Below are 144,179 nucleotides of genomic sequence, written 5' to 3'. Positions count from 1 at the left end.
ACAATCTCCCAGGAAGAGAAACGAATATTAATAAATACAACATATATGTTAGATATTGATGCGTTCCATGGTTTAATGCATTAAGGAGCAGAGCAGTGATGAGCTTGTACCTGCTTTGACAAAATGAATAGGGTAAATAGCCTAAAGAAATAAAAAGCAGGGGCTGGGAAGGTGGCTAGTGGTAGAGTGCTTGCCTCACATACGTGCATGAGGCCCTGGATTCAATTCCTCAGCACCACAGAAACAGAAAAACAGGAAGTGGCGCTGTGGCTCAAGTAGTAGAGCGCTAGCCTTGAGCTGAAGAGCTCAGGGACAGTGCCCAGGCCTAAAGTTCAAGCCCCCTGACCCACCAAAAGAAGAAAAAAGAAAAGAGAAAGCATTCATGATTCCAATGCCTTTCTTCCTGTCCTGCCATTGCTATAGGTAAAACACTCTGGGGTAGTCCAAGAGTAAGGAAAACTAATGTAGAGCAGAGCAGTTCCAACTAAGCTTCCTCAGTAGTGGTGACACTGGGAAATCTCAATATTTCAAATATTTAACTTTTAAAAAATATAAAATGACCCAGGCACTAGTAACTCACACCTGTAATTCTAGCTGTTCACGAGGCTGTGATCTGAGGATCACAGTTCAAAGCCAGCCTAGGCAGGAAAGTCATCAAGAGACTCTTATCTCCAACCAACCACTAGAAACCAGAAGTGGCACTGTGGCTCAAAGTTGTAGAGCACTAGCCTTGAGTGGAAAAGCTCAGGGACAATGCCCAGGCCCTGAGTTCAAGCCTCCATGACTCACTACACACACACACACACACACACACACATTGGGCAGGCAGGGAAGGGAAGAAAAAGGAAAACAAGGAAAGGGAAAGGAAAATTTCCCTCACATGTCTGCATACATCCTCCCTTTCTTATTTTTTATTTTTGTCAAGATCTCACTATGGAACCCAGTTTAGCCTTAAACTTGTGATTGCCCCTGCCTCAGCCTTCTGACTGCTGGAATTACAGGTATGTACCACGGAGCCCTGATCCTTTCCTTCCTCTTCGATAGTTCCAGACAACTATAATCATATTCCCCAGGACTGTGTGAGATCTTGGAAAAATCAACTTCTTGTGATTGAAATTCCTCAAGGATAATAAGAAAATGGAAGATGTTCCTGTGCCCTAACTTTCTACATTATAAGTATGCATGTTTAAGCTATAGATCGTGAACTGAATGAATGACAACGTTGAGCTCCTGGCAGGATACAACCCCTAGATACAGATCAGCTGAGTTAAAGTACCTTAAGGAACGAGATTACATCTTTCACCATTGGTTTCTGTAAGTCTGCGTGCTCCTGTATAAGCCTTTTAATAATGTTCAGTCTGACAACTTTTGCAAGCGATGACCAAATTGTAAGTAGTAAAGGATTTCAAAATCCTCTTCAGATGTACACAATTTGGTCTCTTAGATTTAGGAATAAACCCATAAGCTATAAGAGCATCAGAAATCCCGAAAGACTTCTCTATTCTAGAATTGTATTCTGTGGCCAGGCAGATAAAATTCCTCTGTGAACGTTTAATATTTCCAAATGAGCTCCCAGTCAACTGCCATTCACCCTCAAAACATCTGCACACATAAAGCTACTTGAGCCACCTCGCTGTGGGGTCCTGACATAATGGCAGGGCCACCAGCTGTCGGGGCACTGCACTGAATTGGGGACACAAACCCCATTTTCCTATGGAAATTGGCCAGGACGCTCTTTCGGGCCCCCAACAAAAGGGGACAGTCCTTTAAAAGGGGCCATCTGGCCGTCCCCCGGCCCGAGTCACCTCCAGGATGGAGCCAGTAAGAGTGATCTTCGGGGGGCCAGGAAGGTGGCTCGAAGGGGCGCAGCTGTCACCTCGGCCTCAGAGGTCCTGCCCACTGAGCTTGTGGGCCAGCTGATTCTCGGCGGTCCTAATCCTCTCGGCCTAGGGCGCCCCGAGATCTCCCGGTGCCCTCCGGGCCGCGCCGGGCGCGCTTTGTTCCCGGGTCCCCCGTGAGGGCAGGCCCGGGAGCCCTGGGCAGTTACTGCGGGTCCCCAGAGCCCCGGGGCAGCTCCCGCCCGCGGCGCCCGACCCAGGGCAGCTCCATAGCAACGGCGTGGGAGCGCCACACACCCCGGGCCCGGCGGAGCGGAGGGGAGAGGGGGGCTGGGAGAGCTGGCGGAGGAGGAGAGAGGAGGCGCGGGAGAGGAGACGGGGAGGAGGGAGAGGGGCAGGCGCCGGGATGGGCGCCGGAGGAAGGGGCGGCTGGGGAGGGGCGGGGGACAAGGGGCTGAGCTGGGAAGGGGAAGGGCGCTGGAGAGAGGACGAGAGCCGGGGGAAGAGGCGCAGGGGAGGGAGGACCGGAGGAGGGAAAGGGAGGGTCGGGAGAAGGAGGGCAGGACGAAGTGGAGAAGCTGGGAGTGACAGCTTGCAGGAACGAAGGGGGACTTGGGTGAGGCGGGCAGGCTGGAGCCGGGCTGGGAAGAGGGAGGGGCCAGGGGAGAGGGTGGGAGTTGGTAGAAGGGGTGCCGGGGAGGAAGGGGACGTGGAGGGAGGGCGCGCGCGGCGGGGAAGGGAGGGAGAGAGGAGGGGGAGGGGGGGAGGGAGAGATTGGCCGCCGTGGGGGGAGGAGGGACGGAGCGGTGGGTGTGGGGGGCTGCGAGGTTTGCGGGGAAGGGGAGCTGGTGGGTGCAGGAGGAAGAGGGGAGCCGGAGCGAGGATGGAGGCGGGACGGATCCGAGCCTGGGCGGCGGCACGCTGCCGACCTTCTCCAGCCTGGTGCCCCAACCGCGGGCTTCTGGAGCCGGATTCCCGCTCCCTAGCGGGGGGCGGAACGGCGGCGCCCGGGCGCCCGCGATCGCGGCGGCTGGCGGGGCTGACGGCGGACCGCGCCGGGCGATCGAGGGGCGGGCGCGCCCGGAGCGCAGGGCCCGCAGCTGAGGTCCCTCCCTCGTCGTGCTCCTCCCGGGGCGACGGGACCCCAGGCCCGGGATGCGCCCTGCAGCCCCGAGCCGCGGGCGCCAGGGACTCGAGCCGCCAGTCGTCCGGGAACGCACGGGCCCAGGTCCCCGGCGGCGGCGAGCCGGCCGGCGGCGGGAGGGGAGGCGCGGGCGCGAGGGACCGTTGGCCCGCAGGGTTTTCCCCAGAGTATTTTCCCATTACGAAACTATTAGAAAGCCGGGGTGCCGGTTAATTTTGAGTTCACCACCCCCCTGCCCCCCCGCGCGCACGCGCACACACACGCGCGCGCACGCACGCACACACACTTCCCCAAGTCTGGATCCGGCGGAGGGAACGCTGGATGAATGCGCCACCAGGGGGATTTGAAGCAATGTCTTCTGGCAACCCGCAGAAACGTGTTTAGGAAACGCTCGCTCGCGAAGTGCCCGTCGTCCCTCGAGCCGCTGGCCGAGCACCGGCTTGCACAAGAGCCTCGCCAAGTCGGAGGAGCCGGCGGACGTGAGCCGGGCGCTAGCAGGGTGACACGAGATGCACTGACGATTACACTCTGGAAAAGCGTTTTCGCTCTTACGACATGCTGTTACATGTGTGGGAAAAACAAAACCCTTACTTCAGACTTAACCAGTCTTATTTCAAAAGGAAACGCCTGGCTAAGTGCTGGGAGTTTTATTTTAAAAACCACGATAAAAAGGAAAGGGAAGAAAAACAAACTTTTGGACTTCTTGACTAACATGGCCTATGGGAAAAAATGAAAATAAACTTAATTGAAAAAACAGTGCTCACCATAAATAGGATTCGCTTTCAGGCAGAGAACATGGTTTAAAAAAAAAAAAAAGAAATTCACCAATCAAATGTAAGGTTGTCCAAGCAAGGGTCAGAGGACACTTGGACGATAGATAGATAGACAGACAGACAGATGGATAGATAGATAAAAGTTTCACAGGCCAGACACTGGTGGCTCACGCCTGTAATCCATCCTAGCTACAGGAGGTTGAGATCTGAGGATCATGGTTCATTCAAAGCCAGTCCTGGCAGAAAAGTCCATGAGACTCTTATCTCCAATAAACCACCAGAAAACTGGAAGTGGCGCTATGGCTCAAGTGGTAGAGCGCTAGCCTTGAGCTGATGAGCTGAGGAACAGCGCCCAGGCCCAAGCCCCATGGGGGGAGGGGGGAGATGATGTACAAAGGGGTTAGAGTTACATAAATCATTTGTTTTTGGACAACGTCACCCCTTCCCTCGTTCCTTTTCTTCTCTTTCTTCCCTGGACTCAGCTGTAGAAAGATGGAAGCAGTGAGGATGAGCAAGAAGAGAGTGTGGAAGACAATTCAGGGAAACATTTGGGGGCGAATTTGAGTCTTTTCCCAGAGCAGCACAGCTACAGTTGGGTCCTAACAATAGGTGGGAACCCGGATGCAAGGAAGATAGGTGGGGAAATGGGTGAGAACCAATACAGTTGGCACTGCCTATTTTCTAGGCTGAGACCAGTGGGAAGAGCTGTCCCTACCCCCCACCCCCCCGTCACCCCCCCCCCCACACACACACAAGGCTTGGCTTAGCGGTTGAGTTTGAATTTCTTTGACTTCCCTGGGAATGGAATGAGGCCCGGCAAAGTAAGCAGCTCCAAGGGGTCAACTCCTGGGGTCAGGCCCCCAGGAAGTTTTAGTGACTAGGGACCGATGGACTCTTTCTCCTTGCCAGTGGGAAAAAGGGGGAAGGGGTATTTGCCGACACAGCCATTTTCCCTGATGGCTCTGCACGTAGGTCCAAAAAGGGAGCCAGCTAAGGATGGGAACAGACAGATGGCTTCCTGGTTCCTTGGGCGGTGACTGATCACCATCTCAAAGCTTTCTGTTTCTTCTAATTTGCTAAAAAGGGTGTCCCCTTAGGAGAAAGCATGTCCTCATTAGCTTTAGTCCAAAGGTGAACTTTTTTCCCCTTTTACAAAATTTATTGGGGAAACATACCCCATGTCTATTTTTAACACGTGAGAGAGAAAAGTTTTGGGGTTGTTTTTTTTTTTTTGCTTAAATATCCTGATATTCCCATCACGACTAACATTTTCCGAAATGAAAAGTGAAATTTCCCATTAGAACCTCCAGTCTGAATAAGATTTATTAGAAAATAAGAATGAAGTGCTGGGGGAGGGAGAGAGACTATGAGAATTTTTCACAGGATTCCAGTTTTTGTCTCAACAAAAGTTCCTTTTAATTGAATTCATAAGCAGCATTTTGCAGTAATATTATGCATGCCTTATTCTTTTTTTTTTTTCTGTACCCACAGACTGGTTTTAGAGCTGAAGTTTAAAGGAACACAACTGAATGATTTTTCCCCCTTACTGAGGAGGTTAAACCAAAAAGTTAACAATTTAATAACTTGATTTATATCAATTCGAAAGGACTAGGTGAAAGTCTAGAATTAAAAACATTTTAACATTCATTGAACAGAATACTTAATATTGATCGCCAAATAATTCTCAGCAGATGTGCTGCTTACATAGAAAGCAATTCTCTCTCTCTCTCTCTCTCTCTCTCTCTCTCTCTCTCTCTCTCTCTTTCTCTCTTTCTCCCTCCCTCTCTCATTCTCTGTCTCTCAGATATCTGTGCCAGTCCTGGGGCATGAACTCAGGGGCAGTATGTCGTCCATAAGCTTTTTAGCCCAAGGCTAGTACTCTACCACTGAGCCACAGTACCACTTCTGGCTCTTTGTGTGTGTGTGTGTAAAATTGTATATTAGAGTCTCACTGACTTTCTTGCCTTGGCTGCCTTTAAGCCATGATCCTCAGATCTCAGCCTCCTGAGTAACCACCAGTGCCAGGTCTCTGTCATGTTTTTGAGACAGCATCTCACCGTGTTGCTAAGACTGGTCTTGAGCTTGTGATCCTCCTGCCTCAGAATTCCCAGTGTTGAGATTACAGGCATATACCACCACACTGGCTGCAATGTATTTTCCTAGAAAAAATAAAGTCAACGGGTATTACACTGAGACATCATTGGCATAAGATAACTTTTTTTTAAATGGGAGGGAGGGGGAGCAAGATTTATAAAACAAAAAACAAAAACCAACAACAACTGAGGTTGTTGCCCAGTGGTAGAGTACTTGCTTAGAATGCAAGCCCTGGGTTCAACCCCTAAAACAAGGAGAGATGAAGAGAGGGAGGAGAAGGGGGCTTGTGATGCTACCATATTAGAACATAGCTCCATTTGGTAGAACACATTATTTAGCAGAAGCTGTAATGGTATCCAGAGTTAAAAGACAGAACTTACACAGAACTTACGGTTGGGATTATGCCAGCAAAGAAGTCTGAAAGGGAGGCTACTCCACTGGGCTTTTCTAGCTGGAGAAAAAGCACTGACATTGTATTTTGAGCCCAGATATTAGGCAAAATTACCATGCACAAGATAATGAGCAGACAGTTACATATAGTGTCTGCACTCCTCAAATATTCCTCTGAAGCCCATCTATACAGGGTACTGTACCTCCAGATTCACAGGAGATGAGATTGGGATCTGAGAATACTAGTGACAGGCTCAACAGCACCCAGACTGCAGATGGCAATGATGGAAATTCCATCTCAATCTACTTCTCCATTCTCTAAGGATTACTGGAAGGGAGAGGAGAGTCTCCTTCCCTCAGACACTCAATGGAAAGAACACAGAGATGGATGGTCTTGCACATTCTGACTATTTGGAGCTCCAGTATCTTCTTTCAGTTATTTGTACAATAAGAAGACTCATTACTGGAACTATTGCTGGCTTTCCTCTTGGGCCAAAGTTTTAGATAATATCATCCCTTTTGTCCAAAGTTAAGTGGAAAGCAGAAGCTATCTCTCAAGTATCAAGACATGCTTAAAAATATCCAGAGGACTAATCATAGTTTTCTGTTTGGGCCTAAATTTTTCTGAGATGATTGGATTCATTGAAACGTATAATAAAAGTGGAACACAGGGCTAATACTGTTACAATTTACCTCTAATTAAAGAATTGCCTTTTATGAAATTTACTAATTGGGAAAACATTGGCCTAGTTCTTTATGGCCTGCGGGAAAAGTCAGGGATTGAGAGAGATCTGGGCTGGGGGAAGGAAGGTCTCCCTGAGGAAATGACTTCATCTGCTTGGCTGATTTCTTGGGAGCTAAATCCCTGCAGGGGGGGGGGGGGGGGGGGGAGGGGCTTCTGTGAGGGGCGGAGCAGCATGTTAAAGAAACTGGGTAGCCAACAGATTTGGTTTTGCCAGCATTTGCCCTTTCCTCTCTTTCCTAAGAACCCTATTTCCAGATCAAGGGCATGTTTTTTATCTTTACTGATCTTGCCTGCTAGCCTCCACTGGACAAGAACGTTCCTGCCCCTTTTTATATGATGCCTTAACAATGTTTACCAGAGTAGTTTATGGCTGGAATACAGAACAGGCATACTTGGTGGCGCCCAGGGGCAAGTACACCCTGGCCTGGCGAAGTGACTAGGTCCCAAACCCAAAGCCAAGTGAAGCATAATGCCCACACGACGTCTACTTTCTGTCTCTTTCTCTTCACAAAGTCTTTTAACTTTCCATCTGAGCAGATCAGCTTTGCCGTCCCACCGAAGCAATCATCCTTTCTTGATGTTATTGAAGAACTAGGTTCTATCATCTGAGCTCTGGAACTTCTGTCTGGGAATCTCATGTCTAACTATGGGGAAAGAACATGGTCACCAATGCAATTTAGCTAGCATTTGCCTCCAAGTCATCAGCTCATGTTTAAATAGTGGGGTCTTCCTTCTTCTTCTCCTTCTTTTTTGGGTGGTAGCATTGGAGGTTGAACTCAGTACTTCACACCTGCTAATGAGGCATTCTACCACTTGAGCTGCACACCCCCAGACCAATCGTAAATTTTTAAAAAGGAGAAAGGCACCTTTCAGAGAGAGGTGGATGTCAGGTAGGTAGGTAAGCATTCTCTGAGAATCTCTGTAACTTGGCACATCGTTCCTTACCACCTCATGCCTTAAGTCCTTCTTCCATGCTACTACCCATTCCCATGACTTTACAAAGAATGATATATTCTCTGCTTTCTCCAGACTTCTTTCACAACTTGTTTATTCTGCAATGGGTTGTAATATTGCTCATCCATGAGTCCCTTGCTCCTAGATGGAAAGATAGGAAGGAAGGTAGAATGATTCCAAAACAATCAAGTACAGTATATTCTTTTCAAAATAGATGGAGAAAAATTAATTTCCTTTTACTTTTCTATTAAATACCTCTTGTTTTCTCCTTTGCTTCAGAGATCATTAAATCTACTCCATTATGAACCAGAACTACTAAGTGACTTGCCTTGGGGACATACATTTGTAGAAGAACTCCCGGCACATGAGTTTTTCCATTGTAATGTACAGTGTCAGGACCAAGGCACAGAGACAGTAGGGCCTTCACTAAGCCAAGGTCTTACGTAGAGAGGGCACACTACAGACTGGTAGATGCTGCCATTGGGCCAGTGTCTCAAAGGGACAAGATTGTGGATGAGCAGGCCCAGGGGTGGTCTCAGTCTAAGCCCAGCATCCTGGAGAGGTCTTGCTCACTGCAAAGTTCAGAGTTGCCGTCCGGGTGCTACTTGCCCTTTAGGGTTTAATGAGTCCTGCTCTGGTGGGACAGCTGCCCAAGTTAAATTCGTACGAATAGAAGATGCACAGACCTGAATGAGTTGGAAACACGCCATAGCATCTGCCTCTGACCTCCATTACCACAGGACATGACTAGATGAAGCCTCCGTCAAGGCCACAACAGCTCTTATGACAGCTCTAAAATCTCATGTTTCCACAAGCAAATGGAAATAACAGGAGACATTCACCAGAAAGTAAGCGCAAACTACTAGGTAAATAGTTAGTCCTTGGAGTAAGCAAAAAATAAAACTCTAGACATTTTTTCAAGCTAGTCCAAATAATAAATTGTTGAAGAGATTTGAGAAAATCTTCTCTCTTTTTTTGGCAGCTAAAAAGCTTTTAATAAATGTTATCTATTATATTTACAATTACTTTTTTCCCTTTCTGAATTGGTGGTAACTTACTGTACTATAAAGTATGACATGAAATAGAATCCACAAGGGCTGGGAAGGTGGCTCAGTGGTAGAGCGCTTGCCTTGCATGCCTGAGGCCCTGGGTTCGATTCCCCAGCACCACATAAGCAAAAAGAAAAAAGCCGGAAGTGGCGCTGTGGCTCAAGTGGAAGAGCGCTAGTCTTGAGCTGAAGAGCTGAGGGACAATGCCCAGGCCCAGAGTTCAGGCCCCACGACCGGACCCAAAAAAAAAAAAAAAAAAAAATGAATCCACAAAATTTCTGTACCCAAATCCTTTTCAGAAAATCCAAATAGTCATTCACAATAAAGCTCAACATACCTTCCTAGACTCTGTGATTGTTACTTTTCTCATTTTTACTAGTGTATATAATTGTATAAAGGATTTTTGTTATAAAATTACATGCATTATTCCCATACAAACACATTATATACTTTGATCAAATTCCCCCCTCTAATGCTTTTATATCTTTCTCCCGCCACATATTTTGGGGGGCAATACTTGGATTTGAACTCAGGGCCTTACACTTGCTAGGGAATCATTATAACACTTGAGGCAGCCAAGACAGAAAAGTCCAAGAGATTCTATGTCCTCTTAATCAACAAAATGATAAAATTCTATATAGAATATATATAGTATAGAATATATATAAAATATATAGTATATATTCTATATATATTCTATATAGTCTATATATACTATATATAGACTATAGAGTATATATTCTATATATAGTATATATAGCCTATATAGAATAGATATAATGATTCTATATCCTCTTAATCAACAAAATGATAAGAGTGCCAGCTCTTTGCAAAAAAGTTGTGAAAAGTTGGGCACTGGTGGCTCATGCCTGTAATCCTAGCTACACAGGAGGCTGAGATCTGAGGACTGCGGTTCAAAGCAAGCCCAGGCAGGAAAGTCTGTGAGACTCTTATCTCCTATTAACTAACAGAAATCCAGAAGTGCTGTGGCTCAAGTGGTAGAGCACTAGCCTTAAGCTGAAGAGTGCAGGGACAGCGTCCAGGCCCAGAGTTCAAGCCCCACAACCAACCAAAAAAAAAAAAAAAAAAGCTGTGAAGTTGTATGTTCAAACATGGTACCAGGACCAAGGAGGGGGAAGAAAAGAAGAAAAAGAAAGAAAAGAAGGAAGGAAGAAAAAGAACAAAAAGAAGGAAAGAAAGAAAAATGAAAGAAAGGGAGAAAGAATAAAGGAAAAGGAAAGAAATAAAACATTAACATTTTAACAAACAGCAACTGATTGCCCTTTGCATTTCATGAAGCTCTTTAAATTTTTTTCTTTTAATTCATTTTTTTCTTTGCTTTTTTTGTTGTTGTTGGTTTTTTGTGGGGCAGGAGGGGGCTGCCAGTCCTGGGGCTTGAACTCAGGGCTTGGGCATTGTCCCTGAACCTCTTTGTGCTCAAGGATAGCACTCTACCACTTGAGCCACAGCACCACTTCCAGCTCTTTCTGGGTAGTTTATTGGAGATAAGACTGTCACAGACTTTCCTGCCTGGGCTGACTTCAATCTTCAGATCTCAGCCTTCTGAGTAGCTAGGATAATAGCAGCCACAGGCACCTGGCTTCCTTGTTCATTTTTTATTGTGAAAATACTGTACAGAGGGGTTACAATCACATGGGCAAGATAATGAGCACATTTCTTATCAAGCATTGTAGCCTCCTCCTTTGTTTCCCCTTCCCATCCTTTTCCATCCTCCCCCACCCCTGCCTTGTTCATTTTCAACTGACACATAAAATGTGTCCAGATTTGTGAGTTCCAGGTCATGTTTGAACATGTGTATACACTGCAATGTTCACATCAGCAAAAGCATATTTAGCTACTCAAACATTTATCATTTCTCGTGTGTGTGTGTGTGTGTGTGTGTGTGTGTGTGTGTGTGTGTGTGTGTCTACATTTTGGTACTGAGGCTTGAACTCAGAGTTTGGACACTATTTCTTAGCTTTTTTTGCTCAAGGTTATTGTTCTACCATTTGAGCCACAGGTCCACTTCCAGCTTTTTTAGGAGTGTTTAATTGGAGGCAAAAGTCTCATGGACTTTCCTCCCAGGGCTGGCTTCTAATTGTGATCCTCAGATCTCAGCCTCTTGAGTTGCTAGGATTACAGGTAGAGCCACTAGTGGCTGGCAAGCATTTGTCATTTCTTTTCTTGTAACATTAAAAAAATGTAGAGTATGTTCACCATACTGTGAAGTTCTTAAACAGGTTATCTCAAGCAATGTTCTTGTTCTGCAGTAGAAAAATACCTTTGTCTCAATGGAAGACACTAAAGCAATGGGTTTCAGGCCAAACAGTATGCTCATGAGACCACAGCCCGGGGTTTCAGGAAGTGGATAAAATTGGAAATTTTTGTAAGCAGGGGAAGCTTTATCCAATACTTTCATCTTTATTTTTAAAAAGCCCAGTGTTGAAGGAAACTGCAGATATAATAAATCCTAAGACAATTATATAAATTAAGCACAATACATATTTCTTTAAATGATGGCATTTTAAGCTTCCATGATTGAAAACTTAAGTAAATGTATTTCCCACAAAAATGAAAAGTCGATTTCACGTGGGATCCTCTCATTTTTAGGAATTTTGTGAGTATAAAACTTGAAAATTATCAGATGTGGTGGTATATGTGTGTAATCCTAGCATTTTGGGTAGCTGAGGTAGGAGGATCTCAAGTTTGAGGCCAACCTAGGCTATATAGGATTTTTGTCTCTGAAAAACCAAAGGTTGTGGATGTAGCTCAGTGCTAAGGCACTTGTAGAAGACTATGGGTTTAATTACTAGCACGCGCCCCCCCCCTCAAAAAAGGTGAAAATTTTGCAAAACAAAAGTTGAAAATTAGTCAAGTTAGCCAATCTGAAAAGTTGTGTGTATGTGTGTGTATGTGTGTGTGTGTGTGTGTGTGAGAGAGAGAGAGAGAGAGAAGAGAGAGAGAGAGAGAAAGAAAGAAACACACAGAGAGAAACAGAAAGACAGAGAGAGGTGCTTCTCTGTGAGGAATACTCCTGCTGTTAGGACTACATGTAACCTCCATAAGGAGCAATAAAGAGAGACCTGTGTTTCACTAAGGAAAAAAAAACACCTCATTTTCTCTTTAAAAGAGAAAATTCTATTTACTTACTTTCTCATGAAGGACTCCTTCAGATGAAGCCATGAGGTATGAAAAGGGTATTATTTCTAGGCAGCATTTCCAAAAGTGTAGTAGGGTAGATAATTTTATGTGGCATATGAATAAACATTTTTGTTTGAATAATTGTGCATTTATTTTTATCGTCTACCCTCCCTTCTCCCTTTACCACCACAGCTTTAGCCTGGGGATCACTAGTTTTATTCACAACCATCTATTTGGTTCTCCAAGTCTGCCACCAGCCCAGGCTCACAGGTCAGACTTGTCTCTGTCCCCCCTCTACTGGCCTTTTCTAACCTTGTCTCCCTACACTCCCTAACAGGAACTCTTTCTGCAACAAATGAACCACCTAACTCTCCGCCCCAACTCCTGGGATTCTTACTTGTGCTCTCTGTGACCCACAATAAATCAGGAGCCACAACTCAGAGAACCACATACAGTTGTGTTTCCAATAAAGCAAAGCCACTACCAATAAGCCAGAGTTATAGGTGGCAGTGAATAGCTTTGCTTCCTACATCAATTGTTTATTGCCATGGAACAAATTATGCCAAATTCAGTAGCTTCAAACAAGAGCTATTTTGTTGTTTCTGTAGATTTAGAGCTCAACAAACAGTTCAGTGGTCTTTCACTTGGTCTTTGAAAAGATGACTGGAGCTAGAGGTAGAAGAGGCCCCACCAGGAGTCTGGAGAATGAGCTCCTTCCTCTCCACACAGAGAAAATGCCCTCTCTCCCTCCCCCCTCTCTCTCTCTGTGCCTCTTTTTTCCCCTCTCCTTCTGTCTCTGAGTCTCTCTGCTCTCTGTCTCTCTGCTTCTGTCTTTGTCTCTGACTCTCTGTAGAGGTGTCAAAAGAAATGACAAATGGAAACTTTCAAGCCAGGCCTGTCACCTTCTTCTATTAACTCCTGAGTCCCAGAGCCAGCCCCTCTTAAAAGGAGAGAGGAAATAGGTCCCATCTCTAAGGGGTGGGGGTGTTGATTAAGGACTGGCAGGCAACTTTAATCCACCACAACTTCTCAAATAAGTGTTTCCTTTAGTTTTCTATGCAGAATAAACACTTGGAGTGTTTTGAAATTTGTTTACTACTCCTTGGCGTAAATTTAATTTCCTTGGGGAGGAAGAAAGGTAGCATTTCCTCAAAGCAGTACAAAGCTGAGGGTAAGAGCTAGTTCAGGGAAGGCGGGTAGGAAGATCAAGTGTGAAGCTAAGCCCTGTAACTTGGTGTCCCAGCTTGTCTAGCATGCCCAAGACCCTAGGCTCCATCCAAAGTAGTAGTTAAGACAGATTTCAATAGATATAAAATTATGTGTACATACACAAACCACCACCTGTCCTGCAACAATTACTCTAGTGTCCACCTTTCTATAAAAATGTGCTTCATTTTTTTGAGGGTGGGGGGTGGGGGGACTGAAGGCAGGACCTCTCACCAACAGGAATAACCCCTCAGCACCAATAAACCTCACACATTAATATTCTCACATTTTCTCTTTAGAAAAAAAAACCTTCTAATAGAATCTTTTCTGTTCTCAATTTTCAATGCTTAGAGGGGGGAAAAAAAAGCATTACAGCTGAGGCATAGCTCAAGTAATAAAATATTTGCCTAACAAGGGTGAATCCCTGGGCTCAATTTCTAGTACCTTAAAATACATTATGTCACAAAAGCTATTAATAGATCTATCACAAATAAGTGACAGAAAAGAATTTTGTCCATACCCAACTAAGAGATAAAATATAAGGCAAACTAGTAGAGAATCCTTTTTGCTTTCATTTAATCTCATCTCTCTGTGTAGTTTCCCACAGTATTAGGACTCTTTTTGGATAATTGGCTCTATTTCCATTACACACTTCCCCTTGGCTCCTCCTTTTCAATTAACAGTACAAACTTAAAGCAGTGAGAGCCAATCTAGTCTACAGGAGAGAGGCAGTAGTGTGGACAATTAAAAAATCACTCCCATTCAGTGTGTGTGTGTGTGTGTGTGTGTGTGTGTGTGTGTGTGTGTGTGTACATGCATGCGTTCAGGAGCATGTGCACCAGTACTGGGTCTTGAACTCAGGGCCTGGGCTGTGTCCCTGAGCTTTTTATATCAAGGCTGGAGCTCTACTACTTGAGCCACAGTTCCACTTCTAGCTTTTTGCTGGTAAATTGAAGATAAAGAATTTCATGGACTTTCCTGTCCTGGCTGGTTTGAACTGTGATCGATTTCAGCCTTTGGAGTAGCTAGAGTTACAGGTGTCAGCCCCCAGCACCAGGCTGATAAATATACTTACATTTCAATAGCTGTTTACACAGCCATTGAAGCATCTTTTTATACAGATGCTTTTTGAAATCAAATCTTTTAGCTGTGTGAGGAAAGTTGCCAATTTTGTCTGCATGCTCCTGAGCCACTGTTCTCTGCAATTCTATTGAATCTAGAAGTAGATGCTGAAGGATTTTCCTTCCCTCTGGCAAATTCTGTGACTTCTATGGCACTGGAGTAGAAGTGCTTGGGTTCAAAGGGCTTTTCTCTTGGCAAAGTAAACAGAAGAAATGGCAATGCAACTGTAAGTAGCTGGGCAGGCCCAGGTGGCTCATGCCTGCAGTCCTAACTACTCAGGAAGCTGAGATTTGAGGAATGTGGCTCAAAGTTTGCAGGGGCAGGAAACTCTTTGAGACTCTTACCTCCAATTAGCCACTGAAAAACAAGAAACGCAGATGGTGGAGTGCCAGCTTTGAAGGGAAAACAGCCTTATAAGGGGCAGCACCCAAGATCTGAGTTCAAGCCTCAGTACAGACACTAAAAAAAGTAAAGTCTGCTAAGTAATTAAATAAGGATATATTTCCTACAACCGATGTGGTAGTGATTCACCTTATAGTGCAGAATGAAAACTCCCCGCACTTTACAATACACCAGTTGATGTGGAACCTCCAGGTTGGTACCTGGGAGGTCGAGGCAGTGGGCTGACTTTTATATTCCTGGGAAAGATATGCGAATCATGCCTCAAGTTTCTGGCTCCCCGCCCAGCTTCCTGATTTCCCCAGGCTCTGTGCCACCTGCCTTGTGTTGGGGCGCTTGCCTGGAGGCTGCTCAGCTGTGAAGACGCGGGGTGGACGTTCGTAGGACTGGGGGTTGGGCTGACACCTGGGTGCCTGGTATTTGGGCCAAGTCTCAACTTTGCTCAGGTGTGGATTCCGCTACTCCATGCTCCACGCCCACCGCTCCCCCTGCGCACCTCTGAGCGGTGCGCAGACCCCCCACCCGGGGTGGGCTGTGACTGGTGGGCGCCGCCCTGGGAAGACCAGGTCGGGGAGGGCGCGGGCTGTCACTGCGGACCGTGGCCGGTCCTCCCTTAGCGCCTCGCCGGGCTGGGTCGCTGGCCAGCGCCCTGCCTAAACGAAAGCAAGCCCGCGAGGCGCACCGGAGCCCAGGGCACGCCCGGGCTCCCCGGCTGCTAAGCCAAACCCTGGGAGCTGCGCCTGAAGAGAACCTGCCCAAGTATCCCAGGAGCCTGTGGGGAGAATTTGAAGTAAGGTGCAAAGGTCAAGCTTCAGGTAATGGAAGAATATGGTACGAACACGAATGCAAAGAGGGAGATGAGCAAATGCAGACATATTCCATGTACGTTAAAGTAATTGGAGGGTGGGGATGGGGTGGGGAAAGATGGGAGAGAATGATGGAGGGGGACATTGATGAAGACTCCTAAGTTGACTTACGGAATTGAAACCTCTTTGTACAGCCACGTAATAGCATAGTAATAAAGTCGACTCCTGAAATATACCATGCAAGAGTTTTTTGGGTTTTGTTTTTCACTGGTGTTTCATATATTATGATTAGACAAGACGTGTTCCCTAAAATATCAAGAGCACAATTGCACATGTCTCTGTGTTTCCAAATGTTCTGCTGTACTGAATAAATATATAAAATATATAAAAGCTGTAGGTTTTACAGACATTGCTAGATAGTAAAATATCTTTTTTTTTTGGTTGGTCGTGGGGCCTGAACTCTGGGCCTGGGCGCTGTCCCTCAGCTCTTCAGCTCAAGGCTACCACTTGAGCTACAGCACCACTTCCAGCTTTTTCTGCTCATGTGGTACTGAGGAATCGAACCCACCACTGAGCCACCTTCCCAGCCCATAAAATATCTTAAAAAAGCAAAATAGTAGATATTATGTCATTGATTGGGGTGTTTCAAATACATCACTCAGCTTTACCCTCTCAAAATTGTAAATAATAGCTCTGAGTAATTTCGAAAAGCAGTCTCTAAAGTTTGATCTTGGGAACTGCGGGAGACCTTTGGTGTCTCTAAAAAGGGGAGGGAGAGGAGGGGGATTCCCTGTTTAAAAAAAAAAACAAACCACAACATTCTGGGCGTGAAACCTTCCCTCGGTTGGAGATTCACAACATATATTAACATATTAAAGACTCTTAAAGTTATGCTTCAAAGGTGCCTAAGCAATTCAACCAACAGGGAAAGGATGGCTAAGTCTTTTCAACAAGACAACTGCATATTGTCTTGCAAAAAGATAGTGTATTTAAACAACCCCCAACTCTAGGCTCAGATTTTAGTTCCACAAGTATTGCAGATCTAAATGTAGGAACTAAAATTGTAAAACTTAGGAAAAAACATAGTAATAAATCTTCACAACCTTTGTAAATAGAACAACAAAAAAAGCACAAGCAATGAAAAGCAAAATAGGCTCATGCCTATAATCTTTGCTACTCAACAGCTTGAAAGCTGAGGATCCTGGTTCAAAGCCAGCCAGGGCAGGAAAGTCCATGAGACTTTTATCCCTAATTAACCACCAAAAAGCTGGAAATGTAGATGTATCGCTAAAGTGATAGAGCAAAAAGGCTCAGGGACAGTGCCCAGGTTCGGAGTTCAAACCCCAGGACCAAGGCACAAGCGCTCTACCACTGAGCCAACTTCCCAGCCCAAACGAGAGGATCTTCAATCTAGGTACATAATAAAATTCAAGCCAGGGGCTGGGAAGTTGGCTCAGTGGTAGAGCGCTTGCCTTGCATGCCTGAGGCCCTGGGTTCCATTCCTCAGCACCACATAAGCAAAAACAAAAAAAAGCCGGAAGTGGCGATGTGGCTCAAGTGGTAGAGCGCTAGCCTTGAGCTGAAGAGCTGAGGGACAGCACCCACGCCCAGACTTCAGGCCCCACAACCGGAACCCCCCCCTCCAAAAAAAAAATTTCAGGCCAAAAAAACCCCACAAAACAAACAGAAAACTCCAGACCCTGTCTCAGAAAAATAAAATAATAACAACAATAAGACAAGTAGAATCAATGGAATTGCACCAGAATAAAATAGGAGGAAGGCACAGGTAGATCACCTGCATAGCAAGTGTGACGCTATAAATTCAAATCCCAGAACTGTCAAAACTTGTAGGCTTACTCCAGGAAAAAAAAAATGTTAAGAAAAACCAGAGGGCAAATTCTACTTAATTAAGATCTTATATTTTTTTTTCTTTCTCGCTCTTTCCTTTTTACTATCTTTCCTCCTCCTCCTCCTCCTCCTCCTTCTTTTTGCCAAGGTCTGTCCATCCATAGCTTCAATTGGCCTTGAACTCATGATCCTCCTGCCTCAGCCTCCTGAGTGCTGAGATTGCCAGTGTAGCCACCATGCTCAGCCAGCACAAATAAGGAGCTCTTGCAATGAAAAACAGACTAATGTAAAAATGGACCAAAAATAGAGATGGACATTGAGCAAAACACAAAGATATGCAAATGGGAAGAAAAATGTGAAAAGAATACAAACCCAGACCACAACAAGACAGCAATATCTAGCACATCCTAGGGTGGTTGGAATCAAAAGACAGACAAGGATAACTGCTGACAAAGACGTGCAGAGACTAGCACTCTCACGCATTGCTTTCCAGAAGGCAAATAGTACAACTACTTTTTTTTATTAATTTACTTTATTGTTATTATAGTGGCGGCGTACAGAGGAATTACAATTACAGGGGTCAGGTAATGGGTACATTTCCTCTCCTACAGTGTCTTCTGTTCCCTCATTCTCTCCCAGTCCCTCCCTCCTGTCCCACCCAAGAGTTGTATAATCCACTTTCATCAGTGTCTACTGAACTCCACTGTTGCACCTTTTCACTTTTTCCCTTGAGTTCTATACCCTCCCCCACTCCATGGCTTCCCAAAGATAGACACATGAATACATGATACATAAGGAAAAGAAGACAGAATCATTAAAAACTAAGAGGGGGAAAAAACTAAGAAAAAGAGGTCTCTTGTTTCTGTATCTTGGAGTTCATTTCAATACATAAATTATTTTACATAAATATGAAAAGGCACTTAGGCATTGTATCTTTGTGTCCTTACCCAAGAATATCCTCTTTTGGTCTCTCTGTGTGTGACTATCTAGAACTCCGTGTAATTTATCATATCTCAGTGTATTTTAGATTTAATTTCCTCATATCTGAGAGAACATGCGCCTTTTATCTCTCTGAGCTTGGTTTACCCCAGTTAACATGATTGGTTCTAGTTCCATCCATTTCCTTGGGAATGACATTATTTTATTCTTTCTAATGGCTGTGTAAAAGTCCATTGTGTATAGGTATCACATATTTTGGATCCACTCATCTATTCTGGGGCATTTGGGCTGGTTCCACATCTTCACTATTGTGAATAATACAGCAATGAACATGGATGTGGAGGTGTCTTTATCATATCCTAGTTCATAATGCTCAGAGTAGATAACCAGGAGTGGTAAGGCTGGGTGGTAGGGAAGGCTTATGTTTGTTTGTTTTTTTAAGGAACCTCCAGACTGCTGTCCAAAGTGGTTGTTGTACATCCACTTTTGAAAACAGCTTGGCCATTTCTTGAAGAGTGAAATATGTGTGCCGTATGACTCATACTTTTGTTAAGTATGCAATTTACCCAAAAGAAATGAAAGTAAATGTCCATGCAAAACTTGTTTGTGAATATTCAGGGTAGGGTTATTCACGGTATCAAAAAGTAGGAAGAGTCCAAATGCTCATAAGTTGATGAATGGATAAACAGATGTGGTTTATCTGTATGGCGTACTATTTGGCTGCAAAGGAAAGAAACATTGATACACAAAGCAAAATAGATGAACTTCAAAAACATTATGTCAGACACACAGACAGGCATGAGTCCATGTATGTAAATTTCCAAAAATGGTAAATCTATAAAGACAAAAAATAAAAAAGATTACTAGCTGCTTAAAGCTGGAAGTACTGAGCCAAACAGACAGAGGATCTATTTGAGGTTAAAACGCGCTAAACTTGGACTTGGGCGATGGTGGCACAGCCATGTAAAGTCACTAAAAATCACTTAATTGTACCCTTAAAAACTGAATTTCATGGCATGTAAATTACAGGTCAGTGAAACCATTTGTTTGTTTTTAGGGGTGTTTTCTTCTCAAAACAGCTTGGGACTTTTATGTCCATGTCTTTGAGATTCACAACACATATTAACATATGAAAGATCAAACAACTCTTTAGTAAAAAAAAGCACACCCTATTTAAATGCTAATTAGGCATAAACCAAATTTATATGACCACAGGAATGTTTTAAATTACACCAATTAAACTCTTTCCTAATGAATGTTACAGAAACCTAACCAGAAAACTCTAAGCATAGTTTCTTTCTTCTACTTTTACTTCCTCAAACTCTTTGAGGGGGATCTGAAACATGTATGTTAGCATAGATTGGGTTTTATTGTGACATTCCCAGGCTTGAGTACAATGTTCCCTGATCAATCATGTGCATACTTCCTTTTTCTTCCTCTCCCATCTCCTTTCTTAAAACAACTTTAACAGGCTGTGGTGTTTCGTCCTTCTTCCTCCTTCTCATCTTCCTCCTCCTCTTTCTTCTTCATCTAGTACTGTGGCTTGAACTTAGGAACTTGCACTCTTGCTTAGCTTTTTTTTGCTCAAGGCTGGCCTCTACCATTTGAGCCATACCTCCACTTCTGGTTTTTCATTGGTTAACTGGAGACAAAAGTTTCTTGGAGCCAGGCACCAGTGGCTCACACCTGTAATCCTAGCTACTCAGGAGGCTGAGATCTGAGGATCACAGTTCAAAGCCAGCCTGAGCAGCAAAAGCCATGAAACTCCAATAAACTACTCAGAAAACCAGAAGTGGTGCTGTGGCTCAAGCGGAAGAGCACTAGCTTTGAGCTGAAGAGCTGAGGGATAGCGCCGAGGCCCAGAGTTCAAGCCCTGTGACCGATGGAGAAAAAAAAAAGTTTCTTGGATTTATCTGCCTGGGCTGGCTTCCAACTTTGATCCTCAGACCTCAGCCTCCTGAGGTAGGTTTCAAGCACTGCAGCCCAGCACTCTTAGGTTTAGATTCTACAAATGAGTGGAAACATGATAATTAGCATTTTTGAGCTTGGCTTATCTTGCTTAACATAATGATCCCCAGTTCCACCCATTTTCCTACAAATGACACAGCTTTATTTTTCTTCATAACTGAGTAATACTCCATGGTACGTATTTTCTTTTTTTATACATTTTTATTGTAAAAATGCTGTACAAAGGGGTTACAGTTACATGAGCAAGGTAATGAGTATATTTCCTATTGAGCATTGTTGTTTCCTCCTTTGTTTTCCCCCTACCATCCCTTCCCTCCCACCTCCACAACTACCCCCCACCTCTGAAGTTGTAAAGTTCATTTTCAACATAGTGTTTTGTACATCTCACTGTTACAATGGGTCAACCTGTATCCTTATTTAAACATTTTGTTTTTTCCCTTCCCCTCCCTGAATTAGAGAAGTGTATATACATGATGCAGGCCATCGACATAAAATACAGTGAAAATAGGGGTTATACCGTGGGGAAGGAACATACAAAACAACAAAAAAATCACATGGTACATTATAAATATGTTAGAAACAATAGCAAGAAAGAAAAAAGATATTTGTGTCCCTATCTTGGGGTGCATTCTGCTTAACATCATCTTATATGGTCATATGTACATGGCTTTTGGCCTTTTCTGCTTGTCCTACACATGTCCTAGTTATTGCAGATAAGGGAAACCATGGAACCTATATTTCTTTGGGCCTGGCTTACTTCACTAAATATAATTTTTCCAAGTCTTTCCATTTCCTAACAAATGGAGCAATGTCATTCTTTCTGATGGAGGCATAGAATGCCATAATTTCTTGATCCATTCATCTAGTGAGGGGCATCTGGGTTGGTTCCATATCTTAGCTATGGTAAATAATGCTTCTTTGTCCATACACTGATTGTTTGGCATCTTGGTTGATTCCACTGTTTGACTAATGTGAACAATGCTACAATAAACATGGCTGTGCCTGATCTCTCTCTGTTCATTGATCTGTAGTCCTTCAGCTATGTGCCTAACAGTGGTATGGAAAGGTTATCAGGTAGATGAATTTTGAATTTTTTTTTTGTGGAACCTCCATACTGATTTCCATAGGGGCTGCACAAGTTTGCATTCCTACTGAACAGTGTATGAGAGTTCCCCTCTCCCCATTCTCCTCACCAGCATTTGTTGGCCTTTTGATTGCCAATTCTGATGGTTGCATTTTCTTTGTGGCTAAGGATGTTGAACATTTGCTCATGTAATTAGCCACTCTGTATTTCTTATTCTGAGAAGTACCTGTCGATTTGTCTATTTATTATTATCTGTTCTTTTGCTTTTTAGTATTTTTAGTTCATTATATATTCATAACACAAAGATTTGTTTCCCCCCATTCTGTGGCTTATCTCAGCTTTGGCAATGCACAAACTCTTGTTTGTTTGTGTTTGTACCCATGTATGTATGAACTCAGGGCTTGCTTGACAGGCTTTTTCTACCATTTGAGCCTCCAGATTGTTCTACCACACTTCCAGTCTGGTTTCTTTTCTTTCTCTCTCTCTCTTTCTTTCTCTCTCTCTCTCTCCTTTCTTTTTTTCTTTCTTTCTTTCTTTCTTTCTTTCTTTCTTTCTTTCTTTCTTTCTTTCTTTCTTTCTTTCTTTCTTTCTTTCTTTCTTTCTTTCTTTCTTTCCTTCTTTCTTTCTTTGTCCTGGGGCTTGAACTCTGGGCCTGGGCGCCGTATCTAAGCTTCAAGGCTACCCTTTTGCTCAAAGGTAGCCTTCTACCTTGAGCCACTGTGCCACTTCTGGCTTTTTTGAGGAGTTTATTGGAGATAAGAATCTCATGGACTTTTCTGCCTAGGCTGGCTTCAAACTGTGATCCTCAGATCTCAGCCTCCTGAGTAGCTAGGATTATAGGCATGAGCCACTGGTGCCCTGCTTTACAGTCTGGATATTTTAGAGATGGAGTGAGCCAAGTGTCCAGAAACTTTTTAATTTGATGCAGTTCAATTTTTCTTTTATTGTTTTTATTTTTTGAGCAACTGGAGATCTTATAAAGCAAAAAATGAGTGCAATTCAACATAGCAAGCTTATACAAACCAACTAGCCAGAGAGATCTCCTCAACCAACCATGACTGACATATCATGTACAGTACTGAATTCCTGCTGAGATGTCAGACTGAAAGGTTGATATCAGAAAGCAATTATCATAGGAGCTGAATGTAATTCATTACATAATTTGGAGTTGTTTGAGGTTAATTCCACTAAAATTGTATTATAAAATAAAAGTATTAAGGACTATTGTCAAAAGAAAAGTAGATGTAGGGCTGGGAAGGTGGCTCAGTGGTAGAGTGCTTGCATTGCATGCATGAGGCCCTAGGTTCCATTCCTCAGCACCACATAAGCAGAAAAAAGCTGGAAGTGGTGCTGTAGCTCAAGTGGTAGAGTGCTAGCCTTGAGCTGAAGAGCTGAAGGACAGTGCCCAGAGTTCAGGTCCCATGACCGACCAAAAAAAAATACAAAAAGTAGATGTAAATCAAGCACTTACCTACCTATGAATCATACCTAAAGGACTGGACACATATTTGCATCACATATATAAGATGAATGACAGGACCCGGGCATTGGTGGCTCATGCCTGTAATCCTAACTACTCTGGAGGCTAAGATCTGAGGATTATGGCTTAAAACCAGCCCAGGTAGGAAAGTCAATGTGATTCATATCTCCAATTAGCCACCAGAAAATCAGAAGTGACACTCAAAGTGGTAAAGTGCTAGCCTTGAGCACAAAAGCTCCCAGACAGAGTCCAGGTACTGAGTTCAAGCCCATGGCAGACAAGACAAAAAAAGGAAAAAAAAGGAATATGAAAGACAAACATGTACTCACTTGATTAACCATAGTCATTACATAATCCTTGGGGAAGTCATAATCTTGGGAACTATCATTGAAAAAGCCTGAAAGAAAACCAGGTGTGCTGGTGCATACTTAAAACACCAGCGATTTCAGAACTGAGGCAGGAAGATCACAAGCTTGAAGCCACCCTGGGATACATATTGAGTTCAAGGCCAACTTGGGCAATTTAGCAAGGCCTTGTTTTAAAATAAAATGAAAAAAGGTCTAGGTGCCAGTGACACATATTTATAATCCTAGCCATTCATGGGACTGAGATTTGGATGATCATAGTTCAAAACCAACCCAGGCAGAGAAGTCCACAAGTCTACCTCCAATTAACCATTATAAAGCTGGGCTGGAGATGTAGTTCCAGTGGTAGAGCATCAACCTAGCAAGCAAGACCCTGGGTTTAATTCCAGTATCAATAACAAAATATGTAAATAAAATAAGAGGTGGGGTTGTGTTCAATGGAAGTGTGATTGTCTAGCACTAGCACTAGAACTGGTACTTTCATACAACTTTTTCTCCCTCTCCCTCTCCCTCTTCCTTTCCTCCCTCCTCCCTCCTCCCTCCTCTCTCTCTCTCTCTCTGTTATTGGCAGTCAGGCCCTGGGCATTGTCCCTGAACTTTTGTGCTTGAGTACTCTATTAGTTTGAGCCTCAACTCCACTTCCAGTGGTTAAATGGAGATAAGAGTCGCATGGACTTTCTTGCCCCAGCTGGTTTTGAACCATGATCCTTAGGTCTCAGCCTCCTGAGTAGCTAGGATTAGATAGAGGTGTAAGCCTCCAGCATCCAGCTCCTTCTTTGTTCTGTTAATTCAAAGATCTTGCCTGTTCCAAAATTTCATCATAGTCATACTTTTAAGCTATGTAAAATACAATATGCTTCACTATCTTTAAATTTTGACAGTTTGAAACCACAAATAGCCTCTGCATAAACTTTATCAGCATTTTGGTTTAGTTATTATTGCCAATGAATCTTAGCTCCTTCCTGAGCATTCCTCCACCACTACACTCAAGCAATAACAGAGGAAAAATCTTGATTTTTTTTTTTTTTGCCAGTCCTTGGGCTTGAACTCGGTCAGGCACATGATCCCTTAGCTTTTTTGTGCTCAGGGCCAATGCTCTACCACTTGAGCCACAGTGCCACATTTAGCTTTTTCTGAGTAGTTTATTGGAGATCTCAGACTTTTCTGCTCACGCTGGCTTCCAACTGCGATGCTCAGATCTCAGCCTCCTGAGCAGCTAGAATTACAGGTGTGAGCCACCAGCACCCAGCTTAAAATCTTGATGAAGATCTCTAATACCAACTTCATCCAAGAGTTAAAGTTCTTCACAGTCTGAGAACAAAAAGAAATGCTAGCATTTGTTCAGTTGGATATCTAAAGGAAGCCAAAGACCACTGTAGATTTTATAGCCATTTTCAAAGTAAAACAATAGGTAGGCATGGTGATGCCTACCTGCAATCCTAGCAACTCAAGAGGCTGAAGTAGAAGGATCTTGAGTTTCAGGTCAGCCTAGGTTACTTAGGGAGACCATATCAAACCAACAAAAAGTTTTACTTTAGCCAGCTACCAGTAGCTTATGCCTAGTAATCCTAGCTACTCAGGAGGCTTGAGGACTGGAGTTCAAAGCCAGCCAAAGCAGCCAAGTCCTTGAGCCTCTTAACTCCAATTAACCAGCAAAAAGCTGGAATTGGAGCTGTGGCTCAAGTAATAGAGCACTAGCCTTGAGCAAAAAAAAAAAAAAAAAAAAAAAAAAAAACCTCAGGGACCCAGTCCCTGAGTTCAAGCCCCAGGACCAATGTATATACAAAAAACTCCAACTTTGATTTAAAAGGGAAGAAAGAGAAAACTAGAGTCTAACAGCCTTTTGTTCTTAATAAAATATAGTTTCCACATTATCATCATTAAAGAAGCACAACAGTGTTATTCAAGGCTATGTCCTGCAGGGTTTTATAGATTGAAATCCTTGATAAGCCTCAAGTTGGTTTCTTCAATCTTATTCTTCATTACTTCCTCCACAATAATGTATCTCATTGTTACTATAAAAGTGCCCTGTTGTGCTCACAAAAAAGAACTTGGCAGTTCATAAATAAAGAATTCGGGGAAAAATATGCAAATCTTTGCCAACCTTAGAGTCCCTTAAGGTTAATTTAACTGTCACAAGTAATTTCCCAGTAAAGAAAGCAGCCATGTTCACAGACCAGATAGTTAACTTATCTATACTTGCAGTGTACACCTAGAGTCCACAGAACTTCCTCATCGTGATTTGATTTATTATGTCCAAAGCATTAATGAGGTAAGCACATTCTGATTACTCTGGAAGTCATCTGGCAACAGGTAACAGTACTGTGACCTTCAGCAGGAATTCACAGCTCACCAGCAGAAATCATCCACTTCCCATCTGGGATTCCTAACGCCTCCATGCCAGAGGGGCTTGCCAGTTACTACATAATTACGTAAAACATTTTTCTACCTCCTTACACATACCCATTATTTAGTGTTCCTGTTTAAAACGGAATGAAATTTAATAGGTCCTGGTTAAATTTTCTAGCCTGATCATCATCCAGGATTGGAGTTATCTTTCTGAAGATTTGAGGCCTACTTCCATTTGGTCATGCTGCCAATTTACCAGATTAAGGAAGGGCTCCAACTCGTCCCTCCATTTGGACAAGCAGAGGACTCATGTTTTTTGGTTTTGTGGTGCCGGGCTTGAACTCAGGATTTGGGTGCTGTTCCTTCGTTTTTTTTGATTGAGGCTGATATTCTGCTAGAGGCACAGTTCCATTTACAGCTTTTTAGTGGTTAGTTAAAGATAGGAGTCTCATCAACCTTCCTGCCAACTTGACCCACAGAGCTCAGCCTCCTGAGTAGTTAAAATTGCACACAAGAGCCACTGGCAGTAAGCTTGTTCTGCTTATTTATTGCTGCCCAATATACTCTCTAAGCTACCTAAACTTAGTGGTTTCTAACAACCACCATCATTTATTTTGCTTCTGGATGTGCAGTGTGGGAGGGCTCAGCAAGGATAGGCTGTTTTTGTACCAGGAGGCGTCATCTGGTGACCCAACAGCAGGACTACAGCTGTGTGTAAATGTGCTGTGTATCTAGTAGTTGATGCTAGCTGATGGCTGGGACCACAGCTAGGGCTGTTGGCTGTATCCCAGCATGTGCCCCCTCCGTGAGGCTTCTTGGCTTCCTTATATACTTTGGGTTCCAAGCGGATAAGACAGCATTCATGGTACTTTTATGAAGCCAGAGCATAGCTCCCAAATGTCACAGAGGTCTGTTAGAATTGCACTACTTAGCAAGAGGAGTACCACCATATCATTATTTAAGTCTAATGCATATATTTAATGAAGGGATGAGACTATTTGTTTCAAAAAGAACTGAACCTATTCACCTTCACTGAAATATCTAGATACCACCACTGGAATTTACATAGATTATCTAAACATTGGCATCATCTCCAGGACACTTCTGGTAAAGGCTGAGCAACCATGCTGGGGTATAAGTTTCAAAGGCAACATAATCAATGTATGTATGTAATAATGGAACTAGGAAAATTGAGGGTGGGGTTGGGCGAGATGGGGGAGAATGCTGAAAGGGGAGACACTGACCAAGATGCACTGTAGTAATAAATCCCTTTGTAAAACTGCTTAATAAAAACCAATATTAAGCCATGCCCTAGTGGTGCATGCCTATAACCCTAGCTACTTAGGAGGCTGAGATCTGAAGATTGTGATTCAAAGCCTGGGCAGGAAAGTCCATGAAACCCTTATTTCCAATTAACCACTAAAAAACCAGAAGTGGTGCAATGGCTCAAAGTGGTAGAGTGCTAGACTTGAGCAAAAGAGCTCAAGGACAGTGCCCAGGCCCTGAGTTCAAGCCCCATGACTGACCACACACATACATACACACACACACACACACACACACATTAAAAAGGCAATATAATATTTGATGTCTTTTCCTTTAAAAGATGTGTGATCTGTTAGGCAAGGTACTTCATGCATGAAATCCAATGTGGTACCTAAACACATTGGTATTTTATAGAGCTATTAGAAAAATTAATATGTCGTTTGCACAAAAATGGATGGACCTAGAACAAATCATGTTAAGTGAGTAAGCTAAGGTCAGAGAGACAAATGACACATGTTTTTTTCTCATAAGGGGAAGCTAGATATAAAATGCACAAGGACATGAACACACAATGACACCAAGGGAGGATATTCTGAGGGGCGGAACATAAAGGCATAATGTCTGTGTGCCTTGGATCATACAAAATAGTATTTATCAAAATGAACTCTAGGAAATGGAAACAAGATAGTTTTTCTTTGCTGCTGTTTTTCTTTTCTTTTCTTTTTGTATTGTTTGCTCATTTATCTTTCTTTGGGAGGGTGGGGAGTCACAGAAATGGAGGGACAAAGGGTGAACAAATGCAGCACTGGTGCTCACTAGATACTGTTGAAAATGAACTATGCAACTTGTGGGTGGGGATGGGAGGGAAAAACTCGGAGTGAGGGAAGGAGTGACATTGTCCAAAAAGAAATGTACTCATGGGCTGAGAAGGTGGCTCAGTGGTAGAGCGCTTGCCTCGCACACATGAGGCCCTGGGTTCGATCTCTCAGCACCACATAAACAGAAAATGCTGAAAGTGGTGCTGTGGCTCAAGTGATAGAGCCCTAGTCTTGAGCTGAAGAGCTGAGGTACAATGCCCAGGTCCAGAGTTCAATACTCATGACTGACCACAAAAAAGAAAGAAAAAAAGAAATATGCTCATTACCGGACTTATGTAATTGCAACCCTCTATAAAGCACCTTTAAAATAACAAGTAAAAACATTAAAAAAGACAATATAATATTTTACATCATTGCCTTTAAGAAATGTATGATCAGTTAGGGAAGGTGCTTCACACCTGCAATCCCAAACACTAGGGAAGCTCACTCAGGAGGATTGTGAATTTGAGGCTATGTACCCAGTAAGACCCTGTCTCAAAAAGAACCAAACTAAACTAACCAAACAAATAAGAACAACAAAATAACAAGTATATGTGCTACTGGGAGCATGACAATGATTTGTCTGGAGGGCAGACTACCGCACGCTCAACTCTCCCATTCTGGAGTCAGCAGATGGAGGAAGGGATTTCCATCATGGACTTACTCCCTGCGGGGATTTGGGCTTGCTGAGAAGTGTCCTGGGTTAGTTGCCTTCATCTTGGTTAATGAATTTTACAGATTCTTATCTTCACAATCTCACTGCTTTGTGAGTTTTTAAAAGCTCTAATCTTTTTCTCTTTTTAAAGAAATTATTTTATTTGAGAGCTGGTGGCTCACTTCTATAATCCTAGCTACACAGGAGGCTGAGATCTGAGGACCAACAGGAAAGTCCCTGAGACTTACATTCAAATAACCATCAAAAAGTTGGAAGTGGAGGTGTGGCTCAAATGGTTGAGTGCCAGCCTTGAGTGAAAAAAAAAAAAAAACAACTTAAGGACAATGCCTGGCCCTAAGTTGAAGCCCTAGTACTGGCACCAAAAAAATAAAGATAATAGAGGCTACTCACAGCTACTCAAACATTGCCCACCTCAGCCTGAGAACACCAGGCCTTCACCCTGTCAGATAGAATGAGGACCACTTCTGCTCATCAGCTATCCTGGCACATTTGGTGTCAGGAACAGAAGCTTCTGATGAAAGAATGTGGTCATGGGATAATTTTTTCCCCCTGTCTGTCCTTTTAGTGATTATTTCAAGCAGCTTAAGTTACCAGATCTAAGTTGATTATTTCATATCTAAGTTACCAGGAGCAGAGCAGTTTTTTCCAACCTCCACCCTCCCTCCCCTACATACCCTGAGTCCCTCAGGGCTCCTCTCTCCCTTTCCTCCTCTCATGACATATCACTGCTCTCCTGACAAGGCATTAAAGAGCTCTTGCATGGGCCATGGGCTATGGGACTTTCCAAAGTGGGCTGCTACCATGCAGTCAAGGATCTGCCACTAGATAGAAAGAGAGAAGCCAGGACCAAATCACAAACAAATACAAAACAGAGAAAGACAAAGATTTAGAGGTCAGTCACCAGAAAGATGGCATCAAGTGAGAGGATGCCCAGATGGCAAGGCCCCTAAATGGATGGAACCAGGTGTTCAGGCACTCTCTCATGCTTGGGGAAAATGGTTGGTTGGATGGCATTCACATGGACATTGGGTTGCATGGATGTCTATGTATATGAGGTCAGAGGAGGTGTTTATGGATAAAAAACATTCCAATTCTTTTTCATGCCTGTAAACATAAATTAAGATTGTAGCATACATGTAGCTCTGAATCTTTTTTTTTTTTTTTTTTTTTGCCAGTCCTGGGGACTGAACTCAGGGTGTGGGCACTGCCCCTGAACTTCTTTGGCTCAAGGCTAGCACTCTACCACTTGAGCCACAGCACCACTTCTGACTTTTTCTGTGTATGTGGTACTGAGGAATTGAACTAGGGCTTCATGTATGCTAGGCAAACACTCTACCACTAAATCACATTCCCAGCCTGTAGCTCTGAATCTTTTAAATTTACTTACTGATGGTTCAAAAATGTACTTATTGATAATGGATAGCTTTCTGAATTGGATCACATAAGTTCCACTTCATTCTTTTTAGTGTCTTGGTATTATGACTGTATTGCAACATAACCATTCTCTACCTGTGGATGCTAAACTATTTCCATTTTTCACTATTATACCTAATGCCATAAGGCTCTAGCATATATATTCAATAAATGACTTAAGAAATAAAAAAAGGCAATGTACAGTAATGTTAACAATGATAATTCTGTGTTATGGAGTATGGTCTTGACTTTTTTGTATTTTTCCAAAATTTCATTTTGTAACTTGAGGTAAAATTTGGCTCACATATGGTTTTAGTCTGCTTCAAGTTTTATTTCAGAATGTTTGTTTCTAAGGGGAGGCTCCCAGACAAAAGCCTTCTGATTGGCCTTGACTCTAAGTAGGCAAACAGTATAAGAGTGAGAGAAATATTTGGGGTAAACAGTTGAGACCATGTTGAAAATAGCTTTCTTATTTGGACAACACACAAAAAGAGTGTCTTCTTGCATGTAAATTTATCTACTGGAGAGTTTAACTTAAAAACAACCCTGCACTGGGTGCTGGTGCCAGTGTCTCGTGCCTTTAATCTTAGCTACTCAGGAGGCTGAGATCTGAAGATCCTGGTTCAGAGCCCGCCAAGACAGGAAAGTGCATGTAATTCTTTTTTTTTTAATTTTATTTTATTTGAGAACATACTGTACAGAGGGGTTACAATTACATGGGCAGGATAATGCATACATTTCTTACCAAGCATTGCAGCCTCCTCCTTTGTTTACCCTTCACCTCCCTTCCCAGCCTCCCCCCTCCCCCCCCACCCAATCCTTCCCCCCTCCCCCCACACACCGACATTGTAAAGCTCGTTTTTGACATGACATTTTGTACTTCTCATTGTTGCAACAGGTCCACCTGAATCCTTAAACGACTTGTTTGTCCCCATCTCCTCCACAAGTTATACTGACATCAAATATAGTGAAAGCCGGGGTTGCATTGTGGGGGAGGGACATACAAAGCAACAAAGAAATAATCTTATAAATGCGTTAGAAACACGTGCATGAAAGAAAAAAAACATTAAAATACATATTTAAGGGTTCGTTTTCCTAACATCACATTATCTGACCTTTTCCGCTTGACTCATACATATACCAGATATTGCAAATAAGGGAAACCATGGGACCTATGTTTCTTTGGGCCTGGCTTACTTCACTTAATATAATTTTTTCCAAACCTTTCCATTTCCTAACAAATGGGGAAATGTCATTCTTTCTGATGGAGGCATAGAATTCCATTGTGTATATATACCACATTTTCTTGATCCATTTATCTACTGAGGGGCATCTGAGTTGGTTCCATATCTTAGCTATGGTAAATAAGGCTGCAATAAACATAGTTGTGCTGGTAGCTTTAGTGTGGTCTTGTTTGTAAACATTTGGGTAAATGCCCAAAAGTGGGATTGCTGGGTCATAGGGGAGTTCTATGTGAAGTCTTTTGAGGAACCTCCATACTGCTTTCCAAAGTGGTTGAACAAGTTTACATTCCCACCAACAATGAAGTAAGGTTCCTTTCTGTCCACATCCCCTCCAGCATCTGTTGTTGTTAGAGTTCTTGATTTTTGCCGTTCTAACTGGAGTGAGGTGATATCTCAATGTTGTTTTGATTTGCATTTCTTTTATGGCTAGGGATGTTGAACATTTCTTCATGTGTCTATTGGCCATCCTTCTTTCTTCTTCAGAGAAGTTTCTCTTTAAGTCTTTCGCCCACTTATTTATTGGGCAGTTGTTTCTTTGAGGATTTGTTGTTGGGGGGTTTAATTTTTTGAGTTTCAAGTATATTTTAGATATGAGACCCTTGTCCGTTGTATGGCTAGTAAAGATCTTCTCCCAATCCGTGGGCTTTCTATTGATCTTGCTAGCTATGTCTTTTAGTGCATGTAATTCTTATTTCCAAGAAACCAGCAGAAAACCAGAGTGGCATTGTGGCTCAAGTGGTAGAGTGCTTGCCTTGAGTTGAAGAGCTCAGGGCTAGTGTCCAGGTCCATAGTTCAAATCACAGGACCAACAAAAACCAACAAACAAAACCCAACAACAATCCTGTTGTTAAAAGTCAGAATAGTGATTATCCTTGGGTGTTGAGAGAGCCCCAGGGGGCTCCTGAAACAGTGACTTCTCGGTACCATTTCTTCAAGTGGATGCAGTACAGATTACACACAGATGTGCTTGAATTACAATACAACAAATGCTATACTTTTGTTTCCTGAACTTCCTAGTATATATGTTATTCTTCTGTTAAAATTAAAAACTAAGGTGCCATGGGATGGATGATGATGTAGTATTGGCAAGCCCAAAGAAATCAATGAAAGGAAGGGATAAAGCAAGAGGACTGTTAATTTAGGGAGTCATTTCGGGTCAGCATACCACCTATCAATCAAGAAAATGAAAGGGGTGGGGTGTAGCTCACTGGTAGAACAAGTTCAGGGCCCTGGCTGGGTTCAGTCTCCATTACCATAAAAAAAAAAAGGGAAAAGGTAGCTAATAATCAAATACTAGGCTGGGTGCTGGTGGCTTATACCTGCAATCCTGGCTAAGATATAAGAATCACCATTTAAAGCCAGTCCAAGCAGAAAACGCACATGACTCTTATCCCTAATTGACCAGCAAAAAGTAGAAATGGAGCCTTGGCTCAAAAGGTAGAGCATCAACCCTGAGCAAAAAAGTGAAGGAACAATGCCTGCTCCCTGAGTTCAAGCCTCAATACTAGCATGTGCATGTATGCACATATGCATGCACGCGCACATACATATACACACAATCCATGCCATATCACAATATTTTTTCTCTTAATAAAAATGTAACAGCCCATGTTGACCTATTGCTTTATTTCATTGAATGATAATTATTTTGGAGTTATCCCACATTCTCAGACTAGCAGCAGTGAGGGAGACATGTTTATTCATTAGGAAAACCAATTAAAATGCCTTCTGTAGGTGAAGGGGGTAGAGACTAGCATGAGAAGAGTGTGACTGGGAGAGGATAAGGATGCTTCAATACTGTTGAAATACATTATTTGCAACCATGAAAACATAAAGAAAACCTGTTCTATCTATTTCTTAGATGGAATGCTCAGGCAGTGTGACAAGAGAGGCAGAGATTGATTGGAATAGAATGCTAACATGTGTGGAGATGTAACAACCAACCCCCTCCCCATAGAACTGCCATATAAGCCAATTTGAAAAACATTAAGATATCTTCCTTTCTAAAAACTGTATTCATTGTGAGGATCAGGAAGCCTTTGAACAAATGACTTCCCAGGTGCCGAAATATAACAGCACATTCCAGCATCCAACCTCCCCCTACTACTGCCCCTTCCTCTGTACTGGGAGCATTTCTCACTCAGGATCCCTTAGAATTCATTGTTGTGCATCCAGCAGAAGAAGCAGCTTGATAATTTTTGTTTTCTGATAGTCTGGTAAACTTTGGACCAGCACAAACCACATCTATCCTGCCTACCAGTTATTCCTAATAACTGGCTGAATACCTGGCTGAAGATGGGAGTTTCCCATAGTAAATGAAATGAGGAAGAAACAGATGCATGATCAAGAGACATTGACATGGAATCTGAAGTATGTTGGCAGAGTTCTTGGGGTTGGTACAGAGAGAAAATATTTTAAATTTGCATCCTTCACTGTACCATTGACTAGAGCAACAGTTTTCGAACCATTTATTAAGACCAATTAGTTGTCCCAAAACCAATTTTGTGAGTCACAATTGATATTTTAAAATGAATATAGAAAAAAAAAAGGAATTGAGAAGGGTAAAATGAGGGGCCAGGTGATTCATGCTTATAATCACAGATATAAGGGAAGTGAAGAAGACTGTTGTTTAAAACAGACCACTCTTGAAAAGGGTTAATAAGATCTTATTTAAATAACAAACTGGTATGGTGGTTTAAGCCTACAATCTCTGCTATATGGGGGGCAGAGATAGAAGGATCAAGGTCTGAGACAGATCCCAGGCCAAAGAGAGAGGGCTGAGGTTGGGGGGTGAGAGGAAGAGAATATGCCTGAAAAATACACTAAATACACTAAAGCAAAAGGAGGGACAAGGCTCAAGTGGTAGAGCTCTTGCCTACCAGGTGCAAGGCCATGTGTTCAAACCCTATTACTACAAAAAAAAAAGGATGACATGGACTGGAAAGAGCAATGTATTTCAGGTTGTAAGGGAAAGCATTGTTCAACGTACCATTTTCTTAGTTCTATATCTACATATATGTAGAATATCTGTTCTAGATTTCCATATAAAATGTTTCTTATATGTGTCATTGTCAAAGAACTAGAAAACCACTGCCCTGGAAGCCTGAAGGATAGATTTAACAGAGCTTCAAAAGGTAGACAACCATAGAAGAAATTAACTTATCATAAAAATAAGCAAAGTTTGGGGCTGGGAAGGTGGCTCAATGGTAGAGCGCTTGCCTTGCATGCTTGAGGCCCTGGGTTTGGTTCCTCAGCACCACATAAGCAGAAAAAAAAAAAAAGCCAGAAGTGGCGCTGTGGCTCAAAGTGGTAGAGTGCTAGCTTTGAGCTGAAGAGCTGAGGGACAGTGCCTAGGCCCAGAGTTCAGGCCCCACGACCGGGCTTCCCCCCCCCCCCCAAAAAAAAAAATAAGCAAAGTTTGAGTTGTTCATTTATTATTTTTTTTGTTATCTTTTGGTATTTTGGGCAGAACAAAGTCTTCTAAACAAGTTAATCTTCAACTCAGAAGGCACAGTTCAGTTTGAAATGTCAAGAAAACTTCTTGAAATAAAACATACTAAAACTATCTGTAGAGAATATTTTAAAGTACCAATGTTGCAAAATGTAGGGTTCAGGGCAGAAATAGCACACATTATTTTTCTTCTCTTTCAAAAATCAAAGTCTTATCAGGCTTAGTAGTACATGCCTGTGGTTCTAGCTATTTGGGAGGTGGAAGTAAGACAATCATAGCCCAAACCTGGCCCAGGCAAAAAAAGTGTGAGACCCTATCTGAAAACAAACTAACAGCAAAAGAACTTAAGGTATGGCTCAAGTGGAACAGTGCTGCCTGGCAAGTACAAGGTCCTGAATTCAATCTTTAATACCACTAATTCCTCCCACCCAAACTCTATACATATACTCACATGCATATATGTAATATGTATACATTTATATGCTCACACACCTATATGTAATTTTATATGGAATTTTATGTGGTTTGGAAATTTAGAAATTTTATCTTGTTTCTCAGTTCTCTCAACAGATTCTCAGAATTAAAGATTTACATGTTCTTAATCCATTAGCGGTTTCTTAATGTACTACCACTTAGATTATCTTATTTCCTTAGTACCTGTTCACTGTGGTTCTTTTTGACCATGTCACTCTGCCGTTGCAAGTAGTTAGATGTTGCTCTGGGCACCTATGTCTGGCAAGACAGCAATGTGACATATCAGCACTGCAGTTGGGGCACAGTGTTCTTGGGACATTCCTAGACGACTTGCTTATTCATAAAGGCTAGGGTGTGTTAGCTCTCCCTAACCACATAAAATAAGAATGGGAGGAGAGATGACATCAAAGTGATCTTGAAGGAAAAAAAGGTCAAACAAATGAAGGCATCCACCCCCCAACAGGCCTACCTGCTTCCAGGCTCTGGCCCACAGAAAGCTGTTCTCTGTAGTCTTGGCTACAGAATGAACAAACAAATCCTACCAACACACATTGTCACAAATAAATATACTGATCTGTGGAATATTCTCTTTGGATATTTCCTAACTTCATGCTGAGTTTGTTTAGAACACTGAGCATAGCTGACAGCAAAACTCAAGGATATACAAGACCAGTTGGGTAGTTTCCTCAAAACCTACACTGATTGTAAAGTGAAAATGGTGAGGGAACATAGACTTCAGGGGCCATGTGAATTGATATATAGATCACGTACTTATTGTGTGAACTGGGAGGGACAGAGTGCCAGTATTGGGATGGGGGAGGGATCGTTTACAAATCTATGGCCTTTTTCTTTAATTTCCTAGGACCCATTCCTAGATGTCTACCCAACTCTCTGGGACCATGCAAGGTCAGAGCCACCTGTTAAAGAGGTCACAACACCCAGGGAACATTCAGACTCAGACACCTACCAATGTGACAGGAGCAAAGTATCTCATAAGGAAACACAATCAGCTCCCCCCATACCCATTAGAGTTTCCTAGTTTTTCCTGGAGTCTTCAGAGACCTCTTCAATGAAAAGAACTGAACTCTGTAAACCTTATTCATGAATACCCCATAAGGATGTTTCAGGAAGGGGAAAAGGAGAATTTGTTGTGACTGAGTACAGAGCTCTACATCTGTTTCATAGCAATGTGAATATATTTAATACCACCAATAAATCTACATTTATTTCCAAAAGTACTATTTAAGCAAGAAGGTTGTAGAGACTATCTTTAAATGATTATTTACATCTGTTCACAACAAGGTATTGCAAATCACACCAGGAATTCCAAAGTTCTGGGCTCTGTGGTTGTCATCCTAATAGCAGTAATAACCTCCCAGGCACACAGGAGTTTTGGTAGTCTTGTTCAAGTTGTGCCTGGGTACAAAGTATTATTAGTAACGTCACCTGATAAACACTCAAAGCTGATGTGTGCTTGCAACATGGATTAGCAGAACAGGGTAAATTTCCAGTGGAAGAGTGGGAGGTTTCCCAGGCTGAGTTCCCATGCCTTTGTCTGGAGCCTGACTACCTCCCTTCTGCTGCAACTAGATTCCCTCTGCTTCCTTTCTCTTCTTAAGAGCCTTACCTCTCTCCTATTCAGTCCACCTTGAGAAATTCAGATCCGAAAGACAGACTTCACAGATCAGAGAGTAGACAATACTATTGTCAGTTTTTGTAGTACACTATCAGGAGCAATACACTGTCAAGGCACCATTGCTCATGACTGAATCACAGTCTTGCAAGCACTTCCTCTGCAGACTAGACACACTCTATAGAAAGCCCACAGACAGTGCTAGTGACCTGCCTAATGCATGACAAGCTGGGGAAGAGGAGCATGCATTAACACCAAGTTCCCCAGCCAACTTTCTAGAACACAATCCAGCAAGCCTGAGGCCAAAGGCAATAGATTCTACAATCCTGTTTAACCACAAATGTTCTCCTCCTCCACATCATTCACTTGGTACTTAATCATGAATTAATTATAGTATTAAAATTATAATATAAGCATGATTCATTATTGTCTTGCCATGCTTTAACAACAAAGTAAATCTGGTATTGCAACTTTTACTACTAGCACCTAAGGGAGAAGGTGAACCCTACCTGTTTCTCGTATGCCCTTCTGCCTAGGACTGTGTGAAAGTCAGTTGTGCCTCAATATAAATATACCTTTAAAACAACCTTCTGAACAGGTCTGCTTATGGTAGAGATTTAGGGTGTAATACTGTAGTATGAGTTTATGTGCACAGCAAGCTGACCATTGCAGCTATCAGACTCAGTACTTCAGAATCCTTAGAGGGCCTATTACAGTAGTAATAGTGGGAGGGGGAGGCTCATAACAGTGGGTCCAATATTTGGAGAGTGAGATCCAAGAATTTGCATTTCTAACAAGTTTTAGCTTGTTAGGATGCTGGCATACTCTTTGGAAACTGGTGGCACAGAGTAAATAGAGCTGGCAATTTTTAAAAGATTTTTAATTGACATACAGTAATTGTATATGAGATACAACATGATAATTCAAGGCATGTATACAATATATAGTAACTGGTATTTAATACAGGAAAAAAAGAGACACGACTCATTTGGCTGCAGGAGCTGATGGAGGTCAAGGCCCTCAAAAACTCAATTTAAAAATCACACGTTACCCTATGCAAGCTCTTTACTGGTGGAGAAAACACTTCAACCCATTGTCTTCAGAGGAGTTGACAAAAGAATTCTAGTAGAGGCCCCTAGAAGTTCCATTTCTTTTTCTTTCCTCCTATTTCTTCTTGTTTTTCCTACTTTCTCCTCCTCTTCTTCCTCTTCCTCCTCCTCCTCCTCCTCCTTCTGTTCTAGAGTCTAATCTCAATGTCTTATATTTGTTATGTAGGTCCTCTTCCACTTAATACATACCTCTGGACCCTTTTCTCCATTTTTAAAAAATCTTATTGTTGTAGTTGTTGTTCTGATCCTAGGGCTAGAACTTGGGGTCTAGGCTCTGTCCCTGAGTTGTTTTTTTTTTTTTTTTTTGCTCAAGACTAGTGGTCTACCACTTGAGCCACAACTCTACTTTTGGCTTTTAGGTGATTAATTGGAAATAAGAGTCTCATGTCCTGTCTGGCTTCCAATTGTACTCAGCCATCTGAGTAGCTAGGATTACAGGCTTAAACCACACATGCCCGGCTCTTTGGGTCAACTTTTAGTTTCCCAAAAGCCACATCAACTGGTCAAACATATGAACTGAATACAGTCAAATTGTCTTTCTCTAGGCTTACAGTATCTACATTAACACTCACAGCTTACAGGATGCTCAGTTGCCTTCAAATGAAAATATGCATCTTATTTTTGTGGTATATGGTCAGTCCTTAATTACTAAGGAAGTTGGCCATTTTTCATTTACAAATTTCTTCACTTGAAAATAAAAAGTTTATTATCTGTACCCACTTTTTTTTGGGGTCCAGTCGTGGGGCCTGAACTCTGGGCCTAGGCACTGTCCCTCAGCTCTTCAGCTCAGGGCTGGCACTCTACCACTTGAGCCACAGTGCCACTTCCAGCTTTTTTTCTTTTTTCTTATGTGGTGCTGAGGAATCGAACCTAGGGCCTCAGGCATGCAAGGCAAGCGCTACCTTCCCAGCCCCTGTACCCACTTTTTTTGCAGTTGCCTTTTTTTTTTTTCCAGAGCTGAGGACTGAACTCAGGGCCTTGCACTCACCAGGTGGGCGCTCTTCCGCTGAGCTAAAACCCCAGCCCCATACCCATTTTTTTTATTAATCTGTATTTTCCTATTTTTTAAGAGTTAAGATTATTGACATGTAATTTACATACTATAAAATTCAACATTTTAAATTAAATTTCCAAATAAAATTCTTTTTTAAAAGATTATAACCCCCAATGGAAAAACTCAGATTTTCATGTGTTGTCAGTTTATAGGTTTTTTTGTCCTCTCATTTTATAAATTATATTTTTTCAGACTTAGCTTCAAGATAAATGATATATGCACAGAATTACTTTGGTGATGGTTAGCTATGCGAATGTTAGAAAGATATCCAGAATTCAGAAAAGAAATAAATAAGCCACTCACATATTTATAGAACTAGATGTTTAATGTTTAGTTTAGCATACACATATATGTATGGTTCAACACAATTTTCAATATTTTGTGTAATTAAAAAAACTTCTTTTAGTACTAGTTGGGCTTTGAACTTAGAATCTTGCAGTTGTTAGGCAAGTGCTCTACAACTTGAGCCGCACCTCCAGCTAATTCAAAATTTGAATGTGCTTTTACAAACTTTTGTCAGAGATGATAGCATTTCAATATTGAAATAAAACCTTTATTAATAGAAACACTACAATATACTGTCTTAATTTAAGCTGCTATAACAAAATTCCATAAACTAAGTAGCTAATAATCAACAGAAATTTATTCTTCTTAAAGTACAAGAGCAAGGTACTAGCAGACTCCATCTATCCAGGGCTGCTTTCTAGTCCAGAAAAGACATATTTTTTCTGTGTCCTCAACTGGGAAGGAGTAAGGCAGCAATCTGAGGCATTAAACCCCATTTGGCAGGGTGGAGCCTCATCAGGAGTTAGGGCCTAATCACCTCCCCTAGAGGCTCCAATTTGTTATTCCATCATCTTGGGATGAAGCATAAACATTCAAACCATAATGGGTACTTTCCCCTAGCAAAAATATAACTCGTTAATAAAATATTCCATGCTTGCTTGCTTTCAAACTACCATAAGGTAAATACAAATATCACCCAATACATTTAGTAATCATTTTTTCCAAGATCTGGTAGGATGCTTGTGTTTAGGAAAAAAAAAACCTTAAATACAATTAACTAGAGAGGAAATGTTCTGGGGAACCAAACACAGTTGTTTATCACAAGGTATTGCAGAAGGATAAAAGGCAATCTGGGGAGGGATGTCTTTAAATAAACTTTTTATTTTAATGAAGTATAACACACATGCAGAAATGTACCCAAATTTTAAGCAGAGTCTGATGAATGACTATGAAATGTAGTCATCCACATAACTGTCATCAAAATCATGAAAGAAAACATTGATTTTTTTTAAGTGTGTGTGTGTGTGTGGGTGTGTGTCCTGGTCCTAGAGCTTGAGCGCAGGACCTAGGCACTGTCCCTGAGCTTCTTAAGGTTAGCTCTCTACTTGAGCCACACCTCCATTTCTGGCTCTTTGGTGGTTTATTAGCGTCAAGCACCTCATGGACATTTCCTGCCTAGTTTGGCTTCAAACCTTGATCCTCAGCTCTCAACCTCCTGAGTAGCTAGGATTACAGGTGTGAGCCACAGGCACCTGGCTGTTTGATTTTTTTTTTCCTTTGCCGGTCCTGGGGTTTGAAATCAGGGCCTGGGATCTGACCCTGAGCCTCTCTGTGCTCAAGGCAAGTACTCTACCACTTGAGCCATAGCTCCACTTCCGCTTTTCCTGAGTTTATTGAACATAAGAGTCTCATGGACTTTCCTGCTCAGGCTGGCTTTGAACCATGATACTCAGATGTTAGCCTCCTGAGTAGCTAGGTTTACAGGCGTGAGCCACATGTGCTTTTTTAAGTACATTTCCATCTAGACTGGCTTCATGTGAGTCCATTAGTACAGTTTTCTACATGTGTCAATACATTTCCAACAAATGGGTAAAATTATAATCACCACTCACAGAGTTAGTACAATCTTCTAAATAATTAAAAGCAGGAACCTTTTGGTTTTCCTGACTCTTCTGAGATATATGTCTTAGTTTAAAAAAAAAAAAATGGAAAAAGTCCTCAGAACCTGTCAACTCATCATTTTTCAGTCACCTGTCAGCTTTTGGTCCCCTCCTTCTGAGGTCTTCTCCACCTCTTTATTTGTTCTACAGTGCTATAGAGGAAGCTAGTGGCATTAAAACTATTTGTAATATTAGCTTTTGTTTTATTATGTTTTTATTTAGAAATAAAGCTATGAGTATATATAAGTATATCAAATAATGTGGTAAGATGAGCCAAGTGCTGGTGGCTCACACCAGTAATTCCAATTACTGAAAATAATGAAACCAAAAGAAGCCAGCAGAAAAGTCCTTAAAACTCTATTTCTAATTAACCAGCAAAAATCCAGATTGGAGGCATGACTTAAAGTAGTAAAGCACCAGCCAAGCAAGCAGGCAAGCCAAGCAACAATTCAAGGTCCTGAAAAGTGGCACTTATACAAAAGAGGAGTATGTGATTTTTATTTTTTTGTTTGTTGGCCATGGGGCCTGAACTCAGGGCCTGGGTGCTGTCCCTGAGCTTTTTCATTCAAGGCCACTTTGAGCCACAGTGCTACTTTTGGTTTTCTGGTGGTTCAGGGGAGATAAGAGTGTCATGGACTTTCTTGCCTGGGCTGGCTTTGAACCATGATCCTCAGATATCAACCTCCTGAATAGCTAGGATGACAGGTATGAGTATGTGATTTTTTTTTCACCACAAACAATTATTTTCTAATGTGAAAGTAATATTTACTCATTGTTTAAAATCTGAAAACAATGGAAATATAAAGACTAAAAAATTATCCATCTTCCCACCACGCAGGAAGAGCCTATGCAAACAGTATGATTTTCCCAGGGTTTTCCCTTGAATGCTTGCTTGCTTCTCTCCTTCTGCACAAAATTTATAAGCTCCATCAGTTTTCTACACCACTTTTACCCCAGAGTTACCTTTAAAATCTTGTGGCTCTGCATTTCTAACCAGAACTGTAAGTGAAATTAAATTCACAAACTGTTCAGCAGAAATTTGCCTCAAGCAGAAAAGGAAGGCTATAGATCAAAGTGTCATTTTGGGATCTGACAGAAATTATTTTTTAAAAGAGATATCATGAAGTTCTAAGAGCCAACTTGCAGCTGCAAACCCATAGAGCTCCTTTGAGGTCTATAAATCTCAATTACATGAGCAGAGAAAGAAGTTAGTGGATCTTTTAAAGAAATGGAAAATTTAGTCCATTGCTCCATCCACTAAGCAACACGTGGACTGTCCATTTGAGGGTCACAATGCACAGACAAGACCATACAACAAGCAATCTGGGAATTGAATTAAATCTCTCATGGGGCGTTAATAAGAGACCATTTAAGAAATTATTTGTGATGTAGGAGAGTTACTTAGATAGTAATCTGAGATTAATGTCAAGGAAGAGAAGCTCTCTCTTCCACAGTGCATGGGCTTCTCAGCAATCAATAAAGATGAAATAGTTTCCTAGGTAACTGGATCTGTTGAAGAATGGAGTTAAATCTGAGCATAATAAATTCAGATATCAAGACTTACAATGGAGCAGAGAAGATTGTAGCAAAATTACTATATAATCTTTTGGTACTGAAATCAAAGCAAAAGCATTTTCTACTTGCATCCTCTGACATGGATCACTTCCAAATACACTGTTATCTTAAAAACAGCTTGAGAATTCCAGTAATAGTGCTCACATCTATAATCCTAGCTAATTAGGAGGCTGAGATCTGAGGATTGCTGTTCAAAGCCAGTCTAGGCAGGGAAGTCTGAGTCTCTCATGCCCAATAAATGCCCAAAAATCCAGAAGTAAAGCTATGACTTAAGTGGTAGAGCACTTGCCTTGAGCAAAAAAACTCAGGGTCAGCACCCAAGACATGAGCTCAAGCTCAGGATCAGCACAAATCAAAAACAAAAACAAACAGCTTGAAAATTGACTTACTTTCAGTAAGTATTGAAAGCAAAAGAAATGGTTATTCTAGGGGCTGGCAATGTGGCTTAATGGTAGAGTGCTTGCCTAGCATTCATGAAGTCCTGGACTCTATTCCTTAGTACCACATAAACAGAAAAATCTGGAAGTGGTGCTGTGGCTCAAGGGCAGAGTGCTAGAATTGAGCAAAAGAAGTTTAGGGACAGTGCCCAGGGTTTGAGTTCAAGCCCCAGGACTGGGGGAAAAAAGTCATTCTAATAATTTTGGAGTGTAGTAGTCTTTTCTGTGTAAGACATCAAAAGCAGAAACCAGGAGGTAAAGTTGTGGCTCAATGGTAGAGTATTAGCCTTAAGCAAAAAAGCTAAGGGGCAGTGCAGTACCCAGGTTTTTGTGTTCAAGTTTCAAGACTGGCACAAACACACACAATAATAATTTGATTATACAAAAATGACCCATACTACAAAAAAGAAAGAAGATAAATAAAACAATGCTAAAAAGTTTTAGTTTATATATTGCGTTGTGAGAAAACATGCTTTTGTCTGCTTCAAGGGTATTTTTGTTGTTGGTTTTTGTCAGTCATGGGGCTTGAACTCTGGCCCTGGGCACTGTCCCAGAGCTCTTCAGCTCAAGGCTAGCTAGTGCTCTACCACTTGAGCCACAGTGCCACTTCCGGTTTTCTGGTGGTTTACTGAAGATAAAAGTCTCATAGACTTTTCTGCCCAGGTTGGCTTTGAACCACAATCCTCAGATCTCAGCCTCCCGAGTAGCTATGATTATAGGCATAAGCCACCAGCACCTAGCTTCAAGGGTGTTTTTAACACACAGTCTGTTAAGAGTAATTCATTCTGGGCTGGGAAGTTGGCTCAGTGGTAGAGTGCTTGCCTCCCATGCATGAGGCCCTGGGTTCGATTCCTCAGCACCACATAAGCAAAAAGAAAAAAGCCGGAAATGGCGCTGTGGCTCAAGAGGTAGAGCGCTAGTCTTGAGCTGAAGAGCTGAGGGACAGCGCCCAGGCCCAGAGTTCAGGCCCCATGACCGGACCAAAAAAAAAAAAAGAGTAATTCATTCTGAGCCTGTACCCAGCCATAACCAGCATCTAGTTTGGTTTTAGATGGGACATGGACATTGTAGAGACAGCCTTTATACTTACTTGGAAATAATCTTTGCCAAGGTTTTTATTGTATACCAATGATTGGTTTGCCTTCATCAGGAAGGCAGAAGGCTGGCAGTGCTCCAGGGCCTTCATGGTCCTTGAAGACTCATGAATCTTGGTTTCAGTCCAAGGTCCTGGACCTGCTAGCTAAATGACCTTAGGCAGGTTACTTATATTTCTGATCCATTCCATCCATGAAACAGATCTAAGTAAGTATCACATAAAGTTGATCTGATAATTACATGACATAATGTATGTTTAGGTCTTTAAAAGAGTACTTGATACTGAATATTCCTTGGGGGAAGCCACTTAAGAAATAAATCAACAATACAATTCTGAAGGAGATGAATACTAAATCTAAATGAAGCCAGCTAATACAGCCTCCAAAAGGTAATTTTAAGGGGTGGAAAGTCTCCTTCTTCAATATCAAGTCAATTTTTATTGTAGTTGGGGTATAAAAGCAATGGCAAGATCTTACAAGAAAGAGCAAAGAACACTGCATTTATAAAATATACCGATGCTCTTAGTGAATATGCTCAGATTTCTTAGAGTAGTGGAATGATTGGGTCTCTAAAATAGCAAATTTGTCTTCCTAATCTCTGAATTTTATCATTGTAGAAGTTGGAGTGGAAACCTGTGACAGAAAAAGCAAATAAATTCAGAGGTGCAATTTTTTTTTTTAATTTTTGTCAGTCGTGGGGCTTGAACTCTGGGTCTGGGCGCTGTCCCTCAGCCCTTCAGCTCAAGACTAGTGCTCTACCTCTTCTGGCTTTTTTCTGCTTATGTGGTGCTGAGGAACTGAACCCAGAGCCTCATGAATGCAAAGCAAGCACTCTACCACTGAGCTACCTTCCCAGCCCAGTCGTGAAGGATTCTAACAGGTTATGGTTTCAAGTTTTTTGTTGTTGTTGGTCATGGGGCTTGAACTCTGGGCCTGAGTACTGTCCCTCAGTAATTCAGCTCAAGACAAGTGCTTTACCACTTGAGCTACAGCACCACTTCCGTTTTTCTGGTGGTTAATTGGAGACGAGAGTCTCATGGACTTTCCTGCCAGGATGGCTTTGAACCACGCTCCTTAGATCTCAGCTTCCTGAGTAGCTAAGTCTTAGACCACAGTCCTTTTACCTACAACTTCCTTGTGTAGCTGAGATCATACTGACCCACCACAAATCCTTGATTATTGATTGAGATGTGGTCATGCAAACGTTCTGCCCAGGCTGATTTAAACCTTCATCCCTCTTATCTCCATCTCCTGATCAGCTGAGACCACCGGCATGAGCCACTATGCCCCACCCTCCCTCCCTCCCTTCCTTGTCTCTTTTTCTTTCTTTCCTCCCTCCCTCCCTCCGTTCCTTCCCTGTCTCTTTTTCTCTCTTCTCTCCCTCCTTTCCTTTCCTATCCTTTCCTTTCCTTTCTCTTTTTCTTTCTTTCCAGAGGTGCAATTTTTTTTGGTCTGTAATTCAGCATATCTCTGTACCATTAAAAGATTATTTTCCAAAAAGGCTAGCATCTAATTATGGAAAACTTGACCATGACATTGAGAAACTTCTTACTAGGATCTAGAAGTTTTGGGGCGAGGCCTTCAGCTGGAGGAGTCAACAAACTGTAGCCCCAGAGCTAAATGCAACCTATGGCTAGTGAAGGCAGAAACTGGTCTTAGATGGTTAAACAAAATTTCATTTTATAAGATGTAAAAATTATATGAAATTCAAACTTTAGTGTGCATAAAATTTTAACATATTTACAGATCCATTTGTTTAAGGATTAACAATATATGGCCCTTTCATACTATATGGACCAAGGTGAGAAGAATATTGGAGCTTATGGTCACAAAATAAAAAAACATAGTTTTTATCGCATAGTTTCCAGAAAAGTTTTTTCCATTGTTCACAATAGTCCTGCCTTTCCTCTCAGTAATCAAGCTGAAGTATTATAATTTTGAAAATAACATTATCTACCTTCAAGTTTTAATTTATATTTAAGAACAAATTACATTTGAAGATATTTATGCTTACTGTACACAGGTAGCATTTTGACAGGAAGTGTTGATAACTGCTATCCATCCAATACGGAATGGGACAGAAATTTTAAGGAAAGGTTAAAATGTTAATAATTTCATTTTATTTTAGTCAGTTCTGGGGATTGAACTCAGTACCTCACATTCTTACTTGCTGGTGCTCAACTATTTTAACCTATCTTTTTGCTAATTAATTGGAGATGGTGTCTGCCTGGGCTGGCTTCAAACCTCAGTCCTCTGATCTCAGTCTTCTCTGTAGGGAGGATTACAGCTGTGAGCTGTTTATTTGTTTTGACAGTACTGGGGCTTGATCTCAGGGCCTGGGCCCTGTCCCTGAGCTTCTGTTGCTCAAGACTAGCACTCTACCACTTTAGCCACACTTCCGGCTTTTTCTGTTTATGTGGTACTTCATGCATGCTAGGTATGAAGCCTAAGCCACATTCCCAGCCCAACACAATACATTTTTTTTTAAAAGAAAGAACACTATGGCTTTTATTTCCGTGAAGTTTTTCCCCAGAATGATGGTCTTCATCAGTCATACATGTTTTCAGGTGCTGAAGTGGCAAAATTTTTAGTATTCAGTAAGATTTTATAGTGTCATTTTTGTTGTGGTTGTTGTTGGTCCTGGGGCTTGAACTCTGGGCCTGGGCGCTGTTCCTCAGCTCTTCATCTCAAGGCTATACCACTTGAGCCACAATGCCACTTCCGGTTTTCTATTGGTTTTCTTGCCTGGGCTGGCTTTGAACCGTGATCCTCAGATCTCAGCCTCCTGAGTAGCTAGGATTACAGGCGTGAGCCACCAGCTCCCAGTTTATAGAGTCATTCTGATAAATCATTGAGCAGAAAATAGGTTCAACTTATAACTCATGTTTTTCACCTACATTTACATTTCCATTTGCAAATCTACTTTCAAAAGAACTTTTTATAAGCTAAGTGATGGTGGCTCATGCCTATAATCCTACTTACTCATGAGGCTGAGATCTGAGGATTACAGTTTAAAGCCAGCCTAGGGAGGAGACTCTTAATCTCCAATTAACCACTAGAAAACTGGAAGTGGAGCTGTGGCTCAAATAGAATGCTAACCTTGAGCAAAAAAATGCTCAGGGACAACACTCAAGGCGAGTTCAAGCCCCATGACCAAAAAAAAGAAAAAGACAACTTTTCTCTTGTCAGTCTTGGGGCTTGAACTCTAGGCCTGGGCGCTGTCCCTCAGCTCTTCAGCTTGAGGCTAGCACTCTACCACTTGAGCCACAGTGCCGCTTTTGGTCTTTTCTGTTTATGTGGTGCAGAAGAATCGAACCAAGGGCCTCATGCATGTGAGGCAAGCACTGTACCACTGAGCCACCTTCCGAGCCCAAAAGACAACTTTTTATATCAATGAAAAATTTTTTATGTAATTAATTTGTGATAGCCTCACAAAAAAAAATTTTTTGTACCTATCCTAAAGCTTGAGCTCAGGGCCAGGGCACTGTCCCTGAATTTTTGTGCTCAAGACTAGTGCCCTACCTCTTAAGCCACACCTTCACTTCTGGCTTTTTGGTGGTTTAATGGAGGCAAGAGTCTCATGGACTTTCCTGCCCCATTTGCTTTATACAGAGATCCTCAGATATCAATTTACCGAGCAGCTAGTATTACTAACATGAGCCACTGATGCTCAGCCTCCTGCTTACATCTTTTTTCAAAATAGGATTTTTAATGTTTATATGCTTTAATGAGCAGTGACTCTGAAATATTGAGGGTATGGGGGCTGGGAAGGTGGCTCAGTGGTAGAGTGCTTGCCTCGCATGCATGAGGCCGTGGTTTTGATTCCTCAGCACCACATAAGCAGAAAAAAGCCAGAAGTGGCGCTGTGGCTCAAGTGGTAGGGTACTAGCCTTGAGCTGAAGAGCTGAGGGACAGCGCCCAGGCTCAGAGTTCAGCCCCAAGACCAACCCCCCCTCCAAAAAAAATATTGGGGGTAACAAGCTTTTAAAAAATTATAATTTTGGTGTCTGGTCTCTGTCTCGAGTTTTTTCTGCTCAAGGCAGAATCTTATCTTAGGATATCTTGATTTGTCTTATCTCTTAACTCTTTACTATGCATAACTGAATCAAGGCTTTGGTTGTCTTCTTTACTAAGTCCAGATCAGCTGGGACTAGGAAAATTTACAACTGTCTTCTCTATTTTCTCTTAGTCAACAAAAGCAAGACCAAGAAAAAAAGCGTCATGTAGAACTTACCTCACGAGCCACAGGGCTTCCCAATACCCTGTGGAATAGGAGGTGGCTCTTTAAACTCTCTTAAAAGAACTTCAGTTAGTAGTATTATCCAAGTGTCACTGGATCCAATCACTATGATTCATTCCCTTTAGCACTGTCCAGCAAGTTCTAACCTTACAAAAAACTGGAAAGAGAATACATCAGAAATAGCTTTTAGGAAGAAGCTTTTTATTCATGTAGAAAGCACTCTAAAACATATTCAAAGTTTTTTGAACAAAGATTTAAAGGATTCCATGACAACAGTCATAAGGGGATGATGGTTCCAAAACAGTAATGGGTTTGCTAATAAATTTTAAATCATTTTACAGAAGGAATGTCCATCCATTTGAGGAAAGCTGGATTTGAATACCAGTTTATAACAGTAAAAGTGACATGATTTTATGTATTGAAAAGCATAAATGCCTTCCTAACGCTCTGTGTAGACTACATTGGAAAAATTTTGAGGAACTGACAGGCAATTTCATAGCAAGTCCCTAAATATAGCCTTAGGCCTCTTTGACGTGTCTTGAGCAGGAACTGCTGTGAGTCATGTAAAAAATCTTGCACCTAACAGGAAAAACGTTAATTATACCCAGCTTTCCCTAGTAAGAATGGGCACAGCAGTGAGGGGGTGGGGAGGGATACTATTGCTGGTTACTTTCTGGCAAGAACAGTTAAAAAATCCGCAGGAGAGGTTGGGGGGGTGTGCTCCTTTTTTAAGGTTCTGAGCATCTACCCAGCCTGTAGCTATGCCATTGGTAGGTATAGCATGCTAGTAGCGGAAATAGTGAAAGGTTATGCACTAAAGTCTCTACTACATGGAAGCTGGCTGTCTTAGCCCCCTCTACTCTTGGCCTCCTGGACTCTCCACCTCCCCACAATGCCCTAATGTTAAGTTCAGAGCATAAATTCCATTAGGTCTTTGTTCCACAAGGCATGCAAAGAGAAGTTTAAAACACATAAAGACCCTAGAATAGGACTTGACTCAAGTGGTAGAATGCCTAGAAAGTGAAAGCAAGGTGCTTTCAAACCACAGTGCTGCCAACAAAAAACAAAACAAAACCGCAAAACAAAACTATGCTGATTACGGAGGACTGTGAGGTATTTATAGTACTATATCTCTGTGCATAAATTACAAATATTTAAATATAGAAACAAAACTCATTAAAAGTTAATCATGGCAGGGGCTGGGAAGGTGGCTCAGTGGTAGAGTGCTTGCCTTGCATGCATGAGGCCCTGGGTTCAATTCCTCAGCACCACATAAGCAAAAAGAAAAAAGCCGGAAGTGGCACTGTGGCTCACGTGGTAGAGGGCTAGCCTTGAGCTGAAGAGCTGAGGGACAGTGCCTAGGCCCAGAGTTCAGGTCCCACAACCGAAAAAAACAAACAAAAACTCTTTGTAGAATATCCCAAAATAAATTGTCAATAAAGGAAAGATGCTATTCAAAAGCAGGACACTGAGCCCTTGCTTAGTAGACATGATACCTGGGTTTTCCTCAATTCTGTACAAACAAAACAGCAAGGCATTAATAATAGTATGACATACTGCAAACATTCCCAAATCTCATTTCTTTCTTTCCTTTTTTTTTTTTTTTTGAAACAGTATGTCATCATGTAGTCAAGACTTGCCTCAAATTGACTATATAGCCTAGGCTGGCCACAAGCTCACAATCTTCCTGCCTCAGCCTCCCTAGTTCTGAGGTTATAGGCCTATGCCACAAAGTCTGCTTTAAATATGATTTTCCAGTTTACTTTCAATATATATGTAGAACAGAATTTTAAGCACAATCTTGTAACAAACTGGCATCCCAATGATGTTTAAAGAATAAACATGCCAGGTGCCAATAGCTCATGCCTATATCCTAGCTACTCAGGAGGCTGAGATATGAGTCTCATGGTTCAAAGCCAGCCTGGGCAGGAGCACCCGTGAGACTCTTATCTCAATTAACCACCAGAAAACCAGAAGTAGCACTGAGGCTCAGTGGGAGAGCACTAGCCTTGAGCTGAAGAGCTCAGTGCCCAGGTCCAGAGTTCAAGACCCATGGCTGACAAAAAAACAAAAAGGAAGAATTAACATATATGCCCTTCTTTTATATCAGTAAATTGCCGATCATCACAACGGAATTCATTGGGAAAATGTCCTAGGTTTCAAAGCCCTCTTCATTCTATGCAAAGACAAAGATGAAATACATAGTGGAAATTTTCAACTAGGATTCAACTGACTTTACAAAATGCATTTTGATATTTATGTTATTTCCAAGTTCATGTTTTTATTTTTGATTTTGCTTTTAAGAAGAGTTTCCCTATATATACATGCCAGGCTGGCTTCAAACTTTCCATCCTTCTATCTCAGCCTCCTGAATGCTGGGATTATAGTCATATACCAATATGCCCAGCCTGATTCATACTTTGAAAGTCCAACTAGTTAGAAAAAAATTCATTGAACATACTTATATAAGCCTATGATTAAGACTTCAGGAATTTTTAGGACTTTAATTGCCTATTTAGTAAGGACTATATTCGTATTTGTCCATCTTAGTGACAATAAGGAGGCATATACTCGTATCTTTTCAACATAATAAAACAACAAAAGCTACATAATTGTAAATTTATACTGATACTTATGAAGAGGAAATCACTTGAGCCTTCAGGACTTGAAGTTTAATAAGAATTTAGTAATAGAAATTAAAATACTTGACAAAACTGTGGTAAGTATCAAGTTATAGCTAAGCTCTATCTGCACTGATTCTTGTGGAACTGGAAATAAAAAGGGCTTAGAAAAGAAATTTAAATACTTCTAATTTCTTTTAGAATATAATCTGAAATGTAGTTAAAGAAAAAAATCCTCTTAAATTCCCTGTAATGTATTTTTTAAGAAGAACTGAATCATTAAATTTATAAATGTTAACATTATACTGCATTAAATCAATTACTTATCAGTCTTGGAAGCCTGTGATTAAGCAACATTGGGTCTTTAATATCAAGTTGCAAATTTATGATTGAACTTGTTTCTCTAAGTGTTGTATCAGTGCCAACAAATTAATATTCTAAGTATTAATCAAATTTGGGGGCACCAATTTTTCATATTAAATATCAGCCTTAAAATAATGAGTAAAATACTCAACTCAAAATGATAAATATCATAAGCTTCTCACATGATACATAGAACTGTTTTCTGAGCATTGAAAATTGTTAAGGCCCCAAACAAGCCTCAGAGTGCACCTTCCTCTCAGTAATAGGAATGATTGTACGGAAAGCATAGAATGATAATGAAATTCGGCTCAAATGTAATCTCTTGTGACTTCTGGAGATGGAAAAGGGATAATTGGGTAGAAGCTTTAAGCAGAGATTTCCCTCTTGACTTGGTTAGGAAAGAACTAGAAAGACTCAGCTAACAAGACATTATGTAGGATAATGAACAAGAGGTCAGTATTTGTGGGCTCCTGTAGGGGTTAGTAAATATATCTAGAGGAACAGTTCCTAATATTATTTCAGTTTTCATATTGTTATATAAACACATAAATGGTACAGAAACACATATATGCTGATATGACACGATGAAACCAGCTATAAACTACCTCACTAAACAGTGCTGACATGCCTTGCAGGCCTTAATAGCTTCAGAAAAGTCAAGATTTTTCTAAAGGCAACTTTGACAGACAATATCAAATCATGGTGAGACTCCATGCAGTAAAATGTAAATCTAAAGACCTTTGAGGATATTCAACAGAAACTAAGAAACTATCATCCAAATGATTATGATTGAAAATCATCATGCAACAAATGATAATGTACCAAAGCAAATATCTGTGAGTTCTAAAAGCCAGTTGTATATATCACCAGGAAACTTGAAAAGGGACACCAAGAGAAAGAACACTAGAAATGAGTGGCTAGCAAAGAACTAAGGGAAGACCAATCCCTTTCCCCCCTTTTGGAGACAGGGTCTTTACTGAATGGTCTAGACATATTCCAAACTCCTAGAATCAGTAAACTCCAGCCTCAGCTTCCCAAGTAGCTGGGACTGCTGGCACACACCACTAGCCCTAGCCAGGAATGCTGATCTATATGGTCAAGTGCTACCTGAAGGAATTTTGTCACTAATAATGCTAAATGATGCAGGAAGTAGTATAGAATCAGCAATAACTTTCTAATGGACTTTTAAAGTGGTTTCATTCAAATACTGAAGCCAGAATCTAGGCTACAGTGGGCGCAGGATACCTACATATTAAACTACTGTACTCTTCAGTGATTTGGTTTACTTCAGAGTCCTATCCTTTGTCCTTTCTATTATTGGGCATTCTTGTCAAAATAGTTATCATATTAGATAGAGCAAGTAACAAACATAACAAAAAATCCTTTAGAATCAAATTACCTATTCTGATTAATTTGAAAACTCAGAACAATTTTAGATCAATGTTGGAAATGTTGAAACAAATTTTCTGGAATATAAAAAAAACTTGACATGAGCTTACTTGGAACCTACTGTTACCCCAAAGCCTGCATAACAATAGGCCAACCACAAGATCATATGGGGAACTGGATTTCTGAGTAACTTCAACAGAAAGTTGTTTAACAGCAAATTAGTTCTTCAGAGGGCTAAACAGTTTTTCTCCTGTTGCATTGGGGCTCAGAAGCTTACTTTTTTTTTTTTGTCAGTTGTGGGGCTTGAACTCTGGGCATAGACGTTGTCCCTAGCTCTTCAGCTCAAGGTGAGCTCTCTACCGCTTGAGCTACAAAGCTATTTCCAGTTTTCTGGTGGCTGACTGGAGATAAGTAATGGAGTTCCTGCCTGGGGTGGCTTTGAACTGTGATCCTCATATCTCAGCCTCCTGAGTAGTTAGGATTACAGGCATGAGCCACCAGCACCCAGCTAAGCTTACTTTTTTTGTGTGCTTATCCTAGGGCTTGAACTCAGGGCCTGAATGCTGTCCCAGAGCTTTTAGTGCTCAAGATTAGTACGCTACCACTTGAGCCTTCTTGGAGATTAATTGGAAATAAGAGTCTCGTGGATTTTCTTGCCCAGGCTAGCTTAGAACCTTGACCCTCAGGTCTCACCTCTTGAGCAGCTATGACTACAGGCATGAGCCTCCAGCACCTGGCACAAGCTCACGTTTTCAAATTACATTAAAATAACTAAAAGTTAATTTTACTAACACTTTTAATGAATAACTTTCCTATAGAAAGTCAATGTCTTAGTATGCAATCAAGGGTGAAACTATCCAAAACCAAGGTCTAAAATACCATGATTTTAGACTGTTGAGGACAATCAGTAAGAGAATTGTTGGGAGGCTATTGATAAGAGGATTAAGAAAGAAGAGATAGTAGTAATTATGATCGAAGTACACAGATTTTATGATAACTCTTATGAAATCACTAAAAACTTAAAAAAGAGAGTGGAGGAATCTGACTTAAGTACAATTTTATGCTGAAATTGTGTAATCAATTTATGCTAATTTTAAGAGGTCTGATTAGGAATGTATATTTTTGCTGAAATTCCTTCCATGAAGTCCTGAATATATTTCTGAACCAGATGGGTTTTTCTCTCTATTAAGAAACCAGAGTTGGGCTGGGAAGGTGGCTCAGTGGTAGAGCGCTTGCCTTGCATGCCTGAGGCCCTGGGTTCGATTCCTCAGCACCACATAAGCAAAAAGAAAAAAGCCGGAATTGTGGCTCAAGTGGGTAGAGCGCTAGCCTTGAGCTGAAGGGCTGAGGGACAGCGCCCAGGCCCAGAGTTCAGGCCCCTCGACCAGACCAAAAAAAAAAAAAAGGAACCAGAGTATCAGAGAGGGAAAACACCTAGAGTACTATGAAAGTGAATTTCTATTAATATTTTAGTGTTGAGGTGACATGGCTTTTATGCTTCTCAACTAAACTGGTGCCATCAAAGCCTTTTAGCTACCCCAGAGTTTTGATTCTGGAATGAAATCAGGGGTTAACAAATTGTGGCTTGCTGCGTAGTTTGGTAAATAAGCATCATAAGTCATGCTGCTCATTTACATGTTGTCTATGGCTGCTTTGGGGTTACCAGAGTAATGAAAGCCTAGTAACTCCAAAAGCCAAAAGGATTATCGAGTTTTTAACAGGCAGTCTTCCAATTCCTAGACCAGAATCTTGACCATAGTAAAAATACATGAGTGTGTGCTACTCAGAAGAATAATTAGAATTTTGGACACAGATTAAATATTTGATAGTAAGACGCTGTGTAGTGTTTATGTGCTATTGCTTTAAGAAGCACAGTGAAGTTGCACAGACACTAAGTTTTCCTTGAGAACAGCTTGAGAAAAAAATTAGTGAAGTTTATGGTTTCATCCTGAACAAAGGTGATGTTTCTTCTATGAAAATCAAACTAAACCAATGCAGAATGAATACTAACCATTAATGGCTATACAGAAAAGCTCCTTTAAATCAAAGCCTTTTTGTCGGGGAACTCTCTCTAAAATAGAAGGCAAAACTCCCTGAGAACATACTCAGTTTTCTCAGAAAATAGCTTGTCTAGTTCTACATAGCTTTCTAATACAAATGACAGAAATCAAGAGGCCTAGAAAGTTAAAAATTCCTGCTCTAAGAAAGATAAAATGGGCTAACAGTAAGTTTTTATGGCTTCCTAAGACATAGTAAATGGCCCAATCATTTCCTCCCCAAATGGTATTTTATCTGTTTGTCTATCAGGGATGACAAAAGAGGGAAAAGTCCATAGACTAAAACAGGAGCTTAAATCTGGGTGTGGCACAAGTCACCAGTAATAATAAAAAAGGACCAGAAAGAGACTAGGATACCAGTCAACAAGGGAAAAGGACCAAAGTTTAAACTGGTTAGTCTCCAAAAAATTGCATGACTTAAGATGCACAATTAAAGTTGTGCTTACATAAATTCTAGACATTAAAATCTTAACAGAACTTTTATTTTCCTTTGTTTTATATATATAATGAAGATATAATTCTGAATTTAGCATAATCCTAGAGGCTGATTCAATTCCTACACTTGCTATATTCTTTGGAATCAGCAAATGTATAATACCTAGCTTTACTTGGTATCCTTAGACTGATTCTATGATTTTGTGGATACCAAAAAATCAGGATGCTCAAGTCTCTTATATGGACAGTATTAACCTACTATACCCTTCTATATGCTTTAAATACCTAATGCAATGCAAATGTTGAATAATTATACTGTATTAAGAAATAATGACAATGTCTGTGCTCAGTACACATGAAATTTTTTTTTCTCGTAACTTTCAGTCTGAAGTTGGCTAAATCCATAGACACAGAATTTGTGAACAGAGGGCTTAGATTAATAAATGTATGGTAACTCCTATGCTAAAAGGATTGTCTGTCTCAAAGGCCTACTATCCAAAATATACAAGGAACTCAAGAAACTAACCTGTCTTAAACTAATAAACCAATCACTAAATGGGCAAGGGAGTTAAAGAGAGCCTTCTCAGAAGAATAGCAAAGAAACACATAAAAAATGCTCATCATCCCTGTCTACAAAAGAAATGCAAATCTTAAAACAACTCCTATCTTGCCCCAGTTAGATTGGCCAGCATTGTGAATTACAACAACAAACGTTAGGTGGGTTGTGAGAAAAAAGAAATCCTATTGCACTGTTGGTGGGAATATAAACTAGTATACAACCACTTAAGACAGTGGTCAGAAGGTTCCTCAAAAAACAAAACATGGATCTTCCCTATCATTCAGACATACCACTCCTGGGCATCTACCCAGAACATCATAAGCTAGGACCCATAAAGACACTTGCACACCCAAGTTATGGTAATAGCCTTCCAATAGATGAATGGATAAAAAAAAATGAGTTTTACACAGCCATTAGAAATAACATTATGTCATTTGCACAAAAATGGACAGACTTATAACAAATCACGTTAAGAGAGGTAAGCCTAGCTCAGAGAGCTTAGCTTGGTGCATACGCGGAAGCTAAACCTAATCTACACTGGAACATGATAAATTATACTCTTCCTGTGTATGTACACACACAGACACACACACAGAGACACACAGACACACACACAGACATTCACAGACAGTGACAGCAAAAGAGGGTATTTTTAGGAGTGGAACACAACAAGCACAATCCTATGTGCCTCTGATCATATAAAATAATATTGAAATTAACTCCAGGCTATTTTTGTCTTGTCTGTTTATCTGTCTTTGGGAAGGTAGAGGGGGCACAGGGATGGAGGGACAAAGTGAAAAAGTGCAGCAGTGGTACTCACTAGACATTATTTTGAAAATGAACTATATAACTTGTGTGGATTTTTAGAGAAAACTCTGAGGTGGGGGCATTGTCCAAAAAGAAATGTACTCTACCTGACTTACATAACTATTTCTGTATATCACCTTTATAACAATTTACATTGTTGTGTAAATGCCATAATCCTAGTTTAGGTGATGGCGGAAAAATACGAGTAAATGACTAAGAATAGGTGTATGTTGGCAAAGGTGCTAAGCACACCCATTATCTTTCAGATGAATGGATATTGCTTTCGTATGGTAAAATGCAACATCTGATATTCCTCTTCACAAACTGAAAAACCATAATGGCAATTAAAATATCAGCTTATAAATACCTTTATTGATGCAATGCTGTACTTCACATCAAAACTCAAATGGGGTTTTCTTACTTTTTCACATATACACTGCATGTTACACATTTCTGTATTAGTGGAAGGTACTCCAGTTATTATTATAAAACAGCTAATTAGCACAACAGCTAATACTTTTTGAGTTATGTAAATGATAAAGATAAAAGCAAATAATGAGATGCTATTTGTAGTCTCCTTAGTATTTATCTGTTGTATGATGGACTTGGTTATTCCATCTTGCAGTATGGTCACCTATATGGACTACACTAGTTGGGGTAAAGGTCTTTTTAAGGTCAGTGTCACCCTGGCATTTTCATGCTTGGTAACGCCTCTAAATGAAGTCAGCTTGGTACTTCCATAGATAACCATACTACCCACAGATGCTAATAAGCAGAATCTTTAAAGTTGCTGACATTATGCTCCAACCTGATCTGTGTCAATACTCTGTAATAATAGATTTATATGGCAATTTTTTCTCCACAAGACTAAACCTCATTTCCAAACTCTTAATTCTAAATTTTCTAAACTGCCTTTCAGTGTTAAAACATCCTCCATTACACTTTATGCATAAAACACAAAACTGTATCCATTATTTTACCCAAGCAAAACAAAGAAAACAGTAACAATAAGCTCACATCTTAAAATAAAAAAGATCTACTCTGAGATATGTTTGGTCAATTCAGCCTTAACCAAAATGATTGTCATGTGAATCTATTTACTTTTCTAAAACATTAATATTTCTTGTGTGAGTTTGGCACAGAGAACATACCGAAGTTTTAATCTTATAACCTAAAATCAACTGCAAGGTCATTTTCCTGGGAGTTTTTATTAGCCTCTTGAAATTCCCTTTCAATTCCAGTAATTCCACCAACTATCTTGAAACCATATGTACTGCTGTCTTACCCACTGTTGGGGTATTTATCACAAAATTAAACAACTTGTGTATATTTTTCACTAAGGTCTAACATAATCCTCATTAAGCAAAAATAAGATTGGTCACGTTGTGAGAAAAATAATCCTCAAGATTAATAGCAGGTAAGGCACCATGAATTTTAAAGTCCTCCCCCCCTTTCTTTTAATTCAAGGCCATGGGTGTTGTCCCTGAGCTTCTCTAATTCAAGGGTAGAGTTCTATCACTTGAGCCAGAGCTCTACTTCTGGCTTTTTTTAATAGTTTACTGGAGATAGCCTGGGCTGGCTTTGAATTACAAGCCTAAACTCTTTTTTTTTGGGGGGGTGGGGGGAGGGTCCGGTCATGGGGCCTGAACTCTGGGCCTGGGCGCTGTCCCTCAGCTCTTCAGCTCAAGGCTAGCGCTCTACCACTTGAGCCATAGCGTCACTTCCGGCTTTTTTCTTATTGCTTATGTGGTGCTGGGGAATCGAACTCAGGGCCTCAGGCATGCAAGGCAAGCACTCTACCACTAAGCCACCTTACCTTCCCAGCCCCACAATCCTAAACTCTTATAGCCTCCTGAGAAGCTAGGATTATAGATATGAACCTGGCTGGAGCCTATTTTTTTTTAATTTATTTTAATTAATTGAAAGGGCTTCCTCCAGTTCATCAAAAAAATTTTCCTTTAGTTTCAACTTGCTATAACCAAGTTACAAAGTAACTTAATCTTCATATAAACTCATAAATCCAATAACTGAACTTTCCTTCCAGCTCCAACCTGATCTGTGTCAATACTCTGTAATAATAGATTTATATGGCAATTTTTTCTCCACAAGACTAAACCTCATTTCCAAACTCTTAATTCTAAATTTTCTAAACTGCCTTTCAGTGTTAAAACATCCTCCATTACACTTTATGCATAAAACACAAAACTGTATCCATTATTTTACCCAAGCAAAACAAAGAAAACAGTAACAATAAGCTCACATCTTAAAATAAAAAAGATCTACTCTGAGATATGTTTGGTCAATTCAGCCTTAACCAAAATGATTGTCATGTGAATCTATTTACTTTTCTAAAACATTTTTAGTGGTAGGCCCTTTCCTACAAAGTAGCCCCATTTCATCTGTGAAGTAAAAACTGCTTTTTAATCTTGGGCCAAATGGTCCTTCAATTATTACCTTTTGGATCTACATAGACTGTATCTTAATTCTTCTGCTACATAAAGCTCTGCTTAAAGATAGTAGGCACCGCATACTATGTGACGCTCCTCCTTTTACTTTACTTCTCCAAAAATCTCTCCTTTCTTTAGTATAATTAAAGTATATGGGTATTCTGTGATTTCCTTTGTTCCATTACCTTAAAAATATACCACCAAAAACTTTAAAAATGTCTTTATATTCAAAGAGTTGAAGTTTATAATGGTACATTTACTTGTAATCTGTTAATCCAACATACTGTAAATAAGAGAAAAAGCAGTTTTACCTGTTTTTCAATCCCAAGATTACACACAAGTATGAATTGCAGTGATTTTTTTTAAAAGATGTTTTCTAAAACTTGGAGAGCATCCTAAAAGTGAGTAAGAAATATTATGAATGCAAATCACTGCTATTTATTAATGAAAGCAGCCCTCTGAGGAGGACTAGGAGGTAGTTTAAGTCATTTGTGAACTTTCATATAAATACATACATATAAAACTCCCTCATAATTCTACAATTCAAACTTATAACTCCTAAGTACAAATATATTTAAACCATACTTCAATTTACAAAGGTGTTTCCCCTACCTCAAGTTTAAATTAATACACTTGCAAATAATTAGGAATTAAATGCCAGTCAATAAAATTCACAAAGCCAGAAGCAGTTTAGTGCTCACACGTTTATATTTTTAGATTTGATAAAGATTCTTGTGTATTTTCTAAATACACTGACAAAACAGTTTGGAAGTTTACATACATGTCTTAGGACATTTATTATTAGGTAGGTAAATTACATTAAAAAAATTGGTCTTCGTAAAAGATCTTCCCAGAGAGCTTTTACAAACAGCAGGCAGATTAAGTGTTTTTTGTTTACAGTGTTTAAAACGCTGATTCTTCCATTCTATAATGGCCTCAACTACCCTCTCCTTAACCCCAAATTTTGTTCTCAATAGCACTCCAAATTTAAGGACCCAACTGTCATAAAATTCAGGACTAGAAAACATCTTTTAAAGTGTGCTTATCCCTAACACATCTAGAGCTGTTCAATTCCACTTGGAAGTAGGGATACTGCAGGGGGGAAAACCCTTCCGTTTTAAATTCTAAAGTTACTCAAACACCTTTTTGTTAGTCCTAAGTGTGTATATTAGGTACCACAAGTTAAGATTAAGGATCCGGGTGATTGAACGGCACACAAAGATATCTAATGCTTCAGATTAAAAATCATTTCTTTAAAAGTAAAAATGCTACACCCCACAAATAGCATCTGCTAAAATGAGGTCCTGTGGCTTATTTAAGTCAAAGTGACAAAACAATTGCTTTATCAAGGGAAAAACAGTATGAATGTTTATTGGGGAAGAGAAAGGACATCCACAAAATTCCTAGCAGTTTTATAAGGACAATATAAATCTCCACAGACAAGAGCTGTTATTCTACAAAAAGTTGTTTAAGGAGGCAGCAGTAGAGCCTTCTTGACCAGCTTCAGATGTGATTAAGCTCCAGCTCTGTTAGATTAAATTAGGCAAGTTTATGAATCTTTGAGCCTTTTCTCATCTATAAAAGGGAGGCAATAGCACCTATCTTACAAGGATTAAGTGAAATACGGACAGCATGATGGCAAGTATGGGCATTAAAAAATTGGTAGCTTTAGGAATCATTCAGAAAAAAATGTATCTATAAACCTTTCATGCTATGTTCAGAAAATTCTCAAAATTAAGCTTGAGGTTTTCAATTAAAACATTTTTTTAGAAAGCATTTTCACTACTTTCCTCCATATGATACCATGTAAACCAATCATCTTCATCTTTTACATCAATGTATTTTACACCATTGTATTTTCAAGTCAAAATGCTTTCATTTCCAAGTCTTTTTCCTTTCTCCTTTTCTATTATTGAACTACTATGATATAGTTCATATTGTGTGCCTACTACTATGTATTAATGTGTCAAGCTCACCCTTTTCCATCAAGATGTCTCCATTTAAACACTAGTCAGTGTCTTCCCCCTAAATTTAAAAAATACTTGTATCTGTCCAGTTTTTTCTTTTTTTTTTTTAACTCTTGATTTCTAGGGCACAAAAATTTAGCAAATCACCTAGTGAGAAAAAATAAGGGCCAAGAACCAATAAGGGGACTATATATGACTATTGTCTTGGAGAATCCTAAGAAATAATATATGATCTTGACAGGGCTATGTGAAAGGAAATATCAAAGTTTATATTCTTCCCCTTTAGTAGAATTAAAGCTCTAAAATATCTTTCATTTAAAATATAAATTACAAGGAAACTTCAAACGTGTAACATCATTTTGCCAGCGTTCCACAGACAAAATTATGAATATTCATTAACTCTCAAGACCAAATCCTAAGGTCTTAGAATCTACTGAGTTCCTGATATCTATTGATTTCCTGAAATTGTTGTACTCTAAGTTGGAAAAGGAATATATTTAAAAAAATAGAAACGTCCAGTAGTATACCTTAGTACTAAAACTATTTTTTAAAAAGATCGAGAAGGGGGAGGGGGGAATAGTCCTTCAAGATCATGAAACAAAATAAGTTAGGCAGTCAGCAAGTAGAAAAATCTGTCAGTTCTGTTTCTGGTAAAATGCTTACTTCAAATAAATTTTTATATATGCTGAGGATAATATATTCAAGAGTATAAACATTCTTCCTTTGGATTACCTAAAAACAAAACTTTCAAAGTATCATATTCCAAATGACTAAAAATATAGCCAAATCTGTCACAACACAACATTAAAGGTAATGGACAATTATAGAATACTTTAAATTAACAGAAATAAGCCATCTACATCAAACCTTTGTTTCCAACTAAAACCAAAACAAAAGCACAACAATCCCGTAGTGTACCAAGTGTATATTTCAATTTACTGCACGCAATCTAACAAAAATTTGGTCATAATTTACCAGATATACATAAGTGATTCAATAAAGAAAACTTGATTTCAAGAGAATAAGTTCATATCTTGAAGAAAAGTAAAAAAAGTACATTAAGAATGTAAAGCCAAGTCCAGTTTCTATGCAATAAGTGAACTATAGTCTAATAAAGCAGATTTAGGTGATTTTTTTAGATATATATCTTTGCTCTTTAATATATATTTATATATAGACAGATCTACCAATTGTAAACTATGGTTTATTTTAAAGGAAGGGGATAAATGGGATGAAAGAAATCTTTATACTATACTTACATATTCACAAAGCAGAACATTTTAAATTTAAAATACTTTTTCATTCATAATTATCTTTGCCCAACTAATTATACTTTGGACTTCACTAGAGTTACATTTTATTCATTTGTCTCAAACACAGAGTAGGACATACTCTTCAGTTTTAAACAAAATTCAAACCAAAGCTATTCATCTGCCAAACTTATAGTTATATAGAAAGTACAATAAAGTCTAGATGACAAAAGATGCATCTAACCATGTAATTGTAATATTTTATCTTTGATATATCTAAGCAGATACATTATTGTCTGGCAATAAACCATCATTTTACTGAAATCAGAGACAATGATAGTTTGTCTCTTAAAAAAATAAGCTTTCAACTTTGATCAGATGGAGCACCAAATAGATTGTATCTGTCAAAGCATCTTTGCAATTTCTTCCCACACAACTAGCATAATTTAGTTACCTGATATAAAATAGGAAAATATACTCAATTTTTATTTGAAAGAAAACTGAAAATATGATGAATCTTAATTGTATAATATGTTCCGGATAAATGTCATCCATGTTAGTATGTGAAATGTTGTGGAGAGTTCCACAGTGAATTCTTTTCTCACCAGGCTAATGAAATCTAAACAATTTCAACTTAATATATCACCTTTTTCTATACCATACTATATTTAGTTAATAATAAAGCCTCTGAATTTTACTTGAAAGTTGTGGCCCACTGAATCATGATGTCTAGAAAGACTGAATTGAGGTGTAGTGACTTTAGGAAGGAGTGGAAATATAAATTATCAACCATTATTTCAAAAGACTCAAAATATCCCAGTAAGTATGAAACAAAGGAGAATGCACATTTTGTGTTAATTTTAATGATAAAAAGGGCACAGGAGGTAAAAACCTGATATTTCACTTATATTGCATAACAAGCTAACCAAACTGGACATGGAGGATAAATTATAAAACAAATCATTTTACTTATTGTTTCTATGACTTTTCTTCAATCAGATTTCTGTCTTCCAAATAAGGCTGAGGTATAGTACACTGGCAAAAATAATAAAGAGGCAAACAAGAATAGTGCCAAAGTAACAGATACCCAAAACCAAAAACTATGTCAGAAAACATCATATAGTAACCATTTATCAAATTAGAGCAGCAGGAGAAAGTTACTTGTAAATCATAATCATTTAGTGGTATTTGTCAGCTTCGCCACGTAACTTCGCACATCATTCTTCATTTGTGAAGTACTAAAATTCATGTCAAAAAGGAAAAGGGTCAGGGGAAGTCAGTTAGTTCATTCCAATAAATTACCTCTCCAGTTCTTATAAACATGCCTATCAGCACAAAATTGAGAAATAATACCTAAGACTAGAAGAGACTTGTTTTTTTTTAAGTTATAAAGCAAATTAAAATGGAAAATACAAGAAAATAGAACCAATGGGGTTGAAAAAGCCCCTCACTGAAAAATCTGTATTAAAAAAAATAAAATTAATAAAAATAAAATAGAAACAAAACTCTACTAGTACAAACTAGCCTGAGTGGTTTGATGGACAGAGTGATTGGGTCAACTGTACTTCCATAAAGGGATTTTCTTCATTCATGTTAAAGTGGAACATGAATGCAAGCTCTATAAAGAACAAGTACTATATTTTCATAGGACCCAAATAGTTACTGTATCTCCTATAAATAAAAAATATTTTACTTTGACTGAATATGTGGGGACTCCATGTAAGCCAACCACATGGTTGTTTGCTGTACAGTCCTGTGCAAATATAAAAAAAAATTTTTTGCTATAAGGCTTTTTGACCCTACAGTTTCACAGCAACATAACTACCATCCAGCATGTACCATATTTTGCAAGCCTTCAAAGTTCAACAATCCAAATTGTCGATTCATATTATGTCCAAATGCAGCATCCTTGAGGAGTATAAGTATAGGTCAGTTAATCATCCAGAGACATACAAACATCTCCTGATTCATCCCATCGAGATGGATCATTCTGATCTTCTCCATCATCAACCAGTTCTTCATCAGCTTCTCCTACTTCATTTTCTTCATATTCTTCATCCCGAGGGAATTCTGTATCCTGTCCCTGATCTACACCTTCTTGCCCTCCTGGTTGTGATTTATCTGCACAGTCTACACAAACACCATAGCGTCGAGATCCATGTCTTATTCCAACACTGGCTGCTAACATGAAGATCTTCTTACACACCATACATTTGTATTTTTTATCCTTTTTATGCACCTAGTTGAAGGGGGGGAAAAATTCAATATAAGGATAATGTAGAAACAGTTTTCACTTGAACTAAATTGAACCACACATAATAATCAGTGAATATATACCAATGTTTTTCTGCATTGTTCATAAATCATTTTAAAGCAAAAGTTATCTTCTTAAATTTGCAAATAACTTAAAATGCTGTCTACTTCACTGACCAAACCAGTTTAACCATTAGTTTTTTCTAAAGTTACTTACCAGGGAATGTCTTTTTACATGTTCTCTTCGAGTAAACAGCTTTCCACAAATATCACAGCTAAACGATCTTACTCCCGTATGAATGAGTAAATGCCTTTTTAGTGTTCGTCTGTATTTGGCTACATAGTTACAATGAGGGCATTTTAACTTGTTCATGATTAGAGATGATTCACCTATAAGAATTTAAAAAAGCACTCATTATACATTAGTAAACAAAACCCTCACTATGTATACCCCTAAAAACATCAACTAAATGTGGGGTCACTGTATACTTTTATAAAATTATGTAATTTTAGAATTGTTTGGTTAATCAGTACTTGCCATTTTCCCATGTTTCTTGTTTTGGCCAAGATTCTGGCAATAATCCATACTTGAAGTCATTAGAAGCACCTGGTATCAATCCATACTTGAAATCACTTGAGGTACCCGGTATCAATCCATACTTGAAATCACTTGAAGGGCCAGGAATCAAACCATACTTGAAATCATGTGAAGTACCTAGTATAATTGAAAAACAGTGATTTTTGAAGTAATGATGCTATTTAGAGTATATCCTATAAGCACTTACAGAATATCTGAATATAAAGTAAATAGTAAGTCATGAATATCTATCTCTAAAAGTATGAACTAAGTACATATATCTCTTTATAAAATGCTCAATCTTATTTCATTATAGTAAGAGAAATACAGAAATAAGGCAAAAACTACTTTTCTCTAGATTTAATTCCATCTTGGATTTGTACATTTCAGGAGTGGTGTTACTGTGGCCTGAATGCAGGGCCTGGGCGCTATCTTTACCTTTTTTTCCTCAAGGCTGGCGCTCTACCACTTGAGTCACAGATCCCCTTCCAGGAATCTTTTATAATAGGAATATATCCTGAATCCTGTACAGCTAGTTGCTGATCCAATCAACCAGCAATTCTAGCCTCTGAGTGTCAACTGTTTTCCTGGTTCTAGCTATTAATGTTTCAGAGCCTGTATTCCACAGAGCAATCAAGCATTCTTTTAAAACACTACTTGTGGGCCACTACTCTACTCAAAAGGCTGCAGGAGCTTCTCATCCAACTAACTAAAAAAAAAAAAAAAAAAAAAAGGCCAAATTTTCAATATCCTAACAAGCCTTACCTGATAGTGCTTCTTGCTTCTAATCACCCTCATGAGGGCTTCATTCCCAAAATACTGATCTCTCTGTGTTGTTCCTCCACAGTAAACAGGGGTTCTACTTCAAAGCACTTATAGTTTTATCTACCTGAAACATTCCTTTCCAAAATATACACTCTAACTTGTACAGTGTTTATTCATGTAGCAATACAGGCTCAACATTTCTAATATGAAATGTTCCCAAATCTGAATCTTTATCGTGTTATTATATTGGTGCTCAAAAAGGTTCAAATTTTGGAACATTTCAGATTTCAGATTTTTTGTATGAATTTACAAACTCCTGGTGAAATGTTACAAAATCTGACACTGTAAATATTTTTGGTTCCAAAGATTTAGGATAAGGCATAATCTAATAAATTTTATTCCCATGAACACTATTGTCTTAATAAAAGAATGTTTATCAGCAGACTTTATAAGAGTATCAATAAACAATGAAGTTTAAAGGGTCACTATTTTTTAAAAATTCATATAACTACTAATGAAATTTGTTTCATTCTTAGAACACATTTAGTTGGTTTTTTTTTATGTCAAGAAAGCTCTCTGGACCCATAGTTATATATAATTTAACTACAGTGTGTTACTGTTAGGAAGTTTTTTAACTTCTAAAGTGAGACATTTCCACCATGTGTGGGATAGGGATGAAGATGGGAATGGTAGCCTGTGGAGAAAAATCAATTTTTAGTCTCACATTTCTAAATAAAGCCAGGGCTTTATTGAGTCATGCTCTTTAATCTGAATCAGTAGAAAAACGTTAATTAAACTTAAGTAGAACAAGGAATGCCTATCTTCCCCACCTGTGTATTTGTATGTATTTCTAGTTTAAAACATGTATGTATAGGTGCATTTATATGCATGTGTAAACGTGCAATCCACTTATTTGTTGAACAATTTTATTCTAGCCAGGCTCAGGTGACTCATACTTGTAACTAACCACCAAAAAACTGAAAGCTGAGCTGTGGCTCAAGAGGTAGATCTTTAGCCTTGAACAAAGCTCAGGGACAGCACCTAGGCCCTGAAGTATAAGCCCCAGAACCAACAGCAGCAGCAACAACAAAAAGCCAACATGTACCTAATATTTTTTTACTTGCTCAAAATATTTATACACTAGTGTCAAAAATAAAAAATGGTAGCCAGGTGGTGCACAACTGTAATCCTAGCTATTCAGGGGGCTGAGACCTGAGGATCGCAGTTCAATGCCAGCCTGAGCTGAAAGTCCCAACGATACTCTTTTCTCCAATAACCAGGAGAAAACCGGAAGTAGAGCTGTGGCTCAATGATAGAATTCAAGAATAGTGCTTTAGCCCCATGACTGACCTAAATAAATCAATAAACGTAATATATTACTCAACACAAAAAGTTTAACATAAAGATGATTTATGAACAATAATCCAAGATCCAGTATTATATTTTTCTTTATTTTCCCTTTGGTCCAAGATGGGGAATCAGTACCTGAGCTTTTCACTCATTGGCTGGTGCTCTACCAGCTGGGCCACATGTCTACCCCCCAAAATTATATTTTTGAATACTTGAAATTCAATGTTTCTTTTGCAGATAGTGTTTATGGTAAAAGATAAAAGAGATGACTTATAATACATACTACTACAGTCTACATCTCTAATTTTTGTAATTTTCTGAGATAACTCCAGGCATTTGCAGAATAGCTTGAAAAAAGATACTGTGGTTGTAATTCAATATATATTAAGGACATTAAGGATCTATTTCAAATTGTACTGTTTTTGAATAATTCTTGTAGGCATTTTATAAAGAATATATTATATGTGCATATACTCATACATATATGTATACACACTTTGAGAAATAGCTTGTTATGTAATTCAGGCTGACTTCAAACTTATGCATGTACTACCAAATTTGGAGGGACAATCCTTTTTGAGGGGTTGGAGGCGTGGTTTAGGTAGTAAAGCCAACCAGTGGGCAAAAGCACTAGATATCAAGTTTGTGTCTCTGTCTCAAAAGAAAAAAAATATTCTTTTTTTACTTATTATCCAATAATGGCAAACTAAGAGGAAAACTATTTTTGATGTTATAAGGTAAGTCATATGACACAGTCTGTCCCAGATGTAACTATGTCAATAAGTCAAAATATCCCCTTAAGGAAAATGTCAGGATGAAGACTTTACTCTGGAAAGTAACATAGGCCCTTCTCCATGAAAATGTTTATGTGCATCAAGTTTAAATTTTATATATGAATTCCCACAGTCCCATTAAACAGATCCTTGGAACAGACTTCTAAGCCAAGAAAGTTAGTGCAATAAAATACTCTTCTAAGCAATTTTCTGAACAAGGGGGAAATAATCTTCATAATACATCTCACCTGCAATGGGACAGTACTAGCTTAATTTAGGTCACAGTGTATGGTATTTAGAAGCCCCTACCTGGGGATGGGAGGTGTACATCTTTAATTTCAGTGCTTGGGAGGCAGGCTGTCATAAATTTTGAGGCTAGCATGTACTAAATAACTATGGTAAAGACTATGTTTGAAGGCCAGGTATCGTGGTTTACACCTGTAATCCTAGCTACTCAGGAGGTTGAGCTCTGAGGATCATGGTTCAAAGCCAGCCTGAGCAGCAGTCCATCAGACTCATCTCCAATTAACCACCAGAAAACCGGAGGTAGCGCTGTGGCTCAAGTGGTAGAGTGCTAGCCTTGAGCTGAAGAGCTAAAGGACAGTGCCCAGGCCCAGAGTTCAAGCCCCATGACTGCCCTTCCCCCCTCGTCCCCCCCCCCAAAAAAAAGACTATGTTCTAAAAAACCAAGGGACAGGAGGATGTAGCTCAGTGGGAGAGTTTGCCTAGAATTTGCACAACCCTGGGCTGATCTAGCACCAAGGAAACAGCAGGAAAGGAAAAGGGGGAGAGGGGGATGTTGAGAACTGACTACTTTTTCTAAGGAGTGCTCAAAATTGTCTTCTTTCCAGCAGCAATTGTGAAAAGAACGTAAATGCAACATAGACTAAATAATTGAATATCCAAGCGCCTCTGCCTTTCTTTAGCATTAATTCTGGCACACATTCTTTCTCTTCATGGGTAACACATGTACACATTTTTTATACTTGCACTTTTACTGCAAGCCTAAATATATAGCATGCACCTTACAAAACCACAACCCACCCAAGAAATTTAAAACTGAATGCTGTTTGTATTACATACTCACATTCCCAACTATTCCCCAAATACTCCCTTTAATCCTGAAATGGTAACTTCCTTGATCTAATCTACTATTGCATTTGCTTCTTTCTTTTAATCTACAGGTTCCTCTCCTTGTCCTTTATGACATTACAATTTGGACCACCTGCTAATTGTGGGATTTACTCAGATTTGCCTGACTTTTCTTCAGTTAGATTTGGGTAAAAAATTTAGCAAGAACATTACAAGGGTAATGCCATATGTCAGTAATTTCAGTTTGTTTTGTTATCAACTGGTTATAGTAATGCTCCTCTAATTTCTCTCCCCTTGTAATTAGATATAATCTATGAAATAAGATCATGTTACTATGCTATTCAATAACCTTTCACCCAATCATAGTGGGCAAGCATGGCTGCTTAACATCCATTGATGATTCTGAATTGCTTCCTGTGGAGTACTGCAAAACAGTTATTTTCCTGGGCTAGGGATGGTTCAAATGGCACGAGAGCTTGCCTACTAGCAGAAGCCCCTGGATTCAAACCCCAATACTGCAAAAAAATTAAAATATTTTTCTAAATCCATCATTCTTTTGTTACATTTTAAAGTCCCACTCCACTCATATACTTTTTTGTTTGTGCAAGTACTGGGATTTGCACTGAGGACATAACTCTTGCTTTTTCTGCTCAAGACTGGGGTTCTATTATAACTTGAGCCACACCTCCCAACCACCCTTTCACTTCAGGCTTTATCTGCCTGTTCTGATTTCAAAACCAGATGCTCAAATCACAGCCTGCTGAGTAGCTAGGATTACAGGTATAAGGCTAGCCATACTCAGCTATTTTTCTCATTTTACTTTTAAAGTATAATCTTTGAATTTATATGCATTCCAAACTTATAGCTGCTACAATACCTAAAATAATCAACATTTATTCTGCAGCCATCAACAATCATACCATTATGGTATGGTACCAATATGATATCATACCAATTAAAATGGACTAGTTAACCCTCTGATAATCCTCCTTCTCATTCTATCCATAAACTCCATTAACTACTTTTGATATTTGTTTTAAAAATTCAAAAGTTTTTCAAACAAACTAAAAATATCGAATTTTAAAGAAATATTTATTTCTATTTATCAAGTTTCCAAAGTCATAAGTACAGCAATTATAAATTAGGACTATTTACATAAAAGAAACAAATTATATATTATTTTCTAATATGTTGTTATATTACATGTAATATATATAACACTTCCCAACCTTCAAGTCCTCTTAAATAAATTCTTTGTTTAAAATCTTACTATACCTACCAGCATCACCTCCATCTTGACTAGAGCAGGTCTCAGCCAATAAATTTGCATTCATATTTCTATCACCATCTGGCCCTGAGAGTAAAGCACCATCCAAATCTGAAAGGACACAAAAATTCTTGTATAAGCTACATCTTAGCCATTTACCCAGGCACTACTTTTTCTTAATCTTTTTTATTTAATCTGCACAAAAATTTCTATCTGCAAGTGCTGAGTATCTGTTATGTGCCAAACATTGTAAAACAAATACAAAATCATGTCTAAATCAGTACAAAACAAAAATTATACTACAGGAGAGCAAGGTCTGGCCTGGCACCCATCCTACTCATCTTTGTCTTCCTGGTGTTCAAAGGTATGTCCTTAAGAGGAGGAGAATGTACAATTTTAAGAGCTAATCTTTTTTCCTTTTTAGGCAAGAGCTATTGTTCCCCTCTCCATCACAGGGCTTGAACTCAGGGGCTGCGTGCTGTCCTTGAGTCCTTTTGCTCAAGGCTAGCACTCTACCACTTTGAGCCACAGTGCCATTTCAGGTTTTCTGGTGGCTAATTGGAAATAAGAGTCTTGTGGGCACTTTTCTGCCTGAACTGACTTTTGAACTGTGACCCTCAGATCTTAAGCTTCCTGAGTAGCTAGGATTACAGGAATGAGCCACCAGTGCCCGGCTAGTGCTAATCTTAACATACAGAAGGAAGAGGAAAAGCAGCATATAAAAAACAGCCAACTAGTATGATACATATTTTTTGTTGCAAATCTATATTTCCTGTAAATAATATTCAATCCCATTGCTGCTTCAGTCAAGCACTCATTATTACTGTCCTGGATGGGTTAACTAATGTTATCAGTTCCTGATTTCCTCGTTTCCAAAATATAAAATGCTCACACTACTGTTTCCTGGAGGAATCTTCCTAAAATATAAAGAAAAATTTGAATGATTCATCAGGGCTTTTAGGATGAAAATCAAACTTTTAAGTTTAATATTCACATTCCTTTTACATCAATCCAACTGTACCAAAGCATCCTCTACTCTCAAATATCTTATGGGTCTGAAGATTTTTGTTTTTTAATGTTCCTCTTTCTAAAGTTAGAGAAATGGCTTAAGTGGTAATACCTGAGTTCCTTAAGTGGCAAGTACCCGAGTTCAAAAGCCTATATACTGCCAAAACAAAGTTCCTGGTGAATATTCTCCTCTTAACCTCTCAGAGTTCAAGATTTATCCACAGAAATGGAGGGACAAAGGGTGAACAAATGCAGCAGTGGTACTCACTAGGCACTATGTTAAAAATGAACTATACACTTGAGGGTGGGAACATGAGGGAAAAATTGGGAGAATGCAGGAAGAAGGGACATTGTCCAAAAAGAAATGTACTCTTTACCTGACTTAGGCAACTGTAACATCTCTGTATAGCACCTTTATAATAACAATAAACACATTTAAAGAAGACTTATTGATTATCTTTGAGTATTACCATCCTTGATTGCTCTGGATCTGTTAAACCCAAGGGCACTGGTGTCTCTCATAACTATAATCCTAGCTACTTAAGAGGTTGAGCTCTGAGCATCCTGGTTCAAACAAAGCCAGCTCATGCTGTAAAGTCTATGAGATTCTTACCAATTAGCCTCCAAAGAGCCAGGAGTGGAGCTGTGGTTCACACGGCAGAGGTCTAGCCTTGAGCAAAAAGCTCCGACAATGCCGAGGCCAGAACCACCAAACACAAACTCTCCTAACAGAAGTATTTACAATGGAACAAAGAAATTATGATATATTCATACATTGAAACATTATATAACTATGGTTCTACTGTTTAGCTATAAAACCCAAAATAGCTTATCAAAATTTAGTACTATAATTCTGACAAGCTATAATAGGATCACTTGATTGTGAAAGAGTAAACTCATGGCCAACTATGCACAGTATGTCATACTGACTCTTAGTAATAAAGTGATTTCATTAAGGCCGTGATTTATAATGGACTACCAATTTTCACATTTATAAATGTGAAAATTAGCAACTCAAGTAAGGTCTGGAATGGTCATGACTTTGTTGGTAGCAGTGGCAAAGAGAAAAAGTAAAAAGAATTTGATGCTAATAGAGCCTGGTGGCAGATTAAATGTTGAGGGGTGGGTTTAAGGTAATAATGAGGAAAAGTTTCTAGTCTATACTGGCAGCAGCAAAGGATATCCAGAAAATGGGGTAGATAAAAGGAGATACCAAGTGAAGTAAAAAGAAGTAAGTAAAAGGGCCACATGATGGTGGCTCACACCTATAATCCTTCAAGATCTTAGGATCCTTGTTTGAAGCAACCTGGTTATCTAGAACTATCAAAAGCCTCAAAGGGGAACTGAGGCTTAAGTAACAGAGTGTTAGCCTTGAGTCCAATAGCTAAGGGACATGCAAAAGCCCTGAGTTCAAGCCCCCGAAGGGGCACAAAAAAAACAGAAGGGGAAGGGAGTTTGTTTTCTGCCTGGCATCTATCTCTAGTCTACCACTTCCTGAATGTAAAACAGGTCATTTCACTTCTTTAATGACTGGTACTCAAAGTCACTAAAACCAGTATCAGAGAGCAATGTACTAGAAATGCCAATTCTCAGAATCTACTTTGGATATATCTATACTAGATACTTCAGAGGTGAGGCCAGCCTGCACTTTGTATTATAAAAAAGCCCTCTAAGTGATTCTGATGCCAACCAAAGATTAAGAAGTGTTTTAGTATAAAAATGAGAGAAAAACTTAAGGGTCAAATGAGATGTCATTTGATTCTACTATTTTTCTCACTTATATTTACAAGTACAGAAATCTAGCAACAAAGGTGCTTGAGTTGGAAAAAAAATAAGTTTGAGTTGTCAGAATCCACATGGCAATAAACAGATGAGACCATGGGTGCAGGGTAGGGGAAGAGACTGGCCAAATATACTAAATAATCCCAGCACTTAATGAACCAGAAACACACAAAAAGGTTTTCAGTGGGGGGAAAAAAAAGACTTTCAAGGAAAAGTACCGTATGAACTTTGTCAATGATACCTAGAACCTAGAACTCAAGATGATATCTGAAAATGTACATTATTTTTCTTTTATAAGCATCTATAAAGTCTCTGGTATTGTTAAGTGAGTGATACTGGGTAAGCCAGTGGAAACAAGAGTGGCCTGTGTTGTGTTTAGAAGATGACCAATTAGGAAGTGGAGGTGTGGCTCAAGTGACAGAGCATTAGTCTTAAGCAAAAAAACCCAATAGCCATTAATGGGCCATGAATTCAAGCTCCAGGACCAACACAGCAAACAGACACACTTATACCAAAAAAAATAAAAAAAAAAAAGACCAATTAACTGATTTAAAAAATTTAAAAATATTGACAAAGTCTGAATACAAAAAGGAACTGTGAGAAAGGATATGAATTGCTTTTCTAGTTTGGGAATGATGGCCCGTAACTATAATGTCATCAAAAGGGAGAGTAAAGAAGAAAAGAAAGGTCATAAGTTCAATCCCAGTTTGGGCTATAGTGAGACTCTAACTGGGTACATGGCTGGAGTGGTAGAACAATATACCCTGGCAAGCACTAGTCTCTGAGTTCAGTACCCAGAACAGCCCAAGAACAAACAAAAACCACCAAAAGATCCTGCATCTCAATAAAATGAAACAAAAACAAGAATTGGTTTTCTTAGGAGGTAAACATTAAATGCTGAAAGACACTTGGAAAGGGAGAAATTGAAAATGGTATTAGATAAGCAGTTATCAATCTTGTAAGATTCCTAAGTAATCTGAAATCTAGAAGCACAGGTTAGGATAGTCACAAGATAGCAGAGAGAAAGGTTCTAGTGTTGGCTTCCATTTTCTCTGTACAATACAGTATGATGTCATCATCTAAGTGGGCAGAAAATACCTTATTTGGAATGCAGGAATGATAAATTGACTCCTGTCCATGTTTTTTGCCAGTAGGAACACTGTAATCTGTTTTATCAGATTATTACCACATATGCCAATCAAAAAGCCTTCAAAAATGTTATATTATCAGACTGAATTTCTGCCCTTTGCTATTTGTAGTATTAACCAAAGGTTAATTTTAAATAACTTATAAAAAAAGTTTTTCAACTAGGTATTTTATAATTACAATGAAACATATCCATAACTGAAAATGCTTAAAATGTATGGCTTTCCTTATGGAATAGAATCCAAAAATTAAAAATAGGAAGGACACCTGGACATTGGTGGCTTACACCTGTAATTAATTCTAGCTACTCAAGAGGCTGGGATCTGGAAGACTGAGGTTCCAAGCCAGTCCAGTCTGGCATTTCCACTATGTACAAAAGTATTAAATCATACATCCACATTACATCTCTTTTTATGTGCAATATTTCCCTTTGAAAACAAAAACAAAACAAAATAGAATATAAATAATTTTGAAATGTGAGTGAATATAGCTGAAATAAACTGCTTGTTACTATAAAAATAGAACAAGGAAATTTGTCAAAATTCTTTTGGGAAAGGGTAAGGGAACAGTGACAGAGGATGAGATTGATTGGAATATATTGCAAATATGTGGAAAATGCTCATGAAATTCCCCTCTGTAAAATTAATAACATTAATAAATAAAAAAATACCCCCAACCATATAAAATGTCCACATTATCTTTCTGGAAAGGCACTACCTACCTGATTTTTTTTTTAAGGCTGGGAATGTGGCTTAGTGATAGAGTGCTTGCCTAGCTTGCATGAAACCTTGGGTTTGATTCCTCAGTGCCACATGAACAAAAAAAAAAAGCCCCAAGTGGCACTGTGGTTCAAGTGGTAGTCTGTTAGCCTTAAGCAAAAGAAGCTCAGGAGCAGTGTGCAGGCCATGAGAGTTCAAGCTCCAGGACTGGCAAAAAAAAAAAAAAAGCCAGGCACCAGTGACTCTCATCTGTAATCTTAGCTACTCAAGAGGCTGAGATCTGCATTACTTTAGTTCCAAGCCAGCCTGGGCAAAAAGTCCATGAGACTCTTATCTCCAAATAACTATTAACCAGCAGGAAGTAGAGCTGCTGTGGTTCAGGTGGTAAAGCACTAGTTGTGAGCAAATTGGCTCAGACAGTTCCCAGGCCCTGAAGTTAAAACCCCAAAGTAGGCACATACACACTACACTCTCTCTCTGTATTTGTCTCTGTCTCTGTCTCTGTGTGTGTGTGTCTCTCTCTCTTTGGGCATGTGCTTGTAAATACTAGTTAGTCGGAAAGGTAGATATCAGAATTGTAGTTTGAAGCTAGTCCCCACAAAAAAATTAACAGGGCTGGCCACAGCGAAAACATGAGATTATACCCTAAAATTAACTAAAGCAGAAACGGCTGGGGACAGGCTTGCTTGAAATGAAGCAAGAAGCCCTAGCTTTAAATTCCAGTACTACCCAAACAAATTTTAAAAAATCCAAATCTCAAAATAGGTAAGCTCTTCCAGGTTGATAAGAGGCTTATACAACAGAGTTCTGGACTTGGTAATGAATTTATCAGATCACCACTGTAGCTTTGTTCAAAACCAGCCAAAATATCAATCAAGCAATTAATTGTAAGAATAGAATATAAGCCAAGTAACCGATGATTTATTTGCTCCAGAACTGAATTTTGCTTCATAGGATTAAAAGACCCTCATCTTATGGAAATCTTTCACTTCATTTAAATGTAGCAAAAAACAAACAAAAAAACTCAAACTAATATTTCTTTGCAAGTAGAAAAAAAATTCTGAAACATTAGTTTCCAAGAATCTCCACTTTGAGGTCAGCTATCTGTAAGTAGAGTAGAATAGAATAAAATATAATAGGATAAAATAGAAATAGGATAGGATAAAAGCACACAACGGAAATAGAATTGGATATAAGTATGAAATTAAGAAATTAAGAATACTTTACAAAATGACATTTTTCCCCATGACTGGGATCAGGTATACATAGGTAAGTAACACTGAAATAACCTAGCTAAAGGACTATTCATTTCTTTCACTTTTATAATAGCAGATACCTCAAAATAAGACTTAGTGGCAGATTGCTTGCCTGTGCAGCACGCATCAAGCCCTGAGTTCTATTCCTCAGTACCATATACACAGAAAAGGCCAGAAGTGTGCTGTGTCTCAAGTGGTAGAGTTCTAGCCTTAAGCAAAAGAAGCTCATGGACAGTGCCCAGGCCCTGAGTTCAAGCCCCAAGGCTGGCACAAAAACAAAAACAAACAAAAAACACAAAAACAAATTTTATATCTAGTAGTTCTTTCACTTATTTAAGTTTCGGTTAAGTTTCATTATAGAGGGCCACGCATTGTACTTCACATTTGTAATTTCAGCTATTTGGTCAGAGGCAGGAGACTGAAGGCAACAAAAACAGATGACTGTTACCTAAAATAAAGTAAAAAGGGCTGGAGGTGTGGTTCAACTGATAGAGGACTTGCCAAATTCAAGGTCCTGAGTTCAAATTTCAGTACGACTACCCCTAAAAAACTATTTGTATCCTCAGTTCTATTAATGAAGATTCTAAGGCTGAATGGAGCCCTACAGTTTTAACTATATGATACTGCCTCCTGGTTTAATATAATAGCACTAAGTCTCAGGCAATCAAACCTAGATTATACACAATCCTAAAAATGAGTGTGGAAGTATAATCAAACTTTGTTAATGATACTCAATATACTTTTTTAAAAATTTCATTCTATGCTACACATTCCCTTATATTGATACATCACAAAGTTGAGAATATTGCTAAACAAAAATACTGAGTATATTTTTATATAAAACTATAATTATTTTTTGTTTTTTTTTTTGTTTTTTTATTGTGAAAATACCGTACAGAGGGGTTACAATTACATGGGCAAGATAATGAGTACATTTCTTATCAAGCATTGTTGCCTCCTCCTTTGTAAAACTATCATTATTAAGGTCCAGTTAATCTTGGTGTCCATGATCACAGTAGACATCCATTGACATTAGATGGATGCCTTCTACATATGGGAAGACACACCATAACTCTTCCCCATGAGTGCTAATCAATATTCTAAGAATGACCCAAATGAAAACTAACCAAGGTTTTCTTAGAACAAAAATATTCTTGAGAAGATTTACATGAGAACATAGGAGAAATGGAAATAGTTAACTCCACTGTACAAACTCTTTATAGATTCACTAAGATCTATTCAACTTTCATTTTCATTTAAATACATTCTTCACACTTTAATACCTTAGCATGGTTATGGTGAGCAACAGGTTCTCCTCTCTGCAATTTCAAGATAAAAAGTCTTATTTTTATAAATAAGTATTTCTTAATTTTTTGCTCAACTGCAAATGTATTTTGTATACACATTGCTCTTTGTCGGTTCCTTTATTATCCTAGACACTTTCTGATGACACAGACTGGGGCTTCAAGGTTCCTTTAAAAAGATTTTTTCCACCAACAAAAAGTCCTTAGCAGGTCTCCCCACTCACACTCAAACAATTCTCTCCAAATATTTTTGTTTTATATGCCATATAAATAAAATATCTAGGGCTGGGAAGGTGGATCAGTGGTAGAGCGCTTGCCTTGCATGCCTGAGGCCCTGAGTTCGACTCCTCAGCACCACATAAGCAAAAAGAAAAAAGCCCGAAGTGGTGCTGTGGCTCAAGTGGTAGAGTGCTAGCCTTGAGCTGAAGAGCTGAGGGACAGCGCCCAGGCCCAGAGTTCAGGCCCCACAAACAGACCCCCCCCCCCAAAAAAAAATCTAGTTAAAAAATACTTGTTGGCTGGGTGTTGTCTGTAAGTAGACCAAAATCTAGGACTGTGATAAGAAGTCATCCTGGGCATGAAGTCTGTGAGACTCATTGAAGCTAGATCTAAAATACACCAGGACATAAATTATATAGGTCTCTAGGTATTCAGTGAGACCAAAGGAGGATACTCTTAGGAGAGGAACAGAAAGGCATAATAAATCTGATCACACAAAATAATATTTCTTGAAATGAACTCCAGGAAATGGAGCTTTTGTTTGCTTGCCCTTGGGAGTGCAAGGGGAGGCACACAATGAAGGGATGGGGGCTGGGAAGGTGGCTTAGTGCTTGCCTTGCATGCATGAGGCCCTAGGTTCGATTCCTCCATACCACATAAGCAGAAAAAGTGGTGCTGTGGCTCAAGTGGTAGAGTGCTAGCCTTAAGCTGCCCCACGACCAATGGAAAAAAAAAGAGAAATGGAGGGACAAAACATGAACAAAATGCAATAATGATACTAATAATACTATGTTCAAAATGAACTATACAACTTGTGGGTGGGGGGTGGAAAGGAAAAACTGGGAGACAGCAAGGGAAGGGTGTCACTGTCCAAGAATAAATGTACTCTTTACCTGACTTAATTAACTATAACCCATCCGTATATCACCTTTATAAGAGAAACATTTTTTTTAAAAGTCTTACAGGAAAAAATGTTAAAACACAGAAGTGTACCTTATTTAGGGTCTGAGTTCTATATGTGTATTTGACTGTCTATTTGACAGATATAAAAATATTTATATATTTAATCTTTCCCTGCCAAAACAAAAATAGAAGAAAGTTTGTGAGAATCTTCTCTCCAATTAACCACCATAAGCCAGAAGTGAAGCTATGGCTTAAATGACAGAGCATTAGGCTTGAGCAAAAAAAAAAAAAAAAAAAATCAGGGACAATGCCCAGGCTCAGAGTTCAAGCTCCAGGGCTCTCCCCCACCCCCACCAAAAAAAGGAAGAAGGAAAAGAAAGGAACAACAAGTATCTAACTCCCAATCTAATAAAAAAATAATTAACATTATGACTAGTAGCTCATCTTTTATAACACATTCCATACCAAAAGGATTGGTTTATCAACATGTAGAATCCCTTAAGAGAAAGAAAATAGAATCCAGTTTTACAAATCTCTTTATAAAACCTTTGGGGTAAAATAGTGAATGTAGAATTTTTCACATTTTTAAAAAGTAATAACACCACCACCCCAGTGTGGTCTAAATTCATACCCTATAATTGAAACATTAAAAATGGACATAGCAGTATAATCCAACTTGTTATTCTGACACTAGGGAGCCTGAGTTAGGATTCAAAGTTGAAGGATAAACTAGTCTACAAATACGACTCTACTTCCACTGTCCCCATCATCATCATTATCATAACTATGGTAAAATATGAACATCCATATTTAAAGAAGGAAATTTTAAGAAATATAAAGCAATTGGTCTTGTTGCTTAAATGAGTTTAAAAAATAGCTTTTAGAACTTTTATGATTCAAGAATTCTTCACCTTCCTCCTAAGATGACAACTGAACTCAGGGCCTTGTACTTGCCATGTAAGTAGCCTTTCACTGAGCTAAACTAATCCCCTACCTCTTATTCAGTAATTTAGAGTTACAAGATTGTTTTTTGTTACTCCTTTACACTTGAGGCAGAACCTAAAACTAAATTTCCAATTTCATGGTTGCTGAAAATACTTTAAATTGAAGCCAGGCACCAATGGCTCACGCCTCTGAGGATCACAGTTCAAAGCCAGCCTGGGCAGCAAAGTCCTGAGACTCTTATCTCCAATAAACCAACAGAAAACTGGAAGTGGCGCTGTGACTCAAGTAGGGTGCGAGCCTGAGCTGAAGCACTGAGGGACAGTGCCCAGGCCCAGAGTTCAAACCCCATGACCGTCCAAAAAAAAAAATTCTTTTTTAAATAGTTCATGCCCTAATTATACAGAAAGGGCAATATAGTATAAAATATAATCCCCTAAAGTCTGATCTCCAAAATCACTGAGTATCAATTATTACCCAATAAATATATAGGGGAAAATGCTGGCTACTATTTTATTCTAACTAAACCATCTGCTGTAATTAGAATAATTCACTACATCAAATATCTCATTAAGATTACTTACAACTATGTAGTTGAACAGTCTTTCTCAAATTTGCTTTCTAAATACTACTTACAATTCTTAAACCAAACCATTATTTTAGGACTTTTTAACCAAAAATTATACAAATAAAAAGTTTAAGGCTGGGCTGGGAAGGTGGCTCAGTGGTAGAGTGCTTAGCATGCATGAGGCCCTGGGTTCAATTCCTCAGCACCACATAAGCAGAAAAGGCAGAAAGTGGCACTGTGGCTCAAGTGGTAGAGCGCTAGCCTTGAGCTGAAGAGCTGAGGGACAGTGCCCAGGCCCAGATTCAGGCCCCATGACCAGGGAAAAAAATGTTCAAGAGGAAGTGTACTTATAACCTCACTCATGTAACTGTAACCCTCTGTATAGTAGATTTACAATAACAATAAAAAAAAAAAAGCAAAAAAAAAATATTTCAAACTTTAATTCTAAGTACTAATGAAAATTAATAATTCCATGAAATTATTTTTCCTAGCAGAAATCTAGGTGAGAGAAATGCTAGATATTCTGAACTTTACCTTTTGAGTAAATAGCCTAACTACCTTAAAAGCTTGTTTGGTAGTAAGAAAAAAAATTTACATGAAATTCTATTAACTTTTGTCAAAGATGAAAATCAATCACTATGTATAAAAATCTATGGCTACATTTACTAGCAAACACTGACAGAAACTAGCTTTACAGTATTTGGTATCAATTATAAACCTCTACTGGAGAAGTTTTGTTGTTTTTTGTTTGTCAGTCATGGGGCTTGAACTCAGGGCCTCGGTACTATCCCTGAGATCTTGCTCAAGGCTGGCACTTGACTGCTTTGAGCCACAGCACCACATCCTTGAAGTTGTTTTAAGAAGGGAAAAATGTAAGAGACAATGTAAGAGGGCAAGAGTTTGATCTGGATATATTGTATACACCTGTGAACATGTCACAATGCAACTCCTTTGTACAACTATGCTCAAAAAAAAACAGAACAAAACAAAACAAACAAACAAACAAAAAAAAAAAAAACAAGGCCGGGTGCCAGTAGCTCATACCTGTAATCCTAGCCATTCAGCAGGCTAAGATATGAGGACTACAGTTCCAAACCAGACCAAGCTGTAAAGTCCATGAGACTCTTATCTCCAATTAATGACAGAATAAGCCAGAAGTGAAGCTATGGTTCACATGGTAGAGCCCTAACCTTGGGCTCAAGTGGTAGAGCACTAACCTTGAACAAAAGAAGGCCAGGCCCAGGAGTTCAAGGCCCAGGACTGGGACAAAAACAAAACAACAACAAAACCCCCTAGGAACCCCTTATTTGAAGTTTAACTCCTGTGTAATAGAAATGATTTCAGTGAATCTCAGTAGTGGGTCAAGAAACAGATAATACTATCAGAACAAAACTCCTAGAAGCTTTATGGGGCATCCAAATTCCATTTTCATTAGAACTATGATGGTTTACTAACTATATAGACACAGAAGTTATACTTGAGGAAGGTATATTTCCAGCAAAGTATACATGAATCCAAAAGGGTAACACTATTTGCAACTGAATAATTCTTACAACTTTGCAAATACTTGAAACAAATCTTTAAATTCATTAAAAATTCAGTTATTTTCTCCCAATATTTTCTTAATGGAAAAACTAAGCATAACCAATTATGTAAGAGTTCATTAATGAATTTTAAAGTTAAAAGAGACAATTTTTCTTGCTTACAGGTGGGGCTCTACTATGCTTCCAGTTCTAAAACACTTAAAAAAAAAAAAAAAAAGATGGGAGACAGAGACTGCATAGCAACATTTATCTCAAAAGACAAGGAGCCTGATGTCAATAGCTAAAAATCTATACTAGCTCCGCAGGAGGCTGAGATCTGAGTATCACAGAGTGAAGCTATGATGATCAGCAAGTCCCTTACCTTAATGATATCTCAAAAAAAGCCAAAGAAACTACCAATTAACCACCAAAAGTGGAGCTGTGGTTTAAGTGATGAGTGCCAGCATTTACTGAGAAGGTTAAGGACAGCACCCAGGCCCTGAGTTCAAGCCCAACCCCCAAACAAAAAACAACCCCAACCTTCTAAATATTTGTTTGGGGATAGCAATCAGTGGCAGGAGGGAGGGGGTAGGAGAGAATAAATATGGTTTAAGTACTTGTATATATATTCTCATGTGGAAAAAAAAACAATGAAACCTGTTGAAATTGTTCTAGGAATGGGAGAAGGGAAAGTGATGGGAGATTGATTGGAATATACTGTAAACATGTGCAAATGTAACAATGAACTCTCCAAGCCTTGTACAAGTCAAGTTGTACCAATAAAAAAATCTTAAAGCTAGGCGCTGGTGACTCATCCCTGTAATCCCAGCTACTTAGGAGGCTGAGAACTGAGGATCATGGTTCAAAGCCAGCCCTAGCAGCAAAGTCTATGAGACTCATCTCCAATTAACCACCAGAAAACCGGTGGTTCTGTGGCTCAAGTGGTAGTCTTCTCCTTGGGATGAAGAGCTCAGGGACAGTGCCCAGGTCCAGAGCTGAGCCTTCCGACTAACAGCACCACCACCACCAACAAAAAAATCTTAAAAATTGGTAATATTCTTTTAAAATGTTTAAGTGGAAGAATGAGGATACTATGGAGAAATCAATTTTGGTTTAAGATAAAATGACTTCCTAATCACAGTCATTCTATCTAACAAACAGACTGCTTAAGCAAATATCTTTGTAAGTAGTTAAAATCAAACTAAAGCTCTATAAGACCATCTATCTAGCATTTGGCAGAAAGTACTTAGCACTGGAAAAACTGATAATGACCTCAACAGTCTTTCCAAACTTTAATAAGGGAGATTAGAACACTACAGTAGGTCTTTGATAGTTTTCTTAAAAATCCTATGAAGTAATCACCACATTTTTTTTTCTTTTTGTCTTGTTTGTCTTTGGGATGGTAAGGGGGACAAAGTAGTAAACAAATGAAGCAGTGGTAGTCACTAGAAATTATGTTGAAAATGAACTATACAACTTGTGAGTAGGGATGGGAGAGAAAAACTGATGTGAAAAAAGGTATGACACTGCCCAAAAGGAAATGTACTCATTACCAGACTTAAATGGTAACTCATCTGCATATTGCCTTTATAATAACAAAAACAACTGAAATAAAGGTAAGAAAACGGAGGATAGGAGTCTCAATTTGACAAAAGGTCACATAGTGGTTAAGTAGTGAAGCTGATTTTCAATCCATTATGTCAGTTTAGGCTCTTCACTGTTATTAGTGAATCTCAAACCTTGACTCACAGTAGAATCACTTGCAGCATTTAAAACAAAAAAACCACATCCAGCCCACATAAAATAACAATTAAATTGGAATCCCTATCTAAGTGATCACACTTGTATTATGGTTTATAATGCTTATAAATGATTTTAACCTGTAGCTAAACCATGAACCACTGTTCTATTCCAAAGACTGGTACAAGTTTCATTGGAAACACCCAGTATGGAAACACCACGATATATAGACATATGTCTACATATGCCTATGATTGCTTTCATGTTCTAAACCGCAAGGTTGATCGTAGTTTATCTTTAGTCCAAGCCAAATATTTAGATTTTAGCTCTTTAAAATAAAAACTTTGTCAGCCTCCAAACCCCATGTAATAGTATTTCCTAATCATAATGCTTTCATAGGATATTCTTCTTTCTTTTTGAGAGTTTGTCTTATTTTTTGTCGTATTAAGAGTATGGAACTCAGGGCTTTTGGCTTGTGAGGTACTCTACTGTGTGAGCTACATTGACAGTGGTTTTGTTTGCTTTTTAAGTTTTATTACAGAGCCAGGCACTGGTAGCTGATGTCTGTAATCCTAGCTGATATTCAGTAGGTATCTACATGAGGATCACAGTTCAAAGCCAGGCCTGGGCAGGAAAGTCCAAGAGATTATCTCAGTTAAGAACCCAAAAAAGCCAGAAGTGGAGCCATAGCTGAAGTGGTAGAGTGCTAGCCTTGAGCAAAAAGCTTGGACAACATCCATGTTCTGAGTTCAAGCACCAGGACCAGCAGAAAAAAAAAAAAATTATACCCCAGACATGAAATAATGGGAGGTCAGAATTATCTGTACTCTTAAAATCACAGGAAATGCATACATCTCCTTTTTCTGCTATTGGAGTTATATTTCAAATTATTCTGGGATTCATTTGGGGCAAAGTATAGGAAACTATTGGAAGCCAATTTTAATTATGAAGCTATTTCTCAGAGGCTAGTAGCTGCTAATTAGCAATAAGACTGCTCAGAATTCACAATGCTGATTAGTCAGCTGCATAGTCTGAATATTCTGTTACTGGAAGAAAACCATAGAAAGTGAAAAACAATCCCAAGAATCTTCCTTTCTTGTTTTCAGGATCCAGTAACTCCTCATAGGCTTTGATAAAAATGTAAATCCTTAAGCTGGGCACCTGTGATTCATGCCTGTAATCCTAGCTACTTAGGAGGCTGAGATATGAGGATCACAGTTTGAAGCTAGCCCAGGCAGGAAAGTCCATGAGAGTCTTATCTCCAATTAACCACCAGAAAACATGAAGTGATGCTGTGGCTCCAAATGGTAGAGCACTAGCCTTGAGCAAAAGAGCTCAGGCCCCGAGTTCAAACCCCAGGACAGACAAAAACTTAAAAAAAATATGTCCTTGCATTGGCGGCTCATACCTGTAATCCTAGCTACTCAGAAGGCTGAGATCTGAGGATCGTGGTTCAAAGCCAGTCCAGGCAGGAAAACTCTGAGACTCTTATCTCCAATTAACCACCAGAAAACTGAAAGTGGTGCTGTGGCTCAAGTGGTAGAGCACTCACCTTGAGCTGAAGAGTGCAGGGGCAGTGTCCAGGCCCAGAGTTTATGCCCCACAACGGACAAGAAAAAAAAAATGTGTGTGTGTATCCTTGCTTATTGGCAATGTTTGTGTGTGCCTACAATAGTGCTTTTACCTCCACAACTTGTATAGGTGTGGTCTTTGCCATTCAAGGTGCCCCTTCTTGTACTATGAGGAGTACCTAAAAATACTGGTCTGACTGGTTAGTTGCCCTACCTTACGTATCTCCTCTTTAGGTAAGATAATGTCTATTTTCTGCCATTGAATTATATTGATTTAGAGAAACAAAAAAACTGTGAAAAGATTTGACAGAATGTACTTTATCATTGATGGAACCAAACTTATGAGTCAAGCAAGTATAGGTGTCAAAGTGCTATTCATGGTATAAGAATAAGCTTGTAAAAGATGTAAGGGACAAACTAAAGACACTAATCACTAAGCAATTTTCATAGGCCTGGTCCATTGATACAATGACATTAAGACATTTGGTAACAATTACTACTAAGTGTTGCTGTTTTTGAAACTTTACATTATAGCTCTATATTAATGATTTTCAAGTCACTCCAATATTATATGGTATTAAAGAACATACCTTTGATTAATTTTGTCATTACCCACAATAGCTGCTTATTTTCTAAAAGAAATTTGTATGTATGCAAATGTCCATATGTATTTTAAAATACAACAGAATTTCTACCATATTTGGAATACCAAAAGCTAATGTAGCTCTCATTTTTTGAGAACTCTACATTATTAATAACCAAAAAAAATTGCCAGCTAAGGAGTTTATCTATCTATCCTATATATTTTATTTAGGGTAGATAAGGGATTTTATTGCTAAAAATTTAAGAACAAAGGAAAAGAGCAGGGAATAGTACTAACTATCCATACATGCTAATTTTCACAGAAGTAAAATTTCTATCAGTGAAAAGTAGCCCAAATCCAAAAACCAGTTAATGGAAATTACTATGGTATTTCGTCCTCTGGAAACAGAAAACAACATAGTTCTTTTCAATAAAAAGTACTGTATCCTCAGATAATCAATATCATATAAATAAGACACTGAGTAGTCACAGTACTTTGAGGCAAAGCAGGCATTAAATCATATGTCAGTTTTGAACAAACCCTGAAACCTCAAACCCACAGTGCTTTAGGCGTAGCTAGCTAAACTCAAGGTAAAGAAAATTTTCAATTCTTTCTACTCTAACAGTAGTTCTCTACCCCACTTTGAAAAACTTCCCTATGAACGAGATACACTAAGATTCTTGCATATATTCCTTTAGGAATACAGTAAAGGGAAAGATCTCAGATACCTCTAAAGTAATGCAAAGGAGAATGAATGAAAATTAGATGGTGCCAGTGAATAAACTTAAAATATCAGTTTCTTTAAGACCTTTGTAAAGCACACAACAGAAGTCCTAAATAATTTTTAATTATTTTAATTTTTTAATCTCAAAATTAGCCAAATTCTATAAAACACTTAAATGTTTGGATAAAGGATGTTTAAAAAAACCTCAGAAATGTTCCAATATGATAAAGTACGGATTTTATATTACAGCTAAAAATTATCTTTCCTGCCACTTGTAAAATTATGAGCCAGAGGCTAAAACAAGCAAAATCAAACAACTACACATGCAACTAGACTATTTCCTTAACAAGAAATGCTCTATTTCAGATGGTTCAATTTGAAAATTTTCCAGCTTACGGTTGTGAATAAGGTATACATGTACAACAACTTTTCAACTGTCAGAATAGTACTTAATAAATTTCCTGTTACTCATCACTTAGTGTGAGACAATCTTGCTCAACTGCAGTTCTTTTTTAGCCTGAGCACATTAAAGTTAGGCTAAGTGTATTAAGTACATTTTTTACATATTGATAGTTTGATCTTACATATGACAGGCTTATGGAGGCATAAGCTCACCACTGGATGTGGAGAAGTATCTGTATATGCAATACCTGGTTATTATTACAAGTTTTTTTAAAAAAACTCACTAAAGCCAAAATATACCAAATATATTTTTGTGATTTCTCCCCTTTATTCTTCTTTTAATTGTTGCACTGCCTATTACTACTATTTCAGCAATGGTACTCACAGGATACTATGCTGAAAATAAACAACTTGTGGGTAAAGACTGGAGGGAAAAACTGGCAGACAGAGAAGAGGTTACACTGCCCAAAAAGAAATGTATGCTTAGCGGGCGCTGGTGGCTCACACCTGTAATCCTAGCTACTCAGGAGGCTGAGATCTGAGGACTGCGGTTCAAAGCCAGCCGGGGCAGGTAAGACCGTGAGACTCCTATTTCCAATAAACCACTAGAAAACTGGAAGTGGTAGAGTACTCTCCTTGAGCTGAAGAGCTGAGGGACAGCACCCAGGCCCAGAGTTCAAGCCCCACAACCGACAACAACAAAAAGAAAGAAAAGAAAAAAAAGAAAGAAAAGAAAGGAAGGAAGGAAGGAAGGAAGGAAGGAAGGAAGGAAGGAAGGAAGGAAGGAAGGAAGGAAGGAAGGAAGGAAGGAATGAAGGAAGGAAGGAAGGAAGGAGAGAGAGAAAGAGGGAGGGAGGGAGGGAGAGAGGGAAAGAAAGGAAAGAAAGGAAGAAAGAAAGGAAAGAGAAATGTATCCTTTACCTGACTTATGTAACTAACCCCTCTGTATATCACCTTTATAATAACAATTTTAAATATTAAAAGCCTACTATTTCAAGATTTATCTAACTAGACTTAGAACGAAAATAGAGATAGCACTGTATATATATATATATATATTTACCTGGTTCTTCCTTGATGATTAGGGTCTTATTTTCTTCTGGATAGGCAACAGGTGGCTGCATCACTGAGCAATCTTCCAAATTTGTTTCATTATTAGGTGGTATATTATAAATAAATCTCTTTGTAGTCTGGTTTTTCCTCCTTGTTTTGCCAGTCTCTTGAATTCCCTGGGAGCCCATATTATTCCAAATAAACACTTTTGTTTGGCCTTGAGATTCATTTTCAGCCAATTCAGGAGAACCATCCTGGACCCAATTACTGTCATTCATTTGGTAGTTTTCTATTTGGCCCTCGTCGACATTACAACCATCATTTTCAATTTTTATATTACTTGCCAAATTGGTAAGATTCCGTGTTGCCCAAAAGCTGGCAATTTTTTGATCCCGTGATGAAGACAGACCATCTCTATTAACTGGTTTTCTATTATTATAGTCCACAACTACAGACTCTGGAGCTTCTGATTTAATGCTTATATTTAAGGCATCTTTAATGAAATTTCGGCAAGTTTGAACAACTTCACTCATTTGAAGGTAGCTGGCCACTGTCATCACTTCAATGGCATTTTGGCTTGTGAGCACCAGATTACCAGAATACAAGAAGTCCAAGATGACTGAAAAACCTTGAACTGCAGCAATATCTAAATGGGTAGTATTGTTTTGGTTAGGGCTTTCTTTGTTTGAAACGCAATATAAAGTCTTAAAGAAACGGCTGCCTGCAACCAGGATGTTCTTATGAGCTTTAAAGATTTTCCCGCTCACCACAATGCTGACATCACAAAGAATATCTTTCTTTCTCTGTTCATCTAGTTGTCGAAGAAGTTGATAGCAATAAGAGTTTTCATTTGGCCTACTATTAAAGTCACAGTACCCCTCCTCTGATGGTATTTCTGACTCCTGTAATTGGATGGAAAACATTATTAAATTTTATTTACATTTAAACCCCCCATCAAAGGAAAACAAATATCAACATGCATTTTATTAAAGTAATTCTGAGCATAGTTACTATGCATTTAGAATTAAGATGTTCATAATACCAAATATCCAAAGAAATTGAGTAAAATGTGTGGCACAGTCACTACACAATTATAAGGAAAATGAAACACATCTGACTGAGGATCAGCAGTATTTCATTGGTAATTCTTTTCAAATATAAACTGAGGACAGTTGAATTAAGATATTTTAAAATGAAAATAAAAGGCTATTCTTTTGTTTGGAAAAAGAAACTTTCATTTATAGGAATCAAGTTAGTCTGCTTTATCTCTGACAGGAAAGCAGTGGTCTCTTCTCATTGAGTTTAAAAATCTAATTGGTAGATACATACAGTGGACAAATCACCATTATCTAAGACTACTAAAGAGGTAAAAAACAGTTTAGGTCAGTTAAGTTAATTAAACCTAACTAATTATAAAATTTAGATTGTTATGAGGAAATGTTTCTAGTACAAGAATGAATGCCTAGTTCTATAATTTCCTAATCAACTTTCAAAATGCTTCATATCTCTTTAGGGTCATGAATACTATGAACTCCAAGGTAAGTTAAAATTCCTAAATTTCAAAGTCTTTCACGTTGATACAATTTATTTCTTACTAATCATACCTAGTACTCATTGCAGATCTATTTAGTATTACTTTCATATATAAAATCCTATATAACATTTTTTGATAAAGAATTAGAAAACGATCTAATGCCAGTTTTTGTCAGTACCAGTTATTAGCTGTGTGTCCTTGGTCAAGTCACTATCCTTATGGCTTTTTCTTAAATGATAAAGCAGTAGTACACAAATTAGAACTAATAGCTTTATAACCTTAATTAGTGACTAGGTGAGGTGGGTTAGTTCCCTGCGGGTAGAACTCTATATTCCCATTATCCTAATGAGAGGTTGGCACAACAATCAATAACTTGGCTACATGTCTGAAGTAATTTTTTTTTCCACAGAGAAAAACTGCTGAGCTGGTTTTAGTAGCAAGGACAACTTTTAAGTATTAACTTTAAGTGCTACAAATTCTCATATTTTTGGCACACAATTTCTATAATAACGGAATGTATACATACTATATGAATCTGCAAGTTTATGAGAATAGACAAACACATGAAAATAAAAACTAGACTGTAAGGACTAATATACTAAGTGAGAAGAGAGGAATTATGGGGAGACAAGACTGAAATATAAATGTTAGATCCTTAAACATTCAGAAATGATTTTTACCAATCACAGAGGGAATGGCTAAATCATAAAAACTTTAGCTTTACTGCTGTGTCTTGGCCATGATAGGCCATAGAAAACAGTAATCCCATTTTAAAAAAATAAATCATAGTCCCTCTAGGAACTTTTGTGCTATTTCTACATTACAAATAGTCAACTTAAAGAAAGGAATCAAACTATTAAAATTTCAGGACATTTTAGTGTTTCATAAAACTATCGAATTTGAGGTGTATGATTACTATTGAAGGAAGCCATAAAGAATTTCCTTGGAGTTTCGGCGCTCATGTTATATACTCAAGAGACTGATATCTGAGGATCGTGGTTCAAAGCCAACTCAGGCAGGAAAATCCAGGAGACTGATCTCCAATGAACCACTAGAAAACCAGAAGTAGCTTTGTGGCTCAAAGTGGTAGAGCACTAGACTTTAGTAAAAAGAGCACAAGGACAGCGCCCAAGCCCCAAATTAAATCCTTACAACTAACATTTCCTTTCATTTTCAGTTTACCTTTGGCAGCCTCCCCAACCTAACTTCAAATGTATGCATGTCATTCTTCTATAGTAAGACCCCCTTTTCAATGTCTATGTCTATCAAAAATCAGAATGTTCCATGTTCTAAGTTAGCTTACTGCTTTAGCTCCTACCATTAACACATGAATAATCTTCAAAAACCAGTAACAATAGTGTCTTGGTGCCTGTGGTTCATCTTAACCACTCAAGAGGGCTGAGATCAGGAGTACTGACATCCAAAGCCAGCTCATGAAGAAAGTAAAAAGGTCAGGCTGGATGTATGGCTCAAGTGGTAAAGGTCCAGCAATGAGCAAAAAAGCCAAGCAAGAGCTTTAGGCCCTAAGTTAAAAAAAAACTGATCATGGTTAATGATAATCAAAACAAATCTATTCATTAGAAAACTTCCAAGATTTTTGCTTTTGGGGGATAAGAGCTGAAATACAAAAAAAAAGGGGAGGGGGAATTGGGGGGTAGTACTAGAAATCAAACCCAGGAAAACATGTATTTACCATGAGCTCTACCACTGAGCTACACCCACAGTCCCAACAAGTTATTTCACTATAGATCTTATAAACTAGTGTTGTGAAATTTCAAAAGTACTTAGCAAAGGGAAATGAAAATATTTAAGACTTGTCTAGATATGAAAAATTGAACCAAGACAATAATAAAAATGAAATAACTGCTTTCACAGCATAACTTTCTATAAAATTACAATTTACTTTGTTTTCCTTTTAGAGACTATTTAATTTGCCTATTCTCTCTACAGAAAATTGTGAACATGTAGTTCATGCCTAATATTACATCGTTATGCACACTATTTACCTGGCTAGCAAATTCAGTTGTGGTTTAATGTTCTATCTGGTAAACACTGCAGTACAAATATGAATACCTGGAAGAAGCAAACAATTTTAAACACTGAATAAAATAATCAATAAATCTATGAAGTGTTTGTGCTTACACTGGATTAGCACTTTCCAGTCAAGAACTGCTTAAAGTTTAAATGGTTCAAAACAGTTTAGAAGTAGTCAATTGTAGCAGCCATTCTAGGATATCTTTAGTGCCTTGCAATTTCTAGGCTAGTGCTACTGATTTCTTAAGTATCAGTGTCCTTTATCACACTGAATATCTTTTTTAAATTTGTGCTGGTATTTAGGCCTGAACTCAGAGCCTTAGCATTGTCCCTTACTTTTTACACTCAAGGTTGATGATTACTTGCACCACAGATCCACTCCTGGCTTTTTGGTAGTTACTTGGAAATAAAAGGTTAATGGGCTTTCCTGCCCCACGTGGCTCTGAACTGGGATCTTAAGATTTCAGCCTCCAGGTAGCTAGGATTATAGGCATGAGTCATGATCATACAGCTAAATGTCCTAATTTTTAAAAATTAAAATCATAAGCCTATTGACCATCCCGAGATGCCAATGTTTTGACACAGCTATTCAAATCAAACACTACTTTTTTTTCTTATTACTATAAGAATATTAATGTCTCTTGCTTTCACAAGCTAAATCCTCATTACTTTAAAGAAATATATTATTTGTAGCAGTTACTGAGTGTGCTTTTCCTTCATTATGAAGATTTTTCAGCCAGACGCTGTTGGCTCACACCTGTAATCCTAGCTACACAGGAGGCTGAGATCTGAGGATCATGGTTCAAAGCCAGCTTGGGCAGGAAAGTCCATGAGACTTATCAATTAACCACCAGAAAGCCAGAAGTAGTTCTAGGGCTCAAGGGGTACAGTGCTCGCCTTGAGCTGAAGAGCTCAGGGACAATGCATAGGCCCAGAGTTCAAGCCCCAGGACACAGACACACAGACACACACACACAGACACACACACACAGACACACAGACATACACAAAAGAGCTTCCAACTCAGAATATATGAACTCCCAAAGGAGGATAACCTCCCAAAAGATGATCAGTTGAAGATTTATATAAATTGTTGAATATGCACATACCAGTGAACAACCTGCCAAACTATTTTATGAACCAAATAAATCATGAAATTCTTGTTACTAGAAGCAAAGTTTTAAAGTAGATTCCTAAAATCTCCAGGTTAGTTCGGTTTCTCTTTTAGTTCTTTACTAATCTATATATCCACAAGTAATAACTTAGGTATCATTAAACAAAAAATAATTCTGATGAAAAGATTTAAATAGTTACACAACTAATCTTTTCAAATATAAACTTTTTGTATCCCTTTTGCAAACATGAACACACAATTTGGCTAAATGAAATTTTAAGGAATTCTGAAATTAAGTATGAAGTCTTGAGTCTTATTTGTAATGATACCTAGAAATAAAATTTAATTCAGATGGAATTAGAGTCAATTCTTCCAAAAATTGAGGAAATATAGTCTACTTAGATAAAATTCTTTAAAAAATTAGGTTTTAAGACTGAGTGCCAGTGGCTCACATGGGTAAGCCTAGCTACCCAGGAGACTGAGATCTGAAAAATGCAGTTCAAAGGGTTCAAAGTCAACTGGGGAGGAAAAGTCCCCAGGAAATTCTTATCTCCAATTAACCACTCAAAAACCAGAAGGGCTCTGTGGGTCAAAGTGGTAGAGTGCTAGCCTTCAGTGGAAAACCAGGCCCAAGCCCTGGGTTCAAGCCCTATGATACACAACAAAAATAAAATAGGTTTTAAAATAGCCGGGCACCAATGGCTCATGCCTGTAATCCTAGCTATTCAGGAGGCTGAGATTTGAGGATCGCGGTTCAAAGCCAGCCGGGGCAGGAGAGACCGTGAGACTCCTATCTCCAATAAACCACCAGAAAACCGGAAGTGGCGCTGTAGCTCAAGTGGTAGAGCGCTCACTTTGAGCTGAAGAGCTGAGGGACAGCGCCCAGGCCCAGAGTTCAAGCCCCACGACTGACCAAAAAAAAAAGAAGTAGAGCAAAAAAAAAAAAAAAGAAGAAGAAGAAGTAGTAAAGCACCTGCAGGCTGGGAAGGTGACTCAGTGGTAGAGTGCTTGCCTTATGCATGAGGCCCTGGGTTCTATTCCTCAGTACCACATAAACAGAAAAAGCCGGAAGCAGAAGTGGTAGAGGGCTTGCCTTGAGCTGAAGAGCTGAGGGACAGTGCCCAGGCCCAGAGTTCAAGCCCCAAGACCAAAAAAAAATAAAGTAGAGCACCTGCTTAGCAAGGGCAAACTCAGTATCCAAAAATATAAAAGGCTTGGAAAATGAATAGTCATGAATAGTCAGAATTTTTCAAGCCTTTTATATTCACGAATGGATAAATAACAAGGGTCTTAATTCATTTCATATGCATGGGTAAAGCACGAATACTATACCCAGTCTGTGCCAGGAACCAAAATGATTTAGATCCATACTTCATTATTGCTAGAAGAGAAACTTAAGGAACTTAAGAGTACAAATAAGGACGTTATAATGACAGAGAAGGGTAAGTATTCCAGTTTCCCGGTAGGTATATAGTGATGGTTGGAAAAGAGGAATTGAGCATAGCTTTAAAGATATGAGTGGTAAGGAAGAATTACATTCTAAGCAAATGAAGTAGCATGGGAATAAAAACAAAGCTCAAAATTCTAAATTCATGCAAAAAACTTCAGGGTGTTCCTCCAAACTCATACAATGAAATGAATTGAATGATGAAATTAAAACAATGGAAACTTAGACACATTTATTAGTGGTAAATGTTCAGTACCTTTCATCAGATCATAAAAAAGCATTGCCTATGTGGCAATACACATAAGTAATCCCAGTATTCAATAGAAGCAAAAAGACACAGAATTCCAGGCCAGTCTGGACTCCATAAACAGACCCTGTATATGTGTGTGTACACACACACACACACACACACACACACACACACACACACATCTGCAAACATAGAACATGGAAGGGGAAAGGAGCAGAGACAGAGGGTTAATAATTTTGAGGGGCTGGGAATGTAGCTTAGTGGTAGAGTGCTTGCCTTGTATGCATGAAGCCCTGGGTTTGATTACCCAATACTATATACACAGAAAAAGCCAAAAGTGGCACTGTGGCTTAAGCAGTAGAGTACTCGTTTTGAGCAAAAGAAGCTCAGGGACAGTGCCCAGGCCCTGAATTCAAGTCTCAAGGCTGACAATAATAATTACTATTATGAAAATAATAAAAAGAACTATTATTATTTTGAGTTACACTGCCCTACTCCCTACTATACATGAAAGCAAAGAGGATGAAGAATAGAGAATAAAGCAACTGGTTCCTTGGGAGGTTGGGTACTAGTGAGAGCAGGTTGGGCTAATATGAAAAGACAATGGATATGATCCAAATATATTATTAGTAAGTATGCAAATACAACTATGAAACTTGTTGAAATTGTATTAGGAATGGGGGAAGAGAATAAAGGACAGTGGATAAAAGAAAGGGAGAAAACTGACAGGGATACATTGTATACATTAGTGGATATGTCACAATGATAACTTTCTTGTACTAATATATTCTAATGAAAATTAAAATATCAATAAATAAATCAATGCTATGGGCACATGACAGAGATACTCTGTACAGATACATATTCCAGGGTTGAACCCAGGGCCAGAATTTTTAGAGGTAGTTATAGGATTGGACAGGGAGAAGACATGATTGGGGCACCAATGTGATGGATCACTAACAGGGACCGAAAATACTGTAACGACTTGGGAAGCTACTGCTACTGATGTTATTTGCAAGAAATAACAACTTTGAAATGAGAAAGACTGTTAATGAAAGGTATTCTGGAAAAAATTTAAAAGGTTTTATCAGTAGAATTTAGGTGACAAAATAGATGGGAGAAAGAAAAGGAATGGGAAGACTCAGTCTTTTAGCATTCCAGTTTGGGGAACTAGCGAATGCCATCAACCTGTTGTGCTTCCTCCCTTTTTGGGATAGAGGAAGAGAGGCTAACTTTAGTCTCAAGTAATATAAACCTCAAGAAGCTTATCTATAGTCTAACCATTAATGATAAAATACTGCTACTTAGCCAAAATCAACTAGTACTTACTTCCCTAAGAATTTCATTCTTTTTTTGGAGGTGGGGGGTGTCCAGTCATGGGGCCTGAACTCTGGGACTGGAAGCTGTCCCTCAGCTCTTCAGCTCAAGGCTAGCACTCTACCATTTGAGCTACAGTGCCACTTCTGGCTTTTTTTTTTTTTTCTGCTTATGTGCGAACTCAGGGCCTCATGCATGCAAGGCAAGTGCTCTACCACTGAGCCACCTTCCCAGCCCCTCATTCTTCTTTTTTTTTTTTGATAACTAGATTAACAGAAGGCTTCTACTATATAAAAAAACTATAGACAGCATTAAAAAAATCAAAAACTGTATACTTGTTGCAGCCACTCATTGGAGCAATGTATTGGAAAACATTAACTTCCACTTCAAAATTTTAGAATAAAATTTAATTTATGAAATAAAAGACAAAGCCAGGAGCCAGTGTTCCACACCTGCAATCTTACCTACTCAGGAAGGAGGCTGAGATCTGAGGATTGCTGTTCAAAGCTAGCCTGGGGAGGAAATCCAGGAAACCCTTATCCAATTAAGTACCAAAAAGGTCAGAAGTAGAAGCTGTGCCTCAAGTGAGAAGTAGAAGCTGTTACTCAAGTGAAGGGACAGCGCCTAGACCCTGAGTTCCAGCCCCAGGACCTCCCCTTCCCCCCCCCCCCACACACACACATGGGACTTGTAGTGGTATGACAAATTATAATCCTTGGTAGAGAACAAAGCTTTCTTTGGAATTGAAGCATACTTGACAAGCCAAAAGCAGAAAGGGGAAAAAAAGTGTGTGTGGGGGGGGGGGGACAGGTGAGAAAGGGAGGGAAGGAGTGGAGAGACAGAAAAACAGCTGCTCTCCTTTGTAGCTTTCTGATCCCCTCTATGATATACAGCATTCCCTTGTAGCTTAAGAACTACCCCTAGAAACACTTAATTCTGTAAGAAGGGAGGGAAAGAAAGGAGATGCATTTGCATCTTCAGGTGTTTCTAACATCCAGTCTACTTTTTAGTCATCATTAAAGATAAGCATAATTGCCAGGTCTCTCCTTGTATTAAATTATAAACTGGAACTACGCTTCTACACACCTCACATACAATCTGATTATGATTCTTCTCTAGTTAAAACTGCAATAGCAGTTCATTAACAAAATAAAACATAATCTTGTTTTTGTTTATTTCTTGTGCTGGTACTAGGGGTTGAACTCAGGACATGGTCCTGTCCCTCACAACTTTTTCACTCAAGGCTGGCACTCTACCATTTCAATCATAGTTCATTTCCATAAAATGTAATCTTTACAGTATGAAGCCTTCAAGTTAACTTACACCCTGGCTCAGGAACCTTGATACACATCTCTAAGGGAGATCAAGATTTCATTCTTGCTGGGTGCCAGTGGCTCACACCTGTAATCCTAGCTACTCAGGAGGCTGCGATCTGAGGATCATGGTTCAAAGCTAGCCCAGACAGAAAAGTCTGTGAGATTCTTATCTCCAATTAATCACCAGAAAACTGGAAGTGGCGCTGTGGCTCAAGTGGTAGAGAGCTGGCCTTGAGCTGAAGAAAACTCAAGGACAGTGCCCAGGCCCAGCGTTAGCCCTACAAACCACCCCCTCCCCCGCCAAATTTTTTTTTATCTAGGCTGGGCTGGGAATGTGGCTTAGTGGTAGAGTGCTTGCCTTGCAGGCATGAAGCCCTAGGCTTGACCCCTCAGTACCATATAAACAGAAAAAGCCAGAAGTGGCAATGTGGCTCAGGTGGTAAGAGTGCTAGCCTTGAGCACAGAGAGGCTCAGGGACAGAGCCCAGGCCCTGAGTTCAAGCCGCAGGCCTGGAAAAAAACACCAATAAAACCATTTCACTTTCTTTTTATTTGAGGGGGAAACTGGGGAGAACAGTATTAGAATGTGAACTAACAGCCTTGTGCTTACTGGGCAGGCACTTTACCCCTGGCTCTTCCTTCCCCTGGTCCAGCCTTAAGACACCCTTCTTCATTTTCCTTAAGCTGCTTCCAAATGCAGGGCCAGAAAACCTTCCCCTCTTGGTCAACACCTACATGATTATTGTAATTAATGACAAGAATTTCTTTCAACTTTGACAGGTAAAAGTGCTGATCATGCCAGGCGACATTGGCTCAGACCTGTAATCCTAGCTATTGAGGAGGCTGAGATCTGCGGATCACAGTTCAGCCTGGGGAAAAAAAAGTCCTTGTGACTCTTATCTCCAATAAACCACCAGAAAACCGGAAGTGGTACTGTGGTTCAAGTGGTAGAGCACTAGCCTTGAGCTGAAGAGCAGTGCCCAGGACCAGAGTTCAGGCCCCATGACAGAACAAAAAAATAAAAAAAAAAAAAGAGTGATCATCTTTCCTTTAATATCTTTACTGTTCCTTGAACATACTTCTATTATACTTTATCATTTTGTCAAACCTGTCTCTCACTAGAATAACAAGTTCCTTGAGAGTAAAGAAAGTCTTACAGATTTTATCTCATTGCCTAATATAAAGCTAGCCTTCCTTCCTTTTTTTTTTTTTTTTTTTTTTGCAGAGCTGTGTTCTGAACTCAGGGCCTTGGACTTGCCAGTTAAGTACTCATCCACTGAGTTAAATCTCCAACCCCAGTAAATTCAAGAAAAATTCCAATCACATCTATAAGATACAATACCAAAAAACAAAACAAAAAACAAAAACCCCACGAGAAACTAAACAGCTTTCTTATTTTAAAAAAATTATTGTATAACTGGATGCTGGTCCTCACTACCTATTATCAGGAGGCTGAGATATAAGGATGGAGTTTCAGAAAGCCAGAGTAGATCTGTGGCTCAAGTGGTAGAGCGCTACCTTGAGTAGTAAAAAAGATTAGAGACAGCACCCAGGCCCCGAGTTCAAGCCTTAGGACTAGCAATAAATTGTACAAATGTGTACATTGTACAATAGTAACTTAATGAAACACAGGCCCATTTAATATTTTAATAATAATATGAATTAAATATATTATCTTAGTAATATATCAATCTTCCTGCTGTCTTTTCAACTTTCTTCCTAAATTGTTAAGTAATAACTAATCAAATAAAAATAGCAGAATAAAACAAGAAACAACAAAAATCCAACAAATAAACCTTTAGTCCTATTTGATCAAAAACAAGAAAGTGCAGTGCCAAGAATTCTTTTCTAGCTACTCAGGAGGCTGAGATCTGAGGATAGCAACTCAAAGCCACCCCAGGGGAAGACAAATCCAAGGACTCTAATCTCCAATTAACCATCACAATGGCAAGGCTCACAAGGTAAAGAGTATCAGCCATAAGCAAAAAAGCCCAGCAGGAGTGTGAGGCCTAGTTCAACCCCCAAAACAGAGGGGAAAAAAGCTGGTAGGATCTATCTCACCTTTGTTTGCTTCACCTGATAACATATCAATCAGCATTTCAATCACATCCTGGGTGTCTGGAAGCGTAGTGTATTTCGGGAAAGGTTAACAAAACTTTTAATAACAATAATTCAGGCGCATGTTACAGGATGAGTAACCTATAAACAGTCAGGCTTGTGTGCATGTAATCCTAGCTACTCAGGAGGTTGAAATATGAAAATCATAGTTCGAAGACAGCTCAGGCAAAAAAGTCAGTGAGACTTTTTTTTGGGGGGGGAGGGGGGGAAGCAGTCCTGGGCTTGAACTTGGCCTTGTCACTGTCCTTGTGTATCTTTTGTTCAAGGTTAGTCCTCTACCATTTGAACCATAGCACCACTTCAGGCTTTTTCTGTGTATGTGGTACTGAGGAAATAGAACCCAGGGCTTGATGCATACAAGGCAAGTACTCTACCACTAAGCCACATTCCCAGCCCCAGTGAGACTATCTCCAATTAATCACCAAAAAAGCCAGAATTGGAGCTGTGACTAATGTATTGGCTAGCCTTGAACAAAAAAGCTCACAGTGCCAGCACTTAGGTCCTGAGTGCAAGGCTCAGGGCTGGCACCAAAAGGGGAAAACAACTGACTCAGTGATTTAGTCTCAGAATTTCACAATTGGGCAGAAAGTGGTCTGAACCAAGATACAGAGGTAAGTAATCACTATAATTAAGGCAATTTTAAAGTCCTCTAGGCCTGATACTCAAAGACTGAATGTGCTAATCTTTGGACTTAACTCTGAAGATATTATTGAAAATAAAACTAAAAGTGGATGCTGATATAACTTGTGTATAATCCTATCTCCTTAGATAGGAGGCTGAGATCTGAGGATCAGAGTTCCAAGCCAGCCCAGGCAGGAAAGTCCATGAGACTCTTACCTCCTATTAATCAACCACAAAAAAGCTAGAAATGGAGCTGTGATTCAAATGGCAGAGCACTATCTTAGAGAAAAAAAAAAACCTCAGGTAGAGTTCCCAGGCCCTGAGTTCAAGCTCTAGGACCAGCATACACATACATACATACACATATACATATATATATATATTCATACACACAAACAACAACAACAACAACACTAGCACCTCGGCACCTTCATAAAACAAAATGAAGGTTGGGAATGTGGCTTAATGGTAGAATGCTTGCCTTGCATGTGGGATGCCCTGGACTTGATTCCTCAGTACCATAAACAGAAAAAGCAGGAAGTGGCACTGTGGCTCAAGTGGTAGAGTGTTAGCTTGCCTTGAGCAAAAGAAGCACAGGGACAGTGCACAGTTCAAGCCCTTCCACTCACCGTCCCCCTCCCCCAAATGATGACAGGAAAGTAAACAGACTCTGCTGATGAGGATGCTCAGAGGTAAGGGTGAAAATGGTCCAAGTACTTTATATTCATATATGAAAAAAGATCACTGAAACCTGCTGAAATGTTTTAAGGAGGGGACGGAATGATTAGAAAGAAGGGGGGGAGTATGGGTTGTGTTTGGGCAAAGAACTAAGTACGGAAATGTCACAGTGAACGCCCTTGTACAACTAATATATAGTAATAAAAATCTTAATAAGCCTTTGCCTAGAGGCTTGGCTCAAGAGGTAGTGTGCTGGCCTGGCAAGCAAGCAGAAGACCCTGGGTTCAAACTCTAGTACTGAAATTAAAAAAAAATTTTTTTTTAAATGGGAGAAATAAAGTAAGTCACCTCTTGCCTAAATTCCGTAATTCTTATTAGACAGTTCATAAGAGACAAGGTAATACAAGATACTCTTTGTGAAAATGAGAAAAATTACATGTATGAGAAATAAGCTCAGAATGTTCAGCAAGATTCTTACAGCCAGTCTTAGAAGGTAAAAAGAAAATATTTTGCACTCTAGAATCAAGAGTGATTCCATGAGACAAAGTGGCTTCAGAACTTACAGAACTGCTGGCACCAGTACATACCAAGCCACCAAGTACAGCTCATTGGTACAGCATTCACCTTGCATGGGCAAGAGCCTAGATTGGGTCTCTAGCATTAAGTAAAAAAAAAAATACTAAAATTTTGCAACAATAATAACTAATAAAGGAAAGCAATCATGAAAATATTAGTTATGAAATGACTATGTGCTAGCCCACGTACTTTGCATATATGAGGAAATTACAGGTTATTTTCCTGTTAAGAAAGTAAGAGGATCAGGAGGACCCAAGCCCAGCCAGACCTTGGACCCAAGAAATTTGCATTCAGGCTGTGTTATACTGCCTCCTACAGGTAATCAAAACCTTCAGGGCAACAAATGAACTTTGCTCAAAGGACTAAGATTAAGAACCTGTCACTCATATTGATAAGACAAAAAAAATTGTAGCGGTACTTGGACTAGCAAGACACCCTCCATACTAAAGTTAATCAGAAATGACAAGGATCAATTCAAAGTGAAAACACTCAAAATTCAACAAAGGGGACCATACACAGTCTTTAGACTAACAGATCTGGCAGTTCAAATTAGGTTTTACTGTGATACAGATATAGAATGCCTAGAGAAGGATCCACACATACTAAATCTACCTTAAAGTTACCAGTTAATTCTTTCCTCTGGATTTCCTGTTCATTAAGCAGCTAATTCTAATTTGCATTCCCATTCAGATCTCCCTATAGGAATAAACTAGGCTTGAGATGCGAGGGTAACTGGTCCACTGTAGATTAAAATTTATTCCAATTGCCTTTTACAAGTTTTCCTTAATACCAATCTACCACTTATTTGGAAAAATACAGTTTTCATTATTCACAAGTTGCCCCCCTTCATCATCTTAATAACTTCAATATTACTTAACCCTTTTAAAGCCCGAGATGTAAAATGGACCAACAGAAAGTGCTTGTCACACAGAAGCTAAGAAAATGTTAGTTCTGTCTCATTCCATTCCCTAAACTCACAAAACTAGTAACTTCAGAAAGCTTACTCCAAATCCATTCTTTTTTCCATTACAACATGCCTTATAGGCTCCAGTCTCAGCTGTCACCCAGGACTTAGGACAATTTACTTAACCTTTCTGGGCTTTGTATATGTAAGTGACCTTCCTTCTAGGACAACTGAAACTTGTGCAGAGACACAAAATAAAACAACTACTGCACTGTCCACTGGGAAAAATACCCTTATACTTTAAAGTTAAACTTCTGGGAAACTTTTGTGCTAATGGGGGTTACTACTGCTCCTAATTAACTCCAGTATACATAGCTTAACTGCAACAATACTCCCATAAATAGCACAGCAAAGCACAAGACAGGAGGAGAATCCAAATGTTGACTTTTAAAATCAATGACTGGCTACCAATACAAAAGAATGAATTTCATCATCACCACAGGCTGGCTAGTCACAAAAAAGGAGAGCTAATCAACACGTTTGGCTATCAAAATGGTTTAGGCTACTATTTTAGATTAGAAATGTTAAGACTAAAAACTTGTTTTCTAAGGACCAATCATTTTCCAGGAGTTTGGAAAATAAATCCCCTACTGTTCCAAGTCTGACACAGAGCTTCACATCTAACATTTCCAATGCTAAGTTTAAAGTACTTCATGCAAATTGTTTACTACGAAGTTTTTGAAAGGGAAGAATGTGAGAAAAATCTCAGAACAGAAATCTAGGTGAAAGTAAAGAGAAAACCACAGTAACTTTACCAAAAGCCAAGCCTTGCTAAGAAGATTCAACAAGTTCAACATAGGTGAGTTTGAGCAAAATCATTCACAAAAGGAGTGAAATCGATTCTTCAATCAAATAGATTCCTCTCCTTTTAAGTATCGCTCTAGTTCACGTGATCTTGACAAGATACAAAAAAGTTTTCAGGCTGGTTGTCTTCCTGACAGGGATAGCACCAAAGCTGAAGCAAATAGATACACTCTTCCCTGGAGTTGTCAGACTTCCTCCAGTGCACTAAACCTCCGTGCGCCTAGGAGGCTTCCCTAAAATCACAACTGGCAAAATATTTTGAACCAAAGTCAATCTCTCAAGTGAGAAAACTTCAACTTCACTTTCCTTTTGATTCAGCCTGAGAGGCAAAGTTTGAGTCATAAAACTAAAGAAAAGAAATCCGGCGCAGAGATTAGAACACTGTCATCCCAGACTTCTCGACACAGACACAACTTCATAGAAAAAACTTTGTTCTCTCGGGCTTCACCGCCACCATCACACCACTACCACCGCATAAGCTCCCCGCACCTCTCTCCCAATTGGCACAACGCCTCCACCCAAGCAAATGGGGATTTTAGATTTTAGTAGCCGCTAAAGCTTTCACGATTAAAAAAAAAAAAAAAAAAGATCAGGGAAAGGGAGCAAGATAATCTGTACCTGGGCGTTGGCTTCGTGGAGTTTGTGCTCGGTGGAGACGTGGTGCCTGAGGAGCAGGGTCTTCTTGTAGTTGCGGGTCCCTCGCGAAAGCTCATCGTGCCCAACTTGGGGAAGATCCACGGTCCTCCCATCCTCAGGGGTCTTTTGGCACCAGCCGCAAAACATCAGGCCAGTCTCCTTGGAGTAGCGCAGCCAGGGGAAGTCCTTGAGCCAGGAGGTCTGGAAGGAGCACTGGAGCTTTTGCATCAGGGACTTGGGCCGCGCGAGCGGGAGGTGCTGGACAGTCTCTCCCTCGCCAGCTCCCACGGCGCTGCTCTCCGCTTCGTCCCCGCCATCGCCGCCCGACCGCCTGCTGCTGCCGCAGCTGCCGCCTTCCGCCCCGCTGCCATCGCCCAGGCTCGCCCCCTCCTCCTCGTCCTCGGTGCTGTCGCTCAGGGACGCGCCGTCCGGCATCAACTCCTTCCCTTCCAGCGCGTCCAGCTCCAGGTCCACCGCCGCCGGCCCGCGCCCATTGAAATGCCTCAGGGGCCACGCCGAGGTCTCGGGGCGGCCGCGGCTGCTGCCATTGTTGCTGAGACCCCCGCCGCCGCCACCTCCTCGGAAGGCCAGAGTCCGACGGTTCCTTTCCGCTAGCAGGGGGCCCCCCACGCCACCGCCGCCCAGCGACGTGGGGCCGCTGGCGTCTTGGGGGAGCAGCAACTCCTTGGCTTCCTCGGCGGCGGCGGCGGCGGCGGCGGCGGCCACCCCGGCAGAGGCCTCCGAGTCGTGGGGCTCCAGGCCCTCCAATTCCATTTCCTCGTCGGCCCCCCGCCCATTGGGCTGAGGGAGCGCGGGCGGCGCCGGCGGCGGGGGCTGTCTTGGCAGGGGCTGCTGCGGCCAAGTCGAGGCCTCCGCGCCCGCGTTATTGTTCGTGGAGGAGCCGGCGCTGGCGGTGCCCAACCCGCCTCCTCGGAACGCCAGCGTCCTGCGGTTCATCTCACTGAACGACATGGCGCGCGCCGCCGCCGCCGCCGCCGCCGCCGCCGCCCGGTGCCCCGGCTCGCGCCCGGCCTCGGGCCGCGTCCCGCGCGCTCCCCGCCGCTCCCCCTCCGTCTCGCCTCCGCCTCCGCCTCCGCCCCCGGCGTTTGGGTCTCGCGGGGCTCGGCCTCACCCTCCTGGCCGGCTCGCGCTCGCTCCCGGGACCGCCGCCGCCGCACGCGTCCACGGCCGCCGGGCCGCCGCCTCCGGCCGTTCTCCTCGTCCTCCACCCCCCTGCCCCGCCACGCTCCGGGCAGCGTCCCGCGCGGAGAAGGGGGCGGGCGGCGGAGCGCGGAGCGGCGAGCCCAGGCGCGTGGGGCCTTCGAAGTTGAGAAGCGGAGTGCGGGGAAGACCCAACGCTGCGCCCGCTGTCCCCTCCTTGAACGCGGAGCGCACCACACCGACCCTCCAAACAAGATATCCTTCCTCCGGCACGCTGTGGAGTCCCGACGCCGACGCCGGCTGCTGAGGCGCTGCGGGCCGGAGGCGCGTTAAACTGCTGGGCTCCGCCACATAACGAACCGACAATAAAGCCGGCGGAGCGCTTCCGTCCGACCAGGCCCTGGCGGAGGTCGAATGGCAAATGAACAACGGACCGTGCGCCCACAATGCACCGGGGTAGCAGTAACCGCTGGAGGGGGAAAGGGTGGGGGCCGGCTGGGGGAGGGGGGCTGGGCTTGGGGCTGGGCCGGGGTGGGGTGGGGGCGCCTGGGGACCGGGAAAGGGGCCGGGCCGCGCCTCTGGCCTGGGGGCGGGGGTGCGGCCGCGGGGTGGGGAGGGGAAGGAAGTCGCTTAGGGGCGGGGGTGTGTAAGGGGGGGGACAAAAGGCCGGCGTCGGGCTAGGGGTCTGGGGAGGGGGCGGGCGTGTGCGGCCGGGGCCGGGCTAAGCGGAGGACAAACAGCTGGCGAGTGTCAGGGTCTGGCCGCCACCCCGCCGCCCGCCCGCCCCGCCGGCCGCCCGCCGGCCGCACGCACCTACCCGCGCCCGGGACGCACATTATTTTCCTCCCGTCTCCACGAGTTCACCTGGGACTTTGGAAATGACTGCGGTGGCAGCTGCGCTCCAGCCTTGTCATTTGCTGGGGGTGGGGTGGGGTGTTTGAGGGGACGGTGGGTGGTGGCGGTGCCCGGGCCAGTGAACTTATTCGGTTCCTTCACAAAAGACTGGACCAGGCGTTGCCTCTCACGCGAGGAGGTTCCAGGAGCGGACACCTCCTCCGCCGGTGCATTGTGTGCGCGAGGCAGCACCTCGGGCCCCAGGCAATAATCATTGCACCGAAAATGCACCGCCCCGAGTGTCTTATTGCTGTGATGAAATGGAAATTTAAATAAAAGGTCGAACACGTGCGTTCACTGGGAAGTATTGACATGGGTGTTACATCACCAGCAGCCAATCAGATAACTCCAGTCGTGTTTATACTTCTACAACCACCTTGTGAGTATTACAGTCTGTCATAACGTTATAAATATTAGGCAGGGTTTTCCCCACGAGCGGGGAGGAGTCTGCTTCTACCGGCGCCGTGCGCGGTTCCCAGGGCGAGTGCAGCTCCGGAGATCGGAGATCGCGCCCAAAGACAAAAATCGGTATTTTTAAGGCGTGCACCGTGTACACTGCGTGGAATGTAGAACGGTTCGGACAGATGGACTGGGAACGACCCTTCCACTGTTACAATCTTAGTCGAGTTTTTTTTTTTTTTTTTTTTTTTTCAGAAAAAAAGATTTTCAATTTGGAGCCCGCATCCATCCTGGTTTTCACATTTGTTTAAATATGCTAAATCTACCGAACACTAACGCGATTACTAGTTAGATGTACAGTAAATCTGAAACACAATTTTGTCCAAGCCTATTTCAGGTCAATTAAAAAATGTTATCAAACTGTGGAGGTACACCCCCCCCCCCCACACACACACCCTTGCCCCTTTAAAGAAACTAGGAATTGGGGGCGTGGCTAGTGGAGCACTAGCCAATGAAGGAAAGCTTTAAGTACCCCAGTTCAAGTCCTGTCTTGGCCCTATAAAGAGAACAGAAAAGAAAGGAATATATTTATTAAAATTATATCACAAACTAATATGTGTTTTAAACAACTGAATAAAAAGATGAATGGGCAAGTAGTTTTTTTTTTTTCATTTACATCTTAGGATATGCTTTGAGAAAGGTAAATGAACCCTTTGCAGTATTATATTACCACATATGAGGTATATGTATTTTTTTAAAGCACACATTTAGTGTCTTCTAGTTTTATGGTTCTTATTGTTCTTAAAGTTTCTATTTTTTAAGTAAAGATAGCATGGAAAGCTTTAATTAGGAATATGGTATGTTTCTTATATTAACTGTAAGAGGCAAAATTTCCCTAACATATTATACTATTTTCTTTTTTAAGAGATCTAACATGTATTCCAAATTCTCTGTTGTCCAACACAGCATCTTTACTAAACATATGCGTGTATATACGTATTCATACACTGATTGTACAAGTTTTAAACTTAATCCACTGTAATTTTATTATCTATGTAAAGGAGGAGTGTTATATAGCAAAAAAAAACCAATAAATTCTAATTTTATTGTAGATTCAATGTAGTTTCAATGTAAGGAATGACAGATACTATTATCCACAAAAGTCTTGGGTTGAGTTAGTTTCCCAGTAATAAACTTACTGTTGCTTATCCCCTGACCACCAGTTGATGAAGGCCACTTGTTCTGATAAGAGTTCACAGATAAGTGCAGTTGTAGGTTCTGATTTTTAGAAAGTTTAAAGCAGTAAGAACTGTGACCTGGCCCTTAATCTGTACTTTGGAGAAATTAGAGCATTCTGCATATTATGACTATATTTTTGTAATATAAGAGGCACCGGTATGAAGAATGCAATAGTGAGACTATGCTTTGTCCGTAATGAATTTTTTTTAAGTTCTATATGTTTTGTTAAAAAAATTGTATTCTGCGTATGGCCTTTTTCCCCTTAAAAGAGGAATTACTGAAGTTAATTATTATCTAAGATTAAGGTGATGGAAAGTAAAAATGGGCTCTTTCACTTTTTTTTTTTTTTGTCAGTCATGGGGCTTGAACTCTGGACTTGGATGCTGTCTCTGCGCTCTTCAGCTCAAGGCAAGCGCTCTACCACTAGAGCTACAGTGCCACTTTCGGTTTTCTAGTGGTTTATTGGAGATAAGAGTTTCACGGACTTTCCCGTGGGGCTGGGTTTAAACCATGATCCTCAGATCTCAGCCTCCAGAGTAGCTAGGATTACAGGGTGAGCCACTGGCACCGGGCATTGTTTTGAGACAATGTAATGTAACCCAGGCTGGCCTTAAACTCAAGATTATATTATCTCCACCTTCTGAGTACTAGGATTAATTACAGACACACACCAACATGCCTCGCTCCCAAAAGGCATATCTCATATTTAGATTTAAATATGAACTGATTAGGAATGTATCACTAGATTGAAGTGATACAAATAAATGACTTAAATTCTACGACCACTATGCTAATAGCCAGACAGTATATACATGTATACACACACACACATACACACACACACACACACTCACACAGAGTCCTTTATACCCTGAAGGAAGATTGGAAACCCTAAAGGAATCAGAAATAAGCCTCAAGGGGACAGCAATCACCACTCTCAGAATACCCTGTAACAAAGAAACTGAGTAAGAAGGGGATCTCCTACTCTATAAGTATAGTTTTTAGGAATTCCCCACCCTCCCAGTTTCCCACCAGCAAGTAGGGATCTGTTCTCCCCTCCAGCCCCTATATTTTCTGTTAAGGTTCTACCATACTTAAGGGAATTTCCCCCTTTTGTTTACCAGGGGAACCCCTCAAAAAGGGGGGCATCCCCAACCAATTTGTCCCCTAATTTCACTTTAGACTAAGAAAGCTACTGGAGGTGATGATTGATATTGACCTACCATAACTCTACCATAATCAGTCCCTCTTCCTCACTCGTTGCATTGATGGATTAATTGATTGATTGATAATTTTCTGTGCCAGTTCTGGGGCTTGAACTCAGGAGCTCACCCTTGTCTATCTCAGTCACAGTGAACATTGGACCACTTGAGCCATGACTCCAATTCTGGCTTTTTGTTGGTTAATTTAAGGTAAGAGTCTCTTGGATTTGTCTAGCTAGAACCATAGGTATGAGCCAAGGATACTTTGGAATTTATTCTATAGTCCTAGCTGGCCTAGATCCTTCTACCTCAGTTTCCCAAATGACATTATATATGTGAGCCAACATGCCTTTTTCTTAAAGAGTTTTGCTGGGTGCCAGTGGCTCACACCTGTCCTAGCTATTCAGGAAGCTGAGATCTGAGGAACACGGTTCAAAGCCAGCCTGGGCAGGAAAGTCCATGAGGCACTTATCTACAATAAACCACCAGAAAAGGGAAGTGGCGCTGTGATTGCCTTAAGCTGAACAGCGGAGGGACAGCGCCAGGGCCCAGAGCTCAAGCCCCATGACTACAAAAAAGCTGGGGGCGGGGGGGGGGGGGGGGGGGGGGGGGGGGGGGGGGGAGGGGGGGGGGCATGGTTTAAGAGTATGCCAGGGACCTGTAATCTCAGCTGCTCTGGAGACTGAGATCTGAGGATCACTGTTCAAAGCCAGTCCTGGCTGAAAGATTATTTCCAATAAACAACTGAGAAAAAGCTGGAAGTGGAGCTTTGGCCTAAATCGTAGAGTGCTAACCTTGAGCAAAAAGAAGCTCAGGGATTAGTGCTCAGACCAAGTTCAAGCCTCAGGAATGGGGGGGCGGTGGGGGAAGGTAATCTTCAAACACATAGTAGAAGAAAAAAAATGTGCAAAGAAATATAACAGAAAATTGGCAAAAGAAAAAAAATTTCGAAGTAAAAAAGAAATACGAGTGTTGAAATCCAGATATTTATCCTCTTAAAGTTCATGTGTTGAAGTGTACCCCCAAGGTCATGGGATTGAAAAGGGGTCTTTGTGATGTGATTAGATCATGAGTTCAGAACCTTCATCAAAGAGATTAGTGCCCTCTAAAAAGAGAGCTGAGGGGCTGAGAATGTGGCTTAGTGATAGAGTGCTTGTCTAACATTCATGAAGCTCTAGGTTCACTTCCTTAGAACCACATAGACAGAATAAAAAAAGCCAAAAATGGCATTGTGGCTCAAGTAGTATAGTGCTGTCTGTCCTTGAGCAAAAGTGGCTCAGGGACAGTGCCCAAGCCCTAAGTTCAAAGTCCCAGGACTGGCAAAAAAAGAAAGACATGCAGTGACATATGCAATGACTGGTCCCTAACTGGCGCATAAATCAATATATAATTACAGCATGAATGGAAATTAAAAAGAGGCAATATTTAGTAGTAGAATCTTTGCTTGTTTATGAGGACAGGGTCTGACTGTGTAGCCCAGGCTGGTATCAAACTGGCCTCAGCCTTTTTTTTTTTTGGTCCGGTCATGGGGCCTGAACTCTGGGCCTGGGCACTGTCCCTCAGCTCTTCAGCTCAAGGCTAGTGCTCTACCACTTGAGCCACAGCTCTACTTCCGGCTTTTTTGTGTGTGTGTGTTTGTGATGCAGAGGAATCGAACCCAGGGCCTCAGTCATGCAAGGCAAACACTCTACCACTAAGCCACCTTCCCAGCTCGGCCTCAGCCTTTTGAGTGTTGGAATTGTGGGTATGTAACACCACAGGACTCTATTCACCTCTTCAGCACAACTCTTCAACTCCTGAAATACATAATTTATATTGAGTACTTAAGAAAAAAATTAGTGAAGCTATTTTCACTTGAAGAAAAACATTAACTTCAGTTGTCAATGACATAGTTTCCCCAGGACTTTTGGGAAAACTGGTTCCTTTTTATTCCTCTACTTACGAACCAGTTTTACTCTACCCGTCCTCACACTCACCCCCATCTCCAATAAATGAAAGATCTAAGAGGTAAAAACAATGGTGTTCCTTTTCTTTGAAAACTTCAATCCTTTTAAAACCTTACTAAACTTACAAAAGCTTAAGTTTACATGCATACATACCCTTTAATTGTTTGTCTGGAGAAGCCAGTAATCTCTTCAAAATGCAAATCAGAATCGGTCACCCCACCCACACTAAAGATTCCTAATCTCTTCAGGCCTAAACCCTAGAAAGTTTTAATGATTTTATTTGTTGGTCTTCATTTTAAAACATTTATTATACTGGGTGTAAGGGCAAACACTCCCAGTGTTCCTAAGGCAGGATGGAGTGTGAGACCAGTCATGACTACATTGGGGGACTGTCTCAAAAACCCAAAAAACGTAATCCTAACTACTGTACTCACAAGGCTGAGATCTGAAGATCACAGTTCAAAGCCAACCTGGACAGGAAAAGCCATACCATATGGCTTTAAAAAATTTTTTGCTGGGGGGCTGGGAAGGTGGCTCAGTGGTAGAGGGCTTACCTTGCATGCATGAGGCCCTGGGTTCGATTCCTCAGCACCACATAAGCAGAAAAAAAAAAAAAAGCCGGAAGTGGCGCTGTGTGTGTCTCAAGTGGTAGAGCGCTAGTCTTGAGCTGAAGAGCTGAGGGACAGGCCTAGAGCTCAGGCCCGATGACCGGACCCCAAAAAAAAAATCTTTTTTTGCTGGTCCTGAAGCTTCAATTCTAGGCTGAGTCTAGGCGTGGTCCCTGAACTCCTTTTTCTTTTCTTTTCTTTTTCTTTGCTTTTTTTTTTTTTTTTTTTTGGTCGGTCGAGGGCTTGAATTCTGGACTTGGGCACTCTCTCTCAGTTCTTCAGCTCATGGCAAGTGCCCTACCAGTTGAGCCACAGCACCACTTCCGGTTTTCTGGAGGTTAATTGGAGATAAGAGTCTCATGGACTCTCCCGCCTGGGCTGACTTTGAATTGCCATCCTCAGATCTCAGCCTTCTGAGTTACAGGCATGAGCCACCAGCACTGGCCCCTGAGTTCCTTTTGCTGGTCTATCAATCTACCACTTGAGCCACAGTACTACTTCCAGCTTTTTCTGTGGTTTAATTGGAGGAAAGAGTATCTTTCCTGTCAGGGCTGCTGGCTTCAAACTGTGATCCTCAGATCTCCACCTCCTGAGTAAGATAGGATTACAGGTGTGAGCCCCCAGTGCCTGGCTTAAAAATGTTTTAAAATGCCTGTAAAGCCCAACAAAGTGTGGCATATCTACTACTGCTTTGGTTTCCTCTCACATTGATTCTTCCCTCTTTGAGGTTTCTTCCAGAGCCTGGCTTCTTCCTGACCTTCATATTTGCTTGGATCCCTCTTTTACACAAACTGTTCTTTTTTCCTTAATGTTTTTCCTTCCTTTCTCCTAATAAACCCCCATTTTTCCTACAACCTAACAGTCACCTACAACCCAACATTCTAATATCCTGTTAAAACTGAGGTATATGTCAGTGGGAGAGAGCCCTATGGGTTCACTCTCCTGCATGCCTCCCCTTAAAAAAGAACCTAATGAATGTCCTGAGTGAGAGTCTCTGAAGAAATCAGATCTGTCTTTGTAGCCCATGCTGGCTTACATGTACCACCATAGTCCAGGCTTGAGTTTATTTTTATTCAGCAGTTAATTTTTTTAATTTTTATATATAATATAATTTTATATAATTGTTATATTTTGCACAAAGGGTTCACCATTTTGTAAGTCAGATAATGAGTACATTTCTTGTTAGACAATGTCACCCCGTCATTCTCTCCCAGTTTTTTCCCTCCTGTCCTCACTCACAAGTTGTACAGTTCATTTTCAACAGGTCTAATAAGTACCATTGCTGCATTTATTTACCTTTGTCCCTCCATTTCTGTGCTCCCCTCCTCTCCCCCCAAAGACAGATAAATGAAAAAACAATATAAAAAGGAAAACAAGAAAGAAAGCTCTTGTTGCCATTTCCTGGAGTTCATCTTGATAAATATTGTTTCATATGATCAGATACACAGAGGCATTGTGCCCTTGTTTTCCTCTCCTAAGAATACCCTCCTTTGGTCTCACTGTATGTGAGTACCTAGAGTCCTGCATAAGTCGTCATGTCCAGGTGCAAGTTAGCTTTAGCTTCTGTATATGAAAGAAAACATGTATCGTTTATCTTTCTGTACTTAGCTTATCTTTCTTTTCTTTTTTTTTTTTTTTTTTTGTTGGTCATGGGGCTTGAACTGTGAGCCTGGGCGCTGTCCCTCAGCTCTTTAGCCCAAGGCCAGCGCTCTACCACTTGAGCTACAACGCCACTTCTGGTTTTCTGGTGGTTTATTAGAGATAGGAGTCTCACAGTTTTTCCTGCCCAGGCTGGCTTTGAACCGTGATCCTCAGATCTCAGCTTCCTGAGTAGCTAGGATTTATAGGCGTGAGCTACCAGCACCGGCTTAGCTTATCTTTTTTTTTTTTTTTCTTTTTGCTTATGTGGTGCTGAGGAATCGAACCCAGGGCCTCAGGCATGCAAGGCAAGCGCTCTACCACTGAGCCACCTTTCCAGCCCCTAGCTTATCTTTCTTAACATGATTTGTTGTAGGTCCATCCATTTCCCTGCAAATGTCTTATTCTTTCTAAAGATATCTAGCAGTTAATTTTTTTTTTAAAGTACAAGCTTATAATGCCCTATGCCTGAAATCCCAGCACCCCTGAAGCTGAGGTAGGAAGATGAAGAATTCAAGGCCAACTTGGGCTACATGGTAAAACCTGACTCAAAACAAAAAACCCTGCAAATATGTGTCCCTATATGTATGCAGAAATAAAATTATTGCTTTATCTGTGAACTTAGGTTTTTGGTTTAAATTTTTAGGAATTCAAATTAGCTAAGCATTTTATGATTTGTCTCTATTCTGCTTAATCATGAATAGGAAGTCGCCCTGTACATTTTGAAAGAGATAAAGTAAGGCAAAATTCCTTTCTTGTATATAAGAAATATATAAAAATAGATTATTTTATCAATATTAATTTTTATATGGTCAGAAAAAAGTAGTGAAGGGATTTTATATTTTTAGTGAAAATATTAAAACCACATTCACATTACTGATTTCTGTTAATTGGCAGACTTATCTCACATATTTACTGACACTTGTGGTCAGTTTCATTTTTCGGTCAGTTTCATTTTTCTGGTAGATTGAAGCACAGATATCACAGGAATATACTTTTCTCATAAGTTCTTCAATACAAACCAATTCTTTTCACATGGGTCTGACAAGAAAAAATTGGAAGTACAAAAAGGATGCCATGAGCTGTGGCTCAAGTGGTAGAGCGCTAGCCTTGAGCTGAAGAGCTGAGGGACAGCTCCCAGGCCCAGAGTTCAGGTCCCACGACCGGACCCCCCCCCCCCCAAAAAAAAAAAGGATGCCATGACATGAAGAGACAGTGTACAAAGAAATGCCACAGGATTGGAGGCATGGTTCAGATGATAGAGTGTCAGCAGAAGCATCAGATACTGAGTTCCAGTCCAGGTCTCAGGCAAAAAGAAAGAAATACCACAAAGCAGGACTTTGTACACCATTTTATGCAAAACTTAACATGGGACTTTGATTCTAAATAGAGTAACTCCCATCTCCCAGAATTTGCAGATAATGTCAAGATCAGAAAAGACTTTGCCTTGAAAACTAAAGCTAACAAGACCAACAATGTAAGTAAAATGCCATCAGGTTTTACAAAAGAAACTTGGTGTGTCCTAGATGTGATTAGGGTGTTTTTACTTTCTTTTCAAGATTGAGTGTACACCCTGGGATTAAAGTTTAACTATTTCAAAGAATCTTAATTCTTTCAGGTCTAAGCCAGCATCCTTCAACCTGGAGTTTGATTAGCACTGGAAATACACAATAGGAGTGCATGCCCACATGGGTTGTTTTTAAGAAATGGTTCACATGCCAGGCACCAGTGGCTCACTCCTGTAATCCTAGCTACTGAGGAGGCTGAGATCTGAGGATCATGGTTCAAAGCCAGCCCGGGCAGGAAAGTCCGTGAAACTCTTATCTCCACTAAACCACCAGAAAGCCAGAAGTGGCACTGTAGCTCAAGTGGTAGAGCGCTAGCCTTGAGCTGAAGAACTGAGGGACAGAGCTCAGGCCCAAAGTTCAAGCCTCATGATCGACCAAAAAAAAAAAAAAAAAGAAGAAAAAATGGTTCACAGGCCTTGAACTTCCAAATGGACTCTTCCCACCAAACCCCAGTAGCTCATACCTGTAATCTCAAGAATCTGAGATCTAAGGAACGTAGTTAAAAACCAGCTCAGGCAGAAAAGTCTGTCAGTTTTCTTTCTTTTTTTTTTTTAAACCAGCTCTGGGGGGTTTGAACTCAAGGCCTAGGCGCTGTCCCTGAGCCTCTCTGTGCTCCAGGCTAACACTACCACTTGAGACACAGTGCCACTTCCAGCTTTTTCTGTTCATGTGGTACTGAGGAATGGAACCCAGGGATTCATGCGTGCTAGGCAAGCACTCTACCACTAAGCCACATCCCCAGCCCTTGTGATATTCTTCAGCAAAAAGCCAGAAGTAGAAGTGTTACTCAGGTGGTAGAGCACCAGCCTTGAGTGAAAAAGCCAAGTAAGAGTACTGAGCAGAAAACACAAGTACTGGCACAAAAACAGACAAACAGAAAAAAAAGAAAAGAAAAAAATCCAAACGAATAAATGGACTTCTAGAAACTGAACTGCTGGTGAATGTGTCTCTCAAGACAGCTATTCTTTTTTTTTGGGGGGTCCAGTCATGGGGCGTGAACTCTGGGCCTGCGTGCTGTCCCTCAGCTCTTCAGCTCAAGGCTAGCACTCTACCACTTGAGCCACAGCGCCACTTCCGGCTTTTTTCTTTTTGCTTATGTGGTGCTGAGGAATCGAACCCAGGGCCTCTGGCATGCAAGGCGAGCGCTCTACCACTGAGCCACCTTCCCAGCCCTATTCTTTTCTCCCTTTCCTTCCATAACTATCTCTCACTTTGCCAGAGAAAGCATACTTTTTACCCACTACTAATTGTACTGCCTCAGAATGGAGAAGAGGTACCAGAGACAAATAATGTCCTTAATTATCTGCTTAGTAACACTTTTGCTACTCTGATGGAAGACAGTTAAGTATCAGTGGATTTTTAAAGGTAATTTTAGCCAATGCTGGTGGCTCACTCCTGTAATCCTAGCTACTCAGGGGGCTGAGATCTAAAGATCACAGTTCGAAGCCAGCCTGGCAGGAAAGTCCGTGAGATTCTTATTTCCAATAAACACAAAGCAAAACAAAAATAACAACCTGGATATAGAACTGTGGTTGAAGTGGTAGAGTGCTAGCCTTGAGCAAAAGAGCTCAGGGACAGTGCCCAGGCCCTGAATTCAAGCCCTATGACTAACAAATAAATTAATTAAAATAATGTTAGTGGTCAGATCTCTAAAAGGTGTTTTACAGATAGCTTAGAAGGAATTTCAAGCATTTCATGACATACCTAAAACAAAACCCCTCTATCTCCACCAGCTATGTTTTTTTTTCTTTTTTGGTACACATATTCTCAGCATATATACAGAACAGAGAAGCAAAATGTATGACAAACTCACCTCTAGCAAACTCATCCTTTGCACCTTAATAGCAAAGTAAGCAATGGTGGCTCTTACTGTTATCCTAGTTCCTCAGCAGGCAGAGTTGAGAAGGATTATAGTTTGAGATCAACCTAGGTAAAATGTTCATGAAACCGTCAACCTAAACAAAACAAGCATGGTGGTATATACCTGTCATTTCAGCTACACAGGAGGTATAAATAGGAAGATAGAAGTCCAGGCCACCTAGGCATTAAATTCAGGATCCTATTGGAAAAAGAAAAGGGGGGCTGAGGTGTGACTCAAGGTCTAGAGTAGCTGCCAAACAACCTCCAGACAAAAACCCCAAAATAATGAAATGCATTAAAAAAAACTGGGCATGGTAGCACACCAATAATCCCACCACTCATGAAGATCATGCAGAATAATGTTCAAAAACAGCCTGGCTACACATCTAGAACTTGTCTTTTTTTTTTTTTTTTTTTTTTGGGTCCGGTTGTGGGGCCTGAACTCTGGGCCTGGGCGCTGTCCCTCAGCTCTTCAGCTCAAGGCTAGTGCTCTACCACTTGAGCCACAGCGCCACTTCCGGCTTTTTTCTTTTTGCTTATGTGGTGCTGAGGAATCGAACGCAGGGCCTCAGGCATGCAAGGCAAGTGCTCTACCACTGAGCCACCTTCCCAGCCCCCCCTTTTTTTTTTTTTTTTTGGTCCGGTCATGGGGCCTGAACTCTGGGCCTGGGCGCTGTCCCTCAGCTTTTCAGCTCAAGGCTAGGACTCTACCACTTGAACCACAGCACCACTTCCGGCTTTTTTCTTTTTGCTTATGTGGTGCTGAGGAATCGAACCCAGGGCTTCAGGCATTCAAGGCAAGCGCTCTACCACTGAGCCACCTTCCCAGCCCTAGAACTTGTCTTAAAACATCAAAAATAAAATATATTTCCAGTAAGTCCTATGCCTATGTTTAATATCAGTATAGTATATGTAGCTTTGATCAAATGTGCACTAATAATTACAATGTTGTTCAGTTTAAGACATTTTTAAACATGACCCTAGAACTTCAAAAAATGAAATTGAAATTGAAAAATAGATTTCTGAACAAACATGTGGGTGTATGCATGTATATATGTATATATAGTTGTTGCCAGTCCTAGGGCTTGAACTCCGGGCCTAGGTGCTATCCCTGAGCTTTTTTTTTTTGTCAGTCATTGGGCCTGAACTCTGGGCCTGGGCACTGTCCCTCAGCTCTTCAGCTCAAGGCTAGTGCTCTACCACAGTGCAACTTCTGGCTTTTTCTGCTTATGTGGTGCTGAGAAATTGAACCCAGGACCTATGCATGCAAGGCAAAGCACTCTGCCACTGAGCCACTTTCCCAGCCCATGTCCCTGAGCTTTTGTGCTGAAATCTAGTGCTCAATCACTTGACCCACAATTCTACTTCTGGCTTATTGGTGGTTAACTGGAGATCAAGCATACCATATTTTCTTGCCTGGGCTAGCTTTGAACCATGATCCTCAGACTTCAGACTCCTGAGTAGCTAGGATTACAGATTTGAGCCACTGGATCCCAACTTGAGTATAAATATTTTATACAAATCTGTGGGGCTGAGTATTAGGACACTGCCTGTAATCCTTGTTGAGACCAAAGGATCACTTGAGTTTAGGACCACCTTGGTCCTGTCTCAAAAAAAAATTATGGGGCTGGGAAGGTGACTCAGTGGTAGAGTGCTTGCCTTGCTTGCATGAGGCCCTGGGTTTGATTCCTTAGCACCACATAAGCAGAAAAAGCCAGAAGTGGTGCTGTGGCTCAAGTGGTAGTGCTAGCCTTGAGCTGAAGAGTTGAGGGACAGTACCCAGGCCCAGAGTTCAGGCCCCATGATCAGCAAAAAAAAAAAAAAAAAATGTTGGGAAGCAGAATGAAAATAAAGCATAAATTTTCCAGTTATTCAAGTATCTTCCAATTAAGAGTGATGGGTATCAATTATAGTATCTAAATTAAAACTAAAGGGATGATTTAAGAATGCTACCAAATGGGTAGATTTTTCTTCTTCCTTCCTTCCTTCCTTCCTTCCTTCCTTTCTTCCTTCCTTCCTTCCTTTCTTTCTTTCTTTCTTTCTTTCTTTCTTTCTTTTTCTTTTTACTTTTTTTGTCAGTCATGGGGCTTGAACTCTCGGCCTGAGCCCTGTCCCTGCTCTTCAGGTCAAGGCTAATGCACTATCACTTTGAGCTACTGCACCACTTCTGGTTTTCTGGTGGTTAATTAGAGATAAGAGTCTCATGGACTTTCCTGCCCGGGCTGACTTTGAACCCCAATCATCAGATCTCAGCCTCCTAAATTGCTAGGATTACAGGTGTGAGCCACCAGCACCCAGTATGGATATATTTTTCTAAGATGACCTAATTTAGTTTGTTTTTATTTTTTATTTTATTTTATTTATTTTTGTTGGTTGTGGGGCCTGAACTCTGGGCCTGGACACTCCCTCAGCTCTTCAGCTTAAGGCTAGCACTCTACCACTTGAGTCACAGTGCCACTTCTGATCTTTTCTACTTATGTGGTGCTGAGTAATTGAACCCAGGGCCTCATGCATGCAAGGCAAACACTCTACCACTGAGCCACCTTCCCAGCCCTAGTTTTTTGTTTGTTTGTTTGTTTGTTTTTTAACAGATCAATTTTTTTTTGTCAATCATGGGGCTCGAACTCAGGATCTTGAGCTCTTTCACTGAAGTCTAGTGTGTTACCACTTTGAGCCATCACAGCACCACTTCCAGTTTTTGATTGGTTAATTGAAGATAAGTGTATCATGGGGACTTTCCTGCCCAGGCTGGCTTCAAACTGTGATCCTCAGATTTCAGCCTCCGGAGTTGTTAGGATTACAGGCATGAGCCATCAGTGCCTGGCTCAATTTGTTTTTAACCAAAAGTTGTCTTAATACTACATAAAAATTCTTGAAATTCAAACCTCTGTTAGCAACTAAACTGTCATTTTTGGCTTATACTTGTACTTAGTAGCTTATACTTGAGTACTTGAGTAGCTTATACTTAGCTACTCAGGAAGAAAGCTAAGACTTGGAGCCTTGAGATTTTAAGCCAGAAAAATCCTGGATATTCAATCTCCAATTAGCAAAAAGCCAGACTGGAGATGTGGCTGAAATGCTAGACCACTGAGAACATGAGGTCCTGAATTCAAATTCCAGTACTTCCAAGAAAAAAAAGCCTATATATATTTGAAAGTAGATAGTTACATATGAACAATCAATTGCAAAATGTACATGAAAAAGTAGAAAGTGATTTCTTAAAAGATAAAATAAAAAGTGTAACGGTTCTCAGGTTCTGACTTAAAAAAAAAATACTGATCATGGGCTGGGAAGGTGGCTCAGTGGTAGAGTGCTTGCCTTGCATGCCTGAGGCCCTGGGTTCGGTTCCTCAGCACCACATAAGCAAAAAGAAAAAAAAAGCCAGAAGTGGCGCTGTGGCTCAAGTGGTAGAGTGCTAGCCTTGAGCTGAAGAGCTGAGGGACAGCGCCCAGGCCCAGAGTTCAGGCTTCACGACCGGACCCAAAACAAACAAACAAAAAAAAACCAAAAAAATACTGATCAGTGTTCATTCACTTCATGAGCAAGGATGAGAGAAGTCTAACATGAAAATTCACAAGGAGAAAGCCAAAGTATTTTAAGAGGACATAATTTTAGTGCTAATATATACAACATACCAGAACAGCTTAACACTTTGGGACTTACAATGAAATATCTTAAAAGCTTACTTAAGAAAGTATAAAAGGTCATGTGTTTTTAAAAACATTTTTACAGAGGTCACTAATCTAGTTCATTGTTTTCCAAATGCTATCAATCATCAGTTGATGGTGGAAAAAAAAATAAAGAAAAGACAGGTGCTGTTGGCTCATGCCTATAATCCTAAATGCAAGAAGCTGAAATCTGGGGATCATTGTTCAAAGCCAGCCAAGGTAGGAAAGTCTGTGGATCTCTTATCTCCAATTTAGAACCAAAAAAAGGAAAGTAGAGCTTTGGTTCACATGGTAGAACACTAGCCTTGAGCAAAAATAGCTCAGAGATGGCACCCAAGCCCTAACTTCAAGCCCCACAATAAAATAAATACAGCTGAGTTGATAAATACAGCTGAATGTGATGGTACATATCTATAATCTTTGCACTTGAGAAGCTGAGACAGGAGAATCTTAGAGTTCTTGGGCATCCTGATCTATATAAGGAGATCTTGTCTCAGTAAGGAGAAAAGAAGGGGAAGGAGAGACAGGAGAGGAAGGGAAGTATTTTATTTTTTATGTTTATTTTTTGTCAGTTGTGGGGCTTGAACTCAGGGCCTAGGCACTACAGGTTTGAGCACTTTTGCTGGAGGCTAGTGTTCTCCCATTTTGAGCCACTCACTGCTCCACTTCCAATTTTCTGGTGGTTAATTGGAGATTAAGAGTCTCACATACTGCCTGGGCTGGCTTTGAACCACAGTTCTCAGATCTCAGCCTCCTGAGTGACTAGACAACTTTTGGTTAAAACAAATTGAGCCAGGCACTGATGGCTCATGCCTGTAATCCTAGCTACTCAGGAGGCTAAGATCTGAGGATCATAGTTCGAAGCCAGCCCAGGCAGAAGAGTCCCCAAGATACTCTTATTTTGTGCCTAGCAAGTATCTTTAAAAAAAATTCATTTTTAAAGGAGATTAAAAAAAATTATTACTAGGGACTAAACTTAAAGCCTCAAGAATATTAGGTATGAGGGCTGGGAATGTGGCTTCGTGGTAGAGTGCTTGCCTAACATGCATGAAGCCCTGAGTTCGATTTCTCAGTACCACATAAACAGAAAAGGCCAGAAGTAGCACTGAGGCTCAAGTAGTAAATGCTAGCCTTGAGCAAAAGAAGCGCAGGGACAGTACCCAGGCCCTGAGTTCAAGCCCCAAGACTGGCCAAAAAAAAAAAAAGTATTAGGCAACTACTCTACCATTTGAGTCATATCCTCGGCCATAGTTAAGTTTTGTTTGTTTGGGTTTTTCTTAGTTTTTTTTTTTAAATTATAAAGGTGCTGTACAAAAGGGTTAGTTACACAAGTAAACTAATTGTTGTTGGGGTTTTTTTGGTCGCTCATAGGGCTTTAGTTACGTTTTTATAAGGTTAGATTTGTTCAGTTTAAAAGACTGCCTATAGAAATTGTAATGTAATTGATGGTAGCCTTAAAAACATGTTCTTTGTTGATCTCCAAAATATTTAAAAATTCTTTTTATTAAACACAACATTTAAAAACCCTGACCCAATCACTGAGCAAATGGAATGTAAAGGGAATTTTTTTAACTTTTTTTATTCCAATTTTTCAGTAGATGATGATTTTCAAGGGAGGAAAAAAAACCCTCTGTAACCTAAGTTGCTAGGTAAATTTTGAGCTCAACTTGAGTGGACAGTGGTACTCCTTAAGAGGCTACGCTGGGTTTGTAAGAACAAAATGTGTGAAGATGATATGGCCTGTTTTCCCAGCTTACCATAAAGAGGAATATTTTATATAATACAATATTCTGGAATTACTAAGAAGTAAAGATAGCCAGTTCACCAACAGGTTTAATAGATATGATTATCAAGAAGTTTAAAGGCTTTATTTTTGCTTTTCTTACTAATTGTCAAAGATTAAGATGTACTACATAAATAAAAATTGTCTCAATTGTCAAGAAAACCCATCTTTCACTGAGGAGGAAAGAGTTTAATAAAGGGGGTTTTGCTCAGTGGTAGAAGATTTGCCTACCACACTAAAGATCCCAGAGTTCATCTCTAGCACTGGAAATAAATGAATAAATAAATAAACAGCATGATGGAGATATGTTCAATGTTGATCCAGATGTGTACAAATTGCTGTGGAAACACAGAGGACGGCTGTTGAAGGACTTAACTTAGATGAAGCTAGAAAAACTTCCTGGATGAATCTAGCCCTCACTGTGAAGCCCTGTGGTTCAGGGATGGAATTGTGCCTGTATGGAATACTACACATTGCCTAAGGCACATCCTCCCAGCTTGTCCAGACCTGTTTCTATGGAGCTATGTCACAACTCTGTAGCTTGTGGACAACTTAATCCACAGTCACTGTGTCTATAGACAGGTCCATGATTTCTGTCTGGTAGAGAGCCACCCTTCTGTCTCCCCCAAGTTAGCCTTGTCTCCATTTTTACCCACATCTCAACATTTCTCTACTCTAGGTCATTTATGCTTTGACTTCTCCCATGAATCAGTTACAAAATCAACAGATTCCCTTCAATTCGTGAGCGAAATTAAATCTTTAACATGCTCCCAGTGTAAAAAAAAATGTTAAGGAAGATATCCTTTAAATAGTGTACTTATTTATTCTTACTTATTTTTTTTTATTTTTTAAAGGCAGCTTCTCAAAGCCCAGACTGGCCTAGAACTCACTAGGTAATACAAACTGGACTTGATTCTCATCTTTCTGCCTGCTTCTTCTCTGGAATGCTAGAATTGTAAGAAATGTGTCATACCCCTGGTGCAAGCAGGGTTTTTGGATACAAAAGAAATTTGTGAGAGTGTGATTCATCTTAAATGTAAGAACATCTTAAGGAGCCCAGTATTTTTGGAGTACAGGAAAAATCCTTCAGGTAAGCTTTGAGAAGAAAAAAGTGATCAATTTAGAGTGATCAATAGGAGTTTGGGTTTAATCCTGACTGCAGTGGAGAAACTGAAAGGTTTTTAAGTAAACAATGATTAAATCAAACACTCCTTAATAAGATCAATTTCCTTCATTCTAATTATATTCTCATCAATCAACTAGATCTGTAATTTTGCCTCTATGTAGATTCACTCACTCACTAGGAAGAAATCTCCTTTGAAAACAAGATATGTTACTTGAAAAGTAATGATATCTTCTGAATTTGATGGATTGGAAGTAGTATCTAAAAATCTAATATATTTTAAACATAGTGATCAAGACCAGTTTGGGGATAGCCAATTGCAAATTGAGTTGCAAATTGAGACTTAGTTGCATAGTTGATGTCTTACCTAAGAAGTTACCTAGGATGCCTAATGACTTTCTCATAGTTTCCAGTGGATCACATCTCCATCAGCCTTCCCCTTCTTAAATGCACTGAGAATTCCATAGTCATTTTAGCAATAGTTTTATAAAAGACGGCAGTCCTGAGCACAGCTTCTAGAAATGCAAATGAAGTTCTTTCCAAACACGATCCATTTATGAGCAACCGACATAAGTTTCTCTCCAATATTGAGCTATTATCTTGTAGCAAAGGCTATGAGGGGGAAAAAGCTATTATGAAGTGGGGTGGCATTGGTCAAGATGCATTGTACTAATAAACTGACATGTTGGATTGAAATCTCTTTGTACAACTACTTAAAGATATTATTATTTATAATAATAATAAAAGAAAAGCTATGAAGTTGGACCTCTGTTCACAAAAGAGGCAAGTCCATCATGTGCATAGAGAAGTCAAAATTTCTTAGTACCTTTGAGTAAACTGTTGACTCATTGTGAGTCAATAGCACTATACTATTACTATAGAAATGCTACTGTACTCTAGTGAGTCAGTAGCTTCTGCACGTACAACATAGTCAACAGAAGTTGGGCAGGCAAGTTGTTTTCCTGTTGGTGGAATGACTTTGGCTTCCTTCTCCTCCCTTTCTTTTTTTCCCTCTCTTCTTTCCCTTCTCCCTGGCCCCCTCTCTTTGACTAGCTCTTGGTATATGATATATATTTCAAGGCCGGGCTGGAACTTGTCCTCCTACTTCTGTCTCCCAAGTACTAAAATTACAGGTATGTTCTCTGCTTGGAAGTTTTTTGACTGAGTTATATTTCCCCAGCCCAGTCAGAGTCAGAATTTTACTATGTAGAGTTACCATGCCTCAGTGGCCAGTGAAACAGTTAGGCTCATTGAACAAGCATAATTCAGGTACAACCTACATTTTTCTTCTGTTTAAGTAACCTGACCTAACAACCGTGAGATCCTGTTGTTGACTTTTACATGTTTCAGGATTTTCAGGTTTGCTCAAGAAATATAAAGATCAGTGAATGATTCAGAGATCTTTTCCCTCTCACTGTTCCATATACCTTCAGTTAACACATTTACAACTACAAAGACATCCCCAAAGGATAAGCAGCAGCCACATCCCATCATAGTCCTATGATGTATTTGTGTGGCAAAACCTTGGGGAAAATTACTTAATATCCCTGGACCCTGTTGCCCTCATCTGTAAAATGGAACTAATATTAGAGTACTTCATATATTTGTTATGAATATCTGGTGACTGGTAGGTGTAAGCCAACGAATTAATTTATTCAACATATTTAGTTTCTATTTGTCAGATTACCATATTAAATATTGGAAATAAAGAGGCACCATCCAGGTGGTGAATTGTCCAATTACTCTGATCTGATAATTACACAATTGTATGCACATGTACTTCAGAAATCTGAACAGTTAAGTGACAAAACATTTTAAGAAACCAAAAGAATTGATGTAGTTAGTCTCTGTTTTTATAAAGCTTACAGGTAAATAGGGAATTTTGACAAATAGTTACTAAAACAATATGAAAAGAGAGAGTAGGGGAAGCATAGAAGGGAAAGGGAAAATAACATGGCACTTTTGGAGCAGAATAGAAGGACAGAACAGAATAGAAAACAGAACAGAATTATAGTAGAATTCGTGTGTGTGTGTGTGTGTGTGTGTGTGTGTGTGTGTGTGCCAGTCCTGGAGCTTGAACTCAGAGACTGGGCACTGTCCCTGAGCAGTATTTGATCAAGGCTAGCACTCTACCACTTGAGCCACAGCCCCTCTTCTGGCTTTTTTGTGTTTAATGGAGTGTCATGAACTTTCTTGTCTGGGCTGGCTTTAAATTGCAATCCTCAGATCTCAGCCTCCCGAGTAGCTAGGATTACAGGCATGAGCCACCAATGTCTGGCCAATAGTAGAATTCTTTAAGACAACCTGAGAAGACTTTCCAGTAAAGATGAAGCTTCAACTGAAGCGTGGTTAGTGGTTAACCAGGTAAATAGAAAAGAACAATGGTGTTCCAGCCTATGCAAAGCCCTGTTGAATGACAGAAGACAAACCTAAATGGCAGATGAGGGGAACAGTATGGAGATTAGTGGGTGAAAGTTAGAGTGAGGGAGAATCCATGGCACAGGTCCCTGTAGCAGTCTTAAGTCTCTGTTTTTGATGAAAAACAACAAGAAACTGTTGGAAGTTTAAATGAAATAGGAAGAAAGGGCAACATGCAATACCATGATTGGATTAGGATTTTGAGATCATAGTAATGACTGGATTTGAAGAGGATGCTACAGAGGCTATTATGAGATATGATGAAAGTATTAGGTAGATTGCTAATGGTAAAGGTAGATAGAATTGAACAAATTTGAGAGATAATTGGAAGAAAGATTTAGTGATGGTTTGGATAAGTAGATTTTAAACAAAGTGTTGGACTCCTGTTTGAGGCCCCTCTCCTGATGGAGAGTTTCTACTACTTCACAGCTTTCCTTTCACTTTCCTTTTAAATAAACTTGCTCTGTTTACCTTCAAAAAGAGAGCGAACAATGTGTTGATGGTTTCCCAAGTTTTGGGTGCTATCCACTGTGACAGGTAACATCAGAGGAAGAAAATGGGATGGGGAGTGGTAGGGGGATAAAATTTTGAATTCACTTTGGAAATAGGATTCTGAGAATTTTTTTGAGACACTCCAAAGGGCATATTAAGTAGACTAGCATCTATATGATAGTATGCACACGTACATGGATACATACGTATTCAGGAGCTATATATGTACACCTAATATGCTATCTGCGTATAGGTGGTGAGTCTATTCAACTATAAGATGGGAATATTGGTCTTGCTTCATAGGGATGTCATAAGAATCAAATTGGAGGTGATGTACTTAAAATAACTGTATGTAGAGGGAAAGGTACTGGAGCCAATTGTGCAAGAGTTGAAATGCTCAAGAAAAAGATGTGAAGAGTGTGAGATGAGGAGCAAGATGAATCAGTGTGATAAACAGAATAATCTGGTTCATACTACTTTTGAGAGTGTATCCTGACATTCTGTTAATAAAAATGTTTCCTACAAAGGAGGAGGCTACAATGCTTGATAAGAAATGCAGTCATTATCTTGCCCATGTAATTGTAACCCCTCTGTGCAGTATTTTCACAATAAAAAAAATACTTTGAAAGAAAAATAAAAATGCTTCCTAAAAACAAGAGCTTTTTTCTCCCTTTGTTGCTGTTTTTGTTTTCTTTTCTTTTTTTTTGTCGGTCATGGGGCCTGAACTCTGGGCCTGGGCGCTGTCCCTCAACTCTTCAGCTCAAGACTAGCGCTCTATCACTTGAGCCACAGCGCCACTTCCATGTTTTTGTTTTCTTTTTGTCTTGTTTGTTCATTTATTTTATTTTTGGGAGTCTAAGAGGAGGCACAGAAATGGAGGGACAAAGGATGGCCAAATGCAACACTGGTACTCAGTAGACACTGTTGAAAATGAACTCTACAACTTGTGGATGGGGACAGACAGGAAAAATTGGGAGAGGGCGAGAGAAGGGGTGACATGGCTCAAAAAGAAATGTACTCTTTATCTGAATTATGAAACAGTAGCCCCTCTGTATATCAATTTATAATAACAATCACAATGCAGAAAAAGTGTTTCCTGAATGAGTGGTTATCAAATCTGAGACCTGGGCAGACTCATCATTAATACTGAGACCTGGACAGACTCATCATTAATACTAACTACAACATTAAGGGAAGTTTTCATGGAAAAGTATAAACACTCACCACAGGCATTATTTCAGCTTGGTAAAGTCAGGGGGAAATCCTGGAACCAAAGTGTAAAAGGTAGCCCCAGAAAGTAATGTGTTCTGGTGTGAAGAGAATAAGGTTTCAAAAAGGCATAGGGACACAAAAGCATTAAGGGATAAAAAAGTAAAATAATCTTGGAGTAAATACATTTAGGGAGCGATAGAAAACTCAGAAGCCAAATGATGAAGGGTAATATGCAATTGGACTTTAAGAAGAGAATGAAATGGTTTAACCATGCTTTGAGATATAGAGCTTTAATCTCTCATGTTAGGCAGAGAATAGAACTGAGTACTAGAAGAGGTGGGGTTATCAGCTATGATGCCATGGCAACGGTACAAGTAAGGGGAAAGCTGATGTCCAGCAGGCATTTATACAATAGTCTGGATTGAAGCTATTCAGCAATATATTTGGGGATTATCAGCTTATAAGGAGTAATTAAAAATCAGGATAAATGACAGAAATTAAGGAGAATATATAAAGTGAGAAGGGACAGAGAACATAAAAATGTGAGACAGCATCATTTAAGGAATAGGTGTGAGAAGATCCCACAGCCAATAATCCTCATTTTCAAAAGCTCTTTTTTTTTGTATCTAACTTAGGTCTTCCATGCTTTAATCATAGTCTGTTTTTTCTGTTCACTCTCCAATTGGGATAGAAAGCAGCTGTTCATCATCTTGTATATAACAACCCTTCCTATGCTTGAATACTGTTATTAAGAAACCTAGTACTCTTCTCTAACTTGGGCTAAATAATTTCTAGCTCCTATTTTCCCAACCCTTTAATCATCGCTGTGACTCTCTGTTGAATGTCTTCCACTTTCTCCACATCCCTCTTTAAGTTGTAGAGTCTGTTGCTAGATACTATATTTGCAAGATTCACTTTGAGGATCATGAAAAAGTTTGCTTGAATTTTTTATACAGCAACTTGATGTATCCCAGTGCTGAGCTTGGATTTGCTCCACATTAAATGTCATGGTTTTTTTTTTTCTGATCCTGAGGCTTGAACTCTGGTCTTGGTCATTGTCCCTGAGCTTCTTTTGCTTAACCTACCACTTGAGCCACAGCACCACTTCTGTCTTTTTCTGAGTAGTTTATTGGAATTATGAGTCTCATGAACTTTCTAGGGCTCACTTTGAATTGCAGTCCTCAGATCTCAGCCTTCTGAGTGGCTGGGATTACAGGTGTGAACCACTGGTGCCCGGATCACTGGTTTTAAAGACACAGTCTCATTATGCTGCCTGGGCTGACCTCCAATTCCTAAGCTCAGAATATCCTCCTACCTCAGCCTCTCAAATGTTGGGACTATACCACACTCAGCCACGTTTTATTTGGATGCTTGCCCTACATGTGAAAAAGGAAGGTCTTGACATTCAACAAAAGTGGAGTTTCACCTTGCTGCTCAGCTTCAGTTAATTGGTATGTTGTTGGTAATGTGATACTAAAGACTCAGGAACAGGGTCCTGCCTTATCAGAAATGCTGGGGCAACTGGAATTGTTGGAATTGTGATTTGTGGTGACAAGCTGTTTTCCATGATCCTGAGACTTAGGAGAAGAGACACAAGTAGCCAGTCCTTACCATTAAAAACAAAGAGACATCTCATGGTTGCAATGGGTCCACCTGTATCCCTATTTAAACTATTTGTTTTTCCCCTTCCCCTCCACAAATTATACCGACATCAAATACAGTGAAAGCAGGGGTTATACATAGGGACAACAAAGAAATAATCTTATAAATGTGTTAGAAACAATCGCATGAAAGGAGAGAAAAACATTTGAATACATATCTTAGGGTTCATTTCCCTAACATCACCTTATCTGACCTTTTCTGCTTGACTCAGACATATACTAGATATTGCAAATAAGGGAAACCATGGGGCCTCTGTTTCTTTGGGCCTGGCTTACTTCACTTAATATAATTTTGTCCAAGCCTTTCCATTTCCTAACAAATGGGGCAATGTCATTCTTTCTGATGGAGGCATAGCATTCCATTGTGTATATATACCACATTTTCTTGATCCATTCATCTACTGAGGGACATCTGGGTTGGGTTCCATATCTTACATATAGTAAATAGTACTGCAATAAACAAGTCATTATGTCCCAAAATGAACTTTACAACTTTGGTGCAGGGGACAGGGGGCACGAGGGTAAGGGGGGAGGATTGAGTGGGGGGGGGGGTAGGGGGAGGATGGGAAGGGATGGGAAGGGGAAACAAAGGAGGAGACTACAATGCTTGATAAGAAATGTACTCATTATCTTGCCCATGTAATTGTAACCTCTCTGTACAGTATTTTCACAATTAAAAAAAAAACAAAGAGACAGAGGTGTGCATCTGATCAAGTATGCATGTATGAACATGTCTAAATGAAACTTGGTACAGCTAATTGAAGCTAATGAAGAATGTGGGAATAAAAAGGGCTGAAAGCCATGGCTCTGTGGCAGAGTGCTTGCCTAGCAATTTTTGCCAAACTCTGAGTTCAAACTCTAATACCACAAATAGTGTTTCTGTTTCTGTTTCTGTTTTGCCAGTCCTGGGGCTTGAACTCAGGGCCTAGGCACTGTCCCTGAGCTTCTTTTGCTCAAGGCTAGCACTCTACCACTTGAGCCACAGCAGTACTTCTGGCTTTTTCTGTTTATGTGGCACTGAGGAATCAAACCCAGAGCTTCATGCATGTTAGGCAAGCACTCTACCACTAAGCCACATTCCCAGCCTGTATTTCTGGTATTAATAGTAATAATATTAATAATACTACTAATAATAACATACAAATCATCATTATACAATAAAAACTTTACCCAAACAGTGAAAAGAAAAAGAAAAAATAGAAGTAGCCAATCCTTACCCAAGCTACCTGCCTAATCCCTAATCACTCAGAAAAGAGAGAGAGAAAAAAAGCTAGACATTTGGAAGCTTATACCTGTAATCTTAGCTACTCAGGAGGTTGGGAACTGAGGATTGTGGTGTAAAACCAGCTCAGGCAGAACCGTTTGAGTTTCTTATCTTTAATTAAATATCAAAAAGCTGGAAGTAGAGCTGTGGCTCAAGTGGTAGAGCACCAGCCTTGAGCAAAAAAGCTTAGTCACAACACCCTGACTCTGAGTTCAAGTCCCAGGACTAACACAAGAAAAAAAAGAAAAAAAAGGAAAGGAAAAATTAAAAAAAATCAAAATCAAACCAAAAGTATCAGGAATTATATTTTCATTTGTATAAAACACTTAATGGTAATAGTGAGGTACCCCTATAAGAAGGAAAAATAGCACTTTGTTCAGTTAAGGCCAGAGGAAAGGCACCAAAAATCTTAGTGGTCATGGCCCTACTAAAAGATGGGCCTACTAACACATCTACTCACCCACTCATTTTCTTCAGTGACATAAGACCTATTTTTAGTAGCTCATAGAAATTGGGTGCATGATTGCCACACATGGTTTTAAAATGTCATCGTAAGAGTTTTACTCCCCTCCACCCTCCAGCCTTTTTTCCCTCTTGACCTGAAAAATAATAAAAAAAAAAAAAAAACACAAAAATACAGCACTTGTATATGCAGGGGAGGTCAGTATTTTGAACTTAGGAATTTTGCTTTTACAAGGCAGAAGTTCTACCACTTAAGCCATGTCCCCAGCCCAGAATATTCTTTTTTTTTTAAGTGCTAAGGCTGGGACTTGAACTCAGGGCCTTGTTCTCTCACTTAGGCCTTGCTTATGTGCTTGCTTGGCTTTTTTGCTTGTGTCTGGTGCTGTACCACTTGAGCCATACCACTGTACTGCTGGTTTATTGGAGATAAGAGTCTTGAAAATTTGTCTGCCTACTGGTTTCAAGCTGTGATCCAGGGATCTCAGCCTCCTGAACAGCTGATTACCGGTTTGAGTCACCAATATTAACCCCTGAAAGACTTTCAATTTCACTTAGAAGAAAAACAAGACAAACAACAAAAAAGGCTCTTTGTTTGAAAACTTATATAAGGATTCAGCTGCCATTTAAAAACTTCCAGTAGAGATTTTCTGGTAGCAATACTAAATTGTTACCTTGCAAATACTGTCACTAATGAACTAAGAACTAGGACACTAAAAATCTATCTTTGCTATAAAAACTGAACTAAGGTACAACAAATTGAAAGATTCATATGTTGAGATATTTTTTCAAACTCTGGAATGTAAGAAATAGTTCTGCCAAACTATCAGTAGGTTCAATATTTACTTTTGTTAGATGTCTGTTGCTTTTTTGTTGTTGTTCTGGATATCTTCATTTAACATAAGCCCTCTTGCTAACAACCTTAAAGTAAACCTTAAAGTAAAAGCGGAATGACTCATTTATGTTGAGTGTTATATTGAGTACTGTATTTAAAGTCTAGTTAACAGTAAAGATAAGTACAACTTGTAATGGAAGTTGTAAAAAAATTAACTTCACAGTGAGTAGAGAGAAAAATTCTCTCTACATTCTGGATTCCTTGACACACGGGTGATTCTAATGATCACTAGGATGGTAATGACACTAAGTCTGCAGCTTCATCAGCCTTTCCTCCAGAGCTGCTGACCCACTGCCATGAATGCACTCTAGGCATATCACAAGCTTCAACAGCCCAAATTTGTTGAAGCATCCCTTCCCTTCAAGCCTGCATCTTCCTTGTATGCTCTGTGGCACCCAAAGCTTCATAACTGTCTTTGACTCTTCCATTTTCCATATTTATCCATTCAACCAGTCACCAAGTCTTGGTAATTACATATCCCAACTAGTTCTTCCTCCTCTTCTTTCCTGCCATTACTGCCTTGGTTCTCATCGTAAGTACTGCAATGAATCTCCTAGATGGTCTTCTCATTTCTGATCTTTCCCAGTCTCTATATCCATTCTCTTTTCCTATGTAGAAAGGTCAAGGCCGGTAGTACAGCTCAGTGGGGGAGTGCTTGTGTGAGTCCCTAGGTTTCACAGCACCACAGAAATAAATAACAACAACAAAAAAAAAAACACCTAAAAGTAAAATGCTCAATGATTTTGATGCATGTAAGATAAAGTTATAGCTCTTTGACATGGAATTAAAAGAACTCTTTTCCAAGTCCTGGTTCAGATGTAAAAAGAAAGCAAGAAAGCAAAAAGGAAGGAATGAAGGAAATAAGGCAGGCAAGCAGGTAGGAAAGAAGGAAGGAAGGAAGGAAGGAAGGAAGGAAGGAAGGAAGGAAGGAAGGAAGGAAGGAAGGAAGAAAGGAAGGAAGGAAGGAAGGAAGGAAGGAAAGAAGGGAGGGAGGGAAGGAGGGAGGGAGGGAGGGAGGGAGGGAAAAAAGGGAAGGAAAAAAGAAAAGAAGGAAAAAAAGAAAAGAAATTACCAACCCTTTAAGGGTAGAGGCATGGCTCAGTTGGTAGAGTGCTAGCCAATGAGTGAAAGCATCAGGTACCAAATTCATGTCCTGATCTGGGGCCTAAAAACAGAAAGAAAAAGAAAAAAGAAACGAATTCTTTGATCTGACCTTCATGAAATATTTTAATTTATCTCACCCTTTATTTGTTTAATTTTTCTTTTCTTCTTTCTTTCTTTCTTTTTTTTTTTTGGTTGGTCATGGGGCTTGAACTCTGGGCCTGAGCGCTATCCCTCAGCTCTTCAGTTCAAGGCTAGTGCTCTACCATTTGAGCTACAGCGCCACTTCTGTTTTTTTTTTTTCTGGTGGATTATTGAAGATAAGAGTTTTGCGAACTTTCCTGCCCGGGCTGCCTTTGAACCATGATCCTCAGATCTCAGCCTTCTGAATAGCTAGGATTACAGGTGTGAGCCACCAATGCCCGGCTTATTTGTTTAATTTTTCTATTTATTATTTATTTGTTATTTTTGTCAGTCATGGGCCTTGAACTCAGGGCTTAGGTACTGGCCCTGAGCTCTTTTTGGTCAAGGCTAGTGCTCTGCCACTTTAAGCTATAGTGCCACTTTTTGTTTTCTGGTGGTTAATTAGAGATAAGGGTCTCACAGGTACTTTTTTGCCTGGCTTTGAACCATGATCCCCAGAGCTCATCCTCCTCCTAAGTAGCTAGGATTACAAGCAAGAGCCACCAGCTATTTATTTTATTTTTGAGATAGGCTCTTATGTGTTGCCCACAACTCCTGATTTCAGGTAATCCTCCTACCTCTCTGCCTTCTGAGTAGCTTGATACCATCATGGCTAGCTCTTAACGTTATTTTCTTTTTTCCTTTTTTTTCTTTTCTTTTCTTCCTCCCTTCCTCCCTCCCTTCCTTCCTTCCTTCCCTCCTTCCTTCTTTCCTTCCTTCCTTTCTTTTTATCTCTCTCCTTCCCTCCTTCCCTTCCTTTCTCTTTCTGTTTTCTTTTCTTTCTTTTTCTCTTGCTTGTTCTTTCTTCCTCCCTCCCTCTCTCCCTCCCTCTTTTCCTTCCTTGCTTCCTTTCTTCCTTCCTTCCTTCCTTCCTTTAGAGGCAGGAGCTCATTATGTAGTCCAGTTTGGCCTCTGACTGGATTCTCCTCTCTCAAATCTCCTAAGTGCTGGGATTACAGGTGTATCCCACCATACTTGGTCCTTAATTATATTTTAGTCTGTTATCTTTTTCCTCCACTTCTTGTCCTTCTTCACTGTTTCCTAGCACTGGTGCTTTCTTCTCTGTCTGGAACACCCTGCCATCTCTGCCCTCTTTCTCGGGGTTTGGCCAATTCCTAATCATTTTTTATGAAGCCTGCCTCAGGTAGTCCCATCCTAGAAAATCTTCCCTATCTATTCACATACTCATTTTTGCCTTTATAATAACCAGGATTCATGCCTATTGGTGCCCCTCCGACCTTATTTAACATGTCTATGCATAAATTTGACAGCACAACTATGCTATAAGCTCGCTAAATGGATATAAGTCACAGTTACTATTGTATACATCATCAAGCAACAGCACAATGTCTTACATTAGTAATTCCTTCTTAGATGTTGACTAAATGACAATATATTATCATCAGTACATGAAATAAAATGCAAGTAGAAGCAATAATATCAACTTGAATTTGCAACAGATTTTGATGAAGTGAATACTATAAATATGGTGACTAGGCAAGGACAAAAAACTCATTTATTTATTCTTTGAAGACCCTTAGAAACCACTGAACCTTTATCAATCAAAGGAGTGTAACAAGTGTAAATAAGTACCATTATTTTATCAGTGATAGATTTTAAAGGTTACTAGCTATGTGTGTGTTTGTGTGTGTGTGTGTGTGCATGTGTGTTTGCACACGCATGCACGCACGCACACACACATGCCAAACCTGGAGCTTCAATCAAAAACTCTTCAATTCAAAAAAACTTCAGCTCAACTGAGCTTTTGTGCTCAAGGCTAGCCCTCTACCGCTTGAGCCAGGCTCTCATTCCAGCCTTTTTTGGTGGTTAATTGGAGATAAGAGTCCCACAGACTTTCCCCCAGGCTGGCTTCAAGCTTCAATTCTCAGATCTCAGCCTCCTGAGGGGCTAGGATTACAGGCATGAGCCATTGGCACCAGGCTGCAAGTCTGTTACATGTAACATATCCCCAAATGAAAGCATTTAGTCCAAAAAGAAACTTTCCTGGAGAATCACAGTTCCTTCTCAGAAGGAATGTCCACAAAAAATACGAGTGTTACTCCAAGCAAAGGATGATTAGAATCATTGATATAACAAAAATAAGTTTTGTCATATCTCATTCTTTCCTTCATTGGCCAAAAAACAAATCATCTTAGCTTTAGGGGTATAGATTTTTTTTCCTTCTACAGTACTAAATATCTATTTTCATTTTGAATAAAGTATTTTAAATGTACTTTATCATAATTTTTGATGTTCTACACCATAATGCTAGCCAAAAGAAAGAGTTGATAACTATATCTCTGAGCTAACAGATAAATGTTTCTTATCTGTAGGTTTTAGAATGTATACTTCCTTTGTCCAGTAACTTTCTCTGCTTATTCTTTTCTTTTTGTCGTGGGGCTTGAACTCTGGGCCTGAGCGCTGTCCCTCAGCTCTTCAGCTCAAGGCTAGCGCTTTACCACTTGAGCTACAGCACCACTTCCTCTGCTTATTCTTCCAATTCAAACACTTATTGTTTCATCTAAGATGTTTTATGTTGGTAATTGTTTACAAATGTACTTGTGCAAAGATTTTATTGAAAAACTAAACATTACAAGGCAACTACATTTTAACCATCTGGTTAAACCATTTCAAACCTTTCTTGATATTCTTGTATTTTAAGAGGAAACCATAGGGGCATAGCTCAAATGATAGAGCACTTGCCCAGCATGTCTAAGGCACTGGATTGCATCCAGCACCACAGAGTAAACTAAAATAACTTTAAAAAGGAAGCCATGGAAATACTTCTCTGCTTATTTTGGAGTACCCAATGCATTTTAACAATTCATTCTTTGAATATTTTAGTGGTTGTGCATTCTATGTTTTACAAGAAAACAGGTCCTTCATATTTTTTTTCTCATTGAAAGTTTGAGCAAAATTCTTTTTTTCTTTTTTTGGGGTCCAGTCGTGGGGCCTGAACTCTGGGCCTGGGTGCTGTCCCTTAGCTCTTCAGCTCAAGGCTAGCGCTCTACCACTTGAGCCACAGCGCCACTTCTGGCTTTTTTTTCTTTTTGCTTATGTGTTGCTGGGGAATCGAGCCCAGGGCCTCAGGCATGCAAGGCAAGCGCTCTACCACTGAGCCACCTTCCCAGCCCTGAGCAAAATTCTTTTAATGCAAATATATGCATGTGCACAAAATACTTGTCAGGCTTCATATGACTAGTAGAGATGCTAGTTCAATGTTATTATCTCCAAAAGTGTGAATGAGTGAGGCTGAGCATTGTGTTGTGTGCCTGTCTTCCTAGCTCCATGGGAGGCATAGTAGGAGGATTACAGCCCTGGTCAGTCTGCTTGTAAACGTAGGGTCCCCTTGGAATAGTAAAGCAAACAGGGCTGGAGGCATGATCCAAGTGGTAGAGCATAGGTCTAGTAAGTGAAGCCCCACCGAGGTCAAACTCCAGTACCACTACCAAAACAATATTTTTTTTTTCAGTGAACAAATAGATACTTAGAAGTCAGAATGGCCTGCAACAGGGTTTAGATTTATAATTCCGGCTACTAGGGAGGGGTCAAGGACAGCTTATTTTTTTTTTTTTTAAAGTTGGCAAGTCTCCAATCTCAACAGGCAAGGCCAGGCACAGTGGCTGATGATCACAGACATAGGTAGGAGGATTGCTGTCAGAAGCCAGCCCCAGCCCAAAAGCCTTATATCTATTTGCTAATATATTCATGGGAATATCACCACAAAACTAATTAATGTATGCTAATAATAGAAAGGAAACAATTAGCCTGCTATCCTATCTGAAAAATAACCTAAAGCAAAAAGGATTAGAGGCATGGTTCAAGTATGTACTTACTCCAGAGTTCAAACTCACAGAGAATTTTTTTTTTTTTGCCAGTCCTGAGGCTTGAACTCAGGGCCTGCGCACTGTCCCTGAGCATCTTTTGCTCAAGGCTAGTACAGCTCCACTTCTGGCTTTTTCTGTTTATGTGGTCCTGAGGAATTGAACCCAGGGCTTCATGATGCTAGGCAAGCACTCTACCACTAAGCCACATTCCCAGCTTTACAGAGAACTTTATTGTTCCATTTTAAATGAGATAGTTATTTGAAAAAGCTGGGAATTACTATGTTTTTTTTTTTTAATGCAAGATAGTTTGGGATAAAATTTACTTTTCATAGTTCATGGATAACCTGAATACAAAAGTGCCTTTTTTCTTTTCTTTTTTTTTTTTCTTTGAAATGCTGAAGATGGAACCCAGGGCCTTTCATTTGCTGAACAAGTGCCCTACTGCTGAGTTACGTCTCCTGTACAGAGATGCTTCTTATTTCTTGAAATCTTACAAAAACAAAGGATGTTCTCTGCTGTGTGTGTGTGTGTGTGTGTGTGTGTGTGTGTGTGTGTGTGTGTGTGTGTGTGTGTGTGTGTGTGTGTCCTGGGGACTAAACCCGGGGACTGAGCTTTTGTGTTCAAGGTAGCACTCCGACTATGTGAGCCAAAGCTCCACTTCCAGCTTTTTGGTGTTTAATTGGAAATAACGGACTTGGGGACTTTCCTACATGGGCTGGCTTAGAACCATGAGCCTCAGATCTCAGCCTCCTAAGTACCTAGGATTACAGGTGTGAGACCCCAGACCCCAGCACAAGATTTTTTTTTTGTCTTGATTGTTTGGGACAAAGACTGAACAAGATGTTTTTAATACTTTGTCTTTCTTCTCTCTCTCTCTTCCTTCCTTCTTTCCTTCCTTCCTTCTTTCCTTCCTTCCTTCCTTCCTTCCTTCCTTCCTTTCTTTCTTTCTTTCTTTCTTTCTTTCTTTCTTTCTTTCTTTCTTTCTTTCTTTCTTTCTTTCTTTCTTTCTTTCTGTGTTGGGCTTGAACTCAGGGCCTGGGCATTTTCCCTGAACTCTTTTGTTCACAGCTAGTGCTCTATCACTTTTAGCCACAGTGTTACTTCCAGTGTTCTGGTGGTTAATTAGAGATAAGAGTCTCATAGACTTTTTTGCCTGGTCTGACTTTGAACCTTGATTTTTTAGATCTCAGCCTCCTGAGTAGCTAGGATAACAGGCATGAGCCACCAGCACCCAGCTTGTCTTTCTATTTGATAAAGCATGACTGAAGTGACAGATCATCTGCCTAACAACAGTCTGGGTTCAAAGCGCAGTACATCCAGAAAGGAAAGAAAGGAAGAAAGAAAGAAAGAAGAAAGAAGGAGAAAGAGAGAGAGAAAGAGAGAGAAAGAAAGAAAGAAAAAAGAAAGAAAGGAAGGAAGAAAGAAAGGAAGGAAGGAGAGAGAAAAGGAAGGAAGGAGAAAGGAAGGAAGGAAGGAGGGAGGGAGGAAAAGAGAAAGAAAGAAGGAAGGAAGGGAGGAAGGAAGGAAGAAAGGAAGGAGAAGAAAGAAGGAAAAAAGAAAAGAAAGAAAGAGAAAGAAAGAAAGAAAGAAAGAAAGAAAAGAAAGCCTAAAAGTCTCTAGGGTTTTAAAATTTTCAGGAAGTTTGTACTTCTTTTAATTAATTTATATAATCAGAATAATAGTCTATATAATCACAATAGTCCCATGAATATCTACAATAACAAAGGAGCAGTGGAAGACATGAGAAAGAAATTGTTGTGGAATTTCTGTGTAATATTTTAAATATGTTATAGTGGATACCTAGTATTTTGACAAGTCCAGTGTATTAGATTAATTGTACCAGTCTCTCTCTTTAAAAAACAATACTAAGGACTATGGACTCCAGTTATAGATTGGTTTTGAATCCTGACTCCATCCTTTTGTAACCATATGACTTTAAACATATTATTGTGCCTCAGTCTTCTCATCCCCGACATGGAAATATTATCCCTGTAGTTATTTGAAAACTAAATTAATGTGAAACAAAAGAAAGCAGTCAGTATAGACCAGATCAAGAGATTCGAAACTGTGGAGACTGGTCCAGCTCCCCAAAACGCATTCTAATCTGCAGAGGTGTTCCACAAAATACTCAAGACTCTCCTAAGTGGATTTCAAAAAAGTTTGGTTTAAATATCATCTATTTTCAGCTTGGATTCCTAAGAGATTTGAAGCTCTTTGTGTGTGCCAGCCAGTCCTGTTTGAATTCTCCTCCCTGGAGTTGGTTGGGCTCCTGGATTATAGCCTTAGTTAGAAGTCTTCCTTTATTTTAGTGAATGAACGACCTTATGAGGTGATGATGAATAAGCTTAGGAAACTAAAAATGCCACATATATGCTGAATTTTATTATCAACCCTACCTCCCCAACCCTACCCCCAGTCTTGTTGAACCAGGAGGACCGCATTAAAGGATTCTGCTTCCAGAGGACTTAATCATATCTCCTTGTATCTGTACTCTATCATCTGTTTTATCCAACTCAATCTGCCTTTTGTCAAAAAGTTTTCACTTTGTTCTTAACAAGAGAATTGATTTATCCAGCAAGTAATCATTAAACAAAAATAGTAGTGTTAGCATAAAATTATATGGGTAGCAGATTATAAGATAAATTGATTCATAATTTATGTATTATTTATATTCAAAGATATACTTGCTCAATAGCTATAGGATTTCGTGCTGGCAAAATATAAACTATGTTGGTGGAAAAATAACAAACCAGAATCATCATTTGTCTCAGATTTAAGGTTATAGAAGCCCAGGGTCTTTTTGTGTCTTTGTTGTGTGGTATTGGGATTTGAACCCACGGTTTTGAACATGCTAGGAAAATGTTCTATCACATAAGTAAGTTAAAATGACCAATGCATATAAATATGTATTAAGATCTTTGATTTTAGAACCTTTCTTCCACTAGTAAAATATATTGCATGAAGTGAATACCAGTAAATTTTACTTTTTCTTAGGAAATCCAAATGTACTTCTTCAACACAAAGACATCCTCAACCAAATAAACCTCAAAACACAATGAAGATTGTGTCTTTCACTATTTTTTTTATTGTAACGATGCTGTACAGAGGGATTACAGTTACATGAGCTAGGCAATGAGCACATTTCTTGTCAAGCATCATTACTCCTTCCCTTGTGGTTCTCCGACTGTCCTTTCCCTCCCCTCCTCCCTCACTCCTCCCCTGCCTCCTGCCCAAAGTTGTAAAGCTCATTTCCAATATACTGTCTTGTGGGTATCATTGTTGCAATGAGTGTCTGTGTCCTTGTTTCAGCATTCTGTTATTCCCCTTCCCCTCCCTAAATTAGATGCAGGGTACCAAAATCAAGTACAGTGACAACAGGGGATTTACCATAGGGGGAAAAACATACAAAGGAAATACAAAAAAAATCACATAGTACATTGAAAACCACCACAACAAAGAGAAACCTCTTGTGTCCGTATCTTGGGGTTCATTTTATTTAGCATTATCTTTTGTATTTTTTAATTATTTTTTCTCAGGTCCTGTTTACTTTGTCGTATCCCCTTACAAATTGTATTTAACATCCACACATCAGGGAGACCATGCGCCGTCTGTCTCTTTGCTCTTGGCTTACCTCACTCAAAATGATTTTTTCTAGTTCCATCCATTTCCTTGTGAATGCCATTATTTTGTCCTTTCTAATGGCTGTATAATGTTCCATTGTATGTAGGTACCACATCTTTTGGATCCATTAAACTGTAGTGGGGCAGCTGGATTGTTTCCATATCTTGGCTATTCACAATAGGACACATGGAGGTGCATATGTCCTTATATCCTGGTTCTTGTTGTTCAGGGCAGATGCCTATGAGTGGTATGGCTGGGTCAAGGGTAGGTCTATATTTAGTTTTCTGAGGTAACTCCAAACTGCTTTCCAAAGTGGTTGTATTAGTGTATATTCCTACCAGCAGTGCAATAGGGTTCCTCTTTCTCCACATCCCCTCCAGCATTTGTCGTTGGCTGAATTTAGGATGCAGGCCATTCTGACTGGGGTAAGATGGTATGTCAGGGTTGTTTTTATTTGTATTTCATAAAGGTTGTTTCTTAAGTTCCTGTTTGACCTTAACATTCTTTGAGGAGGTTCTAAATTGCAAATGGATCCATCATCCCTAAATAGTGATGTACTCTACCTATCTGCCACCTCAGTAATAGCTGAGTTTAAGGTAAATGAATTAACATTTTTAATGTTTTTTATTGTGAAATACAGTACAGAGGGGTTACAGTTACATGAGCAAGGTAATGAGTACATTTCTTATCAAGCATTGTTGCCTCCTCCTTTGTTTTTCCCCTGCCATCCCTTCCCTCCCATCTTCACAACTACATCTGGCCCCCTAACATTTTTCATTTTTGTCATTTCCCTCTTACCAGCCAAGATAGACTGTCAGCAATTTAAAGGAACCCAGCATAAGCCCTACTATGAAACACCCTTTTCTTACCCACTGCATTATCCTTTGACTCATATTTAAGAGTACACAGAGCTGGGTGTGGTTAGGCTGTAATCCCATTACTCTTTCTGTTTTCCCTCCACAGATACACAGGCATGTTACATTGGGCTGCACTTCCATTCTGACCCAACTGTGGGCATTATGGTCACTTAAATTAGGCCATCTTTTGTCTTTGTGGGCTGGTGATCAAACACAGAGCCTTGAAGTTAATCAAGTGCTCTATCACTGAACTACACCCCAGTTCTATTTTTTATTTCTTCACTATCTGGTCAAGGTTTGTTGTATATCTCTGAAAATCTTATCAACATTGACACTTACGGATCACATAATTTCATTGTCTATCAATAATGGAAAATTGAAAAATAGTTGTCAAAATCATTGGTCCATATGCTTGAATCTGCAATGTAGTTACTATATAGACACATAATACATATAAAGTATAAAAATACATACCTTGAAAGTCAGGTGCTGCATAGATGTGTAACCCTAACACTTGGGAGGCTGAGGCTGGATGATCATGAATTCAATGCCTGAGCAACATAGTGAGACTCTATTTCGCAAAACAAGGGCTGAGGACATAGCTCAGTGGTAGAGTACTCAGAAGAACTATACACATGCAAAAAAAAAAGACATGCTCATGTGTATTTTACACATATAAATACACTGAGGCAATCAGCTATCCAAACTTCAACATCCAATTAGATATCCTGACTAAGGCATGCAGTAAACTTCTTTGAGTTCACATTTCCTCTTCCCATTACACAGGAATAATACAGGTTCCAAAGCAGATCAAAGTATCTTATGAATTGATATTAAGTATAGTAATGTTAGTTATTCTGTAAACAATTGAAAGAAGCTGGGTGCAGGTGGCTCACACCTGTAATCCTAGCTATTCAGGAGGCTGAGATCTGAGGATCTCAGTTCAAAGCCAGCCTGGGCAGGGAAGTCCATGAGACTTTTCTCCAATAAACCACCAGAAAACCAGAAAACCTGTGGCTCAAGTGGTAGAGCTCTTGCCTGGAGCTGAAGAGACAGTGCCCAGTCCCAGAGTTCAAGGGCCATGACCGACAAAAAAACAAACAAAAAATACAAAAACAAAGAATTTAACTCTAAGCCCTGTTCTCAAAACATTTTATCCTAGTCTGAATTTCTTCCCTCTGTACTATCTTCTTTTCTACCAAATTATAAATGTTTGACATAATATCTATTCTTTGTCCCTTTTTTTCCAATGGTGTAACTCCTCTGAACAACTAACAAACAATTTAGCAAAATGAATAGCAGGAATCTGAAATATGTTTTCTAGGGAAGGACACAGGTTGGGAGGGGGGAAGGGTGAGCAAATTCAGTCATTATAGTCAATGTACATTATATAAATGTTAAACTAAGTAACTTGAGGGCAGGGATGGGGGATGGGGAAGAAGAGTAGAAGGGGTGGCATTGATCAAGATACATTGTACTCATAATCTGACCTGTGGAATTCAAACTCTTGTACAACTACTTAAAATATATATATATATATTATATATATATATATATAATATATATATATATATATAAATTAGCCCTGCAAATATGCAGAATTCAATTCTTTCCTCTGTGAAGGTTCAAGTTATTTAAAAATTTTTATCTTTAAGTGGTTATACAAAGGAGATGCCATATAACAAAGCAGTTTGTGTATACAGTACATCTTGATCAGTGTCATCCTCCTTCAATATTCTCACCCTATCTTTGATCCAGGTTCAAAATTTAATAACTAAGGGCATTTGAGGTTTTTCTAGGAAAGAAACAATAATCAGGGAAAATGATATTCTTTAGGCGTTGGAACAGGCCTAAATAGAAGCAGTAAGGACCTGAGATATGGCTGAAGAAGCACCGGTACAAATAAACACAAGGAAAAGGGTAAAGATAAGACAGATTCTATATTTTCTAGAATTTTCTATTGTATGTAAAAAGCACTGGTAAAACTCTTTCTATCCCATTCAGTCCTGTAATAAATATGTTTGGGATCCATCATTGAAGTGAGAAGTATCTGGCCAAGATTTGACTAGGTTTTGTTCACTGATGGGAATTCACCCATCAGTGTTTCTAAAAGAAAAGCATGTTTCATCTTCCAGAGCCAACCTTCTAGTGCATTTTTGGAACACAGTCTGTTTGGAAATGAAATAATAGGCAAGCCTGTGTATGTTAGCTTTCCAAAAAAGTTTAGAGTTAGGGGCTGGGAAGGTGGCTCAGTGGTAGAGCACTTGCCTTGCTTGCCTGAGGCCCTGAGTTCGATTCCTCAGCACCACATAAGAAAAAAGAAAAAAGCCGGAAGTGGCGCTGTGGCTCAAGTGGCAGAGCGCTAGCCTTGAGCTGAAGAGCTGAGGGACAGCGCCCAGGCCCAGAGTTCAGGCCCCATGACTGGACCCAAAAAAAAAAAGTTTAGAGTTAAAAACATATCAACTAAGCCAGGCACAGGTGGCTCATGCCTGCAATCCTAGCTACTCAGGAGGCTGAGATCTGAGTATCACAGTTTGAAACCACCCTGGACAGGAAAGTCTAGGGGACTTAGCTCCAATTAACCACCAAAAAGCTGGATGTGGAGTTGTTGCTCATGTGGCAAGAACAGCTCAGGGACAGCACCCAGGCCCTGAGTTCAAGCCCTAGGATTGGCACTAATTAAAATCAAACAAACAACAAAACAAAACATATCAACTCCTTTTGAGAGCAGAAGGACGCCTACTGAGGTCAACAGAAAGGATGAATATGGTTGAAGTATGTATGTATGTGAAAGAGAAAACAGCAATGAAACTCATTGAAATTTTTTTTTTAATTTATGATTAATTTAATGACTTTCTGTTTTTTTAATGTGGTGCTGAGGAATCAAACCCAGGGCCTCATGCATGCAAGGCAAGCACTCTACCACGGAGCCACCTTCCAGACTCTGAAATTGTTTCAAAGTAGGGAGGGAGGATGAAGAAAAGAAACGGAGGGGGTAAGTTTAGGGTATATTGTAGGTTTATATGGAAATGTCACAATGATTATAATGATTCAATCCCTACCACAGTAAAACAAACAAAGTCCCCCCATAGTTTTCCTTCTAAGGAAAGTAACCCATAAGTGACTATAATTTATAGTTGAAACTTTAATCCAGAAAGATGATAACACAGGTTTTTCTCTCAATGGGCATAGAACTGACTGTTTTGGGAAATAATGATGAAGCTACCAAATTCATACCTCTTTGTTGTTGGCTGCCTCAATTTCTTCCTCAATGCAAAGTGATCACTGATCTAACCTACCTGGGAGCCATGGGGAGAATAGTAATATCTTCTATTAGCACTCTTTTTGTAGTACTGGATTGAGCCTAATGCTTGCTAGTCAGGCACTCTACCATTTCAGCCACATCCTAGCTCACCCACTAGTTCTTTAAGCCAGGAAGCCAGAGGACGTTTGGTCTCATTCTCCCTCACTCTCTTCTTGCAAACACGTATTCTTTTGGGATCCGTGTACTTCTACCATTAACACTACCTTAGTTTAGGTCATTGTCCTACTACAACAGACCTGCCTTTACCTTCTTATGCCTTCAATCTATTCTTCACCCAGGTGCCAAATTGGAATTTTTGAATTAATCATTTTCAGAGCCTCTACTGGATCTCCATTATCCTCAGATAAATCTTTTAGCTTGTCCTTTTCAGCTGGATACACATCATTACCCTCCTCTTTTAATCATGTTTCTCTCTACTCACCTGCACACGGTTTTGTCATACTGAATTAAATTTAGTTCCTGAAATGTACCTCCCATTTAACTTCGTGTGTGTTTGTGTGTGTGTGTGTGTGTGCACACACGCATGCACACGCATGCACATGTGTGCAAATGCACGCAGGTACTAGGACTTGAACTCAGGGCCTGGTTGCTTGGAACACTGTCCCTTTGATTTTTTGCTCTAGGCTAGTTCTCTACCTCTTGAGCCACAGTCCCATTTCTGGCTTTTTAGCAATTAATTGTATATAAGAGTGTCTTGGACTTTCCTGCCCAGGCTGGCCTTCCTCAGATTTCATCCTCCTGCGTATCTAGGATTATAAACATGAGCCACTGACACTCCACCCATTTAAC

At 39.9% G+C, this 144,179-nt stretch overlaps 1 protein-coding gene across 2 annotated transcripts; it reads right to left on the bottom strand.

Annotated features, from left to right (window-relative positions):
* Positions 1–51,455: 51,455 nt before the first annotated feature.
* On the bottom strand, positions 51,456–103,967 carry Zbtb10 (zinc finger and BTB domain containing 10). Of its 2 annotated transcripts, XR_006147605.1 has the most exons (7): positions 102,969–103,967; positions 87,589–88,480; positions 70,148–70,246; positions 64,850–65,026; positions 64,529–64,701; positions 63,619–64,297; positions 51,456–51,466 (listed from the first exon to the last, which is right to left on the bottom strand). XR_006147605.1 is itself a non-coding variant. In XM_042680691.1 (6 exons), the coding sequence occupies exons 1-6, from the start codon at positions 103,956–103,958 to the stop codon at positions 63,992–63,994; spliced, it is 2,637 nt and encodes an 878-aa protein (XP_042536625.1). In that variant the 5' UTR covers positions 103,959–103,967; the 3' UTR covers positions 59,531–63,991. The 2 variants fall into 2 exon arrangements, 1 of the variants encoding a protein (XP_042536625.1); XM_042680691.1 differs by lacking the exon at positions 51,456–51,466 and having other exon boundaries at positions 59,531–64,297.
* Between the last annotated feature and the right edge of the window lie 40,212 nt (positions 103,968–144,179).

The sequence above is a fragment of the Dipodomys spectabilis genome, unplaced genomic scaffold, assembly GCF_019054845.1.
Source record: "Dipodomys spectabilis isolate Male_0828 unplaced genomic scaffold, ASM1905484v1 ptg000063l, whole genome shotgun sequence".
Classification (NCBI taxonomy): Eukaryota; Metazoa; Chordata; class Mammalia; order Rodentia; family Heteromyidae; genus Dipodomys; species Dipodomys spectabilis.
Note: the sequence above shows the minus strand (reverse complement) of the source record. Positions and strands in the feature narration are given on the sequence as shown.

Bases quoted from the DNA above. Each gene is read 5' to 3' on its own strand.
- Zbtb10 (XM_042680691.1), bottom strand. From the start codon at position 103,958: ATGTCGTTCAGTGAGATGAACCGCAGGACGCTGGCGTTCCGAGGAGGC. The intron at 88,481-102,968 runs GTACAGATTATC...ATCCAATTACAG, and splicing joins TCCACGAAGCCAACGCCCAG to GAGTCAGAAATACCATCAGA. The intron at 70,247-87,588 runs GTAAATATATAT...GTGTCCTTTCAG, and splicing joins AATCATCAAGGAAGAACCAG to ATTTGGATGGTGCTTTACTC.